At 38.2% G+C, this 144,179-nt stretch overlaps 6 protein-coding genes across 6 annotated transcripts; 3 read left to right on the top strand and 3 right to left on the bottom strand.

Moving 5' to 3' along the window:
• The first annotated feature begins 33,974 nt into the window (after positions 1 to 33,974).
• Positions 33,975 to 35,357, top strand: LOC117294729. Its single transcript, XM_033777242.1, has one exon. It carries the CDS (start codon positions 33,975 to 33,977, stop codon positions 35,355 to 35,357), a length of 1,383 nt encoding a protein of 460 aa, XP_033633133.1.
• Positions 35,358 to 42,994: 7,637 nt separating this feature from the next.
• LOC117294757 (early growth response protein 2-like) lies at positions 42,995 to 47,733 on the bottom strand. Its single transcript, XM_033777272.1, has 2 exons — positions 47,361 to 47,733; positions 42,995 to 46,380 (listed from the first exon to the last, which is right to left on the bottom strand). Exons 1-2 carry the CDS (start codon positions 47,584 to 47,586, stop codon positions 45,062 to 45,064), a joined length of 1,545 nt encoding a protein of 514 aa, XP_033633163.1. The 5' UTR covers positions 47,587 to 47,733; the 3' UTR covers positions 42,995 to 45,061.
• Positions 47,734 to 70,565: 22,832 nt separating this feature from the next.
• Positions 70,566 to 84,904, bottom strand: LOC117294828 (protein D2-like). Its single transcript, XM_033777364.1, has 5 exons — positions 84,581 to 84,904; positions 79,449 to 79,547; positions 76,949 to 76,988; positions 75,999 to 76,217; positions 70,566 to 71,234 (listed from the first exon to the last, which is right to left on the bottom strand). The coding sequence occupies exons 1-4, from the start codon at positions 84,857 to 84,859 to the stop codon at positions 76,006 to 76,008; spliced, it is 630 nt and encodes a 209-aa protein (XP_033633255.1). The 5' UTR covers positions 84,860 to 84,904; the 3' UTR covers positions 70,566 to 71,234; positions 75,999 to 76,005.
• Positions 84,905 to 85,298: 394 nt separating this feature from the next.
• LOC117294866 (aldo-keto reductase family 1 member A1-A-like) lies at positions 85,299 to 98,880 on the top strand. The gene is made up of 9 exons (XM_033777408.1): positions 85,299 to 85,448; positions 90,736 to 90,903; positions 91,822 to 91,938; positions 93,361 to 93,441; positions 95,705 to 95,821; positions 96,639 to 96,745; positions 96,977 to 97,142; positions 97,692 to 97,774; positions 98,558 to 98,880. The coding sequence occupies exons 1-9, from the start codon at positions 85,413 to 85,415 to the stop codon at positions 98,604 to 98,606; spliced, it is 924 nt and encodes a 307-aa protein (XP_033633299.1). The 5' UTR covers positions 85,299 to 85,412; the 3' UTR covers positions 98,607 to 98,880.
• A 3,876-nt stretch (positions 98,881 to 102,756) lies between these two features.
• Positions 102,757 to 108,601, bottom strand: LOC117295109 (peroxiredoxin-like). Its single transcript, XM_033777675.1, has 7 exons — positions 108,510 to 108,601; positions 107,609 to 107,762; positions 106,205 to 106,343; positions 105,425 to 105,560; positions 104,737 to 104,840; positions 103,784 to 103,949; positions 102,757 to 102,896 (listed from the first exon to the last, which is right to left on the bottom strand). The coding sequence occupies exons 1-7, from the start codon at positions 108,540 to 108,542 to the stop codon at positions 102,843 to 102,845; spliced, it is 786 nt and encodes a 261-aa protein (XP_033633566.1). The 5' UTR covers positions 108,543 to 108,601; the 3' UTR covers positions 102,757 to 102,842.
• Positions 108,602 to 108,754: 153 nt separating this feature from the next.
• On the top strand, positions 108,755 to 125,919 carry LOC117295108 (stress-70 protein, mitochondrial-like). The gene is made up of 14 exons (XM_033777674.1): positions 108,755 to 108,952; positions 109,778 to 110,100; positions 110,834 to 111,032; positions 111,855 to 111,961; positions 113,915 to 114,077; positions 114,266 to 114,358; positions 115,128 to 115,337; positions 116,023 to 116,250; positions 119,190 to 119,294; positions 120,142 to 120,259; positions 122,122 to 122,216; positions 122,863 to 122,955; positions 123,794 to 123,934; positions 125,517 to 125,919. Exons 1-14 carry the CDS (start codon positions 108,851 to 108,853, stop codon positions 125,664 to 125,666), a joined length of 2,127 nt encoding a protein of 708 aa, XP_033633565.1. The 5' UTR covers positions 108,755 to 108,850; the 3' UTR covers positions 125,667 to 125,919.
• The last annotated feature ends 18,260 nt before the right edge of the window (positions 125,920 to 144,179 follow it).

Genomic DNA, 144,179 nt, shown 5'->3' with positions numbered 1-144,179 from the left:
GGCTCCCTCTGAAGTTTTGAGAAAGTTTCTCAGTCAAATATTAAAAAGACTTCGGACCTGAGCCTTCCGAAATTGTCTTTTTTATTTCATTATTATCTTGCAACTTCGCCGAACAATTGAGTAAAAAAAAATACAGATTTGTTATTTTATGCAAAATGTTGGTATACACCAAGCGAGGATACTGGTCTTTCACAAATACTAACTGTATCCAATGCCTTTAATGGCGGCACAGATCGATTTTAAGTGGAAGCAAAAACGTCGAGGCTGAACCGTAACAAAATGGAAGATTCCTAACTGCACGGCTCACACATTTGTTAAATTACTCATTACAAATTTTCGCACAAAACAAAAATCATAATTACAAATTACTCAAGGTCGACGTGTTTGCGAAATGTATCATAAATAAATAGAAATTATTTGTACTAAAATTGTCATTGTTATTCTTTCTTATTCGAGCGAATCGTGCCTAAAAATTGTAACTGTGACAACACGGACACGGTCCTTTAAACCCATACATTTGTGAGCAGATATGGATGGCAGAGTCGTTGAGAAATTCCACCACAACAAAACCATGGTTCAAATAAATTTTCTTTAGGCCTAATATTGTTTTGAAGGCCTAATATTGTTTTGAAGAATGCTGACTCGAAACTATTGTTAGATTAACGTGTTTCGCTTTATGTTAAACCGACTATTTTGTTTATTTGCGACAAATATCTGTCATCTGTTGTGTTTTTAACGTTCTGTTTGTTTACTTCCTGTTTTTCACTTTTAAGTTTTCACGAGCAGTGTTCCGTACCGTATCGCTAACTAAACGGTTAGACGGTTTCGAATACAAGAACATTGTAACGAATCGCTTGATCGAGCTGGCTTAAGCGAAGCGAACCAGAAAAATCAAAGAAATACAAAACAACTCAAAATAGGCCTACCCAAATTTGTTGTTAGGATATTAAAGGGAAATTTAGTTGTGCTCTTTGTAAACTTGACATAATGACAAAGTTATCGACTCCACCATTTCACCGCCGTCAATTTGTGTATAGTAACCTGACGCACCAAACATTGAATCTAAGTAATACAAGAGAAGGCACCATGCTGTTTTCCCGTCAAACCTCGATTTCGTAGCACCAATACGAACGGGTTCGCTCTCCACAAATCTTGATTATTAATATTTTGCTCAGGTAATGATTGTAAGCGATGTTTTCAAAGGATTTCTATCAAAACACTGTTACAGTCGCCATAAATAGCTCTGTAAATGTACCTTTTTCTAAAACACCTTTTTTTGTCATAAGGTAGATCATTAGCAATAATTACCAAGACACAGTTTATGGGAATTTAGCTTGGATTCTGCTTCAGTTTAACCCATTTTTTTTAAACACAGATTACAGGTCGCACTGGCCCAGACAAAAGGTCGGGCTGCACGTGTCCAGAACCGGGTCAATTCTGACCCAGGAGTGTTTAGAGTGAGTAGAACATTCATACTACAATCAATACAGACGTACAAAGCAGATATTAAAGCCAGTGGACACTATTGGTAATTGTCAAAGACCAGTCTTCTCACTTGATGTATCTCAACATATGCATTAAAAAAACAAACTGTGAAAATTTGAGCTAGATTGGTCGTCGGAGTTGCGAGATAACTATAAAAGAAAAAAACACCCTTGTCACACGAAGTTGTGTGCTTTCAGATGCTTGATTTCAAGACCTCAAATTCTAAACTTGAGGTCTCGAAATCAAATTTGTTGAAAATTACTTCTTTCTCAAAAATTACGTCACTTCAGAGGGAGCTGTTTCTCACAATGTGTTATACTACCGACCTCTCCCCATTACTCGTTACCAAGTAGGGTTTCATGCTAATAATTATTTTGAGTAATTACCAATAGTGTCCACTACCTTTAATGACACAACGCACATCATGACACAATCATCTTGCCTGATTATTTATTCATATTCCATAAATTACTACATACATAAGCCAATAGCTTCGTGAATATTCATGAGATCCCGTGACCACCAGCAAGAGCCGGAGGAGGTGATGACGTCACATCTTCTGACCCTGAGAGCGAGGAAAGTCTAGACGTCACAGCACGTCCATGTTACGTAGTACACGGAGCTATATAACACCGTGGTTGTTTGACGTAATACACTCACCGCAGTCGTATAACTGTCGCATCAGTGCCTTAAAGCTTCAGCAAGATATCTCCACACGAGGGACCGTTAGGTCTAAGTTAATCACCAGTATTCGCTGGCAAGGATGCTGGTTTTCTAGTATCTCTACTCACGGAGTCCATGGCTGCTGCGTGCATGACCGTCCGACTCATCATCGTGTCTTCAGGGATGTGGTTTCCCCTTGAGACGTTATACTTCAAGACACTGCAACACATTTAACGTATTGTCTCCGTCGGAGCCAAATTGTCGAGTGGGATGTAACCATGAGCTTTGATTTCGGATGTAAATTATCAATCACTCACATCACGCTCTTCAGGGCCGATTATTTTGGGTTCGTTTGTTAACTTTGTATAAAAAAAAACAATATATATTTATAAATAAGTTGTTGTTAATAATTGGCCGTGGACGTTATAATGATGCATTTCTCTTCGCGTTACCATGGCAATCGAGTCACAACTAATAATGCAAAAACAACCTTTGGGAGCAGCTGGTCTTGAAAACTCGTGGATGTCCAAAGAAAGTGCGTTTTTGACGTCATTGTGACGAGGTACATAGCTAAGCAAACTTGAATTGATATCAACAGGAAACCTACAGACAAAAGGTAGAGCAAGAAATTCGGGGAATTGTCGGTTGACATGAATAACTTACCAGTTTCTTTAAGCCTATACCTCGCGGTCTTTCAAAGCTCCTTCAAGGCATTGGTGTCTTATGACGTTGTTTTGATGATAGTTGTTGTTGTTTGTGTATCTTGCCTATGGGGAATCAAGTAAATAAATGTACATATCACTTGTTTTGTTCTCCTTCATGATGTGAATGGTTTGTTTGGGTTAATCAAAAACATTCCTTGCAATTCAATAAAATAATACGATTTCATAACAACAGTTTGTTTCTTGGTTATCAAATATTTGATACTTTCAAACAATTCATGGGTTCCTATACCTCTAGGGGTTAGATATAAAACACCTGTTAAAAAAAACTCGTCTTGATCGTACAAAACAATAAGCCCCGAGGAAGCGCGAAACATGGAGGTCTTACATTACACGACAATTTCTTAGTTGTTTTCTTTGGATAAGCAGAAAAAGAAGAACTGACGCAAATAACTGTTGATGAATTTGTGGGGAAAAAAAACAGCCTCAACAAAAAAGACGAGAGTCCACCACAACAAAAATACATGTGAATATGCGATTATTTTTCTCATCCCACGCGCATATAACTCACAGACGTGTTTTGGTCGGAGTACACCCAAGAGAACGTTGGGTTTTCAGTAAAACGGTTGGTGTTAAAGCTCATTCAAAACAGAGACTCACACACCACGTGTTTTCCCCCTAAATAGATACCGAGTGCTTGGGGGTTTACAATTACATGTTATAAACAACGGGTGTGTTTTGATATACATGAGATGCTAGAATGATGTGTCGTTAGTGTGTGAGCAAGTGATGTGTTTCTATCGTTATCAAAGGCACTGGGCAGAAGGACACCTTTGGTATTTGTCATTTTCGTAGCTGTCGATTTGGCCTGATGTATTTTAATATTTGAGTGAGAAATTCCCTCCGACTCAAAAACTACGTTACTTCATCGAGGGAGCCGTTTCTCACAATGTTTTATACTATCAACAGCTCTCCATTGATAGTTACCAAGTAAATTTTTATGCTAACAATTATTTTGAGTAATTACCAATAGTGTCTATAGTGCCTTTAACAGCACAGTTTATGGGAAGAATTCTCCGAGCAAGCCCCGGCATCCTAATTTTAACAGATCCGAAGAAGTTCCCTTTAAAAAGTCCACAGAAATCCAAATTAAAGGGTTCGAAAAGTGATTTCCCCGCACAAAATACAAGTGTTAGAATATTGGGGAAAAATATAATAAGCTGATGTTGCAACCAACCAAAAGGACACGGTATAAATGCAAACAATAGTAAATGGCATGATGTTTCGACCCTAGCAGAGTCTTTCTCGAAGGCAAAATGACAACGCAACACACATGAAAAGGTAACCAAGTGTAACATAAGCAGTGAAGTGGAAATACGTGAATGGAGAGAGAGAGACTCAGAAAGCACACAGAAAACAATGAATATGAGACAAAGGGGGGAGGGGGTGGAGGGATGGGGCTAATTAGAATATTGTACGTTATACGAGACATTTACTTCATTCCAAGTCATGTTTTTGCACAACACGTTTTTCACTAAACCTCCCGGGTTATAATTGGCGCCGATCCGAGACCCAGTGGGGCCTGACCCATTGACCCGGAATATGTGTCAAAATACACAGAAATGTGTCAAACCTGATACAGAATCTGTTTGGGACCTGGACACAATTTGTTTGATTCGACATGGTTTATTGCAATAACATTAAATTTGCCGCCAAAGGCTAAATTGCGGTCAAATTACAAAGAGTTTAAAATCTTACATTCAGAAATCAACCTAATTACAGCCATTTGAAATTAAGACCTTATTACAGATAACAACTACAACCAAAATCATAACATTTAAAAGTCAGAAAAAGGAGCGTGGTTTTAATTAAGTACATGTGTAGGTTTTAACAGGCTCCAAAATCCTTCTTTGTAGTAATACCTTAAATTTTGCACATTGTATTCTGTCAACAGTGAGGCCTATCCATTCATACGAAGATTGGTTGTTTTTAGTTATATATTTTTTTAGCCTACAAGTTTATTCACCTGCCAGAACCTTTCAACAATGTTGTTGTTGTTGTTGTTGTTGTTGTTTTATTTTATTTATTTGTTTTTATTTACAAAGTTTACATTTCTCAAACACACGTCACCCTTTCATTACAATATGGAAGTCATAATCACCCAGTATCAACGTCAACAAGGAGACAAACTTGCCGTGTACCCAAAATCACACCCACGGCAAAGGGATATTAATTGAATAAAACATCATAATGGGTACATTCTATGTTTTCGACTGGGTACATTCTATGCGTTCTACACCGTGGGTAGACGCATACCCAACAACTTTCATGGAGTATGCTCGTTATTATCCACAAATGTTTTCCTCGCAGGTTTCACGTGATTGTATTCAATAAAATTAATAGCCTATAGACCTTTATAACGGTGTGGTCATCTTGATTTGACTCCATTCCAACTCATTGTACCCAAACTGAGGCTGGACGAAATAATAGTCTGGTACCATGTTTGCGCAATAGTTGTGGGCATTCATTACTGTTATCGAAACAGGGAACATGACCGATATGGTGACAGCGTGATAAAGATCTGTTGCCCCGTATGTGTGAGAGCAAGGTTGTCTTCACTTATTGACGTAAACTAGGGTGAACCTAAGGAATATGGTATTAACATCTGATTATTTTCTTTGTGAACGCCGTTTTTTTAATGAAAAGTATTGAACATCGTTTTTTCCACAAAGATTTGAACGTTTTCCAGATAATTACTGAAGCAGATTCACGCTCAAACTTGTCTGGGTCAAATGACCAGAAAAGAGTCAAACTGACGCAGAATCCGAGTTAAAGACACTTGACACAACCAACATTTAGTACTTGTCAAAGACCAGATTTCTCACTTGATATGGCATAAAATAACAAACCTGTGAACATTTTGAAGTTGCAAGGGAATAATGAAAGAAAAGTTCCCTTGTTGCCTAAATTTGTGTGCTTTCAGATGCCTAAAAGGGCTTCAGACCTGAAGTCTTTCCATATTTTAGCGAGAAGTTTATACTGCATAAACCGCTGTTTGTTATTTTCAGTACACGGTCCAAGTAGCCCATTTTTATTTGTTTATTTATTTATTTAACAATTCATAGGAAGATACCAACTGTTTTTTTATTTTTATTTATATGGTATTTGCCACAATTTATACCAGCCTCCATATCTGTAATGACACACGGACGATTCGTAATTGTAACTGCACATTCATGGTTTACAAGGGCGCGTTTCAATTAAAGACACTCGACACCTTTGGTAATTGTCGAAGACCAGTCTTCTCCTTTGGTGTGTCTCGACATATGCACAAAATAATAAACCTGTGAACATTTGAACTCAATTGGTCGTCGAAGTTGCGATATAATAATGGAAGAAAAAACACACTTGTCACCCGAAGTTGTGTGCTTTCAGATGCTTGATTTCGAGACCTCAAAACCAAATTCTGAGGTCTCGAAGTCAAATTAAAATATTTCAGTGGAAAATTACTTCTTTCTCGAAAACAACATTACTTCAGAGGGAGTCGTTTCTCACAAGGTTTTATACTATTTTATATCAACAGCTCTCCATTGATTGTTAACAAGTAAGTTTTTATGCTAACAGCGATCACCAATAGTGTCCATGTGCCTTTAAGGTTCACATATTATACAAGCAATAATGACCAAAGGATATGTTTGATTGAAGATACACGGGGAGTGGGGGGCGGGCGTGTCTTAAGATAAGATAGAATGTGATAAGAAAATGTAGCATCTTTAATGTATGTCCTGACGATAGTTCTGATTCTCTCATCATCTTCCACATCCTGCCAACTTAATCTTTGCTCCCTCTTACCTATACTCATCTTCTCCGGGAAATACCGACTACATCCTTTTTGGCGTCTATAACAGGGAGTCGCATTTCCTTCTATGAAAATCGCAATACGAGGAAGGAACCGAGATTATTATAAGTCAAAACTTTCATCATGGAGGAGGATGGGGGGGGGGGGGTGGACCACACAAAAGGGTTTGAAAATCGGCTAAGGGGGGGGGGGAAGAGAAATCGTCAATTAAACGGGACGAATTTAGAGTTTCTGCGTCAAAGCAGCTGGAGGGTTTTGCCGATTACTCGCGTTGCTGACGTGTGGTTGACGTGTTCAAATCCTGAAACAGGAAAAAGTGTTTGCCATTCACTGGTGATTAGGACTACGGTATCTAACGTCATAGAGAGCGGCGACTGATCTCAGAGAGAGGGAGAGGTTTCCCCCGGGACGGTTAAAGGCACTGGACATCTTCGTTAATTGCCAAAGACCAGTATTCTCACTTGGTGTGTCCCAACATAATGCATAAAATTAAAATAAAAATCTGTGACAATTTAGACTTAATTGGTCATCGAAGTTGCAAGAGAATAATGAAAGGAAAAACCCTTGGTGCACACATTTGTGTGCTTTCAAATGCCTATAATAAAAAGCTTCGGGCCCGAAGTGAAAGTACCTCTTTCTCTAAAACTACGTTACTTCAGAGCATAGAGCAAGGAATGTTCAGAGAGAGAGAGAGAGCCGTTTCTCACGATGCTTTTAAATTGATCAAAAACTCTCCATTGCTCGTTAACAAGTGCGTTTTTATGCTAACAATTAGTTTGAGTAATAACCAATAGTGTCCAGTGCCTTTAAACACAAATCTATTGAAAAGAAACGTGCACAAACGGCCTGATTGAGAAGAGCCACAAAGGGTATAAATAAAACTGCTACATTGAAAATTGGGAAATTGCATCGATTTCAATTGTAGATTGGTGATGGCGGGACACGAGACCGGGTCTAACGAATCAATTTTCGGGTATTTATTTAGTTTTGTCGTTCTGATTTAGTGATGGAATGTAAATATATACGTTTATACATAAGTATTTTATTTTGCAAACATGCTAATGTGAAGTGTGTACAATTTCAATGATAACACACTTGCTTTAAAATGGTAATCACTCTTTTAATGGCAATAGCCAGTTTACTTGTTTAATGTATAAAAACAAATTGTATTTTTAATGGTTTTTCTGTAATTTTTTAACATATCTATTTTTTTATGATTCTCTGGTTTTTAAACTCATTTCAGCTTGTGGCTGTGATGTTTGAATAAGGGAATAAAAGGGTAGCGACGAGTTCTTAAACGGCCGTTTAAAACCAGCAGGGTCGTTGCCGTGTATAATAAAGGCCCGGGCCGAAGGCGAGGGCCTTTATCGCACGGCAACGACCCTGCAAGGTTTTAAACGGCCGTTTAAGAACGAGTCACTCTTTCATTCCCATTCATAAATGCCTTTTTGGTTAAAAGGCGTAATAAAGTAAGAAACTCTGTAAAACTTATCCGTTTCCGACGTGCTTGAGCTGTGTACGTCCGTGTGTTGCATTGTTTTTAACAGGTTAGTGTTTTATTATTAACACTTAACTAAAATGGTAAATGACTAAAACGGAACCAGACTACTTTTCGTTCCAGTCCCACTGAATTGAATAAAAATAGAAACTACCAACATTTCTAGAAAGCCCAGTTGGTAGCTCGTTGGTTCGAGTCACACTCTAGTAAATTTGTCTTTGTTAAGCCCCAAATTATTTATATATATAAAAATATATATATAAAATTACTCAACCAGTTACTCTTGTCGTTTATAATATAAATGTCTATAATAAAATTAAGATGGATTTACTGTGAATAATGTGAAACTGTTACCATTTAATTCGTCAACGGCCCAGTGTTATTTCGGAAGAGTCCATCAATGTTTATGATTCTGTTGCCTCCATCAGTCCCTCTGGCAGGAAACATATCTAAAGAAAACAGTTGGAAAGGTGCAGCAATTAATATGCATGACTTTATCTAAAAAATACGCCAGAAATTTAATCTATTCAGAACGAGACTGGAAGGTACAAAGGTCATGACCTCTTTTAGTATATAATGACAATTGTTTTATCAATGCTTGTTTTATATCATGGTTACACATGAATTCTGATGTGAAATAAAACATTTTAAACACTTTTTTTAAGTATGTGTAAGTTTCTGAGTTTTTATGGTATACCTCACTTGTTCCAATTTAACATCAGTTCACCTTACGCCAGGAATTTGGAAAGTGGGAGTGCAAACTGAAAAAGTGGGAGTGCAACCTAAAATCACTACAAAAAATAGAAACATTGTGTGCGTAGCACACAACACGAGCGCGCAGCGCCAAGTCTGTCTCCCCCCCCCCCCCCCCCCACCACCCTTAAGGGCCCTGGAAGCTCTGGCTACTGTAGGTGCTCTCTGGTGGTTTCTGATGCATTTGTGGTACCTATTTCTGTTACAAGTAAACTATAATGATTTTATTTTTGTTTTGTTTTCAACTCGAAAATTGTAAACGTGATCAACGTCCACTATACATTATAAAATGTTTCTGGGTCAATATTAGGCCAGTTCAAAGCAGTTACTTGGACCATGGAGCTTGGACCCATTTAGCCTGAAATGATTCAAAAGCGATACAAATAATGCAGTACAAGTTTGCTGTCAACAAAATATTTTTGGGCATGTGTTACTCTTGATACAAATTTTGCTTTAAGACTAAAAAAAATGAAGAGGTATTGAAGAAATTAAGAGTTATCATTTACTAATGTAAATTTTCTATCCATTCTTGTCCATTCGATTTAAGAACTATATAGGCCTAAGGTCAAGAAGCTGATAATAGTTTTTGTATTTATTTTAAACAAATTAATTAGTTAATGTAAAATAATGATTCACACAAGTATTTGCAACCAATCAAAATGCCAAGAGTGATTTACATGTACCATAATTGTTTGCTTAATTTAAACTGACTGATCATGGTAATTAATATTTTCCTTAGTATTTGTTTAGGTTTCATAACGTTTAAGTCTTATAGGTTGTTTAATTGTTGAAACTGGGTCAAAGGCAATTTGTAAACAGTCTGCGGAGAATAAAGAACAAACAGTTACGCAAGACAGTGCCATTTAAGTAGTTCCACTGGGCAAAAAAACGTACCATGCATTGAAAAATAAATTTGGGAGGTCTACAGCAAAACCGACTTGAGATTTGTAAAGAAACATGAACCAGTTTTTAAACCTTTTGAGCGGAAAATAAACATCGTTTTGTCAACTGCATTAACACCCAAGAGATGCAAACATTGAAATCCAAAAAAGTCTCGATGTTTCAAACAGACTCTACAACGAACAAACGATGTGCCCTTGAATTTCTAGAAGGAAAAAAGATCGTCATGTTTGCCGCCGTCGAGTTGGGAAAACTGCGGAACCAATCTACAAAGCAACTGCAGAATGTATGCGGTAAAAGGTTCACTGCGCCGCGTGTCACTCAGTTACCGATACTGACGTCATAGTAGAAAGATCCAGTGCGCGATGGTTTGTACGATCGTGGAGATGAGATTGGTACCTAAAATAATCTGAACGAAAACGCGTGTGAATTTGCCTCTATCATACCACGCGTGCATGGAGTTCATGCTGCCTGCTGATGACGGTCGATGACGACGACTGACTGTTTGTGCGTTGTGTTTTGTGTGGTCGCAATGTGGTCAGCGTTTTCGAGGCAACTTCGAGCGATTGTTTTATGGTTGCGTCGTTGAAATTTTGATTCAAAAAGAAGAAGGAAATCTGGTAAAACCAAATCTAATTTTACTCACTGCTGTTTTTAAACTGTTCAAAACAACAAAATAATAAAAGAAGTTCAGTAATTTTCACCGAAATTATAAGACAGCACGGCTTCACCCAAGCCGTGCATAAAATTTTTGCCCGTGTTTTCAGCCCAACTGGCCGTGCTAACACGGCGTGCACGGCTCGCTAGCTAACACTTACGGGATAAACGGCTGTTCACGTGTACTTTAATTGGAGTTGAGTTATAAAACAGAAACTAAACTTGTTCCTTGGTGCTTACTCAGAACCTCCTTAACCCAGTTTACATTATACAATTGTTGCACGCTGTGACGTGGTCCATGGCGTTTTGTACACCCGAGGGGGAAAATGGAACCCGAGGCGAAGCCGAGGATGCCATTTCCCCTCGAGGGTGTACAAAACCCATGGACCACAGTCACAGCGTGCCACAATTGTTTTGTTACACCTTTGTATAGTTGTTATTTCTCTTATCGAAGTTCTGTTGTCATCTTCAAGCATTATTACGACGGACTATTCATTGTTTAATAAGCAGAGAACAAGAAACAATTCCCTTGAACCCGCGGTTGTTTCGTACACAGCGCTGTAAATCGACCAACGCTGGGAACGATCAAGGTGATGTACACCGGTGTACATCACTTTTCATGTTAAGCCACGTCGAGCCATGTAACATGCGTTTTTGTTGCGCGTCACATGATTGGTTCTCGACCAATCAAACTTCACAATTTGTACAGAGGTATAACAATTTGGCGGTCTCCACCAAACAAGCTTGCTTTCAGGAGACTCACACAACTTGATCATTACATTAAGTACCACAATGTTAAAATCATTTTGTAACCTAAACTGATTGGGTGGAAACAAACCGAACTGAACTGAATTAAATACTTATAAAAAGAAAACCTTTTATTGCTCAAATAAACTCAAATTTGTCTGTGTTCGAAGTTAAAACGAGTGAATATACGGAAGTCAAATTTCCAATACTATTATAGAGTGGGCCCGGCAGCTTTCAGTTGATGATGAAACGCATTTGATTTTAAGAGGACACAAATACATCTTGAAATTTAACCCTTGTTTTGAAATCATATACAAATATTATTGGGCTTGGTTGATAAAGACGAATGCCATATAGTAAACATGACGTAGGGGATGTAGGGGTGGGGAAATGTTTGGTGTTCTTGCGTGGAATTTGTTGATACTCTAGATGTAATGACTTCTCGGTCACAAAAGAATAAATTGTTAAGCCATGAACTATTTTTAATAATATCCGATGCAATTTATACATTTTTTACCGGTTTTCCAGATAACTAGGAAGCGTTATTTATGGAATTTTATTTTAAACAACTTCCTAATTTGGCGAGCACTTTTATCGTCGGACAATGCCAGTTAAATTTGTTCCACGCTCCGTACTGGGTCTCTACTCGTCATAAACTCTCAGTTATGACGCAACGAAACACGTAAAATACGTAACAGTGGAGAAGTTCAAGGGAGACCTGGATGGTGATCACTGCATCAGCCGCGGTACAAAGGGACTTTTGAACGGCAAGGATTCGGTTTCACTGGCGGGGTGTGTGATTGCGGCCCTTTTAACGCAGACAAAGGAGCAATCCCTTTTGATGGGATAGCGCGTGAATAACTGCATGTTTGACTTGGGTATCAGCGGGTGAAATAGATATCAAACTGCACCAGGGAAGCCCTTATTACGTCGGCTACTACACGTAGCATACGTAGTTGTCGACCGTCTTGGCTAAATACAGCCAAACTGCGGACAATTCGCCACAAAATATGCCCCCTTTTTGGAGCTGAACTATCCAAATATGGACCTGAATTTCAGATGACACCGATAAAGGGTAATGCTTTTGAAAGGTGTTCCTATTTTTACACTTGGGAGGAAGAGCATGGTCAAATTTGATCCTTGGTGTGATTGTCTTGGTCAAGGAAGTGAGGTGCACCCTAAATGCCAAGACAAGATGTTTACCAAGATCACTTCTGGTAATAACAACAATGACGTTGAAAATAACATCCTCTTGCAACGATTCCTTGAAGATGCTCTATGCAATGGTTAGGCATCCGATCTCCCACCCTTTGGTCTTTGCATTCTATAAATATCTTAAGAACATTCTTGCCTCCTTAATGAAATAACCAACACACCGCCTATAAGACAATAAACAAAGAAAGGCCTACACCTTATACCCACATCCGCGGTCCTGATATTTTCTTTGTAGAAAACCCAACCCGCAAGAATTTGTGAGCGTTTTCCTTTTAGTAACTTCTATATATATCAATTGGACAATGAAACGTTCCTTTCCTTCCCACCCAAAGATCGCAAATTCCTGGAATTGATTTGTTTCCAAAACAAAACTCCAATACTAAAATAATTCCCTCCGTAAAATGGGGGCAAATGTTGTTTTAGAGGTTGGTAACCAGCTCGAAAATAATTCAGTCGTTATAGGCGCAACAGCAAACATGACTGCAAAATGTCACTTGTTTCAACATATTAATAGTAACATATATTTTCCTTTGGAAACTATAACGACGCCGATAACCATACGGGCTATGTCTGCTGTCGAATCACTCTTATGATTTAAAGGCAGTGGACAACATTGGTAATTACTCAAAATATTTATAAGCATAAAACCTTACTTGGTAACGAGTAATGGGGAGAGTATAAAACACTGTGAGAAACGGCTCCCTCTGAAGTGGAGTAGTTTTCGAGAAAGAAGTAATTTTCCACAAATTTGATTTCGAGACCTCAGAATTAGATGAGGTCTCGAAATCAACTTGCATCTGAAAGCACAAAACTTCGTGTGAAAAGGTTGTTTCTTCTTCGCAACTTCAAAGACCAATTGAGCTCAAATTTTCACAGGTTTGTTATTTTATGTATATATTGAGATACAGCAAAAGAGAAGACTGGTCTTTGACAATTACCAATAGTGTCCACTGTCTTTAAACGAGTATAGTAATAAACCAAAACGGAGTTCTCACAGATTATTTGGGAGAAATGACGGGGTTTGGGGGTGTTAATAAAATCCACATTGTCAAATTGTCGTTAGCAACGTAAAATAGATAAAGGTCTAAGGACTATTATCTTCGGCTACTTTTACCGTAATAATTGTATTAGTATTTCGAACCATAGTGGTGTTAACACAAACTGCCCCCTTTTATATAAACACATGTGAGTTGTCTGAAGAAATTGAGACACAACCACACATAAATAACACAAATACCTCTTAAATAAATCAAATCGGCTACACCCCCTCAAAAAAAAGAAACAGAAAAAAAAGTGCCAGAATAATGACCCATATTCTGAATCCAATGGGGATTTATGGGACTCAGAATGACTCGAAATTTGTGTTCAAACAACTCAGAAATAATTTAAACTGACGCAACATCTCATAAAATTCGTTAAAAAAAACTAAACAGTTTCCACGGCAGACTGACCCAAAAAGGGTCTGGCTGCCCCAGACCTGAAATACGGGTCAATTCTGACCACTCATTGAGTTTATTAGAGCGTAATGTAACAACGGATATAGCTGCGGATATATACGGTGAATACAAGTTGAGAGCAATTATTAGTGGTTAAAGTAAGCCTATATTATGGTAGGCTGAAGGGTGGCAAAAACTATCCCGGATTTGGTAGAAAAGATAAATTTGCTGAACCACGTAAAAAATAATTAAAAAAAAAAACATTTTTCAAAGATTGTGAGAAGACGTGTTTAACAAGCGCCGAGGCAAAAGTGGGGGCGCTAACCCAGCTTGCCTACGGGCAGCAAGACGTTGCAACCTCCGCAAGAAAACCGCCTACGACTCTCGAAAGTCGTCTTCAAAACAAAAAACCAAAAGCTCTTCAAGATTTGATCAGCCCGAAGAAAATAGTTTTGTTTTCAAATAAATGTTATAGAAGGTTATTGTTATATAATTTCATCGATGAGTTTACCTTAAAAACAGGCATTTGTTACTATTTTCAATGATAAGCAATTTTTTTTTTACTTGAGTTGACGCATGAAAAATGGTCCATGTCCCTGAAAACAAAACAATAACTATCAACTTTGTATGCGTTTTTATGTGAGCGAGGAGTAGCCATAAAGAGGACTCATATGAACGTACGTGCCTAATACTAAGCCGATTTATATTTCATTGAACTCTTATTTTATGAAGCGTAAAAACAAAACGTACAGATGCCAATGATGAGAAACGCTCTCAAAGCTCTCATCTTCGACAAACGATTTGATTTGATAAAGTGAAAACTTTGAGGGAGAGGGATTTCATTCAGTTCCAATTACCTATAAGAGGTGTAACGTATAGGCCTGAAGTCTTGAAGGGAATTGGTACGATACCTAAAGCTTCAAATCTTCAGGGACGTTTAGTTGGCTCTGTTGGCTGGTCCCCTATCGCCGAAAACGCCGGGTACCCAAGAATCACAGCTCAACGATAAACGCCAGACGTGGCTCGTGGCATTCTATATCAGACGTTTATCGCACCAAATTATCTTTCGGGCAGAAAAACGCGGTGGATTTTGTTAGTCTCTCTCTCCACCGACGACCGATTTTGAAGACCCGTCTAAAAGGTCGAGGTGTTCGGTGCAAGAGCCCACTACCCTGGGAGTTGCCAGGTCAGTGGTAAAAAGGTCTTTGCGTAGGAAGGTTTCAGGTGTGTGTAAGGAGGTAGGACATTTCGTGATCAAAATGTAATGTTACAAACGTCTTAGAACAAACAATCTGTTATTAAACACGCGGTGGGATTTTATACAGTTTGGAGATATCCACTCCCAATTTACCTCTGATAGCAGGAGTTCCATTGCGGCTGGGGCTATAAAAGCATTGGCCCCAATGTTTTGTACAAAGTTGTGAACGGCCCCAGGAGGAACGCGTAAGCATCAAAGTGACAATATTAGTAACATATTTATACAGAAATTATGGCTACAGAATAAGCAATTTTAGTGAATTTAGTCGAAGTTTTCCAACAAATTGCAGCCTCGCCACGATTGGCAGGTTGTTGTATCGCTAACAATGTGTACGTCTCAATCGAGCAAGGCATTCTCGCAAAGAAAAGAAAATGGCGCCGCGAGATTGTACACCACTGGGAACAAGGTTGGGTACCACGGAACTAAGAATCCATGACAATATGACCAGGAGTGTCGGTTTTAGTGTGTCGGTATTGACTTGAGCCTTCAAATAAAGGACAAGTTGTCTCAGCATGGATACATTGTTGTTTCTTACTGAAGAAAGTACGAAGTAAACCTTCCTCTTTCGAGAAAGAAAAAACACACCTATAGCCATATCTACGTTCGTTCATCAAAGAGCACTGCTCACTGCTCTCAAATTGACAAGTGCATGAACGTCGACCGTGAATGTATCACGAACATATTTTAGACTATCAGCTTTTCGAATAATATTCAACCGAATCTTTTTTTGAGATAACCACCCCCAAAAATTATGTGTATTATTTGCAAGCAATTATAGAACTATGGAGAGGTGGGGTTTCATTGGATTAACCACAAAATGTGCTGTGAGCAATGAACTCATAATACGCTCGGCACAGGGAGGTAAGAGGCAGCGTGGGATTATATAGCCTATGGTACTGTCTATCTTTCCCTCTGCTGATATCACCTTTGTTAAATAATCGAAAAAAATATTTCAAAGTTAAAGGCCTCAGTAGAACCTTTTAAAGTGTATTTATACGCTATGATCTTTGAGCTTGAAAGGTCCACTTTGTCGTCAATTATCATACATTCCGAGGGGCATTGGTTTTCTTGGGCATTTTCTCTACCTACACCACTTAAACTGTGTCACGAAAGATAGACAAAAAGAAAGCATGAACGATTTTAAAACATTGCGTGGTTAAACACGCAGTCATGGGAGATGTATAACCCACAAACAACAACTAATAATTTCGAATGATTTTGCAAAAGAGCAAACAAGCCAACTTTGTCGTCAATTATCATACATTCCGAGGGGCATTGGCTTTCTATGGGCATTTTCTCAACCTACACTATTTAAAACTGTGTCAGGAACAAAATAAAATAAAAAGAAAGCATAGCATAAAATAATTTGATACTTTGCGTGGTCAAAACGCCATCGTGAGAGATATAGGCATATATAATACACAAACAACAACAACCAATAATTTCGCATGATTTTGCAAAAAGAGCAACGAGAGAATCGTCAACTTGGATCACTGCGACCCAGCGCATACAATTTATCGAACTGTCCATGGCAGATTTGGGGTACTACCAAAATTGAAGTTTAAATAAAATATAAATTCTCTTCCCAAAATCATTGTCCATAAAAATAATAATAGTAACCGTATTTATTACGCGCCTTTCGCCAAAGGATACAAAGCGCTAGGTATTATTACTGCAAGGAGTGGGACGAAGTTTGAGATATAAGACCTAATCCTTAGCACCATGTAATGGTTTACAAGGTGCTGTGGTGCAATATGCTGCCAATCCAGCCAAGAACACCGGGGCGAACCCCTTCTCTGTACGATAAGTACACTGGGTTCTTTGAATGCGTTTACACAACACATGGGACCAACGGCTTTACGTCTCATCCGAAGGACGAAGCAATGGTTAAGTGTCTTCCATTACCTAAAGGTAAATTTCTTTGCCGAAAAAACCGAAACACCGCATTGAGCAACTCTATAGGGAATTTTTACAGGTTATGTATGTCGGTCTGTGTGCTTGTTATGTGCGATGTTGTTCTGCTCACTTGCAATTTCAAATCCCACTTTCACAACCGTCGAATAATACTCAAGCTTTATTTATTTAATTCTTTGACTGCATTTCCCACACGGTTTATACCTGATACAAAATTAAGAGTCAGTGCATCATAACTGACCCTAATCGAACTGGGGGAGCAATCTGAGGTTCAGGGAGAAGCATCTCAGCGAGTGCATATGAAAGCAAAGAACGGCGCGTTACACCCGCCCACCATGCGGGGGCGCGGTGGCATGCTCCCCCACTGTTATTTATGCGATAGGTGGCATCTGTAAGTTTTGTATGTTGAAGGCTAAAGGCCTTCTTGAGACGGTGAGGTTGCGGATAGCAAACCGGGACATCCTCTTTGTATATAGCATTAGGATAATTATGATGATTTATTCAAAGGAGGATCCCTGGGTATAATCCAGGGTAGCTGTTGACTGCCCCTTCCAATGTATATAAAGATACAACTTGCACGCAGCCTGTTTAACCGTCTATATGCTCGATCTTCTATGGAAAGGAGTCGCCATCTTGGTAGTGGCATGTCCATATTGTTATGACTCACTAAGTGATAATTTACGAAGAAATATTGTTGGCTCAACGGATAATAGAAACAATGCTGAAATGAGTGTGAGGACAAATTCTTTAATTGTATGCAGGTAAACATTAACAAAACTATCGCAATTTGATATAAAATAATAAAACCTCTCCAAAACACACCTATCGGTCACAAATTCAGGATACCAAACCATTTGCCAATTGCTGTAAGCAATGAAGGACTGGCAAGATCCAGAACAACTACAACAAAATGGGGGGGGGGGAAATCTGACTCTGTCTGTCTGTCCAGCCTATTTCGCTCACCAGCAAGAAGACATCTTCATCATTGACCCATCTGTGTTGTCCTTGTCCAATACAACGAAACCATTACTCTGAACTCATCCATCTACTTTTTTTCATATACGAGTGAAATCCACTCTTTTTTTGTTTCCTCCCACTCTTGCAAAGAGCCATATGGCGGAAACTCCTACTTTTTTTTTACAGTGAAAGACGGGTACTTTCAACTCAAATCAGAGTGAAGTTCGTTCCATTTTCACTTAAAAAGAGTGACACAGATTGGCTTTCACTCTGAAAAGAGTGAAACTGACCCACAACTCGGACAAGAGAGTGAATTGTCCACTCTTTTCTGTATGAGTCCAGTCTGTCAACTTATGGGTCCAATTGTCATCTTTCCACCTGAAAAAGTGAACATCCCGCCCCCATCCCTTCTTTGATTGTATTTTCTTGCACTTCCATTTTCGTCTTAGATGCTAACCATATGTCCTTCTCTTGTGAAACCAATCAAGACATTTCCCTTTGCTCTATCTCTCTCTTTACCTCTCTCGGACTCTTAACTTCTTCTCCTGCCGATAGTTCTAGTTTCTTGTCGAATCCCCTTTCACACGAGAGCAATTTATCAAGGGTTCCTTGCTAAATTAATATAGCAAGGTTGTTAAAACTTACCTAATGTACCTAGTGTGAAAGGACAACATTTTTTTGTACTGTCCAAGTTCTCTTGCAAAACCCCCCTATAGAGCTTGCAGGAAAGAACGGAGTGTGCTCTTAGAACCAAAAACGTATTCAGCGCTTAATAAATGTTGTGTATTATTATTATTATATTACTGGGCAAAACAAGTCTGATACCTTCTGACAATGTTTTGCCGATGTATTGTTACAAACCCCAAATGTCAAAAAATTGCCAATGATAATGTTTCAATGCTATTTTGCAACCTCGTTTCGCATGTACGCTATACCAATACATAATTGCAAACTGATCGATTAATTGATATAGCGTTATTAATCGATAATGATTAATCGTTATTGATCGGTTTATTGTCTTGTATTTTATTCCATGCACAAGATATTTGAGCTTCTTCAAGTCCACTGTATATGATAAGCGTATACCTGCACCGCAAAAACAAATCTGGATTTCTACTTAACAAGGAACGAGTAACGAAATATGGTCGAGTCAATGAAGTGTATCATGAGTAATCTTTCAATTATAATAGTCACAGGTAAGGACATCATTAACAAACTATCTTTGGGTCCTAAAAGATGCTTTTAAAAGGTTAAACGACAAGTAGAATGTCACCAGACGTTCGAAGAAAAAGATTTACAGAAACAAGAAAGGAGCGACACACCCCCCTTTTTTTTTTTTTTTTCCAAGTCGTCTGACACACAAGACCTGAAGGCCACTTCAAGAGGTGTAGGCTACTATTAACTGTTTTCCCAGGGGCCGTTGCCACCTTCTCTAGGGGCTGAAACAGGGTTACCCCCTTTACAGTCCATGCACGGATGTAGGCTTGGGTATCATCCATCAGAAGCCCTAGTGGTAGAGCAGAAAGCACCACCTCCCCCTCTATCTCTAGCTTCCAGTTAATGACTCCAATCTAGAGTCGATGACTGTGGCTTACCTTCTACCTCAATGTCACAAGACGTTTGAAGAAACAGATTTACAGAAACAAGGAAAGAGCTTATCACCCCCATACCTCTAAATTCCCTTTAAATTAAAGTCTCACACATTTTTGTCTAATTTCAGTCATTCACGATTCTACAAACGATAACAAATCGCTGATTGGTTCTCGTCACTTGAATGTGTCGTTGATAAGTACCACGTGATAATGTTAACGGGTAGAGACACATGGCCAAACAAATATAACCAAACCTCAGCTGAAAACCAAAACACATTCAGATGTTTCAGAAGTCAAATTAGCCAATATTTTAAACACACCAAAGAATAAACTTGCTTGAATGTCAATTATTGGTTTCACAAATTAACAACATACAAATTCAGTCGAGTACCTGTTATCAGAGCACCATAAACAATACATAAGTCAGACGAAAAATTTACATAAAAACATTCACTTATAGTGTACACGATAAGTTATCATATACGTACACGATAAGTTTGGACTTATCTTGTACGCACACGATAAGCTATCATGTATGTACACGATAAGTGTTATTGTACGTACATTATAAGTGTTATTGTACGTACACTATACAGTTTTTGTACGTGCACTAAAGTTGTTTTGTACGTGCACGACAAGTTATCATGTACGTACGCGATAAGTTTCAATTAATCGTGTACATACACGATAATATATATTTTGTTATTCATATGGCCAATACCGCTAATAGTTACTTCTCTCCCGGGTCAACCAATGTGTTCCTTGTTACCTTTACGGCCAGCATACCTTCACCCTAGTAGATGGAGTTAGAAAGAGAATTTTTTTTACTAACACACCATAAAGAACTGTCAGTTAGAATCGTTTTATATGATATTGAACGACTCACATGCGACTATAATATTTCATTGTTTAAACGAGATACAGCTAATATATACTAACTTGTGTAGTAAACAAGTAAAGAGGTTGGGGTTAAACTAACGGCACTATATCTTACTATACACCCAGCTAACAGCCTGGCTTTAGTGTCAATAAGAAGTACTCACAGTGAAAAACGATATAGGTTCAAGACTGTGAATATAGGTTTACACACCTTGTTAAAGGTCACAAGGATAACATGGGCTTTGGATGAATTCTCTTAAAGGTTTACCACAGGTGAACATTTCTCTCTTCGAGAAATGCAGAGTTCTTTTGATATAAATTCCAGATTTTAGGCTATTTAGTTAAGGATTATCTCCTTTGTACTTGTCCATATAGACAATAATCCAGAAAATCTTGATTATATTAGTATATGAAGATGACTTGATTCCTGTGTAGGCCTATTTATTTGACTCAATTTGTACTACCGATATGAATGGTCATCAATTCAGAACACCCACTCTTTGTCCTCATGGTCGATCAATGGTTCACCTTTAGGTACCCAAGGGAACTCTTATATGTAGACAGCGCCCACCTGCCCTTATCCCATGGGTACACATAATATACCTTAGCCCAGTGTACCCACGCAGGAAATGGGTTGATGGTGCATTAGTGGGTGTTGTTGCAGAGAAAGATTACTCTTGGTTGACTCCTACGCAAAGCGTGCAACAGGCCATGAATTTGCTCCGTTACACGTGAAATCGGTGTAATACAGCAACTTGGTCTGTGGACAAGGCGGCCGTTATTTTTGAACCCAGTACAAGACACGTGGCGAGGCACGAAATGTTTTGAGCGACACTTAAGGTGCCAGACAACACTTTGACCATCAGTGAACCCAAGTCAAGTTGATCTTTCATGGACAATAAAGAGCCAATGTTCCATAATATTTATCTTCGGGATCGTTTAGGGCACTAAAATCAACAGGTCAGAGAAAGAAGTAATTTTCCACGAGTTTGATTTCGAGACCTCAAGTTTAAAACACAAATTCTTGTGAGAAGGGTATATTTTCTTTCATTATTATTTTGCAAGTTCGATGACCGATTGAGCTAAAATTTTCACAGGTTTGTTATTTTATGCATATGTTGAGATACATCAACTGTGAAGACTAGTCTTTGACAATTACCAATAGTGTCCACTGCCTTTAAAGTTTCGATTTCAATTTATCAATTTAATTATCATAATAGTCGACCTGCTTTGAAAGGAATAGATTACAACGATAACTCATTAAAACAAAAGTTGGTTGGCTTTTGACTGATCCATATTAGACTTCACTTTTCTTTTCAATGTTGTATTTCGACAGACGTAACTTTTTTTTATAAAGTTTCAGTTGAAATGGTTTTCAGTTGAACGTAACCATGACAATGGCTGCCGGTATTCACTTTTCCTTGTCTTAAAAGTTAATATGCATATATACAGAAACACTATATAAATTCTCTGAACAGGATGAGGCACTTTATAGGGGGTACAATTCCGGAACATTTTATGGGATGAAATGCCTGGTATAGCGATAATAAACAAGCATTGTTTGTTTCCATTGTAAAATATATATCTGCTTAGCAATTATTTGTTGTGCTTAGCACTGTTGGTTAGACTTGGCAACAATGTTGTATAAACCCCAAGATTGAAATATTACATAAAACACGGTTATTAATGAAAGCTGTTGTTAATGTTCATATTACTCGGCATATTTTGATTGACCTAATTATCGAAGAATCTGTAAAGTATATTACTTGATAGTTGCATCATTTACTTATTGTTGTTACTTTGAATACTTTGTTTTCTTTGACTTGAACAGGTAACACATATTTACCAATTTGATGCTGGATGCTTTTTAATTGCTGCCGGAACTTTCTTACTGTTTAAGTTGTTATTAAAAGCGTATTGCGTATTTTGCGTATATTTATCACATATTGTCTGTTTTTTGTAAAAATAAACTAGTTTACTTTTTTTTACGTATTACGTTCTTGTGAGTCATAGCTAATGTGACTCATACGTTATACCCTTAGTCATTTTAGACTGCTTTATAGTTTTATTGCAAGTATCGAAGATTGAACATTTGTGATTATATCAAAAGATCTTGACTAAAAACCACAGGCCGCTTTTGTTTGAATTCGAACAATAGAAATGCTGTTTTGCAAAGTAATATTAAAGGAAACTCTTGCTTCCGTTACATATAGATATTATTGACATTAAAAACGAGTTGGCGATTGGATGTTTAACTTCTAAGTTCAACTAAAGTTGTCAAAATATTGTTTCAAAAATAAAATAACAAAATTATGTATAAATTCCGCGATTACAAACAAACAAAAACCGATAGAATATCAAAATTGTACTCCCATCAAAAGTCCGAAGGCTTTGCTGCCCGATATTATACGGTGACTCATGCTGTATTCGCCCACCACCTTCACGCCATGCCCGCTTAAACAAGCGCGTTGGTGGCCCTCGAATTTCCGGCGACAAGCTCGAGTCTGCTTGGGAAGTTATTCATTTGTTAAGTTTTGATGGTTCTCTTATATTTATAAGAAATCATTTCGCAAGACTTTTTTTTTTTTACGAAGCAACAGTTAGGAAGAATGCTTCAGCAAGCTGACGTCAGTATATTTCGAATCCTAAGGATACGTCTGATGGTTAACTTCTTGTTTCACAAACGAGTTTCTTATTTTGTGAACGACAAATTGTAATGAACCCTTTTGATTATAAAGTTAATTAAAACCACTGTGTTGCTCTATTAATGCTCAACTTCATTATGTGCTATCATAAGTTTACAAGATACGCAAGGGAAATAGACTAACGTAAGAGTTTTTTTTTTAACTAGACTTGAAACGAAAAGAACAAAATACAAAACAACAGTATTTTGTTCTGGGAATTTGTCTTCACGTTAGTTGATGTATATCAATCACCCAATTGGTGATAATTACTGCGATCCTTATTATTACTTCGGCCAAAGAGAGCCCAGAACCCATATGCGCATAAATTCCTCAACTCTTCGAACTCAACACCTAAATGTTTGATAGTCCTATGATAAGCATTTTGGGTCCTGATGCCGCCATGTCCTATAATTTAAAGCCAGGCAACTTCCTTGAGGAATTGAAATTGGTATGGGGTAATGTGGTATAAGCAACACGGGCCGTTGTCAGTAACCAGTTGCGACTATTATCGCGTTATAATATTTCTAAACAAATGGGGATTATTGAATAGATTCTAAAATTTATCTTGTCGCGTTATGCAACCAGGGCCCAATTTCATCTGCTAAGCACACAAATTTGCTTAGCATGAAATTACTTCCTTGATAAAAAAAAACAGGATTACCGAAACAAATTCCGTTTGTTGCATATTGCTTGTTACTGGTATTCAGCTGCTGTTTGCTTATCCTGAAAATCACGTGGAAATTTTGTTGGTAAATCCTGTTATTGTCAAGGAAGAAATGTCATGCTAAGCAAAATTTTGTGCTCAGCAGCTCTATGATATTGGGCCCTGTTGTTTAGATCATCTATCCGTCAGGGGAAACAGATAGCAAATGGGTATAAACGCCAAGCTGAACAGCCAACCTCTCGCATACGAACAATGGTTAACGTCTATTGATTAAGTATTGCTGTCATTTAAAACAAAGTGTGATTCAGAATACCATGCAGACAACAATACTTATCCTAGTCATTGTGAAATCAGCGTTCTATATGGTTTGGTGGGATTCGAACCCACAATCTTATGATTGCAAGTCCTGCAATCTAAACACTGGAAATACGATGAAATGGAAATGAGAGGTGCGAGGTGACAATCCGGAATGGGTCAACGCCGTGAAACAAGGTGTTGAGGCACTAAAAACATATGGCTGTGTTTGAGGGTGGGATTCGAACCTTAAATTCGAACGAAAATAAAGATACCACCATGAAAAAAGGGAGTTTAGAGAGTTACATAATTGTTTAATGTTCCCCACAGTTTCTTTTGATTCTGATAAAAGGTTTTCCTGTGGGGCAAAAAAACTAGTACAAACTTAAGAATATAACCCTTACAGGTTTGTTGTGCTAGATGTTTCTTTTTCATAAAGTTTTGTTTTTTAACATAACATTATGCAAGTGTTAAACCGTTGCAATCCAAATGTTATTAAAATTACGCACGTTTTCGTTTTTAAACGATAGTTTCCTATTCTACATGAATATTTCACAACATTCTTTTCCTTTTTATACTTCAACCTCAGACTTTAAGTTTTTTTAGTAGGAAATAGCGGAACTTTGTAGCCCTCGGCTAAACAGAGAGAAGCGTGTATCACATGTCATTCCCCGACCACCGAGACTACACTCGGGAGCACGGGGGAGCAACGACTCGCAACGTCCGGCTAAACGATACGGAAATCACCACATATCTTTAGAGGTCTCGTGTATAAACGTTGGTTTTATTTTTTCCATTTTGGGCGAAAAATAATACTAGAACTTCCCTGAAAAGGATTTGAAAAAGTATAATGAAGAAACTCAATATGGTAATTGATTGGTTCTTATCTTTTAGTAATGTTTCTTTCATGAAAGCTTGTTTCTCTAAGCATGCAGAATGTTTTATACAAAAAAACCATATTTTTTCTAGAGTTATCTCAATCATTTTACCTTCTTATATTTTTACGAATACACAACAAAAATCAAACTATCTAACAATATTATCTGTTAATTAAACGTGTATAAGTCGTAAAGTCATGATTCTTTCAAATCTTATTTTTTTTCTCACAAAGTTCAAAACTTTGGTTTAGATGATCAAGATGGAATGGCGATATACAAATCTGGTTATTATTATTATTTTGTTATCGAAAGTGGTTGCCTTTATAGTGGATGACTCCCTTGATTTCAAACACTCAATGCACCATGCTTTGTATTGTTACAACGGGCCACGGTTACCTATGTTTCACAGTTCAGAGTTCTTTTGAAGTTCCCCTTCTTTACATTTGTTTCACCAACGGCAACCATCGTCTCAGAATTAAGCGTCAAATTTTGAAACACCACAACAAAGGAAAATTTATTTTGTCCTCAAACAGTAACTCCAGAGATGGTGGGTAGGCCTACGGTGTCTCAGGACAGTCAGGAAGAGGGGAAAAATGTATCAAAGGTGGTTAGGAAACTGAAACCGTAAGATGAAAACGGTTTGAGGGTGTCCACACGTCACAACACATGCTCACAGTAAACTGGTTCCAAGAAGAAAAAAATAAAGAAAAAATGGTAGCCTTTAGTTCGACAAATAAAGTGTTTTCTCAACTATAATTAATGATCCTTCGTTTGAGACTTTGAAATAAATGTATCAATGGTTTGACTGGCGCCGCAGCCCGGCGTCTCTCTAGTTAAGTTATCTCTCTTTAACTGACCCAACTAATCAAAAGTATGTCACAGATGTCCGACGTGGCCTCGTAAAATTTGTATATCATTTTTAGATTTACATATTTTTTTACGAGCTACAGCATCATCAGTTACGAAAACTTATGCAAACAAACAAATCGCACTGTCGCCACTCCTTTGTGTTAAAAAGTTCATTTTCGTACCCAAACCAAACAACAAGTGTCGACTTCAGCAGAACGAGGAACCCAAAAGGAATCAAGTTTGGACACGAATTTGTTTCCTAAAAACAATCCTAGGGCTTTTTAGAATTGTTTGATTCGGAGAATGTTGGGGATCTCTTCCGAGGGATGAATTGTATTTCACATTGGTTTCATGAATGAAACCTGTACAAATAACTTCTCCTTCTTTTTAAAATTATTAATCAACGGTTCAAAAAATTATTGCCTTAAGACAACTTCTTGATTGAAAAACACCCACAAAGTAAACAGAAGTCGTCAATCCTTCGCCATGAATCCCCACAAGGTAAAATCTAGTTTTACACAACACTTAGACAACTTATAAAGGAGTTATGGACAAGCAACTTGGTTTTACTAAATCTTAACAACCTAATAATAAATAATTCATCACCAATTCACTATTTAAAACATTCCTTGCAACTGAGTTTTTATAAGGTGGATGTGATGTAAAGGAAACCCATCATGGGCAAATCAGCGTCTTCAGACGGTGATGCAAACCACAATGAGTTGACTCAAAAAACTCTGCGTCAGGAGGGCACAGTGCCAAGAGTTTCTTAATTGCTATAGTCTTCGATCCTCAGAGCAAATCAAATGCATCCTTTACAAAAATTCCTTATGTAAGAAATTGCTTGTTAATTGACTCTGATCCAAATTCCCAAATTCGTCCTGTCAATTTCCTCGTCTTAAGCCCGGTTCATACTTCCTGCGAATGCGATACAAATTTTGATTTCACATGGCTGTTCGCAGAGAATGTTTCGCAGGAGTGGAGCGCAGTTTAACTGTTGCGATTTTTTTGTGGCGAATTTGTGACGTCAAAATTCGTATCGCATTCGAAGGAAGTTTAAACCGGGCTTATCCTACTGTAGTAATGAGAGAAACATCAGAAAGACATCCTCTATATCCCTAATGTTGCCACCAAAGCATATGGTCAACGTAGTTTTGAATTTGCTGCACCTCATTATTATTATTATTATTATTGTTATTATTATTATTATTTCATTTTATCACAGCATGCAAAAGAAAGATCTCATTTTCCTTTGTGCCGGTAACTCCTCGAGCCGGGCTACGTCCCGTAGCCTTAGATCTCAAGGGTCTTTCTCAGAATTATTATTATTATTATTATTATTATTATTATTATTATTATTATTATTATTATTATTATTATTATTATTATTATTATTATTATTATTATTATTATTATTATTATTATTATTATTATTATTATTATTATTATTATTATTATTATTATTATTATTATTATTATTATTATTATTATTATTATTATTATTATTATTATTATTATTATTATTATTATTATTATTATCATTTTGTTCATTGTGTATTATTACCGATCGAAGATCGTACAATTACAAGTATTTCAATAAAATTAAAACAATAAAAAATGATGGCGGATAAAACAACGCCCGTCCGAGAACCACAACAAAACAACAAACTGTGAACATTTTAGCTCAATCGGTCGTCGAAGTTGCGAGATAATAATGAAAGAAAAAAGACCTTGTCACACGGAGTTGTGCGCTTTCAGATGCTTGATGTCGAGACCTCAAATTCTAAATCTGAGGTCTCGAAATCAAATTTGTGTAAAATAACCTTTTTTTCTCGAAAACTACGTTACTTCAGAGGGAACCGCTTCTCACAATGTTTTATACCATCAATAGCTCCCCATTACTCGTTACCAAGTAAGGTTTTATGCTAATATATTTCATAATAATTCATTTGAGTAATTACCAATAGTGTCCACTGCCTTTAAATCACAACTCTCAACAAGATACAAGATATCGCACTTAGTAAGCTTGTATTTCCACCATGCTCAGTGGAGTTCCAATGAGGCACCGAGCTGTAAGTTAATTATTTTAATTTACAAACTGACTTATATTGCAGCTTTGGGGAGTCTTACGTTCACTACGTATATTCGCTATCAATGCAAAGTGTATTAATTGAACCACACTGTAAACATCTATACTGACAGCACTTTCTTAATAGATAAAGACAATTTGAAAAAGGTAAAAACCTATCTCTATACAAAAATGAAAATGATTACATTTCTTCTATGAGAATCAGCAGTGTTTTTTTTAAGATTGAGGGGCAATTTTTCATAAAGTAAAAAAAATTACCTCTTTTTTGTTTAACATTACAAACATTGTTCTTTTACGACGCAAATAGTGTGTATAAGTGCACTTTTATAATACAATATTTTAAAGGTCAATCTTTAGAAACCAAGCAATAAAGAACCCATGGACTTGGTAGAAAAACAACAACAAAAGTTACAAAACACCTTGTTTTCAAAACAACAATTCAATCACACACTCTTCCTTGTCATCAGACATTAAACATCTGCACGTAAGTTGGTGCCAAGCCGTGACCGTCAATATTAATTCTTTTGTTTTGCTGGGGTCGTGTCCAATTTTGACGTAAGGGATAAACAAGAGTAAAGATAAGAATAACAACACCGTCCAAATAATAAAAAAGGGCAAAAGGACTGAGTTTTGTTTTTGAGTAGTGCAATTCAGATTCTAACAATTTATCACTCAATCACATGCACTCCTGTACGATTCATCAACAAATTGTGTAACTACGTAAGCAGAGCTATGATTGCATCAGACGTCGCTAACAACATCTTGCCCGCTATTTTGGTTGCCATGTATATAACAGGGTATTATTTCAGTCGAAGGCTCAAGACAGTTTGCGGGGGAAAAAACAGTCGATCAAGACAGGATTTACTTGTTACGAGAGCATACAAATATGACTATTCTCATCATGAAATATTAATGTCCAAAGTAACTGATTGTTTTTGAGGGCAATTTTATGTCCCAGTTAAACTTTATTTTTCCCTGCCGCAAAAAGCCGTCGTTTTTTTAGTTGGATTTAACCTTTCATCACCAAAAAAAAAAGAATTAACTACTTCATTGGAATACATAATTAAAGGCTGCTAAGATTAATAAACTGACATCAAATGAGAAATCCATACCTACTTGGACAGTAAAATGCAGCTTTAAAAAATTTTTTTTTTAAAACCCAACTGATGTTAAAATACGGTATCCGTCGATGAATTCTTTTTGAATTCTACTCTTGCTTTTTAAAACGCGGATTAGTTTGTTTAGAGGGTATATGTACTTTGCCTAACAAAAAACACAATGTCCACAGATTTACATTAAACTTACACAGTTTGAAGATTATGATAGTAGAAAGCTTCCCTTGAAATTTTACTTACTGAGGTGCTGTAGTTTTTGAGAAATGAGTAAAAGTAATAATTTTCGTCTCGGTTTTAGCATGTATTTACCAGTTATCCTATGGTTTTGGTATAATATCATAACTGGTTAAGGGGATGTTACATGCTAAAATAATGTTGGTCTCATTAGACCACAATTATTTTGTGACTTGTTTTACTCATTTCTCAAAAACTACACCAAAAACAACCTTAGTTAGTAATATTTGAAGGGAAGCTTTCCACTATCATTATCTTCAAACCCTGTAAGTTTAATGTAAATCTGTGGACATTTTGAAAAAGTACCCGAATCCTTTAACACTATAAATAAAAGCAGAAACTGTTTTTGTAAAGCTTTCCTCGTTTATTATAAAAATATTAATGCAGAAACTAATTGTTATTATGGTTGGTGGATATGACGAGAGAACGCGCTTTGTGTTTGACGCCCTGTGATGTTAAAATTGTAAGTGAAGATGACGTTACCAAATAATATTTTGCAAAGATTGCTCCAAGCTAAATGCTTCTTAATGATGGCAGTATCATTTACCATACTGTATTAATTTCATCGTCAACAAATCGAAGTGTTTTTGTTTGTTCCATATTTTTATGTCATCATTGACGTCCTATGCAGGTGTGATATTGTGTATCTAAATGCCATTTATTTTTTCATGTTTTTTTATTTTTTATTTCCAATGCATTCAAAGAGTACAACTTGATACCACGTGCAGCGTCAACTTATTTGAACCAAACTATCGAAACGGTTCCTCTTCGGTGTTTGTGTGCGGGGGAGGGTGGATGGGGGTCGGGACCATTCTCAGAAAACTTAGCGGATGGGATATTACGTATGTAATAATGCCGTTTCCAATTGTCCTTACAAAGGGAATTATTTTCATCGCATCAAATAATTATCCACTCTATTAACAGATTAACTGGGACAGGAATGAATTATCTATATGTAACTCCAACCGTATCGGATGTTATCGTGAATTTGCAAACAACAAAGAAAGGCCAGATCCGATCCTCCAGGGGAATACTGGATTGTACGTAAATCTGCCTCTGGAAATCGGTCGAAAATGAAAACCCAAGTTAGAATGATTATTTCCGGGTAAAGCAAAACATCATATTGCACTGAGAACAAGATGAGCGTTGAGACTGCCGTGTCTTATGATGTGGCGTCATTTCACGACATATGCATGGCAGTCCGTATCGTAATCACTGAGCCGCTGACGTACGCATGCATTAAATCGAGAGCGGACTATATTCATGAATGGTCTTGTACACGTCAGTGATGAGACGCGTTCCGATTGGCTGTCGGGTGGCGCTTAATATTCAAATGAGGTCGCGCGCGGTTGCTACAGGCTTTCCCATATGAAAGTCTCACCGTTTAGATTACTACAGCAGACGACTGCATGAGAGATGGTTATTAAATATGACCCAGTGGCGTACGTATCATCCAGTGAATTGGTAATGAGCTCACTGATGACATCACGAGCTGCTCACTACGACGATGCTGTGTCTTGCGTCATCAGGCAGCGGTGGAAAACGTGAAACAGGCGAGCTGGCTCGTGTGACGACATCAGTCCGTGCACATTAGCAGCAATCAATGGCTGAGGCGGGCTAAAAATAGCCACGACGAGGGCTAGATGACGACAGCAGTGCGAGGTCTTAGCTAGACGGGTTGCAGTTTCCGCGACGTATGTGTAAGCCGGGCATAACCCTGAGTGGAAGACTGCTCCTCGGTCCCATGACCGCGCATTGTCTGCCCCAGTGACGATTCAGTTGAAGTTATAAGGAAACGGTATCTACTCTATTAGCATTGTATTCATCTCTAGAAATAGCTGACAAAATTGATGAATTATCTCGGGCGGGTGGTTTCCGATTGCCGAATCCTAAAAAAAGCTCGATTGTATTTATATTTAGAAATCTAAAAGATGGAAATACTTCACATTATCCCTTCCGTAAACGCTTTATTTTTTAATTTAGGCTAACCAAATCTGCACAGGAAATGTACTGTAATATAACAACCGGCCTTTTATACTCCCTCTATTACATTTATGAATACCGTAAAATGCATTCTAAAAATAATTGATAAATTCTTAGACTATTTCCCTGATGTCCATCCCAATTTAGAGGAGCATAACGTCTATAGGGCCTATTGTTAAATTAGAATAGTGTTTTCATTAGTCTTTTCATGGTTGATTGCGGGCAAACATGTTCCGGATGGGCATGATTCCAAAAGTCCAGCCTGTGAGTGTGGAGCTGCCCTCCAAACAGCTGCCCAAATCACCATGGATTGCTTTTTCACAATTGCTCTGGCGAGCAGTCCCTAAAGGATCTATAGACAATCTAGCTACACAATGGCTAATTGTCACCAATTGTTTTATTTAATCAAAACCCGAGACATGCGCGTATATTCTGTGTTTTAATGGGGAATGTAGTTGGGCTTCAAATACGTGTCAATACGTCATGCCACTTCACTATAATGACGACACAGACATATTGTAGAAAGATGCGTGTAGGGTTCTTTGCATGGTATTTGTTTTTCCAATAATTAACATTAAAACGACCGCCCTTCAGTCGTTAAACTCCCAATGGCTAACAAACTTCCGTTTTTGTATCTATATTTAGAACTATGTAAATTCGAGTTTGTATGCTTGATTAACAAAACAAACTGAAACTTAAGGTTTTTCCAAGTAATAAGCACGTGCACAGCTCGTAATGGAAAACTAAAAAGGTCTCTTTTTTAAGAGGGTCTCAGTTTTGGCGTGCGGTAAGACTTGTAAGTTTCCCCATTTACAAGACTCTGTCTATCTGCTGGAAATTATTGCAATGAGCCCCTCTTAAATGTTCATTAAGAGGGCTGTGACCCAAAGAACCCCACCCAACTCCAACCGAAAAGAAAACATATAAAAAAGCGGGGGAGATAATAATAAACAGACCACAAACAAAACAATAACGCACAGATTAATAGATAAATAGTGGAAAGAGGGGGAAAACAAGGAAATACATTTTTTGAAAGATATTGAATACAATATTAATACCGTTGGATGGGTACAAGGGGAAGTGGGGACGGGGTCTGAAACCCCATTAATGGAATGTTTCCCCGAATAAATTGCTTAAATAAACTTGAATGCAAACGCGGATGTTTTCTAAAAATGGAAAGAACTCTTTTGTTCAAACTTCTCAATAATATGTATTTCCAATAAAATGTATATCGACTACATCTGTAACAAATAATGGATTTATTTCTCAGATGTATAATATTAGTACAATTCCTTTAATCAAACTTCGTAGAAATTATGTATTTCCAATAACATTTGTATCGACTAAATAAATCTGTAACAAATAATGGATATTTATTTTAACAAATAAAATCTAATCCCTTTGCTCAATAACATTTGTATCGACTAAATAAATCTTTAACAAATATTGGATAAATATTTCAACATATATAATCTTACTACAATTCCTTTGTTAAAACTTCTCAGTAATTTGATTTCCAATAACAGTTGCATTGATTAAATCTACAACGAATGTTGGATAATTCAACATCATTATAATCTCATTATAGACCAAAGTATACAAGTCGGTTTCTGAAAACACATTGTAATAAAACCTGTTAAACATTCTACAATCGAAGCTATTTACAATCCTTTTTCGTGCGAATTTTACGGCCCATAACACTGAAACGTCACACCTAAAGTGTTAATCCTCCCTTATAACAACAAATCGTTATTTCATTTTTGAAGAACAAATATATATACTTGATTGATAGCGGTGTCAACTCAACTGCAACTGTTGCCAAAGAGAGCGTATTAACGCAGTTCAATATATTATTCAGTAGCCATATGCTAATCGCCTCGTACAATTTAATTACACCAGACGATCGCGCAGGCGCAGTGGGCTATTTCTGCTTGCTATTAACGTCATTAACACAATCTGTTTACGTCGGTGGGGGATTCGAGCTATTTATAGACACGAGAAAATAGAAACGTCAGGGCATTAACTTTTTTTTGCATTTATACTCTCGGTCCATTTGGTTGGTAAGTTGTTTGCAACAGCTAATTGTATTTTCTCATCTATATTCCTATGTTGCAGTATCCCTTTGGTGGTCCTCCTTACCTCCCTGGTTTCTTGTTACATTTTGTCTTATTTGTTGGTTGTATTTCACAGTTTGTTCTTTCTTTCTCTCATTGCCTTCTCTCCATATATAATAACCAATGTGTTTCTCCCATTTCCTTTTTGACTATGTTCAATTACTAAATATACTATATTTCTCCACAGGTTTCTTCATTTGTTTGCTTGTTTTTCGTTGTGGCAGGTTGCTTGAACTTTTGTTTCAGCACTTTTGTTTTCCCGTTTGTTTCCCTACTTGTTTCATCATGTCCTTTTTTCCCTTCATGAGTTCTTCCCCCGTGTATAATTAACCACAGTTTTTCTCCCCCTGCAGGTTTACTCTATACACCCTGCATTTTCACTAAAATCTGTTTCCTTTTTAGTGCACTTCCCTTTTGTATATTAATGTTGTTTTCCTCCCCCAGTTTCTTCATGTCTTTGTCAACTTAACATATCAGAACCACCCCTACTCCTCTTTAGATTATCATCCCTTGGTGTTACCGCCAGCCTCAGTTTATTAACATTTTTTTATTGCTTTTCTCTGCAGATTTGTTCCTGTTTGTTTTCTTTTTCACCATGTCTAACCAAAGTTGCGTTCGCTTGTTTCAGGAACTTAGGAAACTAAAAGAGAAAGCACTACGTTATTCGTATCTAACCCGTTTCATTCCCACACGTTTACAGGTGAAATTTGACCCAGCCCTTGGGTCCTTGTGTACCCCACTCCGCAGACAGTGGAACAACACACTCCATAGTACTTCACTTAGTCTCATTCGTATTCTAACAGAACACTGTGATGTTTGTCTCAACAGCTTCAACCGAGATATATCCTATCTTGAAGCGGAACTTCGGTCCATCTGCTCAAGTGCCCGTTTTGAGCAATTCAACAGTGAGATCGATGCTGGTTTAACTAAACTTGAATATGTTCTGATTTCTAGGAGAAATGGCAAGATTGGTCGTCTTGTCTTCAAACAGCAGCATCACAGACGGAGACGATTCAAACGCAATGTACCCACTGAAGCTGAACCGTCGGCCCCTCAATCCACAGTAATTAACCTCTCACCATGTACCCTTTCAGATGCAGAAAATGACCTTCTCTCCAAGAGACTCAACTTCTGCCCCACTCCTCCCACAGTTAATCAGGCTGAGCTTAGTCAGGACCTTACTGACTACTACCGTAGAATTCGACTCCGTGAATTCTTCCTCGACTCATCACCCATGGATCCTGAGCCATTTTACTGCAAGAGTAAATGGGTACCACCTAAGAACCGTGTTCCTTCCCTTGAAACTTACGTGCAGGTTGTTAGTTCACAAATTAACTCGAATGATCATTCTACCCACAGGACTCATGACAACCTCCCTAGAGAAGAGCGTGAGGCTCTGAAGACTCTACGAGCACGGAAAGACATCATCATCAAGCCAGCCGACAAGGGCTCTGCTGTAGTTGTCATGGGCCGCCAGCAATACATCGATGAAGCCATGAGACAACTGAACAACCAAACTAATTATAAACCACTTGACACTGATCCAACAGGCACCTTATCAAAGGAGATTCAACAAACACTGGACGAAATGCATGACCGTGACAACCTCTCCAAGAAAGCTCACAAGTTTCTCTCCCTGGTCGACTGTAGAACAGCCAGGTTTTACCTCCTTCCAAAGATACATAAACCAGACAACCCAGGAAGACCCATCATATCTGGCAATGGTTCCCCCACTGAGAACATTTCTCTTTTTGTTGACAGTTTTCTCAAGCCGTTAATGCCGCAGATTCCATCATACATTCATGACACTCCAGATTTTCTCCGCAAAATCGCAGGTATTCAGAAGCAGGTCCCTAACACAGCCATCATCGGTACTTTTGATGTAACCTCTCTATACACCAACATTTCCCAAGATGAAGGGATTGCTGCCTGCTCTTCAGCTCTGGCTAAGAGTGGTCACACATCACCGCCCATTTAAGACGTTGTATCCCTCATGCAACATGTTCTAACAAAAAACAACTTTTCTTTCATGGGTAAGAATTTCCTACAGGTACAGGGCACTGCAATGGGCACACGTATGGCACCATCAATGGCGTGCCTTTTCATGAGCCATCTTGAACAGAGCATGTTGGCATCAGCCCCTTGCCGTCCCTGCGTCTGGTGGCGCTATATCGATGACATCTTTTTCATCTGGACAAGCGATGAAGCAAGCCTCAAAGCTTTCATTAATCACATAAATTCCTTCCACAGGACCATCAAATTCACGAGCGAATACTCAACCAAGGATACACACTTTCTGGATGTCAAGGTTCTCAAGACGGATGAAGGCTTAACCACAGATCTCTTCGTTAAACCCACAGATAAACACCAATACCTACATTCCACTAGCTGTCACCCCCGACACTGCAAAACCAGCATAGCCTACATTCAGGCCCTCAGACTCCGTCGAATCTGTTCTAATGATTCTGATTTTATCCACCACTCACAGGAACTTAAGAAACACCTTGTTTCCAGGGGTCATAGCTCTCTAGCAGTCCATCGAGCTATCCAGAAAGTCAAGGCTCGTTCTAGGGAGTCAGTACTTTCCAAAGGACCCAAGAAACAACAGAGTCCAACGGGGAAAGTTCCTTTTGTTGTCACTTTCCACCCCTCACTTCCTCCCATTCGTAAAATAACCAGTTCTAACCATCATATTCTTCACACATCAGATCGACTTCAACGTGCTGTGCAGGAAGAACCCATAGTTGCCTACAGACGCCCACCAAGTCTCAGGGGTATCATTGTCCGAGCAGAAGTCCCTCCCATTAATGATGATGTTAATCCCCCTCTACCACAGGGAACTTTTAGGTATTCCAACATCTCCAAATGCATCGTCTGTAGACAACGCATCAGGGAATCGGACTCCTTCACCAGTAACACCGGCGGTACCACCCATAAGACAAGGGGTCATGTCACCTGCACCACCACTAATCTCATTTATCTCATATCTTGCAGAGTCATGTGGTGTTCAATATATAGGTGAAACAAGAACTACACTCAAGAGGCGTTTCTACGGCCACAGATCTACAGTCAAGACCCAAAAGCTAGATACACCTGTAGGTCATAACTTCAATCTTCCTAATCACTCCATTTCTGACATGATTTTACAGGGCATAGAGGCACTAGGCAACCACAGAGAGACTGTGCGTTTGAGTAGGGAGAAACTCTGGATTAGACGCCTCCAGACCATTCAACCCCATGGTCTGAACATCCAAGAAGGAAACGACTAATAAACCTTTTGTTTTGCCGTCTCCTTTTTTCCCCATAGCCTTTTAGCCTGAGCCTCATTCACTGATAAATTACTTTTTACCCAACCTCACCACCCTTGATGTTGTCCTTTGTGTTTCCATCTACTTGCTTGTGGTCAAGCCAGTCCCTTCCCTTCACCCCCCCCCCCCTTTTTGTCCCCCTATTAATTGTTTACCCCCTGCTTTTTTATGTATGCTTTCCAACCCCATTCATATATTTCCACTTCACTGCTTATGTTTCACTTAGTTACCTGTTCATGTTTGTTGTGTTGTCATTTAGCCTTCGAGAAAGACTCTGCTAGGGTCGAAACGTCAGGCCATTAACTATTTATAGACACGGTAAAACAAACGACTCGTCAAAGATGATGGGTCGCAGGAAGCGGAAAATGGTCGGTCGAGCGGAGGGGAAATTTATTTTTATCTTGTAATGGCGATGTGTCAGGGGGTTTACCCCCAACGGAGATCCCGACGAAATAAAGCTATGAAGGATACGCCACAAGGAGCACAGAAATCCACTAATACTACGTCTTGTTCTCTCACTGGAGAGTTTAAGATAAGTTTCCTAGCGTCCCAAACGCATCTCTTACTGACGTGATCTTATTTCGAAAAATACTCTACTCTACTCTAAATAATAAGCTATACTTAAGCCGGTTTTAGAACAATAATTATAAGTGAAGAGCTATGACATCAAAGGAAACTGAACAAATAATAGATTCTCCCTGGAGAGTAACATGTGTTTGCCAATTTGTTTGAAAGTATAAAAAGTGTAGGGTTGGGGTGTTCCAACCACAACTCGCAAACAATCATGGCTCGATGAGTATAACAACAAATCCTCCCCTACACCGTGCAAGGTTCCACCACCCTTATTTGAATCTTTTAACTTCAAAATTGCTGTCCAAAGAAAAACAAGGAGGTTGTCGATCAGTGTTGTGACTGACGACAGGGGCAGGGGCAGTTTGAATGATTTATTCGTTTGCTTATTTGTGTTATCGTCTTTCATTCTAATATAAATTACCTATCACTGTACACAATAATATTTTGTGCAAATTGCTTTAAATTTCCTAGCAAAATAGGGACCAAACATCCGTGATTTTTTGTTTTTTTTATGATGGTAAAAAAAAAATTATGATGGTAAAAATGTTGTCAAAAATAAAAACATTCAATTTAATACCAGTGGATTTACATTTTTCTATCACGAATTACTCCGCCCATGCCCAAAATTGAAATGGTTTACAAATAGTAATTTGAATGGTAAAGCTCTGTCACTGTCTCATCGGTACCTCTATACTAGGCCATTGGCAAAGCCATTGGCAATTAAGAGGTAGAGGTACCAGACTATTTATCCACATTCAGTGCTTAAAGTCAAGTAATAAAACATCACTTACTTGTATGAGCAAAGCTGCGCAGCACTGTAAGCAGATACCTTGCATACAAAATGACAACATTGGTTGCAATTTAATCTCTTAAGAGGTACGAGATTGGTTTTCTCTCCATAGATCTACATTAAACTTTACATTAAACAACGCCGTTTCGAGTAATACTTGTGTGGATCATTATATTCTACCTTTAAAATATTTCTAACCATATGCATTTTATAACAAACGGTTACAAACGCTTTTCAAAAACCAACTCGACCGATCCAATCCAACGTGTTCCTTGAATGTATTGTATAGCGACAATTAATTACAAAAAGACATATCCTTGCAATTAGGTTTTTAAGTGACTTCAATTTTAACTGACCAAATAAAACTGGCTGTATGATTTCGTGTTACAGCACGTAGTTCACCATAGCAAAACGTACTTTTGTGTGCGTCATTTAAATAACAACTGAAACATTAAAGCCAGTAATCTGCAAATGTTTGTGACGTTTCCATTGGTTGCTTCTTTTAGTAGTGTGTGGGTTCATGCATGGTTTCGCTTTAACGTAAATCGGCGTTGAAGGTATAAGGGGTTTCCCCATAAATCATAACAAAATACTCGCGCTTTTATGTAGTTCTTTATACAGCCAAATGAATCTAAAAACTCACAATAAAGACAACGTTACACTATTAAAGATGCTGGGAATGTTGTACATCTCAAATCACAACAGAAGCCAACCCCCTGTGCGGTTGATGGCAGGCGGTTTGTGCATCCCTAGGATTAACCAGACTCAAACGATGCGCTCACCTTTGGGAAACTCTTGTAATTAAAATCAGTACCCGAATCACACAACCATTTTGAGAATGCTACCAAAAAGCTGACACTATTAGCGACAGTCATGGGTCCCCCCACCCCCCCCAAGAAAAAAAAAAAAAAAAAACGAAAAAAGAAAAGAAAAAAATGGACACCCCTCCCCGCTAGTGTCCCCCCCCCCCCACATTTGAAACCTGTAATTTGAAATTACAAGTTACCATATGCGCCTTCATTGACTATTTTCAGTGTTTTTAAAACTACTTTTCTATTTACATGCAAACAACGTCGTTAATTTTACATACAGGGCAGATTATCTTATCCCAACAAGTTTATGATACAAAGAAAGCGCCGAATATTTTTGTTCACCAGAAGTGCCCGAGTAAACGACCAGACCCCCCCCCCCTCCTTGTACCCCTTAAAGTCCTCTGTTTCGCCTTACTGGCAGGTTGCTCTTGCAGTGTTCCCTGTTAGTTTGATCCGAACGAACACGAGCATCAAGTTCGTGCTCCCTTTGAGTAAAGCTGGTGCTCGACTCGGTGTTTGATGGCAAACGATCACAACGATGTAAACAAATATTTTATTTTAGTGACAATCCACCCAAACTTGATTTTATTTGATGACAATTCTTCTTACCTGGTGTATCCATCCTCCCGAGGACTTCTCCAATCAGCATCATCTACGATCTGCATGACAATCTAAGATGTCCGACATAGGTTGCTGCAAAGAAAATGAAAACAATTATAATCATTCAATGCATTGATATTGTAAAAAGTTTAAGGTGAGTCACAATATTGAAAACAAATAATTTTGTAGATCACACAATGGAAGTATCACGACGATACAAATGAGAGAATTGTTTTCACTGATACATTAACCGCTCCTTAGTATTATTACTGACATATTGACGGATGTTGTGAAACAATTAACCGTCACAAAAGAAATCATAAATCCCATCCTCTTATTTGTTTTCAAAGTTGTCAAAAATCATTCATAATCAGCATCAATCCGATTTACCGTATAATGTTTAAACTGACAAATTTAACAACTTGTCTTGTCTTTTTCATCTTAAATACAATATTAAGGAAGTTTGGTTCTATTTATCGATTTTATGTCTTAAAATTCTAAACAAAACCATTAAAAAAACAGAATTTAATTCCTCGTCTTGGCCGATAAAAATAGTCGTAAGTATATATATAAGTATACTATAAGTGTACTATAAGTATAGTAGTAGCAAACTGACATATTTGTTGAGTGTATCGTTTTACCAGACGTTTATAGACGTTTTTGGTAACTTGAAGGCAAAGTAAAATTTCCGATTGGCATTCACACACAAATCCAACTCAGTGAATTGTATAACAGACAAACTAAAGCTATAAGTGTTCGATCAATTTGTGAATCAATCGGCAACAAGCTATTGTTACTTCAGCTTTGGGTAAATAATGAAATTGTATATCAGTCAGCTTGGGAACGAGGTTGGACTGACACAAAATATTATCCTAAGCAAACTTGATTAGTCATCATTTGTGTGTGGTTGTGTTATTGTACATCTGTTGATGCGGCTGTGAAGTAATAGGTCATCACAATGTTGCATTTTTAATAAAGTTCAAGACTATATTTTGTCAGTAACTTGATACTTAAAGAACGTATGGCGACATTTCAAATGAAACCTGTTTGTGATCGATTAATTGGAAAACAGTTGTGTTTTTAAAAGGTAAGATTTCGACGAGTTCTGAATGGAAGCGGAAACCAATCAACAATGGGGAACTATTAATTCGTGTATAACAAAAAGAGTGGTGTCTCTTGAAAAAAATGTTAAAAGAATAATACATTCTCTAGTGTTTACTGGTGGTTATTGATTTATCTTTCTAAATAATGTTTAACAACACATTATTAATATGGATCAGGACGATACAATGTAAAATATTCATTGTACAAGCAATGAACAACACTCAGAATCAAAATGTCATTTTAATGTGAACCTTCAGCGCTATCAAAAAGTACGTGGGAAGACGAAATAGTTTCTTTCAGACATAAACAAATAAATAACAGTGTGTACACCGTATCTACAGTTGATGCTCTACGTCGGCAAGGGGGCAGTTGCCTCTCTGCCCCTGTCTCGGTGCCCCTTTGAAATGTTCAAGTCAATTCTCTCGGTGAACTACCATTAACAATTAAAAATTGCCTTTCCCTTACAGGAACGAATACTCAAACCTCATTATAACAAATACCAAATTTAGATAATGCCATACGGTTGTATTGTGCAGTCATTTTCCTTCTCCTCGCCAGATTAATGTTACCGAAAAGAGGTTTGGAGGAAATAACGCATAAGGAACAAGACAAGACTGAAAAGGGAACACACGTTGCTAATTTAATTAGTGAATCTACGAAAAAAAAAAAAAAGCTTGAATGAATGAGACAAATTGTATCGAACACCTTAAAAATATCGTCCTCCTAACAATATTATGTGTATGAAATACACAACTTTGCAAGTGTTAACAACAATGTATTGGATCATGCAGCATGGTGAACTTTATTGAACAAACTCGTTATTTCGCAAAAATGGTGAAATAAAAGTCTTAACTTGTTCACACCTGATATACCCGTATGCGTTTACAAACAAAACAAGGTGACACAACTTTTACATACCGGTGTTTCTCGAAGTCGAGTGACGCGACTATGGTTTTCAAACTTTCTCACCATTATTGTGATTAGTAAAAAACTTTTTACCGTCCGTATTGTGGTGTTTTCTGACCAAGCACTACAATAAAGAGTGTAAGCAATGACTGTTTCTTTACTTTGAGTTTATGATTCATGGTTCACAGTCTCCAAGGATTTATAAATGAGATATGATAGATGGCGGAGAATTCCTGCGATTCACATCCATGACAATGACGTGAAATTTTTATGAAGTTTTAAATATCTAATAGAGGTGGCAAAGGCCACGTGGAAAAAATTGCATACCAATGATTCATAAAGTTATATGATGATAGCTGGAGTAATATTATGCCAACCTTGTTTATGATGAACCCCCCCCCCCCCAACCTTGAACAATTTGAAACATTCTATTGGAACGTATCATCCGTCTATATGGTTTAAACTGAGCATTCGTAATAATCTACTGAATAACATTTGGAGTAATATCATGACAACTTTGTTTATGTTAAAACTTCCCAAACCTTGACAAATTTGAAAATCATCATTCAAGAAAACTCCAATGTCGTTGAAACTGGACATATTTTGTCTTGTTTTCTTTCTGAATAACGTTTCAGTATAAAAAGCAAAAAAAATATGCTGGCCTTTACGAACGATAATGATGGTTGTTTCATGGGGGGTGTCCTAACCTTGACAAATATAAACACTTTATTGGAACGTATCACTCTAGAAAACTGCAAGTCGTTGAAACTGACCATATTTTGTCATTTTCTTTCTGAATAACGTTTCAATAATTGTATTAAAGAGCAAAATATGCTGGCCTTTACGAATGACAATAATGGTTGGTACGTGGGGGTGTCCCAACCTTGACAAATTTGAAACACTTTATTGGAACGTATCATTCTAGTAAACCGCAAGTCGTTGAAACTGAACATTTTTTTATCAATTTCTGTCTGAATAACGTTTCAATATAAAAAAGCAAAATATGCTGGCCTTTACGAACGACAATAATGGTTGTTTCGTGGGGGTGTCAAAAATAAAAATGGCAAATTGCCCCCTTCCTGCGTCATGGTCTAAAACATTTCGAACACCACTCACTTTCAGCCCACTCTTATCAACAACGAACGGGGATGTTGGAATCTGACTGTTAGTAACGGTCAACAATTCAACAGTTGTGGCGATGCCAAATACTAATTCATAGTTTTATACAGGGATTTGTTAATTTTGATTCGACGATTTTCCTGCAAAATTAGTAGACAATGTTATAGCATGCAAGGGATTTTCTGAAATATATATTAAAAGATGAAAATAATGGGTAATATTAATTAGTCCATTCATAAAAAATTACTTATTATTTTGGCCGTTTGTTTGATGCCGGTGTAATGTGCGCATTCGATAGTGCACTTTTTTCTAAATATTGTTATATCTTTTGAGAAGGATAATAGTAAATGTTAATACAACAAGGCATAAGAAAAAGACAAAGAGACGTTATATAACATGGGTGACAAAAATAATTTATTTTTCCCCGTAATATTTCTTTTTTTTTCTTCAATATAGTACAACATAATTTACAGTAGTATCATTTACAGGTTATCTCGTACATTGTTTATAATATATTATAAACTAACAAATTAAATAAGAGCAAGTGTTGTAAATCATATAATACTCGTACCGAAACAACAAACATGAGGAATGAATCTACATGGTTATTTTCCTGTAGATTTTGTTTTTGTTTGATAAATCTGAGCACTGTGATCCGATGGATCAGATCTCCCTTTTTTTTTACAGAAGGTCCATGACTGCAGAAGAACAGCATATTTTGTCTGATGTCTGAACATTCGAAAAAGACAATCACAAGGCACATGTTGTTGAAGTTATCACACATCCAAAAAAAAGTAAGTGCTATACACAGCTATAAGTCTGGCATATACACCTCGGACATACAACACATACACACACGATGTAACTTTCATCCAAAGCGCTATCGTTGCAGCATTTCTAGTCGATATCAAAATTAAAACATCAAAAAATGAGCTGTTTAACAAGTTTACATTTTTCTCAGCAAATGAATAGCAAATAGCAAGTTTATTTCTTCTGCTTTGTATACATTCGAACTGAAGTAACACAACAAGAGCACATTGACATTGACACGTGAAATTGCATGGCAAGTGGGCGGGGGTCTTGGTTTTGTGAAAGGTTCTTTTTTTAGTTTTTGCAAAACATTGGTTGACAAAAATAAAATCCTGGACCTGCAGGTGGTTTTTTTTATATTGGTAGCAAACGTAAAAAGTACAAGCAATTTAAGTATCTGAACCAGTTTACAATTATGTGGTATTTTCTATGTTTCAATGGGCCATATGGAGACCGGCTCCCTTGTCTTCAATTTTCGAAACATTCTTCAATTTTCAGCAAGCCTGTTGCATTCAGCATACAAAAATAATTGAACCAACTGATCAGATGGAATTATAGTGCCTTTATAAACAAAAGTGATGATTTGTAATCTTCCCTATATAGCTGGCAAGAGCGTTAGATGATATTAAAAGACCCCAAACCAGAGGGGGAAAAAGTAATATTTTACCAATCGGAATACAATTATATGCATTTCACCAGAGGGTATTTCAGAATTTCTTAATACGTTAACACTAAGTTATGCTTCTTAAATTATATTACGACTCGCTCCAATGTGCATCTTCGGAGAAAGTTTGCAAAAGAAATTTCCCCTTTGAAATGCAAAGCACTAGTTTTTTGTAAACATCTCTGAAAAAGATGGTTTTCGAAAATCTCGAACCCTTTTCTATGCAATGAGAAACGAGTTCTACAAAAGGGTAATTCCTTTGCACTTTACATTAGGCCTACATACTTCTGAGCAAAAACAGACCAACTCTATGTTGTGAAATACTTCCAGCAAAATGAAGATAATTTAGTTTTGTTTGTGATGCGAATTGGAAATGTGCTGAATAATAATGTAAATTGCTCGGGATTATAAGTTATCCGGGAAAGTGAATAATTGAAATGACTTGGTGCGAAATCTAAAATAAAATAAAAAACATGTGAGAAACATTTTTTGTCGACAAAACGTCCTTGATAATATACTTGTACCAAAACTACATTTAAAGTCCTGAAGACATTAAACATGCGATGTACCTAAATAGCAGAAAGAAATAGAATGACACAATTTTGTACCAGAGTTTCAGCATAAAATAGTACTACTGACTACAGCAAATTGGTCCCGAAAATAGTGCAGCAATTTTGATATTTTTACACCAAAGGTTTCCCAAATAAGATGTTTACATTGCGTTTTTGTTTTTTCTTCTTTTTCGAGTTTCTCGTACAAAAACACAAAGGTTAAATCGTTTAATGTCAACCACCGAAAGAGGAAATAAAAGTTAGATTATCTTTCGAAATCGTGAATACAAAGTGTAGTCAGTTTACAGTGGTGTGTTGCAAAAATCCGGCAATTGTGCAGTATTCTGAAGCTGAAAAGAGTTTTAAAAGTCTTTTTCGGATTGTTTGCACTGTGGATATATTATTCCACCATGGCGGCATGAGAGTTCAATGGTGTTCCACGGGTCTAAGACGCACTGGTTGTTACCGTACTTGCCGGTAACGAACACGACGAGGAGGGGGATGGTGAAGTATGAGGTAACTGATAACTGCATGATGAGCTTGCCCCTTTCATCTGTTCTGACTCCTTCTTCACCTTTTGCCGAAGATGAATTTTACAGTGCCTTTTCCTCTCGTCACTCCGGGCGAACTTACGGCCGCATGTGTCACAGGAGTATGGCTTCTCGCCAGTGTGGGTACGGATATGGGTTGTCAAATGATCGCTACGGCTAAAGTTCCTCAGGCAGATCCGGCACTGAAACGGTTTTTGTCCCGTGTGGATGCGAATATGACGGGTAAGCTCGTCACTTCTAGAGAACCGACGGTCGCAGCTCTCAGCAGGGCAGGCGTATGGCCGCTCGTGTGGTGGTGTCTTACCGGGTCGACTCACGTACTTTCTGGGTTTGGGTGATTTCCCAGTGACTGACGAACTGGGGATAGCTGCGGGGTACGGTTGGTTTAGAATGTCAGTTGGGTTTGATATTTGCAGCATCATACTTTCACCAAGCTGCTGTGTGTGAGTCCGTGAAGGTACGGGCTGAGGTGAGGTTTGGGTGCGAGATGTTGAGGGTGACATTTTCATCGAGATGGGTTGCTGGTGTGAGGGATGCGGATGCACATGTTGCGTTGATAGCTGCTGGTGTTGTTGCTGCTGTACTGGACGACCGAAAGCAGAACTCGAATCTAAAGACACCGGCCAGGTGTACTTCAAAACACCGTCAATTTTGATGGACTGTTCGGCGAACTGTGTACCCACTGGTTGTGAAGCTGATGTTTCAGCCGCACATGCGGCACTGCTAAGCGTGTCAACAAGTGTGTCGAACGTAGACAGACCACCAGCCTGGGTGTAGGCGCAGGAATAAGGGGGTAGATGTTCTGTTTCGGTCATATCTGGGGATGACATCGGTAGAGGTTCAGTACAGATAACATCATAGCTTGACGAACTAGTCGGTGTGTAAGATTCCTCCCTGCCAAGACGCACGGTCTCGGCAGAAACTGAAGATTGACTGCCAGTTGGGACTGTCTCGTTGATGAGTGTGTTGGAGCTGCTGACAATGTTACCGATGACTGTTGGAGTAAGCATCCCCTGGTCGCCCGATGGCCACCATGAATGCGGGTTGGGGGACCCACTAGGGCTCTCTTGGTCCGGAGACATGTGAGGTGCCGTGGTAGTGATGGTACCATGGTAGCAAAGAGGCATCGTCTCATTTCGGCTGTTCATGTTGTGATCATGCTCCAAACTTGGGTCAACAACCGTGTGTTTGTATTCAAAGTCTTCCATGTTGCCTGTAGAGTGGATGAAAAGAAGTGAGAAAATCATAAGTATGGTGTCATTATAAAAATATACCGAAGACAAAATATCAACTAGAGAACTGTTACAACACTGTTGTCGATAACTATCAACAAATTAGGTCGATCAAGTTTTTGTGTGTGACAGGTAACAGTAATCGAGTTGAATATTAATACATAAAGACATCTTAACAAAAGGTTAAACATTGAATAGAACAGCTCGATTCATTCAATCGTGTCAGCATAATACGAATATAACTTGAGAATAGCACAAACAATTTCCGTACCGCGTGTGATATTTAATTTCATCTGTGTGCAGGCGAATAGGAACGGCTTTAATATCAAAGCACTGGATGTGTACCGCAATACACTACCGTAAAAGTCCGCTAGTATTTATATGACCGCGTGTGCGGGTGTGAAGTAGTGGAGGCTCCAGCTGCGATTGACCGTACTGAAGTTAGACCATGTTCCGATCTAGTGGGTGGGTGCGGGTGGTTTTTAACATGTGCTGCCCCACGCCCACATGCCGTTAAGGCTCAATAATTTCAAATCAAAAGAAAAACTAAAGGACTGAGTGTCCACCCACGTTGTCATTGAGAGTTTAAGTAAAATATTCCTAAATTCTAAACACATATTATGAAATGGTGAACAGCATACAACAACAATCCGTAGAGTTTCAGACTAACATTTTTGAAATGAAGATAAAAAACAACTCATAGCATATTAAATATTCCAAGGAGGGCTTCGAATATTTGTAAAGTGCATGTACAAAATATTTGAAGTCAAATAAAAACAATAACAACTTTGAGCAGGTAAAAAAAAATTCAAAGTGTGAACTTCAGTGCAGATGTACAATAAAACAAAAACTTAATTAACAAACTAAATAAGATTTGCAAAGTAATTCAAGTTTAAAATATAAAAAAAAAATTAAAAACCAAAAAGAAAAAAAAATCAGAAAGAAAAACAAAAACACGTACCTTCAAAGTTGGGGAGATCCACTTGTTCGCCGATGAACAGGTCAGTATTGGACACAGCCATGGAGTTGACAAGTGCCCTGGTCAACTCGTCGGATACAGTTGGGTATGACCTGGATCCAGAGAACGACTGACTGAAGTAACTTGTGTCAAATTGGCTGAGCGCAACCTGGGAAAGGGTGTCCAAATCCATTCGCATTTCGCTGGATTTTTGTTGTTTCTTGCTCATACGTCCTGCAGTTATTCACAAGTGCACGACGAACTCTGCGTCGAAAAATTGACCGCAGAATGAGATTCTCATAAAACCTCGGAAATATTCAAGCAAGTCCAAAAGACAGAACGACTGTTTCCGATGTTCATCGAGAAGTGCCGAAGTTTGCAATGCTTACGCCTCGGTTTGCTTGGTATATTTATTCGTTTTTCATTCATGGCTTGAATGCTAACCTTATTAGGGGAGGGGTGACACGTGCCTGACTATACAATGACGCCGATGAATGGCGATTGACGTCATATCACTAGTCGCTATAGCTACTCGCTGTGTGCTTTCAGGCAAGGTCGTTGGGACTCGTCGATTCAGTACGGGAGGGCATAATTAAATAGATCCTACTTAGTTATGTACGTTTAATATTGAAGGTATTAAACTCATATAATTTAGCTTACATATATAACAGTATGTTAAAATACGTACATAACTTGTCTCTCATATAGTTTTGATGACAATTAAGAATAATTCTTCTCTTGTAGTAAAAACCTGGTCTACCTAACAATCCGAGTGCAATGGTATCGCCCAGTCGTAGCGCTAGATCGGCACTTCGGATCCCGGGAATTACTAAATATGGTCATGAGATTCTTCGTAAACGCAAGCCGAGCATTTATTACTTCCGATTGATAGTACTACGTCAGAGATATGCCACGCCTGGATAAACAAACCGAAGATTAACGAAGCGGTCCGACTGGACTTGGGTTCCCACTAATGGGGAGCACGGGTGAATAGTAAACAAAAACGTTTAATATTCACAAGGTTCGAGCCGGGTAGAGTTCGACCCGATCTATTATTATGCTAAGTATATTCCCGGTAAAACGTAGTCGCCTTTTCTGTAAACGGTTTTGGTGCAATTGTGAGCGTTGTTTTTAGAATGGAATGAGCATTAACAGGTTAATTTGAGACCGGTGTTCTCACGATCTATTCCTTGGGACATGCTACCCACTCATACCCAATGTTTTTCCAGGATCTGTTTTCGGGGTTTTTGTTGTTTTTTTAAACGAGAGGTGCTTCAATGTTGGGACCCAGTCTACTGGTGAATCGGATGACCGAGAATTGGGCAAAAAGGTAAGCTTTGTACGACGTTTGCATGCACCGAGTGGCTATTATGCAGACCACGTCCAATAACTGCATGTAATTGTACACCGAAGGTTTCATGGTTTCACTGCAGTGTGTGTCCGTTTTGTTGATGGTGAAATTCTCATATTATGATCACTGGAATCTATGAGGCATTTCTGAAACCTTCCACATTGAAACTGTCACTTTGTAAATTTGAAACCACATTTATCTATCGGCGTCTACATTACAAACACATAGATGGTTATTCAATTGAAATGACGTTGTAAAATAAAACCTACACTAAAAATTACATTCAGAGTATTAATTGTTATCCTTTCCAAACGCTATCTTATGAGAACCATGATTGTAACACTGAGAGAATATTACTATAAATGAAGTCAGTTATCGGCCAATTTATAATAGCAAGAGAAAAACTAGGGAAAATAAATCAAGCACCAGGGGGTTACAAAGAGTTAGGACTAGTCTTATCTCAATTTAGGACGGGTTAATACTCGTCCTAACTTGGGACTAGCCATGCGTTTTTTATATCTCCTAGGACTAGTCCTAAGTTAGGACTAATACTAAACTCTTTGTGAAATCGACCCCAGGGGGTTTGAAAAAAGCCCCCAAATGTGGATCCACCTGCGCGTCTAGAAATTAAGTGTATTGTTTTAAGTCTGAAAAACACGCTTTACGTCTATATCATGTTTTCAAGTTGTTCACACTGTTATTGCCTTTGGGATTGTTTACAGTGTAGCCTGGAAAATAATTCAAAAATAACTCCTGAAAATATAGCTGCCCAATAATATTTAGAGGTAAACTTTGGTCTCTAGGAGTATTGCTAAGTGAGTCATGGGCTAAAGCGTAAGTGAAGGAAATCCCTGTAGAAAGTGGTTGGCTCGGTGTATGCGTCATGAGCCTTTTCCCCATCGGTTTAATGGGAACTTCCCCCTCCTCCTGAGCATGGCTATTGATGGCTGTTATTGCCGCGTTTTCTTCCTGATGCAATAGTGGGATTACTTTCCGTATGGCGCCACCACTTTTTCACTCATTTTTACAAAAAGGGATATCTCATTGAGGTAAATTAGATACTGTATTATTTCATATCGAATGAAAAAGTGGTGGCGCCATACGGAAACTTTTCCGTTAAATTGTTTGAATTTTAAAGTTGAATTTACATGAGTAGTTGTATTGTAAACCAAACCCAAACCATCTTTGTCTCTAAAAACACATCAACAAATATCCAGCACGCTGCTGAGATAATATTTTCAATTTTAGATAAAGTGAGAAGGAGAATAAAATAACAAATAACGCTTTACCTTACTGGAACCTATTAAAATGTAATATTATCGGTATCCCACTTCTCTAAACCCAGTTACAAAGCCAAAATGTGGAACAAACGTTCCGGGGTTTCCCGTTCGAAAAACCGCAGACAGTTTGCACCAAACAGAAACGGATATTGGACCATGGCACGTGCCCAAGCTCTTCCATTACATACATGAAACCAAAAATGCAAATCTCCTGAACGTCTGTTTACGTTGAGTGGTGTATAATGTATACCTATTGGCCTTGACAGTATGCCTACATGTACATATGACCCGGCACTTCCCTATGAAAGTATGTGTGTGCGGATGTCTGGTAATAATTTCACCAACACAAGGTACATCATTATGTACGTTAACGGTGGAGGTTCCCCCGATGGTAATACTATGCATCGGAAAACACGTCTCTGTATACATACATGTACACTCTACTACACACAGGGAAAACGTAGGCCATTTGGTTTCCGTAACGTCAGCGAGCCACCACCCAGCAAGCTTACCATGTCATTGCAGGTCAGTGCAGGGATCAATTTGACTTGCGTAGCTGAACGTGGCCTTGAAGTTCCCAAGACTGAGTATGGGCTCGTTAATAAATGTTTAGGTGTATGGATTGCGTCGGGAAACATTACTGCACCAAAATGTACATCATTAACGCATTACTAGTAGGGTTTCCGAAGAACTTGGTGACTTGTTTGCGTGAGAGATAGCATTGTATCATCAAAGTAGATCAACTATATTATATGAGATAATCAGTCAAGAATTTGAGAAGGTGCACAAAATCCGAAGGACGGAGCACATGTCCAACGTCATTCCCACTAATGAAAAAGCCATAAAATAAAAAATAAAAAAAACATAACATCTATCTATTTATCTGTCTATGAAATGAAAGATCTGTTGTGTTCAACTATTAAATCATTACTATGTAGTGACGGATATGCGAATAAAATATATAAACAAATAAATACTAATATTAAAATAAAATATCTGAACTATTTAGACTCCTACAGGTTTTGTGAAATCTGTATTACTGTAATAAGTAGTGCATGGGGAAATCCCTTTTTTCAACAGAAACCCCAAAATGTCATTGATATGTTAGTTTCTTCTTCAGTTTTGTAGTATTGAAGGCCCAGCCTATATGCCGAATTACTATTTCTTTTGTCTGTATGTATGGGCTGCTGTCCCTTTGTACGCCAGGGTCATTTTGATTTGTATTTTCTGTACCTTTTGTTGTATCTTATCCTCTCTTTTTAAGGAGGTTTTGGCTGACCTTAAAAAGGACTTAATAGTTAATTGAGTCCTAGAAGAAACAAGATTGCAATCTTGAATCAATGATTCGTTTTTACTTGCTTTTATAAAGTATTAAAACCCGGCTTTTAAAATGAATCTTTCCAAAACATAACTTGGCCTGAACTTGCCGGGATGTTTATTTACATTTGGAATTCGGTTACCAAGACATCCCACAAAACCCTCACAAAGCAACAGTTATATGCAAATAGCCATTGAGTAACCACAAAAACATAACCTTGTCCCTGCATAACCCACTGATAAGGGAGCCCCAATTGTCAACCACAATGGGGTTACGACTGACTGCATAACTTTGGAACCACATGAAAAGGACCGCCTAAATGCCTGACAACTTTGTTAGAGTTAAATGGTATGTGGCGACTGACCCACTTTCCCACATTCCTCAACTGGCACAGCCTTAGCAACCATTCGTGGAATTCACAACACACCAAAACACACGGCTATCAATGGGGTTGGTACGGCCGTTCACGCTTCACAACTTTCTTTAGAACTTTCTGGTTCGACTATTCGATCACCAAACATCTTGTTGGTATTCACGACAGAAATGAATAGAAGTCATATTTTCCTTTGCCTCTGGAATGGTGTAATGATGATGATTCTGGTATATTTCTTGCAGTAAAGATGACGTTCAGAGGGTAAGGTAAACATTGGTGTTGTGAGTGGGAAGATGGTACATGTCTATTTTCTTAATTAGTCATTGGGAATTGGAAGGACCTCGAGAATTCCTCTGCGCCGTGTGTGTGAATTTCGTACACGTAGAATTCGTACAGTGTACCCTACTAGTGTAGGGCCTACACATGGAGGTAGAAGTGTACACGAACAAATAGCAGTCATCTTTATTAGTGCATGCAGTTATTATACAGACCATGTATACCGCAATATATACTTCATTTACACACTTTGTTCAATTTTATAGGGAGTTTAAGGTGTCAGGTGATGAAAATAGCAAGTTATCAAACACTAGGCAATAATTGAAACCATAACATTGATGTGGTGGTCGTAGTACTCCCTTGGTACAGTACTATTTTCTTTGGGCTATTGCTCCACCACACCATGGATATCTTACTACCAATCCATGACGGTGTACACAACACTGTATAATGCTGAAACATTAATTAGCATTGGAAATTGTATTTAATACGGAATTCAAGTATACAGGGAGAGAAACTAGCTTATGCTTTTTAAAAACTGAGTGAATGGGTGGACAGGTAAACTAGGGCCCATGATGTGGAAGGAAGGGTGCCCGAGAAGCTACCTTCATACAATATTGTACAGTTTAGGCCTACTCTTTACAAAAATCACAATTTAATTTACATAAATAGTAAATTAATATGAAATACTTAATTTTTAATTATATTATGATTAAACTGCCACTTTCATGAACATAGCAAAATAGCTTGTTTCTATGAAATTGATATCAACAGTAAAAAAAAAAAACATTTATGTATCGAGTCTATCAATATCATTTGTACTTTGTAAGAAGCAACACTGCTTTAAAAACTTAAAATATCTACTTGTTGGTGATATTTTCAGTCTTTTCTGAGAAATCATTCGGAATGTGGTCTGGTTTCAAGCAAAGGAATACCTTTTATATATTGCTGACAATTGAAGATCAACCTCCATACAAGTGAAGTACATGGAAGGAAGAAAAACCCCAAATGGCACTTTATGTTTGTTTTTTAAAAATAACTTAGGATAATTTGAATGGAAGACTGCTTCTTGAAAACCGATGTTTTATTGAGGAAATAAAACACAATAATGTTACAATAATTGTTGCTGCAATTCTTGAAATACAACTTTGAGAAAATCACAATGGATGCCATTTCCTTCCCAATTGTGCAGTAGTTACTGAGAAATGTTGTTTTATTTCTAAGCTGGCAGATTTTGTGATTAAGAACAATATTATTGTGAAGACATCAAACAACAGTGTCTTTTGCAAAGGCATTTTCCTCGTAAAATTCTTCAAACAAGCTATTTTGGGAAGGGAAATAACTGCGATTTAAATAAGCAAAACATTTCCAGTTTAGATTGAAAAGACCATAAACGTCATCATCTGCTGATTTTATATTCACCTCCTAATGCAAACGCAATGTGTATTACCTATGCCCATAGGATTCGAGCTGCTCTCAGCATTCTACACGATATCGAGCTCTATGAATAGGTTGATGTTACCCCTATGCCTACTCATTTTTAGCACGGACAAAAATAGCACACGCTGGAAAAGACAAGACACTGTCCTCACTCACACAAAAAAAATATAAAGAAATCTCCTGGAGTAGTAATATTAGAATATCATTGTGAACAAAAGCCTGAGCCCAGATGCTCGTTTCGTCATATTGTAATTTGTAAAGGCCAGTCATGTCTACGTAACACATAATGGCACCCAGGTCTTCTTCATTACACAAGCTAGCATTTATAGCGATGAAAAGCTTGGACTCGAAGATAAAAAAAAGTCAAGGGAGTATGGGGAAACTAGATGGGGAAAGAATAGACAAAATAGGGGGAGGGTTTACAATCTATAACCCAAACAGCGACTATTTTTAAGCAAACTAGCCCAAAATAGGTTTGTGTATTTTCAAAACAAGTTTCTAAATATGGATCATCTTTGACGTCACTTTCATTTGCATGGATGACAAATGAAGCTGATATGACGTGGCATCGAGCTAATGTTTAATTACACCGTTTAATCTTTACAGCTCATTGGGTATAGCTGTCCGCCTGCACACCTACATGTCTGTATGTCAGGTAGTAGAACATTCAGACATTTTAAAGTCTGCCTGCCTGTAAACAAAAGATGCAATATTTGTCTTCCAATTAAAGGCGCCGGACACTATTGGTAATTACCCAAAATAATTGTTGCCATAAAAACTTACTTGGTAACGAGCAATGGAAAGCACTGTAGAGTACCACATTGTGAGAAACAGCTCTCTTTGAAGTAACGTAGTTTTTGAGAAAGAAGTAATTTTTCACTAAAATCTTTGAATTTGATTTTGAGAACTCAGAAAATCAAGCATCTGAAAGCATACAATATCGGTGACAAGGGTGTTTTTTCTTCCATTATTATCTCGCAACTTCGACAACCAATTAAGTTCCAATTTTCACAGGTTTGTTATTTTGTGCATAATTATGTTGAGATACACCAAGTGAGAAATACTAGTCTTTGACAATTACCAATAGTGTCCAGTGTCTTTAAATAAGTCATGCTCTTTGTTCTACTTCTCTAGCACTAGATGCTGTGGATACTGTTCCCAAAAGCTCATTTGAACTTATAACTCAATGGGTAACCAAAAGGTGGAAATGGTAATATTACATCCCTCACAGTCTCACATTTTTTTTCTCAGTTATCTGTCTTTACATGTGTCCCACCAAGATTCTTGGCCTATTCTTGTACAAAATTTAATTTTGAGTTATATATGCTCAACCAAAAGGAATCGAATGCCATGGAACATACATGTATGCCTATACATGTATATATTATGAAGGTTCTTCAAGGGCAGAATTTATGAAAATTCTCAAAATGTGGGATGATATTTTGTTCCATTCTAGAATCAGCCATGTACATGTATTGTTTATTTCATAAAATTTTTCATTTCATGGATTGTTCATATGTGATTTGATTTTGATATCACAGGTACAGACCATAGTTGTAATCTATTAAAACAGATATCCCAATCCAATCTAAGCAGCAATGGACTTTTACCTCCCCACTACCATAACAATAGAAATATCTGAATAAATAAACAAAACAAACAAATCCTTTATCTCTGTTTTCAAACAATGTCTTTATAAAGTTGATCTAACTGATAGAACCCTGGCTAAGAAGCAGTTATTTTTGCCAACTAAAAAAAAGTGTTGTGTGTGACTTTCACATCATGAAACCAGATTGGTTGTCTGCAGGGTGGATGGTGAACATAGGTGAACAAACGCACTGCCCCCCCCCCCCCCCCACACCCAAAGGCCAGCCAGTGGCTTCCACACACTATGGCATTTAATACACCCAATCTTCCGAAACACTATCATATCATATACAGTGTATTATCATTTGCTCTGTTGCATTACAATGTCCAACATTGGGATAATGGGGCCTGAGCCCTAAAGTCTCTGTCATGCTTGGTCAATCTGTCAGGATTGAACCTTAACTTCCTGTTGTTGTAACAAACTTCCTGTTGAAGGCTATCTATCATCATGAAAAATGCTTTATATACCCCAAAAACAAAATTAGGTATTTATTGCTTATTTTCGGGACCCTTTTGGGCAATTCTAAAATTGACTGAGCTTACTACTTTTAATTAATTATTCTCACACACAAAATTTTATATTTGGCAAATGATCTGCATTTCTAACCAGAAATACTTTTTGGAGTAAGGCTGCAGGCAAGCTTGGAATTGTTCACAATTGGTGACATTGTCTTTAGAATTATTCACATGCCTTTTGAGCTATGGTATTTTTACTCTCAATGTATAGTTAATAGTAAAACAGATGTTTCAAATATTATTACATAAACTATGACTCTAAATGGAAAAGAATATATCGTAGGAGGTCCTGTTTTCGAGGTGTCCCTAAAATCGTGGCAAATCTTTTACCTCTCTGTGCGCGATGTAAACAGTCCCTAGATAAAAATGTTGTGGTTTTATTTTCCAAGCAAAGAGTCACCTCTCCCTTGACCAAAACTTAGAAACACGTAAGGCTCCATTGGTTATTTGCACCTGTAAATGCAAAAAGTTTGGTATTTTAGGCATTTCTACAAGGTACAAACATATTTCATAATGTTGAGGCCATATAAAAATATTTGCCCACCGAAAAAGTTTCATCAAACACTATTTCAATTCACAATTCATGATGATCAAACCATGTGACTGAATATTTAGCTGAGCATTCTGGAAAAAAAATACAGAGGCTTATAGAAGCCATGTGCCCTATATCATTTTCTAATATTTTCGAAATCAAGCATCAGAAAGCATAGAACTTCGTGTGACAAGGGTGTTTTTTTTTTTCATTATTATCTCGCAACTTCGATGACCGATTGAGCTGAAATTTTCACAGGTTTGTTATTTTATGCATATTATGTTGAGATACAGCAAGTGAGAAGACTGGTCTTTGACAAATACCAATAGTGTGCAGTGCCTTTAACCAGTTCTATTCAGTACCAGCATTGCTCATTACTAATTACCACAAAATATTTGTTTCCACACGTACATCACAACAAACAGTACCACAAGTACAGTGTATGAAGTCTTTAAATTTATTCATAGGTTTTTTTTCTCCTGGGTGAATTATTTTCAGTCAGTCACCAAGTCTCGTTCATAAAAAAAGGTCTCCAGCGATAGATGTTTTTTGTCTAAGGCAACAGCCACTGATTTGAATATACGTACGTAGGTAGGGATCAAATACAGTATACGGTTCTATTGCACACAGTATAGTATTAATGCAATACTGCTTGCATTATACCGGTTCTATAGCACACAGTATTAATGCAGTACTGCCTGCATTATACCGTAGCAAATTAAATACTTTCTCAACCGCATACTGAGTATTTGTATCAGGTACAGTGTAAACGATGATTTCCATTGAAAAGGTCTCAACAACTATACCTGGAATTTCAGCTGCGTCTTTTTAATTTTAAGGCATGTTGTTATCATCATTTTCCACTGTGAATTATTCTTGTTTTGATATTCAGGGGGTTTTGTTTACTGGACAGTGCATGAATTTACATAAATAATTCATCACGAATGGCGAAAACAATCTGAACTGCACAAAATATTTATTTCATCTTGAATTAAACACAACCCTAGAAATGAGACTAATATGTGTGGTTATTTTTCAACGAGATTAAAATTGCAATTTCTGCAAATCAATCGATTGCCCTTGGCATTTTTTTGTAAATGAACAATCAATACTTACCAGTTCTCAGTTAATCAGTTGTTAATCGATAGTGACTGTGACCAGGGTGGAATATCATTTACAATAGCAATTAATCATTAAAAAATATCCCTTTTCCCAAGAAAGCCCCTCTACCCTAAAAAAAAACAATCAAAATAGAGCACACTATGGTGATTTCAAAAGGTTAAATCAATCAAATCCTCAATTTTCCTTAAATTATTTTGTAGAAATGTCAATAAATTAGTAAATAGTTTTAGATCATTACATGAAATAAACTATATTAGTATCTTTGCCCATTGATTGCCTGGCCTGGCATTTCAACTAAGTAAGAGGGTATTTGAATGTCATCTTGGGGGAAAAAATTAAAAAGAGGACAGCATTGAATATTAATAAGTGTGTACACTGAGCTTTCACACAAACAAGTATTACACATGTCAACCACAAAGCACACTTCAACATTTCCAGTGAATAGGCACCATTCACTACTGTATATAAGAAATAGTTGTTGCAATATACTCACCAACAAATCAACTGTCATGTAAAACTATAAGTGGCTATGGTCTCACTCTAGGAGAGTCTCCCACCAAATGTACAACACACAAAATACAAGTACGACATGTATATGTACACATGTACATGTTTGTCTGTAGGCCTATGTATGCCAGTCTCACATTTAACCTAAAACATTGGTAACTAAATAAGCATTACTCTGAGAAGATTTCAATCAGTTAAACAAAAAGTAGCAACAACATCACTTAAGTAGGATTTGAAACTTTGCATGGTGGAAAATCTAATGACTATCTCTAAATTAGTTGGTTCTGAAAAGAATTGGTTTCATATCAACTCCATGTTTTGATCAGTTTCCATTTACACTCAGAATCACAGCCTAGTTCACCGGGTCCCCCTTTTTAACCACAATGAGATTAAATCATGCAGTGTGGACAGATGGTTCATCCCACTCTGTTCGGTATTAAATTAAACTCTTTATAATAACTGAAAAGCCCACCTCAATATACACTGAGAGAAAAAGGTAACCCACCCCCAAAAAGAAATATCACACTTATTTATCACTTTACAACCTGTTTTAATAGACTATTTTGTTCGCAATCTATTTATATCTTTTAATTTACACCGCAAACCACCTTATTGTCTCAACTCATCAATCATAAATTTTGTAATCAAAAATAAATTCCCAATGTCTTTTTCATAAAGGCATTTCACATACACACACACACACACAAACACATTTTATATCAGAGTTTCATTTTCACTACCGTTTTTCAGCTTTTCAGCTTTACTTAAATAAAACAAAATTAAGCATAAGTCAAGACAATTATTTCCAGTATAGCGATCAACAGAATTAACTTTGATTTAAAAAAACACAGTTCCAGTTATCCCTTCTCTATACCAGAATTTGTAAACTCATTCCTACGTCAAAGGTGTTCCATGTTTATAACAAATTCAAGTACATTCGTCTCGGATTATTACTATTCATCTATACCCTCTCTTTTTAGAATTAGACTAGAAGCTGCTGGTACTACTGTCCTATCAACGTCAGAAGGATTTGCTATAATTCAGTATGCCTTACTCATGTAAACAGCAATTTACATGCCCATAGGGTATTGGAAAGACTAGCACAATTGAACTGACAGCTTCAGTCATTTCTGGTGGGCGTAATTAACAAGGTGAATCCTGTATAGGTACTGGGTGTTTTTTCATGGAAACTCTCTACTACTTTGGGTTTGTTTACCCCAGTCTGGGTATAAGTCACCTATTTTGTCCCTTGTGAGTATTGCCCCCTCTTCCAAATAACAGGAAAGGGATTTATGAGTGCTCAAGGTTTAAGGATAACAACTTCGCAGAAATGAGGAAAGGACATCATTTTTAATAACAAGTAATATCTTTTCCCATCAGATTAAACAATTTAAAAAGGAAGGTTAAGTCTAGGGAGTGTTCGTACAGTGAGATATTTAATTTGGATTATTTAATTAAGCATTTAACCAAAATACAAGGGAAGATGAGTTTCTTAAAATGGGTTTTCTGTTATTTTGGCAACATAATTGTTTGTTTTTTTTTCAAATTCAAAAATTGTAATAATCATTTTGTATGACATAATGTAAATATAAATCTGTAATAGGACATCTCTAATAGGAGATTTAGTTGTCAATTGAAAAATTTGATTCAATTAAATTATGTCATTGTTTAAATCTAAATATATGTCTCCCTAATACTTTTGGTATATTTCCTAAAAACACCAATTTTCTATCAAGTTACAGGGTATAAAATGTGAGCTTGCGGTCAGTTTAAAAGTCTCCTGTGTGTCAATTTAAAATCAAAACGGACAAGATCAATATTTTCAGACAAGAGTAATACAAGCAGTGAATAACAAAATGTAGTGAAACTGGACTTTCACCAAAAGCAAAGAGAAAGAGAAGTACAATATGGCACCCAGTGGGCGTTAAATGGAAAAATACCCATCTGATCAAATGTTTGTCCAGAATAATGACCGCCCTTGCTTTATTGTTCTAGTCCACGCAGGACACAAGCGAAGTGCACAGAGCAACCCGCCTTAAAATCAAAACCTGTTGTTTTCCACCAAATGGGATACCCAACACCTAGTGTACCCATTCTGAAGATGAGTGGGTGGGTATATTACTCCCCTTCATATCAAATGTTTAGCTAGGATAAGGTATACATGAGGCTGGATGAGTTGTTCTAGTTTCACTTCTAAGCCTGTTCATCAGCAGTCACCCAACACCCATTTTTTGCCCAGTGTGTACTCTGTGGGTGTGTGGGTGAGCACTTGTAAGGAGCCTTTTCTCCTCACTGGGTTGCTTGTCAAGGGTGCAACTGGGTTCCTGTTCAGAGTGAAGACTCTCTAATCCATAATAAAGGGCCATCATAACCCACCAATGACCCGAGAGATGTAACAAGGGAATTTTATTTCCTAACACAAGAGGAACTGACTTTTTTTTACATCTCGCACTCATACTATTTGTTATTCAGCTCACAAGTTGGCTAACCGCACAGTCTCAAATGTCCACACTGATTTTATAACCAACTTTGAAGTGAAAAGTGAGGATATAGTGTATTGATACTCTTGCACCTTGCGATCATTTTGTTTTTCTGGGTCATCTGATGGTGGTTATGCATGGTCAAGTAATATTGGTGTCAGTTAAATATAAATATCCAAATAGGAAGTTGTGACCAATATATTTTATATTCCTGGCATAAATTTGATCAAGCATGGTCAATAGGTTGATCATAGCTAATAGGAAAACAATTTCCCACAGTTTAGTTTTTAAATTAATTTACAGAATATTTAATACTCCTGGCATAAATGTTATCAAGCATGGTCTTAGGTTGAGCAAAAACAAAAACAAATTCCCACCTTTCAGTTTTTAAAATTTAATGTCAATCTAAAAAAAAGAACTAATTGATTTATATATTTTTTGTTAATGTATCTTCCAAACCAGATGATGTTAATACTTCTTTAAGGAACTGGTATTAAAGGGTCAAGGGTGTTACTTAATTTGTTTTCATTTCTTGGTTTTCTTTAAAGTAATGTGGTCATCAATTTCTCAAGAAGACAGTCATCAACCTGAAGACGGTTGACAGTATTTCATCCAGTAAACAATTCAAAAGTTATTTGATGATTGTGTAATTCTTGCTACTACCATTGATCTACTGGACATGTAGGCGTTGATCTGCGTTAACCAGTATGGTTTAATAAACAAAATTATTCCAAAAATTCAATTTACAGATATAAACAAAATTTGATGATCCCCTTGGTACTTTTGCCATCAAGATTTTCACTTGTGGGGATATGCATTATTATTGGTAAAGCGGGCCACAAGATGGTCTTTTTTTTTTTTACTATAGAAAGCCATGTGAACAAGACTTTCTATACATGCAGAAAATTTGTCTTTATATGCTGGCATGACCCATCTGTATTTATTGCCCAACTTACCCCTCCCAATCAGCAACCACATGTCCCTCTTAAACTGATGTAGCTGTTTTCAAACGTTGTTCTTTAAAAACCAGATTTAGGATTCTGTTTAAAGGTTATCCATACACTTTACTGTTTTACTGTAGGCAAAAGAATGTTCTTTTGGTTATAACTTAAGTTTCAATAGCCTAAAATTTCACTTCCAATTGTAGTGTAACCTAAAAAATAAGTTCATGTATACCATTGCAGTGCAAAGCGTATACAGTAAGCATCTTAGGTGACAGTGGAGTGAAGGGAATTCTCCGTAAAAATTAGGGCTCAAAGTTATACATGTACACTGGACCGAAGGCCCCAGACCTATGTTTTTAAATCATGGGAGGGACCAGTTTTGTAAATAATAATGTTCAAATGTTGACTTTTACTCCAGTAAAAATCATTCAATTCTGCAGAGTATAAAAGAATTACACATTTAAGATCAAACAAGATAAGTTTAATTGTAACACTGTCTAGACGTTTTCTTTTCCTCAAAAACATTCTGGTCTTGTCACTCTTGGGACAAATTTTCAGGACAAGTAAATATTATTTAGTGCTACACTGTTCACCAAATGAAACTGTACCCATGGAGGTACAGGAGACAATAATGTTTTAACTCTGAATTACAGGTGTACACTACATCATCTTTAAAGGAACACGTTGCCTTGGATCGGTCGAGTTGGTCTTTAAAAAACGTTTGTAACCGTTTGTTATAAAATGCTTATGGTTAGGAAGATGATTTAAAAGTAAAATACAATGATTCACCCAAACTTGCCTCGAAATTGCGTAGTTTTTCTTTTACTGTACGAACTAACATGTTCGGCCATGGGAGTCAAAAATTTGACTCCCATAAATGCCCGACCGTGTTAGTCGATTATGTAAAAGGAAAACCACGCAATTTCGAGTGATAGTTGTGTGGATCATTATATTCTACTTTTAAAATATCTTTCTAATCATATGCATTTCATAACAAACGGTTTCAAACACTTTTCAAAGACCAACTCGTCCGATCCAAGGCAACGTGTTCCTTTAAGCAACATGTATATTTGAATCCAGTGGTTGCTACTAACAAACAAACCTCTATCTGAACCCAATCAGACAAAAGGTTGTTCACTGTTTAAAAAGAAAAAACTGTGTAAATATTACATGCACAACGTACACTGTGCAAATAATAATCCAATTCTACATGTACATGAACCGTGGTGGTACACACCAAGTGCAGTACACCCACAGTAGTGTATACATACGACAACAGAGGGCAGTAAAGGATAATGACATGCCCATAAAATCCCACATTGGAAAAAAAAGATGTTGTATACAATGACTCAAACACTGAGGGCAGTATACATTATTAGTGGTTAAGCTTGCTACTATGCAGCCCAGTACATCCTGTTCAAACTTCCAATCAGATTAATCTGTCCTTGCTTTGTGGTGGGAGATATGTTTTTCCAAATCTAATCAATAATTGAGTTTATTAGTTATTACAACCCTTCAGGGACCTGTTTGGTTGCAATGCCCCTGTGGTGGTCCGTTGCTGACCAACCTTTTCCGAAGGTTAAGAGGGTTTGTTTGAATTTTTTCAAGGATTCTTTTGTTTAGTGTGCTGAACATTTACATTTTCAAGTATTGCCACGTGGGTCGTTTAAACTTATGCTTATTATTTTGTTTGCTCTTATTTAATTGAAATTTATAATTTGGTTTTATCTACCATTGACAAGTGAAATACTGATTTTGAACACAAAGGATGCTGTGGTGGAGTTTTGTCTTATATAGCTCTATGATCCTAACTCTATTAACCAAATCAGTGACGCAAGTTAATCCATACACCCTCCCTAGGAGTCTAGTGTGGCATGGTCCAGCCGATTTCACGAATTGCTAGGATTAATCCTAGTCCTAATCCTGGTCTTGGGTTCGAATCCCACCCGAGTAACATGCCTGTGATGTTTTTTCACAGGACTCGGGAAAGTACTGAGTATACAGTGCTAACACACATCGGTGTATGGGTAAAAAACAAAATTAATAGGATTAATCCTATCTCGAGTTAGCACAAGTAACCCGTCCTAACTTAGGACGGGTTCAATGTGTCCTATGTATAAGGATATATGGAACTAAACTCGTCCTAAGTCCTAGGATTAATCTTAAGTAAGGATGAATAATTTTCAATTTTCAATTTTTTTTAATATTTTCACTGAATGGTTTAATAATTTTTAATTGTCAATAATCCATGTATTTTTGTTTAACCTACTCTTAATGCTTGCAGTGTGTAACAATGCTTTTTGTATTTGAGATTTTAGACCTAATTGCATTTTTAATACTTCAGGATTTCTATTGATTAAGTTTGTTGTTGAATGTTTTTAAGAATGTTTACTCCCGTTGTTATAATTCCGTATTTTCTTATTTTTTAGTTTGTCTATTTTTTCATGTTCAACGCCCTAGAGCATGTTTACATGATTAGGGCGCTATACAAGTTTTGGTATTATTATTATTATGAGTTTGGTGAAATCGACGGCTGGTGTATCAGCTGACCAGTGTGTAAGATGTAGTCAAGGCAATCGAAATATTGAATATGCCGACTGTGACCCTCACTGCAGGTTTTTTCAACTTGGATAAGAAACCTGACATGGTTTTGTGGTACCATCTTAGCTCATTGCATCTGTTTCTCTTTGTATCTCAACCAACAGATCTCATTGGATTTTACTGCAAGGAGAGGCTTATTAAAGATTCATTTCTGGTGCTCTTGGTAAGCTTTTTAAAACAACATACGTGTACATGTTAGGAAAATGAGTTTATAATTATTGAAATAACATGGAACAAGTAAAAGTTGTTGACAAAATCCACTCAGATTCAATCAAACATTTTGTGATGGTCAAACCCATTTAAGTATTTCTTTATAATTTGACTCTACTGAGACAAGGCGTTACTTGACAAAACCTTCTCAATTCTTACTTTAAAAAAAATGTAATCAATGTTTTATTTAGGACTCAATTTGTTCATTGTATGTTTGTTTCAAATATATTTTAAAGTGTTATATTTAAGTAATTAAATCAATTGTAAATAGGCCTCTAAGTTATAAATGCCCCTTGGGCTTGTGGTTTACCATAATATTATTGATTGATGATAAATGAAAACCCCAAAAAGTTTGTTGACATTGATGTTTTAGACCTTCCATGCCCATGAAACCATCTCTGTCATGTTCCTGACATAGAGTGTACATGTGTACCATAAAACCAATTTTTTTCAAATGGGCCAGAGTGTTTCGCCCTTCCTGCCTCACTTTGGTTGAGAGTGGGGATAACTTTCCGTATGGCGCCACCACTTTTTCACTTATTTTTACAAAAATGGATATATCAATGAGGTAAATTAGATACTATATTATTTCATATCGAATGAAAAAGTGGTGGCGCCATGCGGAAACTTTTCCGAGAGTGGCTAGAATGCAATAAACACAAGATGGTTGAACCATGAAAACGCGCAATGCACTGTATACAGCATAACCATATAATCTCCACCATTTTTTAGGAGTCAAGATTTACGCAGCGAAATTGACACATGGACCTTTTCGCGATTCCCACCTGGCCGATTTTGGGAAGGAAAAGGGGAATACAAAACCTTCCCATAGTGCCTTTCAACAATTGAGAAAAATCAGCCAGGCGGGAATCGCGATTGGGTCTATAAAATGGCAGGAGTGCGTTTTGGCGACCCCATCAGAAACATTGGTCATCGGTTTAGCATTTTCGCGTGTTCGGTTGAGCCCGGTGATGATGCTGTTCCGACCAACCAGTAACCGACTTGTGAACTCGGTTGGGCTTTAGTTGAGGTCGCCAACGCGCACCCTAGAAATTGTTGGAACAGAGTACAAGAGTTTTAGTGTTGAGTTAAAATTTTACGAGGTCAGATTTTGTTATGTGTAGGCCTGTACTCAACTTAGAGAGAAATAGTTCCCATAGGCCATAGATGTAAAGAAGCCTAAAGTTTTGTTGCAAAGTTGTTCCATTTGAAACGATTCCTTTGCTTTCGAGTCCAGATTAGAATGGGTCACTTTTTGTTTATTCTTTACAAACCTTTGATTGAGAGTTTGGGCTTGGCCCTTTACTTTTTTCAAAATTTTTGAACATTTCGTTCGATAACATGGCAGATTTCACTCGGAACTTAAGGTCTGAATTTCACTTTGACCTAACTGTATAGTTTCAAACAATGATTACAGTAAAACGTACCCGTGGTACACAAACTGACAGCACTGTATGTAAACATTACACTTGACGAGTGAGTGGTGCATGCAATGTCGTTACTAGTTTGGTTCTGCAGCGTGGAACGAAAAATCACTTTACATGCCTTATAAAAGGCTTAAAAACACTCCTTTTTTTTAACAATGTTTAATAATTTAATACACTGTACTTTATCTCAAGTGTTTCTGGGAAACACTGAACGAATAACTTACCCAAACTATTGGCAAAACAGACACTATCAAAGTTTGGTCATTGAGGCACGCCGGGTTGCAGAGAAATGTCACTTTTGCCAAAAATTGTCAAGAATGTCGTCTGCTCACACACGTGCTTCTTCAGTACTTTAGTGGTGGACTGTGTTTGCCGCCCTCTTTAGTTTGACTTCACCGGGCTATTATTTTTCTGTCCAACGGTAGCATTGCATACCGCCCTCACGTGATTAAGATTAATTTTGCAAAAGGTTTGCGGCTTTATCTTTTGAACCCCTTTATCATGACTCAAAAATGGTTTAAGGAGGGCAAAGTTTTGTTCATTTTTTTTTCTCAGTGTTCTAAAGATATCGAGAGCACATTTCACGTGTGCACATATTCACATAATTGTAACTTGTAAAAATTGGGTTTTTTTTAAAGAATCTTTGCTGTTTTGTTTTAAAAAAAAAAGATAATGATACAAAAGTTGTAATGACAGAGAAAAGGAGTAGGGCCCTACATCATTTATAAAAGGATTGAATGAAATTTATACTTACAACTATTTTGTGAACAACATTGTCAACAAAATTAATAAAGATGGGGAAACTTTAAAAAAGGCCCCAAGGTTTTTTCCCTTTCATAGAGCATACTGTCATGTAAGTTTTTCAAATAATTTGTTGAGGTTTGAAAATAAAATGACTGATACATGTATAGCTATAAAAAAAAAAAATCTCTAAGCAATATTTTCTTTTCAGAGATTTTTATTAAAACTTTTCAATTGATCCAAGTTGTAAAAAGCAAGCATTATGATTAAGGTTTATAAGTTGTTCCTTATTACTAACTACTCTCTCAATTCAAAAGAGTGCAAAATCACTCTTTGAAGAGCCATATAAGGGAAAACTCTTTTTTCAATCTCAATCTCAAAGCGGCGTGCCTCAATCTCAAAGAGTGGTCTACCACTCTTTGAGATTGAAGTTTGCATCTTTTTGAGTGATTCTTCACTCTGTCCTGGAGTGAAACCCCTCTAGAGTGAAATAACCACCGCTCTTCTTAAGAGCCATATGAGGGACAACTCGAAATGCAAAAAGTGGTGTTTTTCACTCTTTACATTTAAGAGTATGTAACAATGGAAGTGTTACAGGAACATTGATTGAGAATTATGACTTACAAGTCAAGCTTCTTAAATAATAATTATGAGATATTTCTCTTAAATTAATGTGACTAATGAGATAACAAAATTGAAATTTTAGTGTTTTTCTAGCTCTTTCAATGCCCCTTTAACTCTCCCATAGTATCATCCCGAGAATTTGTGTGATTTATATTTTGTTTTACCCGATATTGAGATTCTTTCAAATTTGCTACTGTACGAAACTAAATCTTTTGAAAATTTTAAACATAAATTTCGGGAACGTTCAAACCTCACCCAAATTCAGGTATTAATTGAGAGATAGATTTCCATATCAGCTTTACAAGTTGCTCCACCTTTAACCTTGATGCACACTACCAATGTACAAAAAACATTACTTTATTTGATCAGTAATTGTTACTTTCAATGATGAATATACGATTGACAGATGTCTAGTTTATTAGAAACTAATGCAGACATGCAACTTTCTAATTACCCCCCAAAAAAGGGATTGGCCGATCACACTTAACTTTTGTACAGTGTTTTTCAGTTTTGTTATGGCTGTTTTGAAAAGAAATTGAGGAAATCAGCTGAACAGTTGCATGCCTGCTAATGTCATCCGAGTGGTGATAAAAATGCTTCAGTGCAAAACATTTTTTTTATGAAGTATCTATTATGAAATGAATACTCTGTTCTAAACCAATGTTTGATTTAGAAGAACATTTCACATGTTAAGCAGACTTTATTGCCAATAAATCAACACGTGCACACAGTGTGTAAGTACCAAACGTGTTTCTGTTTTTTATTTTATTATAGAGTTGTTTATGATTATCCTTAAACTAACATTCTTAGGAATTATTCTGAGGAAATAATATCATAAATTATAGAATATATTATAGAAATAAGTTACATAAAATGACACCTCATATTAAATTACAACTAACAATAAACATCATTTTAAATAAATACTTGAAATTCAGGCACAAAATGGTGATACATCTGTAGTTGCTTAGATATTATTTAAAGTCCTACTACAGCACATTAAATAATTCAAGATTCCCAGAAGTTTTAATGGAGAGATTGTAACGCAAAATAATATTATTGCACTTAAGGCATTTGGATATAAGTTTGCCATAATAGAAATCAATCTTTGGCAAGATGTGGATACAAAAAAACTGGACTGCACTGAAAACACACAAGTTTAGTTTTATAAGGCATTAACAAAAATAGTAAAGGTATAGGAAGTTCGATTTCACAAAGCACTAAAATTCATTGTAAGATAAGTCAATATTACCATAGTGATTTGTATTGTGACATTACACTTTACCTAGCAACCATGACTGATTTGCAGTTAATATTGATCTTAGGCTTTTTGTGAAATCGGCCCCAGGCACTTAACAGTACACGTACAACCAGTATGTCAAACCAAGCTCAATAAAGAAGCAAAAACTGAGAGTTTCTCCAATTGTTTCCTAGTTGTGTTGGGTCATACATTATTCAAAAGATTTCTCCCATTAGGGCATGCAACAGCAGTTGGTCTATCAGATTTTACCTGATGCTTAAGTTAGTATTGCCAAATCTTAAACTTATTTCATTGTGACTTAAAACAGCAGTTGGTCTATTCCACAGATTTTACCTGCTGCTTAAGTCAGCACCGCCAAAACTTTAACTTATTTCATTGTGACATAAAGTAGCAGTTGGTCTATCACAGATTTTACCTGCTGCTTAAGTAAGCATTGCCAAATCTTAATCTTATTTCATTGTGACATAAAACAGCAGTTGATTTGTTACACAGTTTTTACCCCCTGCTTATTATAAGCATCCCCAAATCTGTATTTGCTTTTGTCTTTATCCAAAACCCGCCCACTTCCCTTAATGCATTTGAGATTACGATGATGCGAAGCTCCTGCTAGTTCGATTACATCTCAAACAATGAGGACGTAATGCCGCTTCCCATACAATAAGCTTGATATCTTTGTTTATGAAAGAGTAGGCTGTTGACATTTTCAGACAATTTTTTATTTCCGATATTAATTATTGTGAGAAAACCTTACTTGGTAACTGGTAATGGGAGCTGTTGATAGTGTAAAACATTGTGAGAAATGGCTCCCTCTGAAGTAACGTAGAGAAAGAAGTAATTTTCCACGAATTTGATTATGAGGTCTCAAAGTCAAGCATCTGAAAGTACACAACTTCGTGTGACAAGGGTGTTTTTCTTCCATTATTATCTCGCAACTTCGACGACCAATTGAGTTCAAATTTTCGCAGGTTTGTTAGTTTGTGCATATGTTGAGATACACCAAGTGAGAAGACTGGTCTTTGACAATTACCAATAGTGTCCCGTGCCTTTAACTATTCTGCAGACTTAACCTTGTGCAGTTCTAACAATAGCTTCTTTCCTACTGCTCATATACTTTTACACTGCAAAGCTACATGTACATGTAGCTACGCTGCTTCCCTGCAGAATTATAGCCAAACTCACTTCAACATCTCTGTATAAAAGCAGCCTTTTTTATGACTGAACCAAATGGCAGACTGTGATTGGTTGTTGAAACCCCCAACACACACAAATGCATCATTTCACTTTCCATTCACAAAAAATTACTAGTAAAAGGTAAACAAACAGAGCTGTTCTTAAATAAAAACCAATTTACTGAGAACATTGCTTAAGATTTATCCAAGAAACTTGACTTTTGACAACAGAAAAAAAAAACTTGTAGTTGCTGAATTATTATGGTTATTTCATTAAAGAGTTGTATTATTGAAACTACAGGGGAAAATACTTTGTTTCAATAATTTCTTTAAAGTATTCTTTGAAAAAGATAAATGAAAAAATTAAAATTCATCTTGCTCTTTCATACCAATGCCTCATCAAAAGAAGAGTAACTTGGTGAAAACAGAAAGCTTAAAAAAGAAGAAATCACCCACTCCAAAAAAAGAAAACAACAAAAAATCCATACCTGGAGTGAAGAAGACAAAAATGGACTCACCGTAGTTCATCATAGGAAATCACTCCACAAATTCGCATTCCTCATAGACAAACATGCTATAATCCACTGGATATAGGAAGAAGTGAAAGATAGACTACCAAAAGAATTAATTGCCACCATATGCGAATGGAGTGGTTACCACTTTAGATTCACTCACTACTCTGTGCAATTGTGAATGCACAATGTGAACTGGAGGTACGACACAACAGTATGTGGCAATCGCCACCACACACTCTCTGACTGCCCACGGACTGAAAAATTTCCTGATTCTAGAAAACCCACTATATAAGAGTGGGAGTGTTGAGTGGTAAATGACAACACGTACAAACAAGGCAATCGACTAGAAATCTGTAATCGGTGTTTGGGGCAGATGATGATGAAAAGTCAATTAAAAAGAAAAGTTTACCTGGAAGGGCCGCACACCCACACACAAGCCGGGAAAGAGTTAAGAAGCGGCGAACTAGAGGATGTTAGATGGTGCACAGACCATGAGATGAGAATTTACCATCACTGGTGTGATGATGATGATGATGATGATGAATTTTGAGTGGGTAGATGACTGAAACCTTAAAGGCACTGGACACTATTGGTAATTGTCAAAGACCAGTCTTCTCACTTGGTGTATCTCAACATTTTAAGCAAAAAATAACAAACCTGTGAAAATTTGATCTCAATTGGTCGTTGAAGTTCCGAGATAATAAACACCTATGTCGCACAAAGTTGTGTGCTTTCAGATGCTTGATTTCGGTACCTCAAAATCTAATTCTGAGGTCTCGAAATCAAATTCAAATATTTAAGTGGAAAATTACTTCTTTCTCGAAAACTACGTTACTTCAGGGGGGTGTTTTAAATTATCAACAGCTCTCCATTGCTTGTTACCAAGTAAGTTTTTATGCCAACAATTATTGTGAGTAATAACCAATAGTGTCCAGTGCCTTTAACACGGTGTTGTGTGATTCACAGAGATACATCGTGTAACTAAAAGTCATAATGATTGGGGATCACAGATACACAAACCATGAATCTACCTCCATGCACAAACCATCAATAGTTGGGAAGTCTACAATCTACAACCACCAACCACTCTTCACAAAAGAAAACCATTTCTGCTATAGAACAACAAGTTTTTATGATCTACTTCCCCAAAATATCCCAAACAATACCAAATTTTGTACGTACCTTGGTAGTTACTAAAAAAATTAATGACCATAAAACTTACTTGGTTACAAGCAATGCGTCTGATATGATAATGTATAATATTTTGAGAAAAAATTCCCTTCCAGGAAGTGGCCGTCGAAGTTGCCAGATAACTATAACCACTTGACTTTGAAGTGAAATGATTCTCAAAATGCTTTATACTATCCAAAGCAATTTTAGGACCTTCCCTTCAAGGGAAAAAGTAAAACCTTTTAATAAACTACAAACTTTTAACTGTCGTTTAAAATATAGTCATACTGTTGAAGTAGATACGGCCATATTTTGCGATGTCGCCATCTTGAAAAACGTTGAATTCCTCCAGTTCACTCACGACTTGAAACATCTGGATACAGAGAAAAAAAACAGACAAACCACATCAACAAATATCATCAATAGGATTTGATACTTTGCATGGTGGAAAAAAGATATGGAAAAGCTTGCGGTAACACTATGTAATGACTATCTCTATGAGTTGGGGTGGTTCTAAAAGAACCGTTGGTTCATCAGCATTAATGGGTTATGCAAATTAAAATACTTTGGGACGCAGAAGCTCTATATTTTTTCGAATTCCTACCATGGATAGAAGCTCAAACGATATGAATTAAACATTCAAGTTGTTCCCAAATTCAAAACACATCTCAAAACATATCTATTTCGGAAACGACAGCCTTCAAACCTTTTGGCTGTCTTATATATTAGCAGAGTTGTTTTTTGTTTGTTTTTTTTTGCGCCAGGAGCGTCATCGTTGACAGACATGGCCCACTAGAAATGTTCAACATTAATATTATTAACGTGAAAACAAAATATTCCATTACCCAACCCAGTGGCAATAATTGTTTAAGTGCTTCCAGACTGTACATCATGTAATATAAATCAAATGAACATATTATACATAAATGCCAACACTTCCATGAACATGCGTAACCATCAAAATGCGCACCCCCCCCCCCTGACACACACACACACACACACAATGTTTCTCCTTGGCTCAGCTTCTAGCATGGTTCCAATAAATAATTGCTAGCCAATACTTAAAATTCCACCCCCTCATGCACTGCCCGCCCCCATCTAGTGGTGGGTCGTCGGTTAATCATTTTCGGCAGAATACACCTTAGGTGGGTGGAAACTGTGGAAAAAAACAAAAAAATTATATGTAAGCTGTTGGGTACAATAGTGAAAACTTGCGTCTGTTTCGCCATCTGTTTCTACTTTTGTCTGAAACTGTAAATTGTTTGTTCATGCATGTTTGTCTGGTGTTTGCTTTTGCTTTGTCTGTAGCTGTTAGACTGAAAATGGGAACATACATGAAAGAAAGTAGGCCCTACACATGACAAACAGTTCGCAGAAAACAAAACTGGAACTTGGGCTCAATTTCACAAAGAGTTGCATGTAAGATTGATCTTAAAACTTGTGTCATTCACAATTGCTACACAAAATGTGACAATACAAATCACTATGGTGACAGCTCATCTTAAGACGAATCTTAAAAGCCTTTATAAGTAGCTCAATGAAATTGGGCTACGGTCTTTTGGCTGGCAACCTTTTTCTGGTAAAAGCGCAATCGCTTTTTGCGTAGCTAAATTTTGTATTCTCCATTTTCTCCAAGAAACAGTCAAGGCAACAAATTCTAAACTTCCATCTTACTGTGGCTCAAAATATAAAGCCAAAGCCGCCAAAGGGCACAATCTTTCAATTGACCTTATGCACAAGACGACATTTCAGTAGGGCGCCCTCACCTAGAGGTCAAAAGGAGGTTGTTCATTGGCCAATACTGTGCGCCGCGTGTACAAATCTGTGCGGTTGATTGTTTCGTCACTGTTATTCCTCTAAGATGGCGGCTAGATGACGTCAATGCATTAAGGTCCATTGGGCACCCAAGCTACAATCCCGATCCATCTCGTTGGGCCCCCTCCCCCTTTAAAGGCAGTGGACACTACCGTAATTACCCAAAATAATTACTAGCATAAAACCTTACTTGGTAACGAGTAATGGAGAGAGGTTGATGGTAAAAAAACTTTCTGAGAAATGGCTCCCTCTGCATTAATGCATAAATTTTGAAACCCTAGAATTACATTTTGGGGTCTGAAAATCAAGCATCTGAAAGCACACAACTCTGTGTGACAAGGGTGTTTTTTCTTTCAATATTATCTCACAACTTCGATGACCAATTGAGCTCAAATTTCACAGGTTTGTTATTTTATGCGCATGTTGATATATACCAAGTGAGAAGACTGGTCTTTGACAATTACCAATAGTGTCCGGTGCTTTAAATGTTGGCTCTCACTGCAAGCTATTGGATCCATCTGGGGTTAACAATATTGAGCGGTGGAATGGGGGAGGGGATGTTTATTGTCACGAGGCTCAAACATTTTGAGTGGGAGTATCAGGATGCATTACATGTAGATTGTTCCTGGAAAAAGGGACAGCTGCACCTTTAAATTAACAACTCTTTTCAAATAACTAATAGATGTTAAATTTTTCTTTTCAAATAAAATTTGGAAACTGAACAACAAATATATTAAGCTTGTAAACGTTTTTATTGCTATTTTAATAATTAATTTCTTTCATTATCAAAGGAGCAACTGAAATGCCAAAAATACAACACATTGGTGTTTTTTCCCCGATCGTCAACGGCTTTACTAATTGCCTGGAGTCTGAAAATCATTTTGAACCAACATCTTTCTATTTGCAAGAATGAATTGGTCCAACAAAATACCAAATTTCCTATGTACACAGCGGCCATTTTATATAATCCCTCTGTGCTCAAATATCATCAGCTTGTTCTAACAGCCATCAACCGGCTGTCCACCAACAGGAAAAATCCATTCACCAAACTTTCTCTCCCCACACAAGACCAAAACAATATTCCGTCCACGCATAAATAGAAGTGAGCTTATTTATGATTTAGGAAAGCTCAGGGAGGGATTGTTTAGGGAAATGCAGCTGATAGTAAGGGGAAGGTACGAGAAATAGTTTGTTTTTGCTCAGCTCCTTTTTTTCTTGCTCATCCTTTACACAGATTTGAATAATACAAGCAGACAAATTATATTTTGATTGATTGTCGCAGCCTCCGTAAACATTTTTTGGGTGCCAGCCGTCGATTTCACAAAGAGTTAGGACTCGTCTTATCTCTAGTTAGGACGACTAACTCGTCTTAACTAGGATTAATCTTAGGGTCTGCATGCTACAGTGCAGGGTTGGGACTCTACCCAAGAGTAAGATTAGTCTTAAGTTAGGAAGAGTTTTGTGAAATCGACGGCAGGGTATTTACATTTGGTATTTTGCAAAGACCAGTATATCCTCACTTTTGGTGTATCACAATATACATATAAAATAACAACCTCTGAAAACTTCTAGGCTTAATTGGCCATATCGAAGTTGCAAGAACTCTACTCTTGTCGCGTAGAGTTATGTGTGTGCTTTCAGATGCCTGAGAAAAGCTTGATAAATTGGCTAAGGCCACTGCATATTTGTCTTTTCAAAATAACGAACATTTCCAACTTTTGAAATTGGATAAGTCCATTGCCTGCATGTATATGTTTTTTCATAGGGCAAGTCTATGATTGGCTCTTAGACAATAGCCAAATATCTCCTCTGACTGTTAGCTGAAATTCCATGCTACTGCACATGTAGTATCATCAAAGGTACAACATCCCATAACCTTCATGTATACCTGCCATAAAGAGCTGTTCTTGGTTGCAAACTCTATTTTGTACAATTCCCCTAAATGGGTACATTGGTTACACCCCCATGTTTTGACACTTTTCACACTGACTCCATTCAACCCCAGGGGAATAACGGCCAGCTCTTTCACACTTGGATCACTTTCAGCGAATGGGCATCCCCCCAGGGAAAGCCAACCTGCTCTAGAGTAGAGGTACATGTAGGTTGTAACCCTGCACTGTCTGTCTGCGGGGGCTAAAAGTGTCTCTTCATGGAAACAAAGATATTGCATGTTATCATTTACATCTGCCATCTAACACCTTGCAACTATAACGAAAATCGAATGTTTACTTCAATGTGTAACAAGTTGTTGCCAGCCAGATGTCGTGTTGACAACAATATTTTCCGTGCTAAACATCGTGTGACGTGCATCTTCGTATATCAGAAGACCAAACAAAGGCCATCCATACTTTCTGTGATTCTGTCCCCCTGAGACTCTGTCCCCCCATATGGCAAACTAAGAGCAAACTTCTTCTGATGATTAGTGCTGGGCGAATAGTGAAATTTTGATATTCGGATACCGCTGGCCAACTATCCGAAATTAACCGGATATTCGAATAGTTTTTTCGCCGCCAGCATATCAACATTTAAGAGACAGTTAAAAACTCATCTGAGGGAGTTGCTTTTAATTAATTAATTACCTTCGGTTTTGTTTTTCTATTGAATGACTTTCTTGTTGACGTCTTGAGCATTTTCAATAGATATGTGCGCCCTATAAATGTACATTATTAAGTGTCATTATTATTAGATATCTGTCCATTGTATTTCATTGTATTTTTGCCTCAATTGAGGCAAAGCTTGATTGGACCAAGATTCTATATAGCCCTGGAAATTTTTCCCCCTTAGGGAAAATGAACGCGAGCTGGAGAACGAGGATTCAAAAGAGGACGCTATCAGAAGAAGTTTGTACACAGTTTGGTGGTCTTATTGAGCCGATTACAATGACAAACAATGGCACAGATGCTGTCAATTCTTGTATGCTACATTTGTGTAACAAGACAAACATCAGGAATCAGGAATTACACAATAATCCCCCAAAAGGCAGATTTTGAGCATTAGTTCCAGTTCCCCTTTGTCTCTCTTTAGACAGGGGTAAATGAAGCATCAGGCACGCATAGGTGCATGCCTGGTGCTGCTACGAATAAGTGTTAGCCGGTCAGCTGACTGGAAAAAGCAGTTGGCACGCGCTCCGAGTTCTTTTGGGTGTTAAAAACATTCGCCGTAAGCCAGTTTTGAAAAATTGAAAGTGGATAAACAAGTAATATAAGAATAAAAGAAATGTTTAATTTTCACAGAGCTTGGGCAAGTACCGAGTATACAGTGCTAATACACATCAGTGTATATGGGTAAAAACAAAAATGAATAATGTAAGAATACACGTTACCTTTCATTTACTCTTCTTCATTCTCACATAGAAACTGGTACCCTACTTCTGGTGCCCCCAATCTATTCTCCATCAGAAAAAGCTTGAGGTTGAAATTGGCTCTGCTGCCCTCCGGGACGCCATAGATGGTATCTGTGAATGCCCCGTTAGGTTGCTTGAAGGCAAAGAATTGGTAGCGATGAGGGCCACTGCCAGGAGGAGGGCTTGGGGCAGTGTAACCTGTAACAAAAATTATCAAGTTCCTTGTTTACTTATTAATTCTCCGCTTAATAACCTTTGTTTATGACCGGTAAAAAATGTTGAAACATGGGTGTGACACGCGAGCTTGCATTGCACCTGTGCTTATAAGACAGTTTCTTCATTCCTATTGGTCGAGAGCAACGGCCGGGACAGTTGTGCCACATCACGCGATACGCGCGATGCCCACAGCATTCCCTTATAAGGAGTTGTTTACCTGAGGGCGGCGGAGGGCCTTGTTGTGTTGAAAGAAATCATTGAACAATTCAAATTTTTTCATTTATTTTACTTTTTTGACCAAAAGTGTAGATGTTTTTTGACCAAAAAAGTATTTTTGAATGTGAATCAAAGTGCGTTGAATCGGTTTTCAACTAGTGGTTTAAACCCGTCGAGGCCTGGTTCTCGGTTAAACAACTCCTTATAGGGAGATTGCTGTGCGCATCGCGCATATCGCGTGATGTGGCACAACTGTTCCAGACGTTGCTCTCGACCAATAGGAATGAAGAAACTGTCCCGCTCACAACCGGTCATAAACACTGGTCATTATCAAAGGTTTAAACACCCCGACGTGACACGCTCTCCACCAAAAGGAATAGTGAAACTGTCTGAGGTATTTATGAATTATAGATTAGGCTCTTTTCAAATGTATGATTTTTTTAAATGACTCCGGTCATCAAACAACTCATCGTATCATATTGTACATGGAGGCTTACTTCTAATCTCCCTTCCATGTCCATTCGTAAAATCAGCTCCCTGCAAGAGGAATACAAAAATAAATTACATCAAACAACAACAAAGATGCTGAAATAAGAACAGTTAACCATAGGCAATAACAACTTAAAGGCAGTGGACACTATTGGTAATTACTCAAAATAAATACACATGTATCAGCATAAAACCTCACTTGGTAACGAGTAATGTGGAGAGGTTGATAGTATAAAGAGAGGCTCCATCTGAAGTGAAGTAGTTTTCGAGAAAGAAGTAATTTTCCACAAATTTGATTTCAAGACCTCAAGTTTAGAGTTTGAGGTCTCGAAATCAAGCATCTGAAAGCACACAACTTCATGTGACTAAGGTTTTTTTTTAAGAGGATGCCCTTGAGATTTGAAGCAGGAAACCCCAACCCACACTATCAAGCTAATGTTAAAGGGATAGACACACTATTGGTCTTACTCAAAATAATTGTAACAATGAAAACTTTCTTTCAAATGCCTAAGAAAGGCTTCCAACAGGTCTACGTTGCTCGTTCCATAAGAAGGTTTTTATGGTAATTTTGAACAATTTGAATAGTTTATATGAGTCCAGTGCTGAGATATGCACAGATAATTACACAAACAGAAATTTTGGTGACCTAGGGAAATCTGTCCTCCTCTTTATAACAGATCCGTAAATCAAAACTCGATAATTAGTTTTTAAAAAAACTGTTGTTAGGAAAGCTTGGCCATTTATTAAACAACAGGTGGGCGCCAGTCTAGTAAACCTATTGACTTATTAATATTAATTTTGGACATCCCAAACAAGACAAAGCATCTAGTTATTCAGGAATCAATGCTGAGTGCAACAGATGGCGTTCTGTACCTGATTATCAACGATGAGCAGTTTACAACGGCTCACTCCCATGATTTAAAGGGTCCACCGTACTTTTTTTAAGACAAAAAACACAATGCCACAGATTGACATTAAACTTACACAGCTGGAAGATAATGATAGTAGAAAGCTTCCCTGAAAATGTTACTTGCCGAGGTGCTGGAGTTTTTGAGAAATGAGTAAAACAATGTCATGAAAATAATTTTCGTCTCAGTGATCATCAGAGACGAAAAATTATTTATAGCATGTAAAAACGTATTTTCATTTCTCAAAAACTACAGCACAGCAGCAACTGATATTTTCAGGTACGCTTTCTACTATCATTATCTTCAAACGGTGTAAGTTTAATGTAAATCTGTGGAGATTGTGGTTTGTGTTACAAAAAGTACCCAAATCCTTAGGCATTATTCTCACTTCAGCACTTAGTGTATCCCAACATATGCATAAAATAACCAACCTGTGAACATTTGGGCTCAATTGGTCATCAAACTTGCAAGAGACTAATGAAAAGAAGCAAAAACCTGGTTGCATTACTTTGTGTGCTTTCAGATGCATAATAAAAGGCTTCAGCTGCAAAGTCTTAAATTACTTGAGTGAGAAATTTCGTCTTCCTCAATCAAAATAATGTTACTTCAGAGGGAGCCATTTTTCACAATGTTTTATACAATCAACAGCTTTCAATTGATAGTTACCAAGTAAGTTTTTATGTTAACAATTCTTTTGAGTAATTACCAATAGTGTCCAGTGCCTTGAAGGGAAGGTTGGTAATTACTCGAAACAAATATTAGCTTAAAACTGACATGGTAACGAGCATGGGAGAGCTGTTGATAGTAAAAAACATTGTGAGAAACGGCTCCCTCTGAAGTACACGTAGCATAGATTTTGAAAAAGAGGTAATTTCTCACTAAAATAATAAAAGACTTCTAGCTAGAAGTCTTTTATTCCTATCTGTAAGCACACAAATTTGCCCAACAAGGGTATTTTTCCTTTCATCATTTTCTCCCAACTCCGATGACCAGTTGAGCTCAAATTTTCACAGGTTTGTTATTTTATGCATATGCCGAGATACAGCAAGTGAGAACACTGGTCTTTGACAGTTACCAATAGTGTACCTTCCCTTTAATATATTCTGAACTATATGTTTTCCAAGAGTGTTTTTGTTGTGTCCTACAAAAGATTTAAAGGCTGTGGACACTATTGGCAATTATCAAAGACTAGCCTTCACAGTTGGTGTATCTCAACATAAGCATAAAATAACAAACCTGTGAAAATTTGAGCTCAATTGGTCATCTAACTTGCGAGATAATAATGAAAGAAAAAACACCCTTGTCACACGAAGTTGTGTGCACTTAGATGGTTGATTTCGAGACCTCAAGTTCTAAACCTGAGGTCTCGAAATCAAATTCGTGGAAAATTACTTCTTTCTCAAAAACTATGGCACTTCAGAGGGAGCCGTTTCTCACAATGTTTTATACCATCAACCTCTCCCCATTACTCGTCACCAAGTAAGGTTTTATGCTAATAAATATTTAGAGTAATTACCAATAGTGTCCACTGCCTTTAAACTGTTTTTCATGCGTATGAGCACAGTAAAAAGGAGCATAAAACAGATTACGTTTTATATACCTGAATATCAACGATGAGCCAATGCAGAAAATACATTGGGTCGCTTTCATCAGTCGGTGCATCCGGGTCTACCATCACAAGGGTAAAGAAGAATGCCTCCTGAAAAACGATCAAAATATGAAGGAAAACTATTGATTTATTAATTTATTTGAGTCCACATCCAATATGACCCAATTACATAGACCTGCTCAGGCACATAAAGTAGCTAAGCAAAATATGCTTACCAGAATAAGGTTACCAGCTAAACTAGCAAGTCACAAGAACAATTTGTGACTGGTGTCCTGCTCATTTTTGCTTAGCAGAATTTTTTCAGCAATATTTTCTGCTTTTAAAAGCAGGTTTATGAAATTGAGCCCAGCACAATTAGGACAGGATGGATAGGAAACGAGAACAAAATGTTCAGTTGTAGATGTGGGAGGAAAACCCCAAAGGGGCGAAACCTACGCAATCGGGTAGGGACTGAAAACCCAATCCACATGTAAGGCTCCATAGTCTGAGGGTGGGATTCGAACCATCGTCCACAAAAAGGCAGAGAAAGAAAACACAGAGCCAAACTGATCCCAACACTTGACACCCTATAAATGGGCGCTCGGGCTACCTTACATGCCTTGCAGTGGTGCTCTCTGTGCAAACTGCTGGTTACGCAACTACTGCACGCTGCCGACTTCTACTCTCCCCTTAATGGGGAGTAGAAGTCGGCAACCAGCAGTTCGCGCGAGAGCACTGACAACTAGCCTTTCTCATCGCGTGGGACCATTAACGAGTTGTCCACAAGTCTAATGTAGTGGTTAGTTTCCTTCAAACTCGGGTTGAATTACCTACTTCCGCCCCCCCCCCTTTTTTTCTCTGGACCAGATTCTTCTTTACGAGACCACGGAAATGAAAAAGAAAGAAAAAGCCTACCAGTGGGGCCTATTAGTTTGAACTACTTATCTCAATTTGAACAATCTTGTGTTTAAGTGTTCTTGCAGATTTATATTATCAATAAAAGTACAAGAAAAGTAACTTGGGTAAAGTTTCAACTGATGACAGTATTTTCATCAAGGAAGAGCAAAGTATCCATCCATGAAGCAAGTTGACCAAGGTACCAACAGCATTGGCTGCAGCATTCACAAACAGAAACCAAACAGAAATTGGAATCTGCAAAAATCACAAATTGGCAGTGATCTTTGGAGATTCAAGTTTTTCAACATACTTTCACAGGCCTTAAACCTCGCAATGGGACAAATCTATTTTCCTTTGGTAAGGGGAAAAATGTAAGTTTACAAGGGCAGGCCTGATACTTCACGGAGGCAACGAAGGTGATTGCCTCCGTGTCCCCTGGTCATTGCCTTGGTGCCCTTGAAATGCTCCAGTACAAATTTGCAATTTCATCATAGGGTGCCCTTTACCAAGACGAAAATGCCTTGGTGCCCTTGCCCTTTCAAAAATTTATCATACAGCCCCGCAAGGGCACCACAGCCAACAGCGTTGGGCACCAAGGTGATTGCTGTTGGTTAATTTGGGGCCTTCTTTTATTAATTGCTATAATCAACAGGGGCAAGTTATACAAAATAATTTTGCAGAAGTTTAAAACTATTGCTAGAGGGTTGCGGGAAAAGAAAAAATGCACATTATATTTTCTACCTATTTATAAGAAAGGCAATTTATGGTTAAGCTGGTTGCTTTTCTCTGAACTTAGAAACAGATTCTGATCAATTTCAGTGAACAAAACAAAAACAGGACAAAGCTCACCCAAATGTTTAACAACTATCTTTTCAATATTTAAACCCCACTTTCAAAATCTATTTTCCTCTGGTAAGGGGCAAAATGTAAGTTTATTTGAAACCTTACATGGGCACCACAGTCAACAGCACAGGGCACCATGGCGATTATGTTGCGAGTTAATTTGAGGCCTACTTTTATTATTTTCTAATCCAAAGGGGAAATTTATACAAAATAATTTTGCAGATGCTTACAACTATTGTTAGGTTTTCAATAAAAAATACACAATTTTTGTTCTACCTATTTATAAGAGTTCAAGCCATTTATGATTTTTGGTTAAGCTGGTTGCTTTTCTCTGAACTTAGGAACAGATTCTGATCTTTCAGTGAACAAAACAAAAACAGGACAAAGCTCACCCAAATGTTTAACAACTATCTTTTCAATATTTATATTAGTATTAATCAAGGATAAACTTATAATTTACATGTTGAGAAAAATCGATTATGCACAATGGAGTCTTCTCCAACAATGATTTTAACAGCAGGTGTGGGGTCCGTGATCAGACATCATAAAAAAGTGTGAAAAAGCCTTTTTGGATCAGACAAAAAATCAATCACTTTCTGCAAAACCTATACCAACAAAGCCTGTAGGTGTTTTTATTTAATTAACTTGTTTATAAATCTTTTTTTTGTAGGTCGTCTCAGTGATTGATTTTCCTTTTACAATTATATATTTTTGTTCTCTAAGTGTTTTTAGTGAACAGCCACAATGGGTATATTTTTTCAATAATGGGTACACATTTTTTTTTTTTAAGATACGTAACCATTATGAACAGATGACATGAATATTAGTAACTTTTTGTGTTCCACAAACTCAATTCAATTTTTTTTCAATTCAAGAATACATTTATTTCCATACGCTCATTAAGAATAACGTCAGTTACATGTATTACGGAGTAAAGCTAAACATATCTTTAAGTAACAGTCAAAATAAATAAATAAAAAGAGTACGGGGCTGTTTTGGTAAGCATGAGCTTGTAAAAAACAGCCAGACAGACAAGAAAACAAAACAACCAGACAGACAGACAAACAGACAAAAAGGACAGATGAACATATTACATAATACATACAACGAGTTTGTAATAAAAGCGACAAGATGGCAGAACAGTTTAAGCTGAAAATAAATAAGACAATGGACTTTTTATTTATCATTGACACAGTGCTAAAGAACATTGAAGTACTTTTTACATCAGTGGTTTACAAATTGTTTTGCAAAATAAAAATTTATGGCCTTGCCCAATTTCGTACTGTAGAGCTGCTTTTAGAAAGCAAAAAAGAGTGCTTTACAATTGTCTGCTAAGCAAAAATGAAAAACCAGCCACAATTTGTACCAGGTGAAATAGTAGTTTGGCTGGTAATCCTTAGTCTGGTTAAAATAATTTTTAGGCAGTGGGCACTATTGGTAATTACTCAAAATAATTATTAGCATAAAACCTTACTCGGTAATGGAGTAATAGGGAGAGGTTGATAGTTTAAAACATTGTGAGAAACAGCTCCCTCTGGAGTAATGTAGTTTTCGAGAAAGAAGTAATTTTCCACGAATTTGATTACGAGACCTCAGATTTAGAACTATAGGTCTCGAAATCAAGCATCTGATGAAGCACACAACTTCGTGTGAAAATTGTTTTCATTATTATCTTGCAACTTCCACGACCAATTGAGCTCAAATTTCCACAGGTTTGTTGTTTTATGCAGACGTTCAGATACACCAAGTGAGAAGACTGGTTGTTGACAACTACCATAGGTATCCAGTGTCTTTAATACTTTTTTTTTTGCTTTGAAAAGCAGCCTTGTGATATTTTGCCCTGCTGTATCTAAAGATACTATTTGTAAACTGTATCATGAATTGGCAATCGTATGCCATTCAACAGCTGGTCTGTCTTAGAATGCATAATATCATGAATTTAATTGAAAAACCTGTTACAATAACCATCATTCTCAAGACCAGCTTTTGTTTCAAAGAATATAAAATAATCTTTCAACCCGGCTCTCCACGAAGCTCGATAAACAAAATAAGAAGTTTAGAATATTTATCTTGGAAAGCAAAATCGTGTCCTATTTCTTTTCATAGTGTATCAACTTGGTGCATTTTCCCGGGTTGTTCTAAAACCCCCTCGACCCACGACCCTCGACGTCTGCCCCGTGTTCGAAAAATGTCCAAATTCCGAATTCATACACTGTCGCTTTAAGGCCGAGTAAGAATGAAGTCCCCGATTTAGAATTCACAGTCTGTGTGATCCGCGATCGACGCAACGTACTTCCTTGCACAACTAGACTTGATTTCAAGTCTGAGAATGCAAGCGGTTATTTATCTGCATCAGCCACACAGTTGTAATACTCTACATCGGTCGGGTCTACAACCTCGACCTCTGCGCATAGAGCAACTAGTAGTACACAGAACGGGAGCGATCGGCCGGAAATGGGTCTGCCTGATCATCACGTAATGAGTTAGCCGTAATCGTACTCGGGCAGTAAATACAGGTTCCCAGTTGGGATAATAATCTTATTCAGCCTCGGATCGGCCAAGAGATACGCGTGGAAATGCCACGGTTTTTTATCTGTACATCACAATTGCCACAGGACCGATCTCAGCAGCCAATCACGCGCAGTTTGCTTCGTGCATACCACGTGTGTATGGTTTGTCTCGTACGCTGTGTTTAGATGTGCGAGGCATGGTGTAGTCGACGTCAGCATACAAATGTGTGCGTAATTGGCTGAGGTTGTGAACTGTAGCAATTTCGGTGTACAGAAAAAAAAATCGCAATAAAGTCAAGTGGTCGAGGGGGTCATGGGTCGTGGGGGTCGAGGGGGTCAAAGGGGTTTTAGAACAACCCCATTTTCCCAGAGTAAATCAAAGAATGTTTTAAAACCTTTAATGAATCCTGCTACTTGGAAAACCTGGGCCAAACCGAAATTGCTAGACAAAATGAGAAGTATGCCAGACACAGATAATCTGACCTGTCTTTATGGCTGACAATCTATAAGTTCTTGTAAGCATATTTTTGAAAAATTCAGCTACATTTTGTCTTCTAATCTAATATTATATAATATATATATAAAGGGTAATAGATTGTTTAGACCTAGACCCAGTGACTGGGGCGCTAGATTCCTTTTTCGAAATTTTGACATTATCGGTCATCTAGATTGTTGTTTTTTTGTCAACGAAATGCTGATTTATAATGCCAAATTATCAATAAACATACATTAAAAATTCACCTTAATTTTTTTTTTTTTTTTTAGAGTTTATAAAGCTTTGGAAACTATAAAGATTACTGGCTCTTTTATAGCTGCTGATAGTGATACTGATAGTTGTGTTTTGTGTCCTACAAATAGCACCAAAAACCTGCAATACTTGTGGAAGAAACAAACCTGATCATCTCCCCTCCCTTCCATACCGAGGAAATCTTCTAAATATTCGAGTTCATCCTTCATTTGGATACCGACTTCAGGAGCGTCACGACCGTTAACGTCTTCCAGCTCTCGCTCGGCTCCACATCTCACATCGTCTGGATCTTCTACCGGGTATCGTACATCTATAGTAAGATCTTCATTTAGATTGCATGGATCTGTGCTTGCAGGAATAAGCTCTGCGCTAACAACAGATAAACATACTCCAGCAAACAACAGTAAACTCAAAAAGCTCAGCATTTTGGTGTGATGCTAAACAGCAAATTTGAACCACCACAAAGCTCACACACGTATCTGGCAATTTCATCGAGCGCGCGCGCGCGCGCGTGCACACGGGTTGTTTACTCTACGGCTGTTTTAAGTACTGTAATAATAACGTCAAAATAAACCAACAAACGCCAATGGAGAATATTTAATATCTTTATTTAATCTGCCTTTGGTAAAAATAAAAACGAGTTTGAATAAATAAATAATACAAAAATGTCCCAAGATGGCTTGACATTTCTTGAATTATAATTCCTACGTTTGCTCATTACAAATTTCACATTACAATTTTCATAAAACAGCCGTTTCTGGTACATTGACTTATATATAGCGAGTTACTAAGACATTTGACGAATTACCAGACTATAGTAAACCTGCATGCGGTATTGTTTGATTAGCTGCTGACAGACGACGCTGTTGATAGGCTAGTTGTTGAAGGGGTGGAGCTGCGTCGGTGATTTTGCCAGTGGAATTGCATTTAATCGTTACAACATTGGATTAAAACCTTTGTTTTGAGCTTGCCAACAAAATGAAGATGCCGGTTCTGGGACTTGGCACCTGGAAGGTAAAGTAAATCAAAGAGTTGCATTCGATAGTTTGATTGATTCACATATTTTTTGGCCAAGGAAGGTCACTTTGTTTTTGCTTGATCATTCCACGGAATATCATCGGAGGGGAAGTAGATCTATTATTCGGTCCTACTAAAAGCCGACAACTCGCCGACAACGCCGACAACAAGTCCAGAGCGCCGACAACTCGGCGCCAACAAGTTTTAATTACCTCAAAAATGGCCAATAAACCATAGATGTATTAGAACTATATGTGTTCTGTAGTATAAACATAAAGTTAATGGAAAAACTTCACAAAAAGTGTGAATTTTTAACCAGAAAAAAACATCACTTGCACGAAAAGCGGTCGGACGCCATCTTGGCTTAAAAACCGTGTTTGGACCAGACCATTATGATACGGCTAGATTTAGCACTTGTCAACCACAGAGGGCGGGCTTCATGTGAAGACCTTCACTGCAGTGTGCACAGTGCATGACGCCCGCCCTCTATTGCTAAGTCTGACTCACCCGCATCATAATGGACTGGTCCGAACACGATTTTAAGCCAAGATGGCGTCCGACCGTTTTCCGTGAACGTTCAGTTTTTTTTTTTGGTTAAAAATTCACACTTTTCGTGAAGTTTTTCCATTAAATTTATGTTTATATTACAGAACACATATAGTTCTAATACATCTATGGTATATTGGCAATTTTCGAGGTAATTAAAACTTGTTGGCGGCGAGTTGTCGGCGCTCTGGACTTGTTGTCGGCGTTGTCGGCGAGTTGTCGGCTTTTAGTAGGACCCCTATTATTATATATTAGTGTAGGCCTACAGTACAAATGTACTCCTTGAGGGACCTAGAACTATGGGGGTCGTACCACTATCGTCTCCCGTAACCTTATAAATATAAGTTATAGACGGACTAGTTGCGATAACGTAACCCTCCTGCCGACGGCGTAGCCGGAGGGTTACGAAGCAGACGCAATGTGAGCAGGGCGAAATGGTTAAAAACGTACAATTTCGACAGCTAGTCAGCAGATTTGCTCCATTTTTACCACTTTTGAAAATCATGACACAAATTCTAGAAACACGAACTTGATCCTCAATGTCTAATGAATCCTACAATATCACTCAAAACACGATTGAGGAAATAGTTTGAAGAAATGGCACAAAAACTTACCAGATTCCCGAGCGAAAGACCCAGGTTGAAAATTCGAACCTGAGGGGGGCGGAGCTTTGGCTGACTATTTGTCGAAATTGTACGTTTTTAACCATTTCGCCCTGCTCACATTGCGTCTGCTTCGTAACCCTCCGGCTACGCCGTCGGCAGGAGGGTTACGTTATCGCAACTATAGACGGACATGTCTCACAACTAAAATGATTCTGGTTCTTTGACTTTTGTCAATGCAAATCTCTCTTCTTTAGGAAATTAGGCTCATGGAGTTTGAACTCTCATTGACCTGGGGATGGTCCAGAAAATCCACTCCGCATTCTCAAAAATTGTTGAAAAACTTGATTAATTGTTAACGTAATTAAGTCCCCATCTACTCCACTAGTCCGTTTTACTCAGTTCGTCCAGACGTGTGTGTCCATATGTTTTGTACACAAAGCATGGATCGAGTATTTTTATCTTTCTAGGATGAACGTGTGCCAGATAATTCTCCACGTTTGTCCTGGGAAAAAAATACGTGCACAGTCGGGGACAACCTGCATTTGTAGTGTAGTGGTAAAACGGAGTAGTTGGGGACTGAATACTGGTATGAATTTATCATTTAAATTTTTTTTTGAGATTGCGGAGTTGATTTTCTGTCGCCCACAGGGCCAATGAGAGTTTAAAGGACACATAAGGCCTAACTTTGGGGAGATAAAAAAAACAAAAAGGAGATTTGCAGTGCCAAAATTCAATGAACCAGTATCGTTATTGTCGTGAGATATAAACCTATGTGGTTAATCGACAATAGCGGAACAAATCCGAAATAGCTCTAGGAGTAGCCAAGCTTAGCTAAAATGCTTTATCTTTGTATTCGTAATATTGACATTGCAAAATTTTGTTTTAAAGACAGTGGACACTATTGGTTATTGTTTAAGACCAGTCTTCACAGTTGGTGTATCTCAACATTATATGCATAAAATAACGAACCTGTGAAAATTTGAGCTCAATCGGTCGTCGAAGTTGCGAGATAATACTGAAAGAAAAAACACCCCCGTCACACGGATTTGTGTGCTTTCTGATGCTTGATTTCGAGACCTCTAGTTCTAAATTTGAGGTTTCGAAATCAAATTCGTGGAAAATTACTGATTTCTCGAAAACTACGTCACTTCAGAGGGAGCTGTGGCTCACAATGTTTTATACTATCAACCTCTCCCCATTACTTGTAATCGAGAAATGTTTTATGATGATAATTATTTTGAGTAATTACCGATAGTGTCCACTGCCTTTAATTAACCTATTCTTTAGGCCTACTGCTGTATTCTTAATTTATTTCTTGTTTTTATGGACAACTACACTTTATTGTTATGTACTTTTTTTGGCAAAGTAATTCATTTAAATTTTATATATTTATATTTTTTTGCATTTTTATTGTGTTAATCAAAACAGACGAGTTAAAATGCTGGTTGAATTTTCTTCTGCTAATGAAAGTTTTACTTTCTGACATCTGTCTACTGTTTTTTTTGGTGCCACACCATTTTGGCAAAATGGTATAGAAAATAGAATTTGAAAAAGAATACTATTAATTTATTTTAATGTTGTGCTAAAATGCATCCTCTTTTATTTTTGTATTCTTTTTAGCATTTTTAAAAAGTGTTTAAAGGCAGTGGACACTATTGGTAACTACTCAAAATAATTTTTAGCATAAAACCTTACTTGGTGACGAGTAATGGGGAGAAGTTGATGGTATAAAACATTGTGAGAAACGGCTCCCTCTGAAGTTTTCGAGAAAAAAGTAATTTTCCACGAATTTGATTTCGAGGCCTCAGAATTAGAGTTTGAGGTCTCGAAATCAAGCATCTGAAAGCTCATAACTTTGCGTGACAAGGGTGTTGTTTCCTTTCATTATTATTTCGCAACTTCAACGGCTGATTGAGCTCAAATTTTCATGAATTATTCATGGGAAGGGCTTATGATTAAATATGTACGAAGTCATTAATTTTCAAAAACCATTGTTGTAATTTCTTATCATTTATTTTGTTGCACTGATTGTTGCACTAAGCTTTTTGACCTTTGAGCTGTTGTAATGTCTGTTTGCTTTGCGGCAAAACTAGCCTAGAAAATATGCAAGATAACATGTATGAGATACTTCTGGGAATGTTGCATTATTTGGAAAAATCACAATGATTCGGATGAAATTTAGTGATTCTTATATTTACTTTTTACATTTTCATTGCCTAAAAAATTAATTGATCAGAAGCGAAAAATGGCCCAACCTTTACCTTTTATCATTTCTCTAAAAAGATTTTTTTTTTTTTACACTTGCCATAAAAACTAGAAACACAAAATTGGCACTGCACAGCAAAGGGTATAATGGCTGTTAACTACCTATTACATGCTGGCATAGTTGACATCATAGTGACACTCAAAATCAAAGTGGACCATATGGTCAGACAGTAGGAGGGTTGACTGTGTACTGTATAGATAGGTTGGCATAGTTTATATATTATTCAAACCACGGTGGATAGTATTGAATGGTCAGACAGTAGGAGGGTTGACTGTGTACTGTATAGATAGGCTGGCATAGTTTATCTATTATTCAAACCACGGTGGATAGTATTGAATGGTCAGACAGTAGGAGGGTTGACTGTCTAGTGTAAATATACCCCATGATATCTTATTGTATATAGGCTAGTATGTACAGTTTATCCATCATTCATAAATACCTTTAGAAGACAGTTTATCCATTCTGATTGGTCGAGAGGGCATCACGAGGGGTTGTTTTAGCGGATGATTTAACACCAGTAAAAAGTGTTGAAACATGGGCGTGACACGCGTGCTTGCACCTGTGCGTATAAGACATTTTCTTCATTCCTATTGGTCGAGAGCAACGGCTGAAACAGTTGTGCAACATCACGCGATACGCGCAGCGCGCACAGCATCTCCTTATAGGGAGTTGTTTACCCGAGGGCCTTACCATTTCAAAGCTGGAGGGGTGTTGTGTTGAAAGAAATCATTGTAACAATTATAATTTTTGCATTTATGTTACCTTTTGACCAAAAAGTGTTGATGTTTTTGTGACCAAAAAGGTATTTATGAATGGGAATTAAAGTGTGTTGAATCGGTTTTCAACTAGTGGTTTAAACCCGCCGAGGCCTTGTTCTTGATGATTTACCTAGACTTCGTCTTGGTAAAATTATCAAGAACCAGGCCTCGTTGGGATTAAACCACTAGTTGAAAACCTCTTCACCACACATTGATTCCATTATTCAAACCCTATTAGGTGATATTGAATGGACAGACAGTAGGAGGGTTGACTGTATACGCATTCAGAACATGATATTGAATTGCAGGCTGCCGTAGCTATAGTCTTTCAAAACCACAGTGACTGATTACTGAATGGTCAGTCACTGAGTAATAGTAGAAGGGTTGACATGCATTCAGCACATCATATAGACCTAATCATGGTGCAGCCATCTTAAATTTCTCCCAATGATATCAATGTTACCAAACCAAGGCTGGAAGAACAACATAGTCTGGTCCATAATTGCAAGATGATTATTAGCATGCATTTATTGTTATTCGATACGAGGGACGTGACCAAGATGGTGGCAGCATGAGAAAGGTTTATTGTATTGCAGGCTGGCATATACCACAGTCAAAGATTCAGGCCTGACACTTCATTGAGGCAACGAAGGCTATTGCCCCCATGCCCCCTGATCATTGCCTCGGTGCTCTTAAAAAATGCTCAGCTTGTAGAAATTTACAATTTGTTCATAAGGAAACCCTTTCCTAAATGCGTTGGTGCCCTTGCCCTTTCAAAAACGAAGCTTACGCCTGAAGATTATTGAGTGGTCATTCACTAGGAAGGTTGAATTGTGTTAATACATTCGCCAATGTAAAATGTCATTGCAAGCTAGCGTAGTTTGTCTATTCAAAACCTCAGTGAAAGTTATTGATTGGTCAGAAAGTAGGAGGGCTGACTGTATACTACATAAACCAAATGAAATTATATGGCAGGCTGGCATGTATTATCTACATACATCTACATACATGTACATTACTCACAACCACAGCTTGGATGATTTAAGTGGTCAGAAAGTGAGAGGGTGCTGAAATGTAACATGAATAGTTTTTTTCCTTTTGCATTTTAGTCAAAGCCTGGTGAAGTTACCAATGCTGTGAAGGTAGCTTTGGATGTCGGGTACCGTCACATTGACTGTGCCGCTGCTTATGGTAATGAGCCTGAGGTAGGACTTGGCTTAAAGGCAAAGATTGAGGATGGTACCGTCAAGCGAGAAGATGTTTTCATCACCAGCAAGGTAATGGTTTTATAAGTATTGTTTGAAGCTTTGCATGGTGTGGAGAAATAAGAAGAAACTACAAATAAATAGTAAACTTGCGGGTACAACCATGTGTAAATCTCTTAGGGCGAGTGTTGGCTCTGAAAAGAGCCGGTTGGGTCTCGACAATTCGAACAGTATACTCTGCTCGTCTTCTCCTGAAGAGGAGCAAAGTATACTGTTCGAATCATCTAGACCCAACCGGCTCTTTTCATAGCCAACACTCACCCTATTACACATGGTTGTACCCGCAAGTTTTACTATTTATTTATAGTTTCTTCTTAAGGTAATGGTGCTTTAAAAATCAGTCTACAAAAGAATTATGGACAAAATTCTGATTGAGCTTCTAATCTAGCCCAAAGATGTTTTGTATTTCTCCTTTATTAAAAATGTGGCAAGCTCTTTAATCTACTTCTGTAGTGCTTTGGATATTGTTTCCAAAATGTACTCCTTGGAATCTATAGCCCCAGGGGTTACCAAAGGTGGAAATGCGATCATTTCAATGAACCTCCTAAGGTCTGGATCCCCGTTTCAGACTTTTTTATCAGCAGTGATGACTCTCACCCCTGAATTACAGACCAGAACCCAACTTTCATGGCTCTGCTTACCATAAGCAAAGAATCAGCACTCGCGGAAGCAGGGAATTCTGTGCTTACGCCAAGCGTATCTCACGGGTTAGCAGGGAGTCTTTGCTTGTGCATGTGGTACTCCTCGTTACTCGGCATTCTACGCTTAAACAGCTAGCGCAGAAATTTGGCGCTTGCGGAGAATGGTGACCGTATGTGCCGAATTCGGCGGTTAGCAGAGCCATGAGATTGGGCCCTGTACAGTAGGTGTGGAGCCAGTGAACCTAAGAGGCAAATAAGATGAAAAATAAAAGTTTTTGTTTTGTTTTAGCTATGGAGCAACATGCACCACCCTGATGACGTGGAAGGGGCATGCAGGGAGACTCTTCAGCAACTTGGTGTGGAATACTTGGATCTCTACCTAATGCACTGGCCCATGGCATACCAGGTATAGTCTCTTAAAGGCACTGGACACTTTAGGTAATTGTCAAAGACCAGTCTTCTCACTTGGTGTATATATACACAAAATAACAAACCTGTGAAAATTTCAGTGCAGTTGGGCGTCGAAGTTGCGAGATAAAAATGAAAGAAAAACACCCTTGTCACTCTTGATGCTTGATTTCGGGACCTCAAAATCTAATTCTGAGGTCTCGAAAACACATTCAAACATTTAACAGAAAATTACTTCTTCCTCGAAAACTACGTTACTTTAGAGGGAGCCGTTTATCACAATGTTTTATACTATCAACCGCTCTCCATTGCTTGTAAGTTTTTTGCTAACAATTATTTTGAGTACATACCAATAGTATCCACTGCCTGTAAACACTTACGTTTTTATATGTTCAATACATTTTACTAGTTTATCAAAGGATTGGGGTACTTTTTGTAACACAAAACACAATGTCAAGAGATTTACATTAAACCTACACCGTTTGAATATAACGATATAATGAAACTAGAAAGCTTACCTTAAAATATTATTTACTGAGTTGCTGTAGTTTTTGAGTAAAACAATGTCACACAAATTTTTGTCTCAGCTTTAGCATGTGAAACGTATTAATTACCATAACTGGTAAATACTTTTATACATGATGAAATAGTTCTCGTATCACTGAGACAAAAATTATTTTAACATTAAGCCAATCTAGTGCAATTATTGATTGGGACTTTTCAGATTGATCATTGCCAAGATTGGCCATTCGATAGCAACATACATAGTTCACAGATTTTACGATGTGATGGTAAAAACATAGTAAAACTAAATTACCTTTTTACAACTTGGCTGTAAAAACAAAGATACTAAGTTTTGAAAAATAATAAAATAAAATATAACAACATAGTCACAACGTATGTTGTAGTTAAAACTGTGCACTCGTACAGTGTCGATCAAACCTTCAAAAAGCTAATAATAGGTTCCTTTGTTTTTCTTTAAAGATAGTGGACACTATTGGTAATTGTCAAAGACCAGTTTTCTGACTTGGTGTATGTCAACATATGCACAAAATAACAAACCTGTGAAAATTTGACCTCAATTGGTCGGGACCTCAAAATCTAATTCTGAGGTCTCGAAATCAAATTCAAATATTTTTAAGTAGAAAATTTCTGCGCCTTGAACACCCAGCAGGGTGGATATGTGCGCATTACAAGTCTTATTATTATTATTATTATTATTATTATTATTATTATTAAAATTACTTCTTTCTCAAAAACTACGTTACGTCAGAGGGAGCCGTTTCTCACAATGTTTTTTACTATCAACAGCTCTCCATTGCTTGTTACCAAGTAAGTTGTTATGCCAACGATTATTTTGAGTGATTCCCAATAGCGTACAGTGCCTTTAATCTTTCTGGGCTAATGTTTTTGTTTTCAGAGGGGTAAGGAGAAGTTTCCCAAGGATGCAAACGGCAAATTCATCATTGCTCCAGAGATTCATTACAAAGACACCTGGATAGTAAGAGCTTCTAGATTTATACTTTTTGTTAGTTTAGATTAGCTTCTCAAAGGCACGGTACACGTTTGGTAATTGTCAAAGACCAGTCTTCTCAGTTGGTGTATCCCATCTTAAGCATAAAATAACAAGCGTGTGAAAATTTGAGCTCAATTGGTCATCGGAGTTGCGAGAAAATGATGAAAGAAAAAACACCCTTGTTGAACGAATTTGTGTGCTTTCAGATAGGAATAAAAGACTTCTAGCTAGAAGTCTTTTATTATTTTATTCTCAAAAACTACGTTACTTCAGAGGGAGTCGTTGCCCACAATGTTTTATACTACCAACAGCTCCCCAATGCTCGTTACCAAGTCAGTCTTTAAGTTAGTATTTGTTTTCAGTAATTACCAAACGTGTACCTTCCCTTTAAAGACACTGGACACCTTGTGTAATTGTCAAACACCAGTCTTCTCACTTGGTGTATCCCAACATAGGCATAAAATAACAAACCTGTGAAAATTTTGACTCAATTGGTCATCGAAGTTGCGAGATAATAATGGAAGAAAAAACACCCTTGTTGCACAAATTAGTGCGCTTTCAGATGCCTAAAAAAGGTTTCAGGCCTGAAGTCTCCCTCAGATTCAATATTTTAGTGAGAAATAACCTCTTTCTCAAAAACTAGCGGGAGCCGTTTCTCACAATGTTTTATGCTATCAACAGCTCTCCATTGCTCGTTACCAAGTAAGTTTTTATTTTGAGTATTTACCAACAGTATCCAGTGCCTTTAATGGGGGAATCCGTCAAAGCTCTGACAAGTGGAAATACATGTATATGCCAAGCTGCCAAACGACAAACATTGGTTTAATTAATGTCTATGACGTAAAATGCACAAGTATAAAATTTGTGATTCGGTAATTTGATGACAATACTTATTCTAGTCATGGTGAAGTTTTATTGGTCGAGAACAAATCACATGATGTGATACAAAGACGCATGTACCATGGCTAAGGATGCGCGCTTGGCATAACGCACAGCGCAGAGGGTAACATGAGTTTTGTTTAGCGGTGTACATTACCTTGATGGTTCCCACCGTTGGTTGATTTCCAGCACTTTGTGCGAAACAGACGCAGGTTTGAGGGAACAGGGAAGAATTGTTTCTTATTTGAACAACTGTTTGTCTGCTTATTAATATGCATAATCCCTCATAATAATGTTTGAAGATGACAACAAAACTTTGACAAGAGGAATAATAATGAACTAATTAAATGTATTTTCTAAGAAACACAGCCAAATACCCATATGTGTGAACTTTCACATATATGGGACCCCCTCATACCCCAAGTTCCACCCCGGGGGAGGACACACTCGGCCAAACCACCATCCAGTGGCCGAAGCAGGCAACAGTGCCACCAACCGACTGGTGGTGCCTCGTTCTGAGGATGACTAGTGAAACTAGTCGAAACGTAAACAAAATTACGTGAGTATTTGGCTGTGTTTCTTAGAAAGTACATTTAATAAGTTGATATTTTACCAGCCTGATGAACTTCTTTCATGATATTCGGAATAATAATGTTACCAAAATAACCTTTTTTGTGCTGTGATGGGGGTCCTTGGGTTTTGTACACCCTGGGGTGCCATTTTCCCCCTCGGGTGTACAAAACACCATGGATTCCGTCACTGCGTGCAACAATTGTATAAAGTCACATGGTAATGATACTCTATGTCCACACCTGAGATTTTAACTGTAATGTTTGCGCTATATACAAAATGTTGATTACTATTTTTGGATTCAAACTGCCTCTAGCAACCAGGCTAGCTCGATGCTCGAGTGGTACGACAACGCTGCTCTAGCATGCAAAGCTCATGGGTTTGAATCTCATATGTGGCGGTTTTTTTTCAAAGACCTCGGGGAAAGTGCTGAGTAAACAGTGCTAAAAATACACATCAGTTGGTTAAAGGGGAAACTTGTTTTGTAATTAACCAATTTTGTTGAATACTTCTTATCTTGTCCCGGTCGTGACACTTGTGTCCTTGAGCAAGATACTTTAATTGCTTCTCTTCACCCAGGGGTAAATGGGTACCTGGGAGGGTATAGGTTGATATTGTGAATGAATAAGGCGCTTGTTGCTTCTCAGGGCTGTATACTCCTCAGGGAGCTGAGAAGCATTAAAAAGGGATGTTATTGGCCCTATGACCAGGGCACTTATGTAAAGCGCATTGATACGGTTATTGTGAAAATGCGCTATAAAAGAATTTTGTTATTATTTGTTATAATTATTATTTACAGGCCATGGAGCAACTGGTTGGCGGAGGGCTGTGCAAAGCAATTGGGGTATCCAACTTCAACTTGTCCATGATTCAGGAAATCCAGTCAATCTCTAAGGTCCCTATTTCTAATCTCCAGGTAATGAATATTCATTTTGAATACTTTGTGGTCGAGCAGGGAAACATTGACTAGAGCAGGACCTCATGACCTCACAAGGTCCCTATTTCTAATCTCCAGGTAATGAATATTCGTTTTGAATAATTTGTGGTCGAGCAGGGAAAAATTGACTAGAGCAGGACCTCATGACCTCACAAGGTCCCTATTTCTAATCTCCAGGTAATGAATATTCATTTTGAATACTTTGTGGTGGAGCAGGGAAAAATTGACTAGAGCAGGACCTCATGACCTCACAAGGTCCCTATTTCTAATCTCTAGGTAATGAATATTCATTTTGAATACTTTGTGGTCGAGCAGGGAAAAATTGACTAGAGCAGGACCTCATGACCTCACAAGGTCCCTATTGAGGTGTCCAGCCCTCTAAAGCCCTGTTCGCATTGAAATTATTCCCGAAGTGTTAAAAGAATAAGTTTGCCTTCCTTCCTTCCTGTGAAACGCAGCCTCACATATGTGAGGATAAATGCACTGCGTGATTAAGCATGTTTGTCAAAGACAGGGTTCCCTTTTTTAACCGGCAGCACTACTTTATCTGTACACAATATTAGTGCGCACGCACGGCGCATCCAGCGGAAAGAAAATCTACACAAACAATAATCTTTCTTTGCCTTTCGTTGATTTCAATGAGTATTAGTCAATTAGATATAAATATGAAACTGCTGAGTCACTATCGGTTAATTTAGATCAATGAACGTTTATCAAGTTCAACTGAGTTTCTACTTGTAAATCTGCAAAACTGATAAGACATTTTAAAACAATTTTGTGTTCATTTTTTTTTTAGATCGAGCTGCACCCTTACCTGACGCAGGATGACCTCGTCAAATATTGTCAAGATAACAATATCTCGGTAACTGCCTACAGCCCTCTTGGATCACCTGACCGCCCTTGGTAAGTCAAGACCCCCTTTAACCCCCTAGAGAGACCATAGCGGTCAAAAGCGGCTTGCACCAAAATAAGGAGTTACACATTGTTGACTCTTCCAGGGTCAAAGAGACTGACCCCAGTCTGATGGCTGACCCAGATGTGGTCAGGATTTCAGATGCCAACCAGAAGACGTTTGGGTCTTAACAAGAGACATTAGTTTTTCTATTCTGATCCCATTATTGTTGACTCTTTCAGGGTCAAAGAGACTGACCCCAATCTGATGGCTGACCCAGAGGTGGTCAGGATTGCAGAGGCCAACCAGAAGAGTCCCGCCCAGGTGCTTATTCGCTTTGCTCTACAACGGGGTGTTAACTGTATACCAAAGAGTGTCACTCCATCCAGAATAAAACAGAACTTTCAGGTAAGTTGTGTTTTAGATGTGTTTACTTTTTTTTGCTCGTGGAGTACTTGATAATAATATAATAAAAACACATTTTTATATAGCGCTTTTCACACCCGAAGGGCGTCTCAAACAGCTTCCAACATTATTTTATTGATTACTTGAACCGTCTCAGCTCCCCGGGCAGTATACAGCCTGTGCAACAAATATGCACTACTAAGCTAAATCAATCACAAGAACCATCTCTGCCCTCATAGGTACCCATTTACCCCTGGGTGGAGAGAAGCAATTTATGTCTTGCTCAGGGACATAAGTGTCATGACGGGGACTCGAACCCACGCAGAAACACCAGAGCTCGAGTTCGATGCTCTTATCCGCTCGGCCACACACCCCAAAGGACTTGGCCTTGCCCTTGTACTAAGTTCTGGTCGTTCCCTCGGCAAGCTAGGGCCCTGCCGACCTTCTCGGTCCTGCTTTTAACACATGACTGGTCGGGGGCGCAGGCTTGCCCAAACTGAATGACCAAAGTTTCACTAAAAAAATAAAAATCGTTTTTCAATATATTTTCAGACGCTAGATTTTGAGTTGAGCGCAAGTGACATGAAGTCACTGCATGATCTCAACAGGAATTACAGAGGTTGCTGTCTGTCTTGGTAAGTCTTTATTCATCCAAATAATTCATTTCAGCATTCAAACACATTTTGTGTGATAAGGGGATGAAAAGAGTGGCAAAGAGTAGGTATACACATTCAAACCTAGGAAAGGTCCACAGTTGGAAACGTGTACAAAACCAATGGGAGCTGTTGCAAACAAGTTAGAATATATGCAAGAGAGGGAGAATAGGAGGTCCACGGTTGCAGGCATATACAAACTTTGAAGAGTTGGCAAAATGGCTGTCAACCTTGTTCCTCGCTCATAACCCTGCAATTGAGTATACTGAGTATACAGTGCTTTACACACATCTGTGTAAGGGTAAAACCAATTCTTAATCCTGATGCAATTTTAACATCTCTTTTAGAATATTGGTAATTGTCAAAGACCAGTCGTCTCACCTGGTGCATATTAACATACGCATAAAATAACAAACCTGTGAAAATTTGAGCTCAATTGGTCATCGAAGTTGCGAGATAATATTGAAAGTTGTGTGCTTCCAGATGTTCGATTTCCAGACCTCAAAATCTAATTCTGAGGTCTCGAAATCAAATTCGTGAAAAATTACTTCTTTCTCAAAAACTACGTTACTTCAGAGGGAGGCAATTCTCACAATGTTTTATACTATCAACAGCTCTCCATTGCTCATTACCAAGTAAGTTTTTATGCTCATAATTGTTTTAAGTAATTACCAATAGTGTCCAAAGTCTTTAAATATATTCAAGCCATGATGTGTAAAATCTCATCATCTTCCCCCCCTTCCTATTCTTGTTTCTTCTGTACAGGGTGGACCATCCTCATCACCCATTTCCCAGTGACATCAGTGTCCAGTAACAACAATGTGAATGAAGATACTTGGGTTGTGTCCAAAATGTGACTTCGGCTACTGGTACAGCTACAGCTAGATCGCGCATCTGCTTATTCTTCAACACTGGCGTGTCATGGCCGAGCGGTTGGTTAAGAGCACCGGATTCAAGCTCTGGTGTTTGATCAGCAGAGCTTTGAATCGATGACACCCAAGCCTACCCAAGCCTATATCTGTTTGGACTGTAAAAGGGGTAACCCTGTTTCAGCCCTAGGAGTAGGTAGCAACAATCCTGAAAAAAAACAAATTGTAGCCCACACCTTGAAGTGGCCTTCCGGCCTTGTGTGTCTGGCGAAAAAGATTTTTTTTTTTTTTAAAAACACTGGCTGATCTAGCCATAGCTGTTGCCGAAGTCGCCATTTCAGACACGACCTTACATGGTTTGGTTTGAGACCTGAGACTCTTGCAATGGTTCTGTTTGATTTGGTTAATCCAATTGACTAATTAATTAATCTTGGTAATAAATTAGTATAAACAAAGGACAACGACATGTTGACGTCGAAGGGCGTATCTTTAAAGGCATTGGACACCTATGGTAATTGTCTAAGACCAGTGTTCTCACTTGGTGTGTATCCCAACATATGCATCACATAACAAATCTGTGAACATTTTGACTCAATTGGTTATTCAAGTCGCAAGAGAGCTATGAAAGAAAAAACACCATAGTGCACAAATTTGTGTGCTTTCAGATGCATAATATCAAGGCTTCAGAACCTGAAGTCTTTTAATGTTTGAGTGAGCTTTCTCAAAAAGTTGAGTCAGTTTATTAATTCTTTGATAAAACACTTTACCTCTAGATACACAACTTGATGTCTTAAAGTGCAGTTTCACTTTATGTCCAAGCTGGGAAAGATTTCACGAAGAGTTAGGCTGAGTCTAATCTTGAGTTTTCTCCTACGACTAGTCCTAAATTGAACTAATCCTAACTCTTTGTGAAATTGATCCCTGCTTCAGTATTTGATAAACTTTGATTGACTTTGAGGCTCGGTTTCCTGGGTATTGTATTCACTTCCATTCCAATCAAGTATTTCCTTGCCAATTTTTAATTTAACACATGTTATTGATTTCGGCAGTTACCACTTCAATTAAAGGCAGTGGACACTTTTGGTAATTACTCAAAATATTTATCATCATAAAATCTTTCTTGATTACAAGTAACTGGGAGAGATGGATGGTATAAAACATTGTGAGAAACAGCTCCCTCTGAAGTGACAAAGTTTTTGAGAAAGAAGTAATTTTCCACGAATTTAATTTTGAGACCTCAAGTTTAGAATTTGAGGTCTCGAAATCAAGCATCAGAAAGCACACAACTCCGTGTGACAAGGGTGTTTTTTTCTTTCATGATTATCTCGCAAATTCAATGACTGATTGAGCTCAAATTTTCACAGGTTTGTTATTTTATGCATGTGTCGAGATACACCAACTGTGAAGACTAGTCTTTGAAAATTACCAATAGTGTCCACTGTCTTTAACAATCATGAAATTGTATGATGTTTTAAAATAAGGAGCTTTCATGCTCAACTGCAGCATTTAAAAAAGCAATTAAGAATCCAGCAATATAATTGTTGATTGAATTATTTTATTAACAAAAATATATTCAGTATTTACTTCTTTATGTGGTGTTGATGTACTGCAAAAACAGGAAATCACACACAATAGAGTAAACTGTACGATGAGGAATAATTCAACAAGAGTTTTTAAATAACTGTTCAGGCATCTTGAAAAGAATTTAATTTTTGTTTCCCTTGTCCGTCTTTGATGTTAATAATAATTAATAATTTCAGGGGAAAAAGCTACAATGTTTTAATACTGCTGTGGCAGGTGGTGTAAATTTGTCTTTCAATTCTAAAATGCAGTCATTGGTCTGCCATCAGTCTAGACACGCTCAGCGACCGAAGTCATGGGCTTTATAGTTGGTATACAATGTAAACAAACCAAGCAAGCAACGCGCAGCTTTTATGAGATATCGCCGTAAGCTCACAAGGCCGGACAGAAGGGGTTCCTTTCAAGGCAGTGGACACTTGATAATTACTCAAAATAATTATCATCATAAAACCTTACTTGGTGACGAGTAATGGAGAGAGGTTGATAGTATAAAACATTGTGAAAAACGGCTCCCTCTGAAGTGACATAGTTTTCGAGAAAGAAGTAATTTTCCACGAAAATTTTTATTTTGAGACCTCAAGTTTAGAACTTGAGGTCTCGAAATCAAGCATCTGAACGCACACAACTTCGTTGAACAAGGGTGTTTGTTATTTCATTCTTATCTCGCAACTTCGACGACTGATTGAGCTCAAATTTTCACAGGTTTGTTGTTTTGTGCATATGTTGAGATACACCCAGTGTGAAGATTAGTCTCTGACAATTACCAATAGTGTCCCCTGTCTTTAAATTGGCCTGGGATGATGACCCAAATCAACTGTCGCCAGGGGCACGTTGACACCTACTCCTGGAGCTGAAACGGGGCTATCCCCGTTCACAGTCTGTAAGGATGTAGGCATAGGTATCATCCACTAGGAGCTAGGCTGGTAGAGCAGATCAAAATGCACTACCTAGACTTCCCAAATTTCATACACAACATCACGGAGGCCAAATTGACTGTTGTCCTGAAGAGTTCATTTTATTGTTAATGGAAAGCCATGGCCGTTTCCGAGTGCTTCTGCCATAAGTTGGGAAGCAGCCACGTTTTTTTGCACACCATGCTTAGTTTCTTTAACACTGTACAATGAACATGAATACCCACCATTAGTCAGGGAAATCTGGCCACTGATTGTAACTTCAGCACGGGTCTATATTTAGACTGAGCTCGCGTAAATAAAAGCTTGCTCCCTCCGGGGTTGTAACAGCTAACGTCGCATTGGGTTAAAGTAAACTTTTCGTGGCACAAATTTGTCGCTGGTGCTTTGACGAGAGTGCGTCTTTAAAGTTTGATAAGTGAAGCAGCTAGCCTGAAATTATGTTGTGGGAGGGGGGGGGGGGGCAAGAGTTCTGAGCGTGGAGGCTCCCCACACCTATTTTCTGGTTATAATGTATGCCACTGCTGAAATACAGGTCCTACATGCCACAGCATACGCATCATGCCGATCAGGTACCCAGACGAAGTGTACGGGGCCAGACTACACATTTTCTCTTCAAATATCGCGCCTCGATTGACGTCACAAACTGCGCCTTGGGTCGAGGCAAACTCTTAAATTTGTAAATAAAATAAAATAAAAACTAATTTTTTTAGAACCTTGATGAACTGTGTATTCAGTTTCCACTTATCAAAACACATATCTTAGTGACAAAAGCTTTATTTTGACAAAATACCACTTCCAGGTGACTTTAATGAAACTGTACACACTTTTATATTTTATAACATTTATTGTAAACTGAAGGACGGGAATTAACTTGCTCTTTAAATAAATCATGATTTTTTTATTGATCCTTTCAAACAAATCAAGCAAATTTCATTTTAATACACTTTTATGGCACCAGAAATTGATAAATAAAGGGTATTTATTGCCTTCAACCTTTTATTTGCAATAAAAAGAGCATAGATACTGTTTATAGTAACAAAAGCCTGAGTAAAAAATTTGACAAATATGTCAGCTTTAAATGAAATACCAAGCAACTTGGAAAGATAAATTACTGGAGAGAACAAGTTACTTCTAAAGGCAGTGTCTGAATAGACCCTTCCTTTGAAATACGTAAATTGCACACAGCGCGTGCGCACTAACATTTTGGTTGCGAAAATGAGGGAATATCACGCTGTTTTGTACACGGCTAATGGCTGCGTGACGCAGACGCGATAATGCATCGGCTTAGTGCACAACTCTATGGCGTTTGCCAACCAGTTTGGTAAAAGTTCAAAGATCAGTCTTCTCACTTGTTGTATCCCAAAATAGGCACAAAATAACAAGTCTGTGCAAATTTGGGCTCAATTGGTCATCAAAATCGCAAACAATTGTGAAAGATAAAACACCCTTGTTTACAAATTTGTGTCCTTTCAGGTAGAAATAAAAGGCTTCAGCTGAAGTCTTTTAATACTTTAAGGGGAAAATACCTCTCACTCTAAAACTACGTTACTTCAGAGGGAGCCGTTTCTCACAATGTTTTATACTACCAACAGCTCTCGATTGCTCGTTACCAAGTAAGATTTTATGTTTTTTTTTTATATTTTAGAGATAATATCTGGATAATGATAGAAGAAAACCACTTTTTCTTTACTCGTTGACTGCCTCAAAGTAGGTCTTGGATCCTTTGGGGTCTGGCTTGATCTAGACAGTTAGAAAAAAAAAAAATCTTAATGAGACTTAACATAAGGATTTCAAAGTTAGTCGATATATTGTGTGATTCAGGAGAAAACGGTGAACAACCATGCACACTTTTCAGCAAGTTAACACATTGGGTGCGTTCGTTTAGCTTCCTTGGGTCGACCCCGGTGTGTGGCGGTTTTTATTTCCAGGACGAACGTGGGTTATTATCTGAACACATTCGTCCTGGAAAAAAACCCACGCCACACACCGGGGTCGACCCGAGGAAGCTAAACGAACGCACCCACTGTCCTTAATTCTGGTTGCAACAACTGAAATCAGCTATTAGAGATAGTTTTCTTGAATCTGTCTTCATTTCAGAGGGATAAATTTCAGGAAAAAAAATGGATTTTGTATGAACATCATCATTAGTAAGCTTTCAGAAAAAAATTCAACAATGATGCTTTTTGTCTATGCCAATCCTGTATGATATATCTTTAAATACCACTAGTAATGTACACTGGATGCTGTTTTTACGTACCCTTAGCAAGATTTGTTTAACTTAGCAAATGAATTTTCTATAAAACACCGCCAATACTTATGTTAAATTTGTTTACATTTCGACTAGTATCACTAGTCATCCTCAGAACGAGGCTCCACCAGTCGGGTTGGTGGCACCGTTTCCTGCTACGGTCACTGGATGGTGGTTTGAGGATGACTAGTGATACTAGTCGAAATGTAAACAAATTTTACGTAAGTATTGGCTGTGTTTTATAGAAAATTCATTTGCAAAGTTGATATTATACCAGCCTCATGAACTTCTTTCATAAGATTTTTTCAGTGGAAACCAACTTTATGTTATTTATTGGAGTGCGTTTTCAACAAATATGTTAGATGAGCATTGAACTTACCGTAGCGGAGTCTGGCGTCCAGCCTGCTGGGCAAACCTCACCATGCTCGGCTACAAACTGAAACGCTTTGACCAATCGTAAAGTTTCATCCACTGACCGTCCAACTGGAAGGTCGTTCACGCTCATGTGGCGTACAATCCCCTCTGGGTCAATGAGAAATAGCCCTCTGTGTTCAAGCGATAGAAAAACCTGTTTTTAGTATTTGCCTCATTTGAAATTTGTTCTGAAGGGTGTTCTTGAGTGTGAAGCAAACCAAATGCAATTCATTAAAGGCAGCGATGTAGCAACCGGTGGGGGGGGGGATGGGGAGGGGGGGCACAGGGTGTGTTCGTTTAGCTTTCCTGGGTCGACACGGTGTGCGACGTTTTTTTTTCCCAGGATGTACGTGTGCAGATAATTACCCACATTCGTCCTGGAAGAAAAAACCGCCACACACCGGGGGCGACCCAGGGAAGTTAAACGAACGCACCCACAGTTTGATGTGGCTGGCAGGCAAAAGGCCTGTTACATGCCTGCGCTTAGAACCGTATTGTCCACGTCTGACAATTAGTGAACATATATGAAGACAACAAACGGTGTAGCATGAACTTGAACACTTGTTTACTCTGCCTGTCAGCTCTCACTAGTTTTCCGTTACATCAGCCCCTAGCACTCTAGAGGGCGCTATATCATGTAACAATACAAAGATGTTTATTAACCAGGTTACCACAGCGTCCTTAATGGTGATTAACATTCTCAGCTGTGGGTGAGGATGATTAACCTTGTGAGGTATTGTTGTACTGTGTGCTTTCCATGTTGTGCGCGCCTGTCTTTCTCGAAATAGAAGAGAACATTGGCAGTTGTTTTTTATACACCCTTCCAAAGAAAGAATGTTCCCTTTCTATGCCACTGATCAAAGAAATGTCTGTATGTTAATTTCCCTGCTCCTGGTGTGGCACAGGTAAACACTCTACCTCAATGCAACTCCTTCCTCTTCCAGTAAGACGCCATAATCCTTAGAGATCTGCTTTTGGAAATCACTAAGGAGTGGGATATTCATCTTCCCAAGCCCACCTTCCTGAAGTTGAGAAAAGATGAGAATTAAATCAGTGCTGCTTCAGCACAAAAAACTGCTTAAGCACAAGATATTGTAGGATTTGAAACTTTGCATGGTGGAAGTAAGATATAGAAAAGTTTGCGGTAACACCATGTAATAACAATCTCTCAATGAGTTGGGGTGGTTCTGAAAAGAACCGTTGGATTAACTCGACGTTTCGATCAGTATGCTCTGATCGTCTTCTGGAGAATGCTCCAGAAGACGATCAGAGCATACTGATCGAAACGTCGAGTTAATCCAACGGTTCTTTTCAGAACCACCCCAACTCATTGAGAGATTGTTATTACATGGTGTTACCGCAAACTTTTCTATAACACAAGATATTGCTTGAACATTTTCTGCTAAGCAGAAATGAGCAGGATACCAGTCACAAATTGTACATATATGACATGGTAGTTGGGTGGTAACCTTATTCTTGTAAGCAAAATGTCATTGTGCTTAGCTACTTTCTGTTCTTAAGCATCTCTATGAAATTGGGCCTTGATGGATGTGCAATCAATGGCATTTGGCCGGCGGACCACTGTGAAGGGAGAACGTTGACTAACCTTTCTTGGGGTGTTGATCCAGGCAAGATGGCTGAAATGTGAATCTACGGACACACCCATGACGACGGTATTGAGATCTGTAAACTCGCTAGCACGCTCACTGAATGCAATGATCTCGGTCGGACAAACAAAGGTGCTGCCAGGTAAATTCAAAAAGAAGGTACATCATTAGTATTGTAAAGAACTTATGAAAAATAAATAGAGGAGTTTCTTGAGCTTTCAAAAGTAACTTCATCTAGCAGGGCTTGAGTTTGGGGGAAATACCCACAAGACTGTAGGGTTCATAGCTCAAAAAGTTTACTATTTTCAGAAGACCATAATCAAAATGGTAAAACAACTTAACATTCATTTAACTGAAGCAAGGTGTTTTGTCTCATTTATACTCACTCAAATTAAACGGTATTTTATCAGAAACCTTTGAAAATGGATGAGGACAGGGATGACCAACTGTTTTTTACTGGGCCATATGAGGGAAGACAATAAAGGGATACCAACTTTGAAGTTCACTAAAGCAAGTTAAAAACTTTAATAACTAAAAGGGAAGCCCTTCCTTTGGTAGGGCGAGTTGGTCTATGAAACCATTTGTTATGTAATGCATAATTGGTTCAAAAGTAGATGATCCCCACAATGATTGCCTAAAAATTGCATGGTTTCCCTTATATACGTTGTGAACTAACACAGCATGCCAATTTGTGGGGTCAATTTGTCGACGCTTTTCATAGACCAACTCGCCCGATCCAAGGCAACATGTCACTTTAATAAAACAGACTGACTACTTACAAGTCTAGTGGGTAAAAGAAGAGCACCAGGTACTTTCCTCGGTAGTCTTCAAGCTTAACCGTTTTGAAGTCTCCGTTCACCACTGCTTTCCCGCTAAAACTAGGTGCCGGTTGTTGGACACTGACGTCAAGACAACACGCTGATCAAAGAAATGGCAACAAATGGCATGTCAATTCCACACATTCAAAAGTTCAGTTTCTTCCAATTTAGTCAAACTGTAATTCCATAATAAGATGTCTACCGAAACAAAAATATAGTTAACTTGAGCAAAGAAATTTGACTAGGGTGGAACTTGAACCTGCAACCTCTGGTTTAATGTGCCAGGGATCTACCAACTGAGCTATCTAGCCCTATGTTGGCAAGACTTGTCTGTCGCGGTGAGATAGTCAAGTCGTGGCATCAGGTTTTCGCGATCGAACACTGTCTGGACTGTTCTTTCGAGATCACTGCTCTTTGCACGAAGCAGCTGGCTGCCTGTAAAAATCGTAGTCGTGAGGGGTAGTAGTCTGGCGGGGGCCAGCAGTCTTGTAAGAATACCGCCATTGTCGCAGGAATCGCGGAGAGAGTCGTAATTACGGAAAGATTGAGAGTTGGAACGCTTTCACGGGAAGAGAAATTCAACGACTTATCCACAAGTCTAAATGTTATGGGTCGTGTTCAGCTCAGAACTATTTACAAAAATTACACTGTTAAGTTTCCCTGGTGGATTATTACTAGCCTTGCTCAAGGCAGTCGCATTATTCGCTCCGAAAAGACGCCGCTGTAAATCCACCCGTATACCCTGTGCGTGGTGCGTGCGATCACACCGCATGACCCACCCGTATACACACTGTCACATCGTACGACTACTGTGCACACAAGTCATCCGCACTCATACCACTAACCGCATGCGGAGGCCGTCAGGCCGACAGCCTTGTCGGGTCTGTAACTTCCGGGTTTAATGTGTTTCATGAAAAAATTTCCACTAGTGGAAAAAAATGGGGGGGCTCTCGGATATGCTAGTATGCTGCCCATGAATATGTATATCTTTCATCAGACCTATCAGACAACACAGGATGTGAGGGAAATGAATTATTCATTTGGACAATCACGCACTTCCCTTATCACGACCTCGCTGAGCGTCCGTGGTGGTGGTGTGTGATGTAAACATGTCTCGTCTTTCGCGGGCATTATGGTAATGAGCTGACCGTGGGAACTCTTCGCTTATTATAGTAATGAGGTCAGTTGCTTCAACACAGACCCTACAAGCTGTTGGCCTGACGGCCGACGCATGCGGATAGTGTACGGGGGCATCGTGTCGTGCGATGTTACGCACAGTGAATACGGGTGGGTTTTTATACAGCGGCGGTCTTTTTTCGGAGTGAATAATTCGACTGCCTTGAGCAAGGCTAGATTATTACTGACATGTACTGAAAGGATGACCCTGCACTTTGTATACCCTGTTCACACTTGGACTCTGTCGTCCCTTGAGAGAGAAACAAGCCGGTAGAGCTCTAGTGTGAACATGGCTATGTCCTTTCTGCACCAATGATGAGAAGCTTCTTGTAAATGAAGACACCTACAGGAAAATATAACACAGATGTTTGAAAATTTAATCAAACACTTTAACAACGGTATTATTAATTGAGTAACATTTGTTGATCGCATACGAAAACAAATTGGCCCATGTATCTTCCACTGGGTTTTGTATTTGATATTTTTTCATTATCTTGCGGACTTTGCCAAGTAAAAAAAATAAATCTGAATTTATTGATGACCTCAGCTGGGCCCAATTTCCTGGCTCTGCTTACCCCTGAATTCTGTGCTTACGATCATGATTCTCCACTTGTGTGCACCTGCCGAATTTCTGCGCTAGCCTTGTAATGTAATGCCTTTTAATGGTTAAGTTAATTAAGCCTAGAAAAAGTAGATTGCCTAATAACGACTAAAGTGGAGTACACATGTGCAGAAGCCAAAATCCGCCGCTAACCCCTGGAATACACATGCCGTGGCATAAGCACATAATTCGCTGCATCCGTAAACAGAGGCCAGAGCCATGAAATTGGGCCCAGCCCCTCCCCCTCCCTCACACACACTGAGTGACACTGCACTCACTGCACTGGCCTGCCCCCCACAACACAACACAACTTCCCTTCACCAAGACCAAGGCCCGATCCCCCATCTCAATCTCATCAGCCCACCCGGCCCACCCCACATCAATAGGTGCAGAAGCACTTATATTAGTTATTTTATAGTTCTTCAATAACCTTTTTAATTTAAAGAACATTTTTAAGTCAATGTCATTACAATAAGTCAATATACTCACCAACCCCAATCTTGCACAGTTCTGAAGAGCCATTTTTATTGATTTTTACCTTTAAACTTCTGCCGAGCGCCCTCATGTAAAATAGTCCTCAGACTTTAACGGCTGTTCTATGTCTGTTAGCAATCATACATAAAACAGTGCAACTATGGAAAGAACTTTCGCGAAAAACTGAAGGTTAAAGGTGAACACGCATGAGCAATACTCCAGAAATCTTGCATCACATGGAAATTTATACGTAACCGGCTTGTGTGGTACGCATTGCACGTGTGATTAAATATCCGTTATCAGCGTTACGGTTTTGCTACAAATTTGTGGCTATAATTTGCACAAAATTCGTAATAATGTTGTCTGTTGGTAGAATAACATCAGGCTGCTTACGCAGCGGCTCGAACTGCCTGAGATCGTTCAGTCAGCAAGGTCAAATTTCAAGTTTATCAAGAACGGTAAGTCGTGAGTGTTCTTCGAAAAGATTTGTGTAATGTGTGAGACAACTCGACACAATTTTTATATAACCCAGCCCAGGCTAGCGGCGCAGGCAGCAGGCAGGCAGGCAGATCATGCTGCCTGCTACCACTTTTTCATTTGATATAAATTTTTAACAACAAAGGCAAAGGAAACATTATAAAAGGATATAGGCTAAATAAACAACATCATGTTATGTTTTAATAAAAATATTCCATAGTATAGTGACTATTAATTTAATATAGTCATATATATATTTGAATGAAAAACATTAATTTAAAGTTAAACATGGTAAATGATTGTAATTCCGTATACTCACCAAAAATCAGAAAGATTGCTAAAATATTTATAGTTAAGGGGATGGGAAAACCACAAATTGTTCATAATTCATTCGTTATGATTTATATGAAATCACAATTACTCAAAACTTAACATTTGTTAAAACATAAAAAATCTAATTTATTTTCACTAATTTTTACAAAAAGAAAAAAGAAAAATTAGATATATCTAATTTTGTAGCATATTTTAAAGATGTATTGCATAACGAATGAAAAATTGGTGGCAAGATAGACACGGAAATTTTTATATTTAATTATAATGTAATTTTTCAATTTCCTAAAGTTGTTTGAACAAACAACATTGTAATTTGTAAGTCTCGTAAATAAGTGTTGGGTCACTCTCAAGGCAAAGGCAACCCTTTACTTGGTCATTTTTTGTTCGTAGCCAGACACTAAAGTTATCAGCACATTACCTTGTTGTTACACTCCTACAAGTGCCAGTTCAGTACATGTACCATTTATTTACAGGGTGCATGGAGCATCGTCAACACAGACAACACACAGTCGAGGCGCTTATACTCCTCCGATGGCGTCAAAGGCAGCGTTATCGGCATCGATCTCGGCACCACAAACTCCTGTGTAGCCATCATGGAAGGAAAAACAGCCAAGGTCCTTGAGAACGCTGAGGGCGCCAGAACGACACCGTCCGTAGTCGCATTCACAGCTGATGGGGAACGGTTGGTCGGCATGCCCGCCAAACGACAAGCAGTAACAAATTCCAAAAACACATTATATGCAACGAAACGACTGATCGGCAGAAAGTTCACCGATCCTGAAACACAGAAAGACATGTGAGTTCAAATATACCCAAGTGTTTAGTAGGCCGAACAAAATAATTGTTGTGTTTCCGGTTACCCGACCGTCCCTAGAAAATCACGCCGACCCTGTATCTTTTTATTTAAAAAAAACGTATAAAATAAAATATTAGGGTCCTCAGTCCAATACCATTCAGTAACTCAACACTCTAACTATTGGACTCTGATTATGGTGGTATGCCTGATCCCATGTAAAGCATGATCAGTTTACTAGTGCAGTTCTCAGTCCAACACCATACAGTAACTCAACACTCTAACTATTGGACTCTGATAATGGTGGTATGCCTGATCCCATGTAAAGCATGATCAGTTTACTAGTGCAGTCCTCAGTCCAACACCATACAGTAACTCAACACTCTAACTATTGGACTCTGATTATGGTGGTATGCCTGATCCCATGTAAAGCGTAATCAGTTTACTAGTGCAGTCCTCAGTCCAACACCATTCAGTAACTCAACACTCTAACTATTGGACTCTGATTATGGTGGTATGCCTGATCCCATGTAAAGCGTAATCAGTTTACTAGTGCAGTTCTCAGTCCAACAAAATCAAACAAAACATGAAGTTCATTTTTGAAGGTTTTTGGATGGTTAAAAGATATCTTTGTCTATACTTTATGTGACGGCATGATTTAGTTTTTGTTAGTTTTTGAAGAGGTAGAAGTGCTACAAATGTTTAATTTTCAGAAATCATCTATTTTGTTTTCCAGTAAGACTGTCTCGTTTGATATAACAAAGGCCAGCAACGGTGATGCATGGCTCAAGGCACATGACAAAGTATACTCACCGAGTCAAATCGGAGCGTTCGTCCTGATCAAGATGAAGGAAACGGCAGAAAACTATCTTGGTACTCCAGCAAAGAATGCCGTCATTACGGTTCCAGCATACTTTAACGATTCACAGAGACAGGTGAAATTAATAATTTAATGCTACTTAGCTTCTTTATTTTGACGCCAGATTGTTTATTTTGAACCGTACACTGTTGGTTATTACTCAAAATAATTGTTGACATAAAAACTGACTTGGTAACAAGCAATGGGGAGCTGTTGATAGTAAAAAAAAAAAACATTGTGAGAAACGGCTCCCTCTGAACAGACATAGTTTTGAGAAAGAAGTAATTTCTCACTAAAATATTTGAATTGAATAAGAGACCTCAGCTGAGGTCTCGAATTCAAGGCATCTGAAAGCACACAGCTTGTGCGACAAGATTGTTTTTTTCTTCCATTACCCTCTCGCAACTTCGGCGACCAATTGAGTTCAAATTTTCACAGGTTCGTTATTTTATGCATAATGTTGAGATACACCAAGTGGGAAGACTGGTTTTAAACGATTACCAAAGGTGTCCAGTGCCATTTAAAGCTAGGTCCATAGATTGGTTTTTGTCAATGTAATGCTTAATTATAGGCAAAAATATCAAGAAAAATACGATGAAAGTTGCATGTTAAAGCTGAATACAGTGTCTAATTGCTGAGAAAAAAAAAACACCCCAAAAAGCACTGATACTCAAATAGCCATACCACAGTCATACCAAATTTCAAGCTTCTTATTTCTCACGTTTATACACAAACATGGATGCACTCATATGGTTTCAAAACGCAAGGCAAGTCAGCACTCTATTTAGATAGCTCTATGGTTGGCACCTTGTTCACTATTTCCCATTGAGAAGATGGGCTCTAAGACTAAATCCCCAAACGCAGAACTCACTCTTTTCTCTTTTGTTTCTGTTACCAGGCAACTAAAGATGCTGGCCAGATTGCAGGACTTAACGTTCTGAGAGTGATTAACGAACCTACTGCTGCTGCTCTTGCATACGGCATGGACAAGACAGACGACAAAATGTAAGTTAAAATCAGCTTCATGTCGGTATTGAGCCTGGTTCATACTTCCTGTTTAATGCAAGAGTTGAACTGTTCAACTCCTGCAAAACATTTGATGCAAAAACAGTCAGTGACGTCAAAATTGCGATTCGCATTCCCAGGATGTATAAACCAGGCCTGGTGGGGAGTATACAGCATGTGCAACATTAGTATGCGCTACTCGGCTAAATCAATCACAAGAACCATCTCTACCCTCACAGGTACCCATTCACCCGTGGGTGGAGAGAAGCAAGTATAGTTAAGTGTCCTGCTCAGGGACGCAAATGTCACGACCGAGATTCGAACCCACACTCTGCTGAACAGAAGCACCAGAGCTTGAGTTCGGTGCTCTTATCCGCTTCGGCCATGACACCCAAAGTCATGGTCACTTTTTGCAAAATGAATTTTGAGAAGAGAAAAAAAAGCAAAGTTGTTTCACAGCCAGAGTCAGGCCTGGAATTTTATCTTTGAACTTTTTAAAAGGGCAAGGCCATTTTCAATTGCAGGGCTGGAATTTCACGGCAGCCACGACGGCCATTGCCGTCGTTGCCCTTCAAGTGGCCGTGATGCCCCTTGAAAATAACCAAACATCACGGCCAAGTTTGCCGTGCCCTTTTCCCCAATGGCCGTAGTGCCCTTTTCACCTTAAAATCCAAGGTCCACTGCAGCCTGATCGTGGCGCGAATTAATCCACACCGTAGCATCCAGTGCAGCCACCAAATGAAGCGAACACAACACAACCAAACATGCACGGCGGCTGGTACCTCGAAGTCCGCTTTTTTGTAACAGAATTTTTCATGCATTTTTTCTCTGTGTGGCAAGGCAACCTGACTATATTTTTAGCCGATGAACATTTAGCCTTTTTTCAAGTCTGAGACTGTGGTTATTCAAAGAGGGCGCTGTTTCAGGCAATAATGTATCTGCTATCAGGACGACTAAACCGCACGATCGCATACTAACAAATTGTTTGCACAATCAGACAATCTTACAAGAATAGTTTGTCGTACAGGAATAATTTGTGCAATTGCGTCAGGAAATAGTTTGCGCAATTTGCCGACAGTGCATGAATGGTGTGCACAATCTGCCGATCATATACAAATATTTTGCGCAATTTGAAGATAGTGCAGAGAAATTATTTGCACAATTTGAAGATCGTCCAAGATTTTTTGTAAATTATTTTTTTCATTATATAAAATTAAAAGTGCGTTTATTTTAAAATACAAATTTCATTGTTTAGGATTGGTTTTAACACCCCGACACATTTAACCTTGTGAGCTTAAATGTTTGTGCTTTGCTTCAATTTTCTTGTTTTGCATATATCACTCATTTAAAAATTGTTTGGACTCCGTGCCCTTGAAAAAAAAAAATTTGCACCTATCGAAGGCCAAAGTGGCCTTGCCCTAAAAATGAAATTCCATGCCTGCAATTGGCCAAGAGCACTTCTATTTGAAAATCTGTTGGGTGTCGTGGCCGAGTGGATAAGAGCACCAAACTCAAGCTCTGGTGTTTCTGTTCAGCAGAGTGTGAGCTCAAATCCTGGTTGGACACTTGTGTCCCTGAGCAAGACACTTAACTATAATTGCTTCTCTCCACTCAGGGGTAAATGGGTACCTGTGAGGGCAGAGATGGTTCTTGTGATTGGTTTTATAGCTCAGTAGCGCATATATTGCGCACATGCTGTATACTCCGCAGTGAGCTGAGATGGTTTAAGGAATGATTTAAGGCCCAGTGGCCATGGGTAATAATGTCCGGAGCGCTTTGAGACACCCCTCAGGCGTGAAAAGCTCTATATTATTACAGATTATTATTATTATTATTATTATCTTAAAGTCAACGAGAAACTCTTGAAGGACACCTAGGCCAAGACGCATGGTCTCTGTTGCCTGCCTGTAATTCCAGGCCTGCACAGCTAATAATTTGACTTCTCTCTTGTAGCATTGCTGTGTACGATCTCGGAGGTGGCACCTTTGACATCTCAGTTCTGGAGATCCAGAAGGGAGTCTTTGAAGTCAAGTCCACAAACGGTGATACATTCCTCGGTGGTGAAGACTTCGACAACGAACTCCTCAAGTTCCTCGTAAAAGAATTCCAGAAAGAGGTAGGTTGATTTTGATTGGTTTGGGATGGTTTTGCTTCACCAGTCGCTTCAGGATTAAAAATCCTTTGTCCGTTCATGTTTATTTTCACAGGTATACTTTTTCATGTTACCTCATCCCAAATAATGGTGGCAAATTTGATTGATTCTTTGTTCACTAACTCCTGTGTGTTCTCTTTGTAACATCACAGCAAGGGATTGACATCACAAAGGACAACATGGCATTACAGAGACTCCGAGAGGCCGCTGAGAAAGCCAAGATTGAACTCTCGTCATCTCTCCAGGTAAATTCTTGTCAAATTCGTTTCAAGAAGTTGCTAAGCATTTTGGACGATGTAGTTAACCAGGTTTAGTGAGGCTGAGATGGAATTTGCTCATGCAATGATGCCATTATTTTTCGTCAACCGCATTTCTTCAGTCAAGAATGTGGACGCAATCTCTCTGAGCATGTTATGCAAATTCTGTAGTTATGCCTCACCTATTTGTGTTGTATAAGAGATGTTAAACTTGCATCGGGGATAAAGAATATTAATTTTGTTTTTTTACCCATACACTGATGTTTGTTAGTATACTCGGTACTTTCCCGAGTCCTGTGAAAAAATATCACTGACATGTTACTCAGGTGGGATTCAAACCCACGACCCTTGCAATTCTAGAGCAGTGTTAGTACTGTATACTCAGTACTTTCCCGAGTCCTGTGAAAAAATATTTGTGTTGTGTTTAATAAATATGCAATTAAATTGTATATTTTGAGTGTAGCCGAGAGTAATTTGACCCTGTGAACTGTCTTACTGTCAGAACTTTTGAAACCATTCAACTGTGTGGTTTTTGAAAGGTGGCATAACTGTGCACAGAACTAATTTGTGTTATCATTCAAAAACCACAGTGGATTATATTAAACAGTCATACAGTAGGAGGGTTAAGGTGTTATGGATCGTTCAGTGTTTTCGGGCCAACTCTCTGGAACTCAGTTTGTCAGTTAATATTTGTTTTGTGTAACTACCAAACGTGTACTTTCCCTTTAAGTAAACGCTTCCATATTTTTCACACCAGACCGACATCAACCTACCGTACTTGACGATGGACGCCTCCGGACCAAAACACATGAACATGAAGCTGTCGAGAGCAAAGTTTGAATCCATCGTAGAAACCTTGATCAAGAGAACCATCGGACCTTGTAAGAAGGCCATCCAAGATGCAGAGGTTGCTAGCTCAGACATCAAGGAGGTCTTGCTGGTCGGTGGGATGACCCGCATGCCTAAGGTGAGTTTTCTTAGGTGACCCTTACACCCATTTCAGACAGGTGCTCCAGAGCCACATAGTTCTTGAAAAGTTGACTTCAGACGCCGATCTTGTCATGAGCTGAGCCAAAGTAAATATTATGTTAAGTTCGCCTGTCTGAAACAAAAATTTGGGTTGACCTAGAGTCACTCCTGATCTATTTGGTTCGGCTCACCTGTCTGAAACTCGCTCAAATCCTTTCGTATCTCTATGCCAAAAAGAAAGGGGTTCAGAAGGACCGAGGGCTGTAGGACCAGATAACAATTGCCTATCACCTGGACAAAGAACGGTTTCGTTCGAAGCAAAACTGCTTTCCAAATATATTTTTGGTGAAGCAAAATCGTACTTTTGCATAGCAAATTTGAAAATTCTTAAATATTGTTGAATCAGTTGAAGGTTTCCAGGCTAAATTTTTGGAAAATCCTTGTTGAGAATGATGTTGGCTCATTCCTTAGTGAAATAAAGATCACATTTCAAAGTCACATCTCCCCGCATGAATTTGAAGAAAAATATATTGTTCTAACTCCACATCCAGCATCAACCTGTTGAGAATGCAATTTGCAGTTGTGTAATTCTGCAATCTTCTTAAAAATCACATTAATGGAGTTGTGGTTAATAAGAATCTCTTTGCTATAAATATGAATAATTTAACATCATCCTTATTCAGGTTCAAGACACAGTCAAGGATCTTTTCGGCCGCACCCCAAGCAAGTCTGTCAACCCAGATGAGGCAGTAGCCATGGGTGCTGCTATCCAGGGAGGTGTCCTCGCTGGTGATGTCACAGACGTCCTCCTCCTCGACGTCACTCCTCTGTCCCTCGGTATCGAGACACTCGGCGGAGTCTTTACTAAACTTATCAACAGAAATACCACCATCCCAACCAAGAAGGGACAGGTAAGCAATTCATTGCTCATTTTTTTATAATTCTGTTTTTAAGCCATGGTTTAACTGGAATTTTAGAGGGCTGTTGTCAACTTCTTTTCCTGAGAACAGGTTAAGAAATCCTTGTAATAATAATAATGACACCGAAGAAAAGAATGAAACTTGCAGTTACAACCATGTGTAGAATCTCTTTTGTGGGAGTGTTGGCTCTGAATAAAGCCGGTGTGGTCTCGACGTGTTGAACAGTATAAGTATACTCTGCTAATCTGTTTTTCTCCTGCAGATGAGCAGAGTATGCCTTTTGAAATGTCAAGACCACACCGGCTCCTTTTTAGAGCCAGCACTCCTCCAAAAGAGATTTGTCACATGGATGTAACTATAATTCTGATCGTATTTTCCTCACCATGCAAAGCTTCAGTCGCCACTAAATAACGACTAGTTCTTACAAAATTATTTCAATGCTCCCTGTTTTTTGGCCAGTAACAGTCCCGTACCCTTTCTCAGCTCCCTGTGAAGTATACAGCCTTGGGCTGCAGTGGCGCTCTGTAGGATTTTTCAACACAATATCAACCTCATTGAAAGATATTTTCTTTTCATGCGGTGATGTTTGTATTTTTCGTCAACCGCAATATCTTCTTTACAGAAGAATGTGGAAAAGACTTGACTGAGCATGAAATGTGGTCCTGAATATAGGAAACGGAAATTTGATACGATTCATCTATAAATCATTTCTCAGATTTCTGAGGGTTGTTTGTTTGTTTGTTTGTGAGTGCTGCGGCCAGAGATGTGAATTAGATGGGATTTGGTACCCACTGCAGCGTTCGACCTTAACGCGGTTCCACTGGCCAAATGCCAGTAGAAATCGCGGCGGACCAGCTGAAACACCTTGCCAACTGGTCCGGCTGACCAGTCAAAAACATCGGCAGCGGTACTACAGAACTATGACTATTTTTAAACTATTTTTAGGCTCGAATAAAACGTAAAAACATTCACTCAAGGTTGGGATAAAGTGTAAAAAAATCACTCGAAGTGCCACTGAACGCTGGCAAACTTCCGACGATCACACATACACATGTACACACACAGCGCAAAATCCCATCATGCAACGCAAAGGCTTGTAGTCTTCGTATTAGTTCACGTGTGGCAAAAAGTGTAAGAAACATTGAACGCTAGAGTGCGTTTCAGAATATTCGATAGCGTGAGAATAGACGCCCTCTATTGGTGAAAGTACGCGATAGCTTACAAAACTAGCTTCAATCGCCTTGAAAAAAGACCACAAAGCAAAACACATTGTCAGCAGCATGGTCATCAACGGAGCAGATTTGCGTGTGTGGGAATAAGAGTCTAGCGTGTTAACAAAAAACGAGCGAGACGGTGAGGCTTCGTTCAACAAAAAATACCAAGTTAGGATACTCTGGATGAGCAAAAAGGAGTATTTAATTGTGTTTAGTAAGGTTCTTCCATCCTGATTTTGCTTAATTTTTTTGTTATTTGGGGCTTTCTTTTTTTGCGGGCGATTGGTGGGCGATCTATTTTTGCTCCATGGTTTTATTGGTCAAATATAATGCACGGTTGTTTGGGGTTTTTTGCGGGTTGATTTCAAGAAAGACTTGGGTTCTAGAATGCAATACCTCCATGGTTAAAACAAAGGGGCAGTTGTTTTTGCTGCTTTTAAAAACAGACGCCGGCACCGACCATTCCATACACATAGTTGAAAAAAATACCGTAAAACTCATATTATGCTTCTTCATGGATGTTGCAACTATTTTGATGTCTACTTTTTGTTGGGGGTTTTTCTGGACGAAAGTGGGAAGATTTTGGGAACTTCGGTTATCGGTACGATGTATAATGTTTATGAATACTTATTAAAACTACAATAATAGGCAATGTTTATACATGATAAAATAACTTGAGCGATCGCACGTAACCATCCCCACCGTAGATTTGAAGGCAATACATAAAAAGTTAATGATATTTTAACAGTCGGTTTTAAAGTAGTTTTTGTGGTTAGTAAAACACTAACTTTTTTTCATAAAAAAGTTCTTCTTACTTAGGAATACTTCAATGTCGAGGGCTTACAATAAACCGTGGACTAAAAAAACTACCTTAATAAAGATCATATTAACTTTTTCAATTTGCTCTGACAAATAATTTGACCTGTTTTTAAATTAATTTTAATAACATTATTGTTTTTACATTTTTAAAGAAACAATACTCATAAATTAGTGAGCCCCCTTACGAACACAATAACTTGGTACACATAAATAAAGTATGGCTTCCAGTGCAGTTAAGTTGACGTTGCAATTCATGTTGAATTTTGAAATAGCGACGATCGGAAATCAAGCAGTTGGTATACAACAGTATACTATTAGTTAAAAAAAATATATATAAAAATTGACGGACCAGCGAAAAATCAAGCCAACTGGTCCTGCTGGCCAGTTCAAAAAAAAGTATAGGGCAACCCCTGCACTGTCACCTTGCTTTGTGAAAACACAAAGATAGTAATGGGCAACGGAGAGCTATTGATAGAATAAACGGATAGAGAAATGACTCCCTCTGAAGTATTGTAGTTTTAGAGAAAGAGGTAATTTTTACTCACTAAAATATTTCAATCTGAAAAAGACTCCAGGCCTGAAGCCTTTTTCAAGCAGCTAAAAGAACACAAATTGGAGAACAACAAGGGTGTTTTTTTTTTGCAACTTTGATGATCAGTTAAGTCCACATTTTCACAGGTTTGTTATTTTATGCACATGTTTGGATAAACCAAGTGAGACTACTGGTCTTTAACAATTACCAAACAGGTCCAGTGCTGTTAAGGCAGCCTATGCTTTAGTGCAAGTTGAGTTGGTGATCCAGCCACCTATGAAAGTTCCTTCAATATATACCTGTAATCAATCTAAATGACCTTCTTGACCTTTGCCATTTGACCTTATCTTGCCTACCGCCCTCAGGTGTTTTCCACAGCTGCTGATGGCCAGACGCAGGTAGAGATCAAAGTGTGCCAAGGTGAACGTGAGATGGCAGTCGACAACAAGGTTCTCGGGCAATTCCAGCTGGTAAGTTTTCATCAGAGCTTGGCATGCCTTTTGGAGCATGCCACAATGAGCATGTGGAGAGATGAAATATGGTCTTGCACTCTGTAACTCATGCTCTTTCTTAAATTTCTTTTCTAATAGCAAGTGGTATAAAGACAGCAAAAAAAGTAACGCAGCTAATGAAAAAGCACCTATAATTTAGAAATTGTTACTTGTACTCTAAAAATGAAAATACCAGAAGATGGACAATTTTATTGTGGCGATTTTGACACTGCAAAAATTGAAATTGGCACTTTTCACATGTAAAAACATACCGGGACAACAATACTCGACCGATTATATCAAACGAGGTGTCTAAATCACCGTAATAAAATTGTCTGTCTCCTGGTATTTTCATTTTTAGAATACGAGTAACATTTTTAAAATTATAGTTGCTTTTCAAACAGCTGTGTTATTTTTTTGCTGTCTTTATCACACAAGTGGAATACGGGAAAAAGTTGAGCTTGTGCATCCAATATCCAAAGTTGTCCAAAGCCGAGTTTGATATGGGATACAGATCTACATTTTTCTGTATTCTGTGAGTACATGTGTGATAACAAGCTTGATGTGTTAGTAATGACACTTGTAGAACTGGTTTTCATAAGCAACGCGCAAAGAAGGTTTATACTAAAAATAATAATAATAATGGAAATTTATATAGTGCCTACCACTTTCTTGTTGCTTTGGATCGACCAGTTAGTATCGAAGATAAGTTCTGCTGCAAGTAATATTTGTCGATGTTTTTAAATAATGTTTCCACTCTTTCTACATTCAATTTGCGAACTTAAGTTTTACCGCTATTAAAATCATTCAAACAAACTTATTTTAGGTTGGAATTCCCCCAGCACCACGTGGAGTTCCCCAGATTGAGGTTGCCTTTGACATTGATGCCAACGGTATCGTCAACGTATCGGCAAGAGACAAGGGAACCGGCAAAGAACAACAGAGTGAGTTCAATGAACCTTAACCTTTTACCTAATTCATAGCAGTCTGGCTCCCACTAGTATGCATTACTATTTTGATTCTAAAGTGTGGTAGGCACCAGCCTTAATGAGTGAGAGCTTCAGTTTGATTCTTGATTTTTAATTTTTGTAACACTTGTCTGATTTCCTGATCACACATTTTGTTTTAAACAGATTGCGAAAGTTCCAATCTGCTCTAGAATTGCAAATGTTATGGGTCTGACCCCACCAGAGTAACATGCCTGTGATTTTGTTTTCACAGAAAGTACTGAGTAAGGACCTTTATCATGGTGCAGCCATCTTGAATTTCTCCCATTGATATCAATGTAACCAAACCGAGGCTGGAAGACATAATAGTCTAGTTTTTTTTGCAAAATGATTATATTAGCATTCATTATTGTAAGTTGATATGAGGAACATGTCCAAGATGGAGGCAGCTTGACGGAGGTCTAAACGGTGCTGACAAACATTGGTGTATTTGGGTAAAACCAAAATGAACAAGCTTTATCCCTGATGCAAATGTAACATCTGTTACGTTTCCACTCTATTGTCAAAATTTTATCTGTTTTGCACTTGAAAATACTTTGGGTTGGAGTGACACACTTTTTTAATGATAGTGTTTTATTTGACCTTTGTCTTTCTTCTAGGCAGCCCATATTTTGTTTTGTCTGTTGCTCCCTGGTTTAATGTTGTCCAATTGCCATTTCCTTGTGTTTTCCTTGTTTATATTTTGTGCCCTTGGTTTTCAGTATTGCCTTGTTAATTTTTGTTATCATAAGTGTTATCATTTATTTACAATTTGTGATGTATATTTGGGACGGTATTTATAGTTTTATATGATTTTTCTATTGTAGTAAAATTTGTATGTTTTTGTATGTACTGTGTCATGCCATGTGTTTGTTAATAATTTGCTTTTGTTTAGGTCTTGTGTTTTTCTAAGTTTTTTTTTTGAAGCGTTTTGTGTAGTTGCAAAGGCGCTATATAAGCACGATTTTGTTATTATTTTTAATAGTAATACTTTGTCCAGGCATAATGATTACACTTTGTCCAGGCATAATGATTATACTTTGTCCAGGCATAATGATTACTCTTTGTCCAGGCATAATGATTATACTTTGTCCAGGCATAATAATTATACTTTGTCCAGGCATAATGATTATACTTTGTCCAGGCATAATAATTATACTTTGTCCAGGCATAATAATTACACTTTGTCCAGGCATAATAATTATACTTTGTCCAGGCATAATGATTATACTTTGTCCAGGCATAATAATTACACTTTGTCCAGGCATAATGATTATACTTTGTCCAGGCATAATAATTATACTTTGTCCAGGCATAATAATTATACTTTGTCCAGGCATAATAATTACACTTTGTCCAGGCATAATAATTATACCTTGTCCAGGCATAATGATTATACTTTGTCCAGGCATAATAATTATACTTTGTCCAGGCATAATAATTATACTTTGTCCAGGCATAATAATTATACTTTGTCCAGGCATAATGATTATACTTTGTCCAGGCATAATAATTATACTTTGTCCAGGCATAATAATTATACTTTGTCCAGGCATAATAATTATACTTTATCCAGGCATAATAATTATACTTTGTCCAAGCTAAGAGTAATAATAATAATAATAATAATAATAATAATAATAATAAAATGATAAAATGCTGTGATAATTATTATGCCTGGATAAAGTATAAAATGCTGTGATAAAATGCTGTGATAAAATGAAATAATAATAATAATAATAATACTAAGTGAGATTTTAAGAATCGCCTGTCACTGATGGAAAAAAACCCTCATTTTGATTCCCATTGTTTTTTTACAGTCGTTATTCAGTCGTCTGGCGGACTCAGTAAGGATGAGATCGAAAACATGGTGCTGAACGCTGAGAAATACGCTGAGGAGGATCGCAAGAAAAAGGTTTGTGGACTTCTAGAAAATATCAAACCCTTATAGTGTAGGGTAGTTGGTAAAGTCCTATACACATTATCAAAACTTATTGCGGTCATGCTCCCTGTATTCTGTTGTATTCCTGAATGCTGATTTTGTTTGTTACCCGACTATTTTGTCCTATCGCTGATTTGAAACAGAGATAAACGAGATGGCAACAGCTTGAGGAAGTTAAATTAGGCTGTATCGAAGTTTACGCGGTGCCCGGTACCCGTTTTTTTTTGTTTTTTGGGGGGTGCTCTGTGCTAGTTTCACCTCGCAGAGGTGCTCCGTATAAGAGGGCAATAGACCGATTCATTAAGCTCCGCCCTCTTGCGTATTGACCAATCACAACAAAAACGAAGGTCTGACACTAAGGTCCGACATGTGTGCGCCTATGCTTGGCGCGCGCGGCAGAGTTGTGCAGAAAGGCATTGGAGAGCCCCACGTGTTCTTGCTCACACATGTGTCTTGGGTCTTAATCGTGGGCGGAGCCTACTGGATCGGTCTATTGCTGTGTTCCCTTCAAGAGCAAAGTTAAAGGCCTGAGTGTAAAGGTTGAACCCCTAACTTATAATTTGATGATCCTAACTTAATTCCATTTTTTTTCTCTTTCTCTCTTTTATCTGCATTCTAGGATGCTGTGGAGGCTGTCAATCAAGCCGAGAACATCGTACACGACACAGAAAGCAAGATGGAAGAATTCAAGGACCAACTCCCTGCCGATGAGGTAATTCACCCTTTGCATATAATAATAGTGGCTACTGACATAGCACTCACATCCGTCACTGGGTGATGCTCAAAGCACTCTAACATTATTACCCCTGGTCAAGGGGCCATTTACTCCTTCTACAACCTCAGCTCCCTTGTGAAAAATATGAGCCGTTCCAAAAGCTTTTTTTTTTTCCCACGTACTTTGGAGCCCCTTGCCTGGTAGATGTTTCCCTCCATCCTACAGTCTAGATTGTTTTAAGAGGAATATCAGTTCCTACCTCCAGCTCCTCTTATTTTTTCACATTTAATAAAAATAATTCTTGTCGCCCCCTTACCAAGAGTGGCTTTAAAGGATTCGGGTACTTTTTCAAAATGTCCACAGATTTACATTAAACTTACAGGGTTTGAAGATAATGATAGTGGAAAGCTTCCCTTCAAATATTACTAACTGAGGTTGTGTAGTTTTTGAGAAATGAGTAAAACAAGTCAAAAAAATAATTTTCGTCTCAGAAAGACGAAAATTATTTTAGCATGTAAAATTCCATATTTAACCAGTTATGATATTATACCAAAACCATAGCATAGCTGGTTAATACGCTTTTACATGCTAAAACTGAGACAAAAATTATTTGTTTTACTCATTTCTCAAAAAGAGTAAGTAAAATTTCAAGGGAAGCTTTCTACCATCATAATCTTCAAACTGTGTAAGTTTAATGTAAATCTGTGGACATTGTGGAAAAAAGTACACGTAGACCCCTTAAGCCTTGTTTTGGGGTGAATCTGCATAAACAAAATTGTAAAAAAATATGTACAGCTGACAAATGTTACTCTGTATTCTTCCCATCTTCTTGTAGTGTGAGAAACTGAAGGAAGAGATCACCAAGGTGAAAGAGATTCTGGCCAAGAAAGATACCGAGTCGGCTGAGGACATCAAGCAAGCTGCATCCACCCTCCAGCAGGCATCACTCAAGCTCTTTGAGATTGCTTACAAGAAGGTAGGAAGCAGATGCTTGAAAAACATTCTGTGAATTTCATGTTGTTCAATAGATCTTATGCATTGACGTCATCCAGCGGCCATCTTAGTGGAAAAACGGTGACGAAACATTCGAAACGCACAGATTTGTACGCGCGGCGCACATGATTGGCCAATGAACAACCTCCTTTTGACCTCTAGGTGAGGGCGCCCTACTGAAATGACGTCATGTGCATAAGGTCTATAGAGCCTATTGAATAACCCCTTTGCTGCTATGAAAGTCGTCATCGTAATGCGTACATCAAAGAAACATGCAGCTCGCAATGTTCCCGGTTTGATTTCTGTGGCACAAGCACGCATACACACGCACACGCACACGCTCGTAGACGCCATCTTGTAGGGCAGATATTTGGACGGTGATGTCATATTCAATATGGTCTATAAGCCATTTGCGAGTTAGATTTGAATAATGTCTGGTACAATGTCTTACTTAGTTCTAATGTACCGCTTACATTTTAATGCCTCAGACTATAGAGACAGTTACTATATCAAATGGTTCGGGGCAAGCTTCATCGTCTCTTAAGTAACTACGCATAAGCTTGCTCCTAATCACGTGGCGTAGCAACTGTCTTGATAGTCTGAGGAATTCAAATGTAAGCGGTGCATTGTAACTTGAAGCGTGTCATTGTACCAGACATTATTGAAATCTAACTCGCAAATGGCTTATTTCATGATATTGCTTGCAGTTTTTTAAACTGTGTGTAGGGTTGAGATATTTTACCGGAAATCAATGTTCAATCCAGTTCTCAATTGGAGTAATGGTTAAATGAAGCTAGACAGTAAAAAGAAAAAGAAAGAAAGAAATAGTTTAAGCCTGCAGTTAAAAAGCCTGCAGTTAAAAAAGTAAAGGACCTTTCTTTTGAAAATGTTAGCCCAGATGCAGACAAGAACTGCCTTTTTTTAATCCCTAATACAAAATACATCTCATTATTTTCAATCCCTGCAATTTGTTCATAGTCTGATTGGAATTGGTATCAACTGTTTATAAACTGTTATGGTAAACAGTCACAAGTTCAATTTAACAATTTATGAAAATAACCGTTTATCAAAATAAACGTAGAGAGAGAAGGGTTTGATGTTTTGGTGTTCTGAGCTATGGTATGCCCCTTGCATAAAAAAATGGAACGATGTGGATTCTAGGATCAAGACCGGTCTCAGACTTTTCTATGTCAGCATGTTCGTAAAATGGCTGTTATTTTCTGCAGTGCTGATGACACTGCTCTCGGAAGCTCTTTGAACTCTATAACTCTAGGGGTTACAAAAAGGTTGAAATATGAACATACCTCCTAAAATTGGATCGAAGTTTACGCTTTTTTGGGGGGTTGGAATTACAATTATCCATTGTTTTAACCAGTCGGGAAACAATTATTCATTGAGCTCAACTAACTTTATTTGTACATGACTGAACGCAACAGCATCCATTTTGTAACACAACAACAATACACATAACAACCAAGAGAGGGCGCTATACAGAATAGAGACTTTGCCAAGTACTACACCCATGGCTGAGATTAATATTCTTTTTCTTTTAAACCTTCTTTCAGATGGCATCAGAGAGAGACCAAAGCAGTGGGGGTGGAAGCAGTGACAGCAGCAGCGGCGACGGCACCAGCAGCGGCGACAGCACTGGCAGCAGCGACAGCACCAGCAGCAGCGGTCCCGAGGAAACGACGGAGCAAAAGAAAGAGAACTAGACACCTCGTTAATTAATCATTGCCATTTGAGACTGTTTATTAAATTATGACGTAGAGGAGATCAAAGTGGAGAGGACCCTTTTGATTGACTGCCAGGGGCGGTAGATCCTCTGCTGGTGTTCCCCGGAGGTGTACATGTATAAAGTTTTCAGAGGTGTGGGAAGGTGCATCTCATTCCCTGCAGCCGATTTTACGAAACGCTTCAATTAATCCTATCTCGAGTTGGAACGAGTAACTCATCCTAACTTAGGATGGGTTCAATGCGTCCTACTGCTATGGTTACGGAACTTAACTCGTCCTAAGTTCTAAGATTAATCAAAAATTAGCAAGAGTTTGGTGAAATCGAAAACTGGACTGCCCTTGCTCACAAGGTTTTTGTGTCTGAGGTTTTGAGATGAATAATTGTATAAAGTATCAGATTTCACTTCCAGCGCAAATTAGTCTTAAATGGCGATAATCATTTTTTTATTGTAATAGACCCCTTGCATGTGACATCACACATTAAAAAAACACCCGCACTGGGGTTAAGGGAGGCAAATGTACAATAGCTTGTTCATTGAGGGTAAAAATAGGCGTGTGAGCTCAGGGTCCGTTAAGTGTTTTGCATTATGCAAGGGTTCTACTGCCGCAGCCGCAGCCGCAACATGATTTACTGTCCGAAACGCAAATTACTGGAGAAGAGATATTATTACACAAACTTCTGGCTCAAAACAATCCAGTTTTGTAGGCTTTCCAAGTTCTTCATCAATTTTCCGAGTAGGCCCTCAAAACAGCGCCTTCTATTGGTGATTAATACAAAAACAGGGTCGCCAATCAAGACTATTTGCGAAGGTGCATCTTGGGGGCATTTATCATTCTTAACTGTATTGGTAAAAAAAAGGACCCCAAACCCTTTGCGTCTTTAGTGGTAACCCAATCCATCATCAAATGCTCTTTCACCCAGCGCTGTAGACTTGTACTTGACGGATCTTTCTTAACTGCATCGGTAAATTGAACAAAAAAAAACTGAATCTCTCTGAAGATCACAGGTAAACTTTGCATTGAAGATGAATTTTGTGAAATCGAACCCTGGGCATCAGTGGTAACCCAACCCATCATCAAATTCTCTTTCACCCAGCGCTGTAGACTTGTACTTGACGGATCTTTCTTAACTGCATCGGTAAAGTGAACAAAAAAAACTGAATCTCTCTGAAGATAAACTTTGCATTGAAGATGAATTTTGGGAAATCGAACCCTGGGCATCAGTGGTATCCCAACCCACCATCAAATTCGCATTTCCCTAGTGCTGTAGGCTTGAACTTGATGGATTTGTTTTAGCCAAAAAGCTAAGTCTATACATGGTGCCACGTACACCAATCTGATTTAGGTGTTGCCAAGTCTTGGTGCAGACCTTCTGTTGGTAAAATATATCTGGTAATACCATAGGCCCTGCGTAATGTGCATACACTCAACGATACACCTGTCGCACTATTCTATCAACAGAGGCAATTCTGTAAGCCGCGATTGTTTTGGAGTGGGGTGATCTGGTAGTTTTTCAACAGCGCCTGCTAATGTTCGTTAGTAATGTGCGCGGCGAGGAGAAGTGGGGGGGGGGGGGCGGGATTGCTATAGTTTAGTGACAGTGAATAACAACATCTTGCACCAAGACTAGGATTTGCCGTGAGCTGGAAGGTTGTGGAATTAGGACAACTTATAGCCCTGATCACCAAGGCAGTTAGGGTAGATACTAAACAGTGTACAACCTCGATCCCAGGGCTTTGTTCAAAAATGTATCTCGGTCAAGAGTGTTCCACTTTGTATGGGTAAAAATGAAGAGGTTTAGCAATAAATGGCATAAACAGAGAATGGGGGACTTTTTGGGAGAATCTTTTTGGGACACTAGGTGGCAGTAGATTTACCTGGTAAATAAATGCATTGTTCTCGAAAGTATGAGCATGCTTGGAGTTATGTTAACATCAGGAAGTTACCTGTCTGCTGCACAGCTGCTAAAAGTCCCAAATTTGTCTTTTCAGTTTTGTATATTTTAAGCTTTTTCGGTAAAGACTGGGGCATTGTTACTGCAATCAATGTTTTGTAGTGTATTTGTATGAGAATATTCCCTTAAAAAACATAATCTAAACCCAACTCTCACAATAAAGTTTGTTATGTAGAAAATCAATGGGGTACAAGTTTCAGTAAAGTAAACTTTGTAGCATTTGTTTAGTCGGTAACTTGTTTCTTCTTGAGGGGTTCATGACTTTAAAAAAGTCAGACATTGTCGGACATTGTGTGCCTAGCAAAGAAATTTGCTCAGCTTAACAGCTTTATGAAATTTGATCAGCTTAACAGCTTTACGAAATTTGGTCATGCAACCGAAAACACAGTTTCTCGTTTTTTTTTGAAACATAAACCAAGGAACGTTGTTGCATGCCGCTCTTGTAGTTTGAACTTTACCTATAAAGTGTAGATTATATACGTTTCAAATAATTGGTTTATTACTTTTTGTAACCAATGTCAAAACCCTAGTGTATAATAAAAGACAAATTAGATGTTGATCATAACAAATAAATCCACTCTGGTTTATCATATTTCATCGTATATGGAAATAAACTTATGCAGTACCCTGTGTGAAAATTTTGTGTTATTAAAATAATTTGCTGGCATGATATTTTAATATTATTAAAACATGTACAGAATAGTTGTGATTTAAAAGACTAAATAAATCATTGAATACAGGTGGGAACATGAGAGTATTGCTTGTCTAAGTTTCATTTTCATTGACCTGTTGGTGTCATTGACCTGTTGGTGCCATTGACCTGTTGGGTGTCAATGGTGTCAACAAAGCGTATTTGAATGCAGATTTAACCCCGACACAACCACAGCAAAAATTGCCATGGTGCCGTTTACTTTGTTTGTATGTGTCCTTTACAATTCCTCGGACACAAGAGGAAAATTAGTTGCTGTGTCCCTTGAAGAGTGAAGTTCAAGACCTGATGATACATGGGTTCAATTTAATTTAGATACACATTTTTGTCCATATTCTTATGAACATTTTTTACAATATCTAAAACCTTACTTGGTAATGAGTAATGGAGAGCTGTTGATAGTGTAAAACATTGTGAGAAACAGCTCCCTCTGAAGTGACCTAGTTTTCGAGAAAGAAGTAATATTTTCATAGAATTTGATTTTTAGACCTCAGATTTACAATTTGAGGTCTCAAAATCAAGCATCTGAAAGCGCACAACTCCATGTGACAAGTTTTTAACTCCAACGACCGATTGAGCTCAAGTTTTTACAGGTTTGTTATTTAAGCATTATGTTGAGATACATCAAGTGAGAAGACTGGTATTTGACAATTGCCAATAGTGTCCAGTGTCTTTACATGGAGTTTCAGGCTTTTCTGATAAGCAGGAGCTTGTAAAAAACAGCCAAACATGTAAACAAACATACCACGTAATGAGATACAACTACAGTCAATGAGAAACATGTATTATTGTACTCACTACTCTTGCAAAGTCCTCGGACATGAAATTCATACACTCAATACTTGACTGAAAAATAACCTCTATTTTGAATTTGTACTTTACTCTAGTCTCTGTGACCTTAAAAATATCCTCAGACTTGAAATCTATACACTCAATACTTGACTGAAAATTTAACCCCTACTTTGAATCATACTGGATATAGTGCTCGACTGCAAAATAAACTTTGCTCAGACTACTCAAAGATTTCAAAATGTACTCGGACTAGGCTGTTAAGTACTCCGCAAAATATGGTATGGAAGTCATGTAACATTTTTGCCATCTGTAATGAAAGGAATAGAGAAACAAGTGAAGTTTAAGTTGTCCGTGATGTTTGATGTATATCTCTGAGGTGATTGTGATTTTGACCACGTTATCGGCAAATTTTATAAGGTGGGTGGGTGTGTGTGTTTGTGGGGGAGTGCAGAAAAGGGGAGGGGGTTCGGCAGCGAGCCTGATTAGAGAGTTCGTTCTCTGTCCTGCTCGGAGGTTGGATTGGAGAAAGTCCATATTAAGCAATGTTAATCATATCTAGTTGTTGGGTAGCATGATATTTTAATATATCTAAAACAATCATAAAGAGTATATTTGTGATTTGGAAGACTAAATAAATAATTTAGTCCCAACATGCCCCAAACATAGCATAGATATGTTAATTCATATTATGCGCTATATAAATGTAATTTATTATTATTATTATTATTATTATTAAACATTCATTTTCTTACACGCACAATGTTTGTTCGTGTTTTTGTTGTTAGACAGACTAAGTGGGATTTCTGGAAAAAAATTGGGGCATGTTCGGGATTCAATTATTTATTTAATCTTTCAAATCACAACTACTCTGTACATGTTTTAAAAATATTAAAATATCATGCCAGTAAAATGACTAGATAATACAAACTAGACCACAAATTAAACAATGGAATAACCATCGCTTCATCGAGGAGTTGCAACAATGTCAACCATGGATTTTCATTCTCCAATCCAACAATAATTAAAGCCATTGGTCACTTTCTGAACAGAACACAAATTTAAAGTTCACCACAGATTTACAAATAACTTAGAGGGTTTACAGAAGGTATAATGGTGCAAGACTTGCCATGAAATATTATTCCATGAAATGCTTTACTTTTTGAGAAAACATTAATACAATTATCAATTCTTGATATCGAGAATAACGGATTTATTTCAAACATATGTCATGACACGGCGAAACGTGCGGATACAAAGGGTGGGTTTTCCCGTTGTTTTCTCCCGACTCTGATGACCGATTGAGCCTAAATTTTCACAGGTTTGTTATTTTATATATAAGTTGGGATTACACGAAGTGTGGGCCTTTGGACTGTTTACCGGTGTTGTGCTTGCCCTCCCGTTCAGAACCTTAACACAATGGAACTTATTTAATTAACAATAAAACCCCTGACAACACACAGTTTCCCGCCCATAATCCCCCAAAACAAACACACCATTAACAAAAACTGCCGATAACATGGTCAACATCCCAGACCCCGCAAAGACACATTTGGAACTCTCCCCATAATAAAAGTCACGAGAGTGGTTATTTCTCAATTTGAGCGAATGAACCCGTAAAATTGCTTAATTTTATGACGGAGCAACACGCGTTTATGAATGGGAGGCTACGCGTAAAGAAAGGCTAATAACTCGGGTTCATTCGCGAATTTGAGCAAGAACGCCTCCCATTGGATTGTCACGTTGAGAGACTCCAATGTGCTCACTATGTGGATATTGGATTGTACCGAAGATTATAATGACCGATTTGTGCGGGCAATCATTACCACAATAATGTCCCAATTACTAGAGTGACATGTTGCTGCACCCATGTAGGCGCAACTACACCAGATCCCCGTTGCTTTCCGTGGTAAAAGAAGGTTTTGCAGAATGTGGCAGCTCATGACTGATGGACCTTGTTAATAGGTTTTTTTTTGTACGGAAAAGCCTCGATAGTAAGCGGCACTCATCAGCACAAAAATACAATCATATCTGAGGTTCAGCGACGCTCCACGCCGAGAAGCGTCGGGTCGGTCTTCCACGCTTGTTTGACGGTAGGTGCGGTGTCTTTTGAATTCCAAAATGGTTTTGAATGGTGGTACAGCTGGTTACAGGATAAGATCCCACTACGTGATAACAGGGGGGTGTGGGGTAGATCGATCTGCCCCTGGCTACGAGGTTACTCACCATAGACACTACAGGATTTGTAAACAGCTTGCTGACCATTAATTAGCCTGAGACCGGCCTCCAAACCGGCGTGTATATTCACCTTTGACCTACATTCATTTCACCTAGAGATACGCACAATTCTACACGTACACACAAACATTACATGCAAGTACATGTACACATGTACATCCACACGCACGTACTGTATTACATAATAACCACACACGCTAAAGTAAGCTTTCCATATCTGTGTTTTGATTGGTCGTCCGAGGTGACCTCAGACCTATCAAATCAAACACAGCTACGATAGCTTTAGTTGCTCCATGATTTATCCAATGATATCATAGTATCCAATGGAATCACTGTATCTGAGAAGCAGGCACCTGTCTTTATTCTTGCGGATAAAGACAGGGGTCCAGTCTAACCAAAGAGAAAGGACAACACCTTTCTCTATGGTCTAACTGACCATCTGAAATCATTCGGCTATGGTAATGCACCCAGGTACAGTGTATGCACAGCTCAAAACCATCTGAATGATAGCCTGCCTAGGCCTAGCCTATACAGCTTGCCAACATCAACACTGTTTAAATGGTACTGCCAGCTACGGATAAACCTTTCAAAACCATTCAAAATTGACTAACTTTTACAATCACTCCAAACCATTAAAATCCACTATTAGAAAGTTAAATTTACAACCCCATCAGTTTTTTGTGCACACATGGCAGTACCATTTTGAGCTGTGTATAAACTGTACTGTGTACACCGAATGGTTTCAGATGGTCAGCAAGCTGTAAAACAAATCCTGTAGTGTCTATGACATGTATCCTTGATGCACCACTTCAAACAATCCTCATAGGATTCTGTACCACCTGCACCGCCATTTAAAACCATTTGGGGGTACAACACCAATCGAGAAGCAACCACCACAGTCGAGAAACCTACCGTCAAACACAGCGTGGAAAGATCCGAGCCGACCGGACGCTTCTCTACTCGGTCCGATTGTCGCTGAACCTCAGATATGATTGTATTTGTGTGCTGATGAGTGTCGCTTACTAGCGAGGCTTTTCCGTATAAGAAAATGCTTATTTACAAGGTTCAACATTCATGAGCTGCCTCAGCCACTCTCGACAAGCAATGGGGAATCTGGTGTGGTTTCGCCTAATAATTTAGGGTGTGTAGGAACATTCCACCCCAGTTATGGATGTTTTCGTAGAAATCACCACATACGCAAAGAGATGGTACTAGGCGATCTAAATTGACTCATAATTTGTCAGATCCAAACTATGACTGGCCGGACAAAGTCGCACCATACGTTTTACGTTAATTTCCAATGTCGGATTCTGAGGCTATTGAACCATTGAAATGGGGATATTTTTTGTGGTAATATTGCCCGCACAAATAATATACGATGTTTTTTTACTTGTTGCAAAACATTTGCCGATAACGTGGTCAAAACCCCAGACCCCACATGGACACATTTGGAACTCTCCCATAATAAAGTCACGCGAGTGGTTATTTCTCAATTTGAGTGAATGAACCCGTAAAATGGCTGAATTTTATGACGTACAACACCACGTTAAATGAATGGGAGGCTACGCTTAAAGAAATGCTCATAACTTGGGTTCATTCGCGAATTTGAGCAAGAACGCCTCCGATTGGTTTGTCACGTTGAGAGACTCCAATGTGCTCACTATGTGGATTAGGATTGTACCGAAGATATGACAGATTTGCAACAAGTGGAATCATCGTACATGTATTATTTTGTGCGGGCAATATTACCACAAAAATATCCCCATTTCAATGGTTCAATAGCCTCAGAATCCAACTTTGGAAGTTAACGTAACACGTATGGTGCGACTTTGTCCGGGCTCCCACAGTTAGGATCTGGCAAACTTGAGTAAATTAAGATCGCTTAGAACAATCTCTTTGTGTATGTGGTGATTGCAATGAAAACATCCATACATGGGTTGAAATATTGCTGCACCAATGTAGGCGCAACCACACCAGATTCCCCATAGCTTTTCGTGGTAAAATAGGGTTTTGCAGAATGTGGCAGCGCACGAATGTTGAACCTTGTAAATGGGCAATTTCTTGTACGGAAAAGCCTCGCTAATAAGCGACACTCATCAGCACAGAAGTACAATCATATATGAGGTTCAGCGACACAACACACCGAGAAGCGTCGGTCGGGTCGGGTCGGGTCGGGTCTCCTTCCCTTTCAAGCTGTTTGGCGGTAGGTATCTCGACTACCATCAACACTGCTCCAACGGTACTGCCGTGTGTGTACAAAACTGATGTTGAAATCCACTAACTTTTACAACCATCCTCCCCCTACTGATACACCATTTAAAACCACTCAAAATTCACTAACTTTTACAACCTTCCTCCCTCTACCGATACACCATTTAAAACCATTCAAAAATCAATAACTTTTACAACCATCCTCCCTCTACTTATACACCATTTAAAACCATTCAAAATCCACTAACTTTTACAACCTTCCTCCCTCTACCGATACACCATTTAAAACCATTCAAAAATCACTAACTTTTACAACCATCCTCCCTCTACTTATACACCATTTAAAACCATTCAAAATCCACTAACTTTTACAACCATCCTCCCTCTACTGATACACCATTCAAAACCATTCAAAAATTACTAACATTTACAACCATCCTCCCCTACTGATACACCATTCAAAACCATTCAAAAATCACAAACTTTTACAACCATCCTCCCCTACTTGATACACCATTCAAAACCATTCAAAAATCACTAACTTTTACAACCATCCTCCCTCTACTGATTCACCATTCAAAACCGTTCATTTGAACGGTTTCAAATTGTGTATCAACTTATTTCAAGAAGGGAAAAGGGGTTCAGAACCAACCGACACACAACCGCCATCACCACCGTCGAGAAACCCACCGCCAAACTGCATGGAAGGAGACCCAACCCGAGATGGGATCTAAAAAACTTTAGTCAATTTAGATCGCCTGGTGGTACTGATCTCTTTGTGAATGTGTAATGAACCACCAAAATAACCCCATGTGCGGGCAATATATTACCACAAAAATCTGGCAAATTATGATTCAATTTAGATCGCCTAGTAACAACATCTCTTTGTGTATGTGGCGATTGCTATGAAAACATCCATAACTGGGGTGAAATGTTGCTGCACCTATGAAGGCGGTAGGCGCAACATTCCCCGTTGCTTTCAGTGTTAAAAGGCGGTTCTGCAGAAAGTGGCATCTCATGAATGTTGAACCTTGTAAATGGGTATTTTCTTGTACGGAAAAACCTCGCTAATAAGCGACACTCATCAATCAGCACAGAAAGAAGTACAATCATATCTGAGGTTCAGCGATACTCGGACCGAGAAGCGTCGGTTCGGGTCTAGCCTTTTTAGTCAAGGCGCACGCGGCACACCGGATGGCACGCACAACCCCAAAAATGTAACGCACGAAAAAAGACTATCACCGCGAGCGGCGAAGCCGCGAAGCACCTTTACCAACTCGTTTTGGGGCCTTATGTTTTTCTTTACAGTTGCCAACGATTTTGGTGGGAGAAAATGTAATGTGGTGAGTTGCTGGCCAATAAGAAGCCACAATTACTTGCATGACGTCACAAGAACGTTCGATGCAAATTCGTCTCCCACGCTGTGTTTGACGGTCGGTAGGGTTTCTCGACTGTGGTGGTTATTGTATTATGTATGCCGTTGGCGTTGAAACTCATAATCGGTGCCTTTTTATTAAAGGCAGTGGACACTGTGGGAGAGGTTGATTGTATAAAACATTGTGAGAAACGGCTCCCTCTGAAGTGCCATAGTTTTCGAGAAAGAAGTAATTCTCGAAATCAACCATCTAAAACGCACACAACTTCGTGTGACAAGGGTGTTTTTTAATTTCATTATCATCTCGCAAGTTCGATGACCGATTGAGCTCAAATTTTCACAGGTTAGTTATTTTATGCATATGCTGAGATACACCTACTGTGAAGGCTAGTCTTTGACAATTACCAATAGTGTCCACTGCCTTTAATAAAAAGGCACCGATCATGAGTTTCAATAAACCCTACCTACCGTCAAACACAGCGTGGAAGACCCGACCCGACCCGACCCGACGCTTCTCGGTCCGAGTGTCGCTGAACCTCAGATATGATTGTATTTTTGTGCTGATGAGTGTCGCTTACTATCGAGGCTTTTGCGTATAAGAAAATGCCCATTTACAAGGTTCAACATTCATGAGATGCCACTTTCTGCAGAACCGCCTTTTAACACTGAAAGCAACGGGGAATGTTGCGCCTACCGCCTTCAAAGGCGCAGCAACATTTCACCCCAGTTATGGATGTTTTCATAGCAATCACCACATACACAAACAGATGTTACTAGGCGAATTGACTCATTAATTTGCGTGATTTTTGTGGTAATATTGCCCGCACATGGGGATATTTTTGTGGTATTATTTTCGATGTTTCATTTTATTGCAAATCGGTCATAATTATACATTAAGTCTCCTCGATCAACCAACGATAATTTGCTAATTATCCAGTTTTTTTGCACCATTATTTTCATTTCTCCCTCAGAAACCAGAGGGAAAACTGCTATGCCCCTCCAAGAGTGAAGTTCAAGCACTGGAATTAACTTTACAAGGAGTGGTGGGTTAGGGTTAGTTAGGGTTAGGGTTTTTGACATGACGTAATACTACCGTATTTGGTAATCCGGAGCTCTGAGTACGCCGGAGCTCTGAGTCCGTTACACCGGCCAGTCGGGATGCATAAAAGCGTCCCTGAATATCCTTTTTTTGCGGAACGGGTAGGCCAAACAAGAAACTACCCCAGTAATGGATGTTTTCATTTCACATTCACAAAGAGATTGGTACCACCAGGCGATCTAAATTGACTACAGGGAGGATGGTTGTAAAAGTTGGTAATTTTTGGATGGTTTTGAATGGTGTGTATAATAATGTCGAAGTGTATCAAGTAGGGGGATGGTTGTAAAAGTTTGTGAATTTTGAATGGTTTTGAATGGTGTATCGGTAGAGGGAGGATGGTTGTAAAAGTTTGTGAATTTTGAATGGTTTTGAATGGTGTATCAGTAGAGGGAGGATGGTTGTAAAAGTTAGTGATTTTTGAATGGTTTTAAATGGTGTATCGGTAGAGGGAGGATGGTTGTAAAAGTTAGTGGATTGTGAATGGTTTTGAATGGTGTATCAGTAGAGGGAGGATGGTTGTAAAAGTTAGTGATTTTTGAATGGTTTTAAATGGTGTATCAGTAGAGGGGGGATGGTTGTAAAAGTTAGTGGTTTTTTATTGGTTTTGAATGGTGTATCAGTAGAGGGAGGATGGTTGTAAAAGTGAGTGAATTTTGAATGGTTTTAAATGGTGCTTCGGTAGAGGGAGGATGGTTGTAAAAGTTAGTGACTTTTGAATGGTTTTGAATGGTGTATCGGTAGAGGGAGGATGGTTGTAAAAGTTAGTGATGTTTGAATTGTTTTGAATGGTGTATCAGTAGGGGGAGGATGGTTGTAAAAGTGAGTGATTTTTGAATGGTTTTGAATGGTGTATCGGTAGAGGGAGGATGGTTGTAAAAGTAAGTGATTTTTGAATGGTTTTGAATGGTGTATCGGTAGAGGGAGGATGGTTGTAAAAGTGAGTGATTTTTGAATGGTTTTAAATGGTGTATCGGTAGAGGGGGGATGGTTGTAAAAGTGAGTGATTTTTGAATGGTTTTGAATGGTGTATCGGTAGAGGGAGGATGGTTGTAAAAGTGAGTGAATTTTGAATGGTTTTGAATGGTGTATCGGTAGAGGGAGGATGGTTGTAAAAGTTAGTGATTTTTGAATGGTTTTGAATGGTGTATCAGTAGAGGGAGGATGGTTGTAAAAGTGAGTGAATTTTGAATGGTTTTAAATGGTGTATCAGTAGAGGGAGGATGGGTGTAAAAGTGAGTGAATTTTGAATGGTTTTGAATGGTGTATCGGTAGAGGGAGGATGGTTGTAAAAGTTAGTGACTTTGGAATGGTTTCGAATGGTGTATCAGTAGAGGGAAGATGGTTGTAAAAGTGAGTGAATTTTGAATGGTTTGAATGGTGTATCAGTAGAGGGAGGATGGTTGTAAAAGTTAGTGATTTTTGAATGGTTTTGAATGGTGTATCGGTAGAGGGAGGATGGTTGTAAAAGTAAGTGGATTTTGAATGGTTTTAAATGGTGTATCAGTAGAGGGAGGATGGTTGTAAAAGTTAGTGATTTTTGAATGGTTTTGAATGGTGTATCGGTAGAGGGAGGATGGTTGTAAAAGTAAGTGGATTTTGGATGTTTTTAAATGGTGTATCGGCAGAGGGAGGATGGTTGTAAAAGTGAGTGAATTTTTAATGGTTTTAAATGGTTATCGGTAGAGGGAGGATGAGTGAATTTTGAATGGTTTTGAATGGTGTATCAGTAGAGGGAGGATGGTTGTAAAAGTGAGTGATTTTTGAATGTTTTGAATGGTGTATCGGTAGAGGGAGGATGGTTGTAAAAGTTAGTGATTTTTGAATGGTTTTGAATGGTGTATCAGTAGGGGAGGGTGGTTGTAAAAGTAAGTGATTTTTGAATGGTTTTGAATGGTGTATCGGTAGAGGGAGGATTGTTGTAAAAGTGAGTGATTTTTGAATGGTTTTAAATGGTGTATCGGTAGAGGGAGGATGGTTGTAAAAGTGAGTGAATTTTGAATGGTTTTAAATGGTGTATCGTTAGAGGGGGGATGGTTGTAAAAGTGAGTGATTTTTGAATGGTTTTAAATGGTGTATCAGTAGAGGGAGGATGGTTGTAAAAGTTAGTGGATTTTGAATGGTTTTGAATGGTGTATCGGTAGAGGGAGGATGGTTGTAAAAGTTAGTGGATTTTGAATGGTTTTGAATGGTGTATCAGTAGAGGGAGGATGGTTGTAAAAGTTAGTGGATTATGAATGGTTTTGAATGGTGTATATCAGTAGGGGGATGGTTGTAAAAGTTAGTGATTTTTGAATGGTTTTGAATGGTGTATCGGTAGAGGGAGGATGGTTGTAAAAGTTAGTGATTTATGAATGGTTTTGAATGGTGTATCGGTAGAGGGAGGATGGTTGTAAAAGTTAGTGGATTATGAATGGTTTTGAATGGTGTATCAGTAGAGGGAGGATGGTTGTAAAAGTTAGTGATTTTTGAATGGTTTTAAATGGTGTATCAGTAGAGGGAGGATGGTTGTAAAAGTTAGTGATTTTTGAATGGTTTTGAATGGTGTATCGGTAGAGGGAGGATGGTTGTAAAAGTTAGTGAACTTTTAATGGTTTTGAATGGTGTATCAGTAGAGTGAGGATGGTTGTAAAAGTTAGTGAATTTTTAATGGTTTTGAATGGTGTACATGTATCGGTAGAGGGGGGATGGTTGTAAAAGTGAGTGATTTTTTAATGGTTTTGAATAGTGTATCGGTAGAGGGAGGATGGTTGTAAAAGTGAGTGAATTTTGAATGGTTTTGAATGGTGTATCGGTAGAGGGAGGATGGTTGTAAAAGTTAGTGACTTTGGAATGGTTTCGAATGGTGTATCAGTAGAGGGAAGATGGTTGTAAAAGTGAGTGAATTTTGAATGGTTTGAATGGTGTATCAGTAGAGGGAGGATGGTTGTAAAAGTTAGTGATTTTTGAATGGTTTTGAATGGTGTATCGGTAGAGGGAGGATGGTTGTAAAAGTAAGTGGATTTTGAATGGTTTTAAATGGTGTATCAGTAGAGGGAGGATGGTTGTAAAAGTTAGTGATTTTTGAATGGTTTTGAATGGTGTATCGGTAGAGGGAGGATGGTTGTAAAAGTAAGTGGATTTTGGATGTTTTTAAATGGTGTATCGGCAGAGGGAGGATGGTTGTAAAAGTGAGTGAATTTTGAATGGTTTTAAATGGTTATCGGTAGAGGGAGGATGGTTGTAAAAGTGAGTGAATTTTGAATGGTTTTGAATGGTGTATCAGTAGAGGGAGGATGGTTGTAAAAGTGAGTGATTTTTGAATGTTTTGAATGGTGTATCGGTAGAGGGAGGATGGTTGTAAAAGTTAGTGATTTTTGAATGGTTTTGAATGGTGTATCAGTAGGGGAGGGTGGTTGTAAAAGTAAGTGATTTTTGAATGGTTTTGAATGGTGTATCGGTAGAGGGAGGATGGTTGTAAAAGTGAGTGATTTTTGAATGGTTTTAAATGGTGTATCGGTAGAGGGAGGATGGTTGTAAAAGTGAGTGAATTTTGAATGGTTTTAAATGGTGTATCGTTAGAGGGGGGATGGTTGTAAAAGTGAGTGATTTTTGAATGGTTTTAAATGGTGTATCAGTAGAGGGAGGATGGTTGTAAAAGTTATTGGATTTTGAATGGTTTTGAATGGTGTATCGGTAGAGGGAGGATGGTTGTAAAAGTTAGTGGATTTTGAATGGTTTTGAATGGTGTATCAGTAGAGGGAGGATGGTTGTAAAAGTTAGTGGATTATGAATGGTTTTGAATGGTGTATATCAGTAGGGGGATGGTTGTAAAAGTTAGTGATTTTTGAATGGTTTTGAATGGTGTATCAGTAGAGGGAGGATGGTTGTAAAAGTTAGTGATTTTTGAATGGTTTTGAATGGTGTATCGGTAGAGGGAGGATGGTTGTAAAAGTTAGTGGATTATGAATGGTTTTGAATGGTGTATCAGTAGAGGGAGGATGGTTGTAAAAGTTAGTGATTTTTGAATGGTTTTAAATGGTGTATCAGTAGAGGGAGGATGGTTGTAAAAGTTGGTGATTTTTGAATGGTTTTAAATGGTTATCGGTAGAGGGAGGATGGTTGTAAAAGTGAGTGAATTTTGAATGGTTTTGAATGGTGTATCAGTAGAGGGAGGATGGTTGTAAAAGTGAGTGATTTTTGAATGTTTTGAATGGTGTATCGGTAGAGGGAGGATGGTTGTAAAAGTGAGTGATTTTTGAATGGTTTTGAATGGTGTATCAGTAGGGGAGGGTGGTTGTAAAAGTAAGTGATTTTTGAATGGTTTTGAATGGTGTATCGGTAGAGGGAGGATTGTTGTAAAAGTGAGTGATTTTTGAATGGTTTTAAATGGTGTATCGGTAGAGGGAGGATGGTTGTAAAAGTGAGTGAATTTTGAATGGTTTTAAATGGTGTATCGTTAGAGGGGGGATGGTTGTTAAAGTGAGTGATTTTTGAATGGTTTTAAATGGTGTATCAGTAGAGGGAGGATGGTTGTAAAAGTTAGTGGATTTTGAATGGTTTTGAATGGTGTATCGGTAGAGGGAGGATGGTTGTAAAAGTTAGTGGATTTTGAATGGTTTTGAATGGTGTATCAGTAGAGGGAGGATGGTTGTAAAAGTTAGTGGATTATGAATGGTTTTGAATGGTGTATCGGTAGAGGGAGGATGGTTGTAAAAGTTAGTGATTTTTGAATGGTTTTGAATGGTGTATCGGTAGAGGGAGGATGGTTGTAAAAGTTAGTGGATTATGAATGGTTTTGAATGGTGTATCAGTAGAGGGAGGATGGTTGTAAAAGTTAGTGATTTTTGAATGGTTTTAAATGGTGTATCAGTAGAGGGAGGATGGTTGTAAAAGTTGGTGATTTTTGAATGGTTTTGAATGGTGTATCGGTAGAGGGAGGATGGTTGTAAAAGTTAGTGAACTTTTAATGGTTTTGAATGGTGTATCAGTAGAGGGAGGATGGTTGTAAAAGTTAGTGAATTTTTAATGGTTTTGAATGGTGTACATGTATCGGTAGAGGGGGGATGGTTGTAAAAGTGAGTGATTTTTTAATGGTTTTGAATAGTGTATCGGTAGAGGGAGGATGGTTGTAAAAGTGAGTGATTTTTGAATGTTTTGAATGGTGTATCGGTAGAGGGAGGATGGTTGTAAAAGTTAGTGATTTTTGAATGGTTTTGAATGGTGTATCAGTAGGGGAGGGTGGTTGTAAAAGTAAGTGATTTTTGAATGGTTTTGAATGGTGTATCGGTAGAGGGAGGATGGTTGTAAAAGTGAGTGATTTTTGAATGGTTTTAAATGGTGTATCGGTAGAGGGAGGATGGTTGTAAAAGTGAGTGAATTTTGAATGTTTTGAATGGTGTATCGGTAGAGGGAGGATGGTTGTAAAAGTTAGTGATTTTTGAATGGTTTTGAATGGTGTATCAGTAGGGGAGGGTGGTTGAAAAAGTAAGTGATTTTTGAATGGTTTTGAATGGTGTATCGGTAGAGGGAGGATGGTTGTAAAAGTTAGTGATTTTTGAATGGTTTTGAATGGTGTATCAGTAGGGGAGGGTGGTTGTAAAAGTAAGTGATTTTTGAATGGTTTTGAATGGTGTATCGGTAGAGGGAGGATGGTTGTAAAAGTGAGTGATTTTTGAATGGTTTTAAATGGTGTATCGGTAGAGGGAGGATGGTTGTAAAAGTGAGTGAATTTTGAATGGTTTTAAATGGTGTATCGTTAGAGGGGGGATGGTTGTAAAAGTGAGTGATTTTTGAATGGTTTTAAATGGTGTATCAGTAGAGGGAGGATGGTTGTAAAAGTTAGTGGATTTTGAATGGTTTTGAATGGTGTATCGGTAGAGGGAGGATGGTTGTAAAAGTTAGTGGATTTTGAATGGTTTTGAATGGTGTATCAGTAGAGGGAGGATGGTTGTAAAAGTTAGTGATTTTTGAATGGTTTTGAATGGTGTATCAGTAGGGGGATGGTTGTAAAAGTGAGTGAATTTTGAATGGTTTTGAATGGTGTATCGATAGAGGGAGGATGGTTGTAAAAGTTAGTGATTTTTGAATGGTTTTGAATGGTGTATCGGTCGAGGGAGGATGGTTGTAAAACTTAGTGGATTTTGAATGGTTTTGAATGGTGTATCGGTAGAGGGAGGATGGTTGTAAAAGTTAGTGGATTTTGAATGGTTTTGAATGGTGTATCAGTAGAGGGAGGATGGTTGTAAAAGTGAGTGAATTTTGAATGGTTTTGAATGGTGTATCAGTAGGGGGAGGATGGTTGTAAAAGTTAGTGGATTTTGAATGGTTTTGAATGGTGTATCAGTAGAGGGGGGATGGTTGTAAAAGTTAGTGAATTTTGAATGGTTTTGAATGGTGTATCAGTAGAGGGGGGATGGTTGTAAAAGTTAGTGAATTTTGAATGGTTTTGAATGGTGTATCAGTAGAGGGAGGATGGTTGTAAAAGTTAGTGGATTATGAATGGTTTTGAATGGTGTATCAGTAGGGGCATGGTTGTAAAAGTAAGTGAATTTTGAATGGTTTTGAATGGTGCATCAGTAGAGGGAGGATGGTTGTAACTTGAGTTAGTGATTTTTGAGTGTTTTTAATGGTGTATAATCAGTAGGCCTCCTACTGATACACCATTCAAAACCACATTTTCGTACACACATCCCGGGCAGTACCATGAGCAGTGTTGGTGATAAGCTTGTATTACTTCTCAAAACCATTCAGATGGTTTTGAGCTGCAACCTGTGGGCATTATATACCACCGTAGCCGGATGGTTTCAGGTCGTAAGCAGGCTAAAACAAATCCTGTAGTGTACGGTAGAGCGATGATGGAACCCCGCGAAATTCGGGGAAATCTGTGCCGAAGTTTGTGTCCAAACAAGACGTGCGCATGCGCAGTCTGAAAGTTTACAGATTTAGAGGCGAATTTTCTTCATGAAGACGAGTTTTCTTTATACTTGGAAAGTAAGATAGAACAAGTTAAACCTTCCTTTACCTATTTAATACTTTTTTATATGACCAAACCCCGTACTTTGTCTTAAAATGGTGGGAGCCAAGGCACACCGTGTCTTAAATAGAAAATTCATTAACAACAGCGAAAACGCGACCACGGTGTGTGTAAAAAACTCTTTTCTAAATGGCTGTCCATGAGGTTTGCTCAGTGCTAATAATCATGTGCGTGTTCACAATGAGTCAGTCTTCCCTCCTGAGCTTGTTTTTTCAACAAGATAGATAGATTGAACTAAAAATCAGCGTATACGCGCAAAGTGCACAAGTGTCTTCTAAGCAAGTTGATACACAATTTGAAATCAGCATACGCTGATTTTTAGTTCTATCTAGTGCCCTCTCGTGGTTACGTTTGGAATAATGAGTAAACACGATCCCGTTTTGATGTACCTTTGTTGCCGTTTTTATGGGTCGATCATGAACCGCGGGGTTCCATCATCGCTCTGATGTTTATGATCCTATTGGTTAATCCTCCTCTTTATTATGAATATTCAGTATGTAAAGGGTGTTCTTTCTAGACGAAGATAGGGGAAAATGCGCTGGAGGTCACGCTTTGCTGATAAAAGACGTGGTCAAAATCACGATGCCCTCATTGACGCGTTTGGAACTCTTCCCATAAGAAAGTCACGGGAGTGGTACTGGGAGAGGTTATTTCGAAATATCACCATTTCAGCGCGGTTAAGAATCCACGTTAAGACATCGTTTTTGTTTACTACTATGAATAAAAGGTGTGTGCAAACCAGTTTATGTGCTTTTCTTCACGCACAGCCTCCCGTTCATTTTACGTGTGGTTTTGCACCACCCAAAAATGCCGATAACGTGGTCAAAATCACGATCCCCTCATTTGACACATTTGGAACTAAGCTCCACAATAAAAAGTCACGGGAGTAAGTTTTTTCTCAATTTGAGCGAATGAACCCGTAAAATGGCTTAATTTTATGATAGTTCAAACACCACGTTAAATGAATGGGAGGCTACGCATAAAGAGAAGCTCATAAACTCAGGTTCATTCGCGAATCTGAGCAACAACGCCTCCCATTGGTTTATCACGTTGAGAGACTCCAATGTGCTCACTATGTTGACTGGGATTGCACCGAAGATATGAA

The sequence above is a fragment of the Asterias rubens genome, chromosome 9 (genome assembly GCF_902459465.1).
Source record: "Asterias rubens chromosome 9, eAstRub1.3, whole genome shotgun sequence".
In the NCBI taxonomy this organism is placed as follows: Eukaryota; Metazoa; Echinodermata; class Asteroidea; order Forcipulatida; family Asteriidae; genus Asterias; species Asterias rubens.
Note: the sequence above shows the minus strand (reverse complement) of the source record. Positions and strands in the feature narration are given on the sequence as shown.

Excerpts from the sequence above, each read along its gene's own strand:
- LOC117294729 (XM_033777242.1), top strand. The coding sequence starts at position 33,975 with ATGTCTAACCAAAGTTGCGTTCGCTTGTTTCAGGAACTTAGGAAACTA.
- LOC117294757 (XM_033777272.1), bottom strand. The coding sequence starts at position 47,586 with ATGAGCAAGAAACAACAAAAATCCAGCGAAATGCGAATGGATTTGGAC. Across the intron at positions 46,381-47,360 it reads GGATCTCCCCAACTTTGAAG|GCAACATGGAAGACTTTGAA; the intron begins GTACGTGTTTTT and ends TCCACTCTACAG.
- LOC117294828 (XM_033777364.1), bottom strand. The coding sequence starts at position 84,859 with ATGCTGAGCTTTTTGAGTTTACTGTTGTTTGCTGGAGTATGTTTATCT. Across the intron at positions 76,989-79,448 it reads GGCTCATCGTTGATATTCAG|GGAGCTGATTTTACGAATGG; the intron begins GTATATAAAACG and ends TTCCTCTTGCAG. Across the intron at positions 76,218-76,948 it reads ACATGGAAGGGAGATTAGAA|GTTACACTGCCCCAAGCCCT; the intron begins GTAAGCCTCCAT and ends TTTTTGTTACAG.
- LOC117294866 (XM_033777408.1), top strand. The coding sequence starts at position 85,413 with ATGAAGATGCCGGTTCTGGGACTTGGCACCTGGAAG. Across the intron at positions 95,822-96,638 it reads TCCCTATTTCTAATCTCCAG|ATCGAGCTGCACCCTTACCT; the intron begins GTAATGAATATT and ends TTTTTTTTTTAG. Across the intron at positions 96,746-96,976 it reads GGATCACCTGACCGCCCTTG|GGTCAAAGAGACTGACCCCA; the intron begins GTAAGTCAAGAC and ends TGACTCTTTCAG.
- LOC117295109 (XM_033777675.1), bottom strand. The coding sequence starts at position 108,542 with ATGGCTCTTCAGAACTGTGCAAGATTGGGGTTG. Across the intron at positions 106,344-107,608 it reads GGGTCATCCTTTCAGTACAT|CGTGTTGTCTTGACGTCAGT; the intron begins GTCAGTAATAAT and ends TTCTTTGATCAG. Across the intron at positions 102,897-103,783 it reads GGACGCCAGACTCCGCTACG|ATCAAGCCAGACCCCAAAGG; the intron begins GTAAGTTCAATG and ends CTAACTGTCTAG.
- LOC117295108 (XM_033777674.1), top strand. The coding sequence starts at position 108,851 with ATGTTGTCTGTTGGTAGAATAACATCAGGCTGCTTACGCAGCGGCTCG. Across the intron at positions 114,359-115,127 it reads AACTCTCGTCATCTCTCCAG|ACCGACATCAACCTACCGTA; the intron begins GTAAATTCTTGT and ends TTTTCACACCAG. Across the intron at positions 123,935-125,516 it reads TTGAGATTGCTTACAAGAAG|ATGGCATCAGAGAGAGACCA; the intron begins GTAGGAAGCAGA and ends ACCTTCTTTCAG.